This window comes from Brienomyrus brachyistius, chromosome 8 (assembly GCF_023856365.1).
Source record: "Brienomyrus brachyistius isolate T26 chromosome 8, BBRACH_0.4, whole genome shotgun sequence".
Lineage (NCBI taxonomy): Eukaryota > Metazoa > Chordata > Actinopteri > Osteoglossiformes > Mormyridae > Brienomyrus > Brienomyrus brachyistius.
The window spans coordinates 16,209,880-16,354,058 of record NC_064540.1 but is presented as its reverse complement, the minus strand read 5'-3'; the positions used below and the strand labels follow the sequence as shown (position 1 = coordinate 16,354,058).

Sequence of the window (144,179 nt, the reverse complement as noted above, 5' to 3'; positions counted from 1 at the left end):
TCCGGACGGCTTCGAGGAGATTCTGGTCCACCATCCGGCGGCTCCGGGCGGGAAAGCGGTGCAGCATCAACACTATTTATGGTGGGGATGGTGCGCTGCTGACCTGAACTCGGGACGTTTTGGGTCGGTGGAAGGAATACTTCGAAGACCTCCTCAATCCCACCGACACGCCTTCCGATATGGAAGCAGAGTGTGGGGACTTGGGGGTGGACTCGCCTATTTCTGGGGTGGAGGTCGCTGAGGTGGTCAAAAAGCTCCTCGGTGACCGGGCCCCGGGGGTGGATGAGATTCGCCTGGAGTTCCTCAAGGCTCTGGATGCTGTGGCGCTGTCCTGGCTGACATGCATCTGCGGCATCGCGTGGACATGTGGGGCAGTGCCTCTGGACTGGCAGACCGGGGTGGTGGTCCCCCTCTTTAAGAAGGGGGACCAGAGGGTGTGCTCCAACTACAGGGGGATCACACTCCTCAGCCTCCCTGGTAAGGTCTATTCGGGGGTCCTGGAGAGGAGGGTCCGCTAGATTGTCGAACCTCGGATTCAGGAGGAGCAGTGTGGTTTTTGCCCTGGCCATGGAACAGTGGACCAGCTCTATACTCTCAGCAGGGTTTTGGAGGGTTCATGGGAGTTTGCCCGACTAGTCTACATGTGTTTTGTGGACTTGGAGAGGGCATTCAACCGTGTCCCTCGGGGAGTCCTGTGGGGAGTGCTCCGGGAGTATGGGGTAATGGGCTTCCTTTTAAGGGCGGTTCGGTCCCTGTATGACTGGTGCCAGAGCCTGGTCCACATGGGCGGCAATAAGTCGGACTTGTTTCCGGTGAGGGTTAGACTCCGTCAGGGCTGCCCTTTGTCACCGATTCTGTTCATAGCTTTAATGGACAGAATTTCTAGGCGCCACTAGGGCGTTGAGTGTGTCCGGTTCAGTAACCTCAGGATTAGGTCTCTGCTTTTTGCAGATGATGTGGTTCTGTTGGCCTCATCGGACCGTGACCTTCAGCTCTCACTGGAGCAGTTCGCAACCGAGTGTGAAGCGGCTCGGATGAGAATCAGCACCTCCAAATCTGAGACCATGGTTCTCAGCCGGAAAAGGGTAGAATGCTCTCTCCGGGTTGGGGATGGGGTCCTCCCCCAAATGGAGGAGTTTAAGTATCTCGGGATCTTGTTCACAAGTGGGGGAACGATGGAACGGGAGGTCGACAGGTGGATCGGTGTGGCGTCAGCAGTCATGCGGTCTGTCATGGTGAAGAGAGAGCTGAGCCAAAAGGCAAAACTCTCGATTTACCAGTCGTTCTACGTTCCTACCCTCACCTATAGTCATGAGCTATGGGTAGTGACCGAAAGAACGAGATCGCGGGTGCAATGGCTGAAATGAGTTTCCTCCGCAGGGTGGCTGGGCTCTTCCTTAGAGATAGGGTGAGGAGCTCAGTCATTCGGGAGGGCCGCTGCTCCTCCGCATCGAGAGGAGCCAGATGAGGTGGCTCGGGCATCTGAGGCATCCCTGGGGAGGTGTTGCGGGCATATCCCACTGGGAGGAGACCCCGGGGAAGACCCAGGACACGCTGGAGAGACTATGTCTCCCGGCTGGCCTGGGAACGCCTCGGGATCCCCCCAGAGGAGCTGGATGAAGTGGCTGAGACTGCTGCCCCCGCGAACCGACCCTGGATTAAGCGGAAGATGATGGATGGATGGATGGACAGTTCTGCTGAAACTCCTAGTGCCTTCACAATGCTCTGTCTCCAGATTACTTCACCAGAACAGAAGGTTATCTGGACCCATTTTCCGTTCATGCCGAGCACCTAGACCTGAAGCTGATCTTCAGCAAGTCTTTAGCCGCTGCTCTACCCCCGCATTGCCCCATGACTGTTTGATTGACTTTCTTCTGGGTACTAGTCTGCCCCGAGGGTTGCTTGTACTCTTTGTCCACTCCTTGAGGGAGAGTTATAAAGGAATACATTGGGGAGGTCTTAGCAGCTGGTATAATCTGGCCTTCTTCCAGCAGGGGTTGGTTTCTTCTTCGTGGCTAAGAAGGATGATCCCCTTCAACCCTCTATTGATTACCAGGGTCTCAACAATATCATCGCAAACAATCAATATTCCTTATTGCTATTAGACTCTGCTTTTGACCTACTTTGATCTTCGTAACGCTTGCTACTTGATCACTTGAATTTTTTTCTTTTGCCTAGAAGTGAATGTTTGTATATTGCTGTTCATGGGACCTCAGTATCTAATTTCATTCCCTAACATGCCACGCCCATGTTATCAGAATGACACTAAACTTCTTAAATCTTCTTCTTCAATCTTGAATAGGGGAAGGTGATGAGTAGAAGACAGCCTTCAACATGCCTGCTGATCATTATGAGGACCTGATCATGCCCTTTTTATTGACTAATGCCCCAACTCTGTTTCAGAAGCTAATTAGCAATGTCCTTTAGGGCATGCTTAACGAGTTTATCTTTGTTTATCTGGTCAACATCCTGGTTTTTTCATACATTCATGCCCAACATGTCGCCTTCTTCAGAGTAACCTGTTGCTTAAAGCTGAGAAGTGCGGATTTCACAAATAGAGAGTCTCCTTAGGCTTTGTGCTCTATAAAGGCTCTGTTCAGATGGATCCAAAGAGGCTCAAAGTCATTATCAAGTGGTTATAGCACTGTACCCCAGGGACCTACCATGTTTCCTCAGTTTTGCAAATTTTTCATCTTAATTCAGGTGTGTAGCATTTTCTCGATGCCCCTCATGCCCCTCACCTTCTCCAAGGTATTTTTCCAAGGGACAGAGGCAGCCCAGAAGGCCTTCTTGGAACTCCATCTTTCTGCAGGCACCAGACCCTATTAGACCGTTTGTCATGGATGTAGATGCCTCCAAGACCAGGGTGAGCGCCGTAATTACCCTGCATTTGTCACTTGATGGCAAATTGCACCCCTGTGCCTATTATTCTTGGAAGCTTACGCCCGATGTATTTTCCCAGCAGAAGAAAAATGGCAATGGTAGGAAAGATCCAGGACCAGTGTTACTGGTGTGGTGCATTGTGGGGGCAGTTTCGTGGGGGATTGGGAAAGTGAGCCAATGCAACGTTTCATCCGCCTCCTGCCTAATTGTCTCTTTGCTTCTGAGTTTCTGTGTTCCTAGACTCTCCAAAGGGGACGTATCAATCCCTTAGTGTGTCATCCTGGCATCTAGCAGACCCAGACTCTGCTTGAACAATGGTTCTGGTGGGCATCCATGCTCCAGGACATCCCAGAGTTTGTTATTGTCTACTGTATGTCATATGCACACAGAATAAGAACCCCTGGCAAGCACCAGCCAGACTGCTACAACCATTTCTGGTTCCCCTCTATCCTTGGTCTCAGATCACCCTCAACTTCTTCACCAGAATGACTCCTTCCAGGGAATTCTTGACATTACTCATGGTAGTAGACCAATTCCTGTCCCCATCACTAAAACTGTCAGTCTGACTTCAACCTACTGTCAATCATGCAATGGACCCATCCCACAATCAATGTCTTCCCTGCTCAAGCCTCACGTTGTTAGTCCACTCGTCTTCCCAGCATTGCCTGATTGACGGAGGAGAGACCTACACAGTCCACTGGCTGTTGGATATCCAACAACAGGGCTAAAGATTTCAGTACCTGGTGGACTGGGTTGTGTATTGTCTGGAGGAGTGTTGTTCCAAGGAATGGTCCTGGATACGTGCTGGGAATGTCCTGGACCCCCCCCCCCCCCCTTGTAAACGACTTCCAGTGGAGCCATTCTGAAGTTCTGGTTGTCAGGGAGAGGATACTGTTATGGACTTGTCTGGTGGAAACCTGCTGACATGACTCCCTCCGCAGCAACCATGTCTCCATAAGAATCCCCGTTAGAGGACTCCACCCATTCAAGGAAACATGGTGTAGCCCGCACTGTGGGATCACTGGTGACTATTAGTGGCTCCACTTCATCTTAGCTGTTATGGATGGCCACTGATTACTTCCCATTTTAGTTTGTGAGACACCTATGTCCAACGCAAGATCTTCTCCACCATTCATATCTACTCCTGCAGATTCTCTTATTCTAAATTCTGAGTTTGCCTTGCCCTCTGATTACCTGTTAGCCAATCACCTGAGCATTGCCTGTTTCTCTGTTTACCTCCCACTTTCCTATCTATCTATCTATCTATCTATCTATCTATCTATCTATCTATCTGTCTGTCTGTCTGTCTGTCTGTCTGTCTGTCTGTCTGTCTATCTATCTATCTATCATATTACAGAGGTTCTGTAGACCATGTAGGGAACTAATAGCTGTACAGGCAGGAGGATCTTGATCTGCTGGGGATGAAGGGAACATTGCAGGAAATTCAACTGACTTATTGGCATTTACTGTTATAAAACCTCTTGTGAGAGGTGAGGTGTGAGCAGGCAGTGAATCGTTTTCAGCAGTTGTATAACAGTCATGCAGCTGCTAGTTCGTTGGCACATTTTAACATTTGTGCATTATGGCTGTCATGCTGTAATGCTCAGAATGAGTACGGCGCACCATTTGTGTTTGTGACACACTGACAATGCTGTCCCATTTTTATATATGTTATTTTAAGTTATCCTTTCAGTTCCTTGGCCAGGTTCAGACAACTGTAGAAATTAAGTTGACATTTCTCCCCTTTCCAATTTGTGGCTTCCCTAGCCAAAGCATCACAATCTCTCAGAGGCTTTGATCAGGCTGACTGTCATTTTTACCAAACTACAGATATTACATTTAAGATGGATTTTGACTCGACAATTGTAGCTAAGATTTGATTCTGAATTTGCTTGCTTTATTTTCCATGTATTGGGTACTAGTTTCTTTAGGCATGAAGTTTTTGATGAAAGGGTTTCATGGTTTCTGAAGGGAGGTTTGTCTAACAACGTACATCAAAATTCCTTTTATTCTCTACAAGAACAACATAATTCAGCAGTTAATTTCATCACATATAATTATTATAGTAGTTGGAACAAATATTCTATCCATCCATCCATCCATCCATCCATCCATCCATCCATCCATCATCCATCTATCCATCCATCCATCCATCCATCCATCTGCCTGTCTTGGTCAAAATCGCAGGTGCGCCCAGAGCCTCAGGATATTTCATCTTGAAAATCAAACTTTTTTTTCCTTTGTTAAATCTTCAGTTTTTATACACATACAATTTTACTAAAAGTCCCTAACGCCTGCTATAAAAAAAGAAAACTTGAAGGAAAACTGACATTTGCATTACTTCTCTGGCATGGGTGTGAGATTGACAAAAAAAGATTAGTCTGAGTGTTAACTTACTCCCACTATTATGATTATAATTAGCAGCTTATCAAGTGTGATTCACATACGCAGTGGCTGTTTTGTGTAAATCAGTGATAATTTAACTCTCTTACATCGGTACAAAGTAGGGAAGAAAAACTGACCTTCAGCTGACTTTGCCAAAGTTCTACTCATGTCACTAGAATGAGATGATCTAATTCCAACACGCCCAAATAAAAACGAATCCTATGGGAGGTCCTTTTTAATTACAAACTGCCATGGTGGTGAAAAAAAATGCAAATACCCTAAAGCTATTTCTGTCCTTTAGGTGTACATGAGCATAATTATGCTTTGATATATTTATTTGCTTTTGCAAGCTGCCAGCGGGCGTTGTCATGTACACTGTCTGCGTGGTCTGTGCTCAAACCTTGTACCACCTCTGGCATACAGGGCATTGCAAGTGCTGATTACGGAGGAGCCGCTGTCTCTGTGTTTTAAACTGCACTTGTGAAGACATAATAATTAGCATTCCTATGTGGCCCGGTGCATTGAAACATTCATCCTCCCTCCATCTATCTAGATCTGGTACAGAATCTATCCCAGGGAGCAGAGCAGGGGGCCCCCTGGAAGGAATACCAGTCTCAGGGCACGCACACAAACACACACACACACACACACAAACACACACACACATTGGGTGAACATATCTTTATGGGGATCGCTCATTCATTTCTATGGGAAAAATGCTAACGCTAACTATGACAACCTTAGCCCCTAACCAGCCCTAACCATAACCACACACACACACACATACACACACACACACACACACATATGTTTGTATCCATATCTTTGTGGGGACTGTTAATTAATTTCTCTGGGCCTAATCCCAAAAATGACAACCTGAACCATAATCCAACCCTAACCTTAACCATAAGTAACCAAACAATTTTTTAGTTTTTTGATGGCAGCCAAGGTTTTTTATAAAACTATGCTTAGATCAAGATAACAGATTAGTTTTAGTATGTTATTGGGACATTTGGTCACACACACGACAGGCAATTTATAGATGTCAGTTTACCTAATTATGTGTCTTTGGGCTGCGGGAGCAGACCTTATTGAACAATGGAAGAACATGCAAAGTTTACTTATTTATTGCAAACACATGCACATCAAGGGTTAGACTCAAACCCCAGCCCTATAGCTAAGAGACTGCAGGACCCACTGAACCAACAAGCTGCATTCAATAAACACTCATTTATTTGTTTGTTTTTTTATGCTCTAATTAAGAAAACAGAATTAATTGTTTTCTGGGCTGCTGTTAATACAGGAGAAGTGGTCCCAGTAGAGACCCGCCCTGAGAAATGTTGTTTAATAATAAGGAGGGGCCTAGGCTGGAAGTGGGATTAGGGGGGAAATGGAGGGATGAAGGAGGTGGGGGGACTTTCGTATGTGGGTCTCGAGGGGAAAGCCAAGCATTTCTGTGCATGACATCTGTAGAGGAAAGGCACTTGGTTTATCAGCCATGGTAACCGTTGCCAAGGTAAATTCATAAAAAGAAACTGGTGTCATTACTCACTCTTAGCTTAGTGACTGCTCACAAGCTACGCAGCTACCCAGTGGCTGAGCCCTGAACCAGGAGGAAGGCAAAGCGTGCATGATGACACATGCCGTCAGACTGTGCTGCGTATAAACCTCAGGTTTTCATGCTTGCAGGGCGGGGAATGACCTCTTCAATGGTTTGTTACCTGACTGTCACTAATGAAGCTCTGCACAGGTATGCGAGTACGACCAGCGGCACTCTGCAGCGTGGCCTGATCCCATTTGGGCCCATTATTCCAGTTTCATAATACTGCTAGATGCACTTTTCTCCGCAGTGAATTGGACAGAAGGCTGCATTACTGACCTGGGGTAAAGCCTCTCAAAGTCTTTCAGGATAAATGATAGTTTGCCATTTGGACAACTACATTGGAATTTTTCTCTTCACCTATCCCATGTTGCTCTCCATAGATTAGGGGTCACAGCTCAGGGTCAGCCAGCACACGGCACCCTTGGAGCTGGGGACTAAGGATAGTGCTGAATGTCCACAGGCGTGTAACTATTCTGCTGAGGCTCAAGCGGGCGCCCGTCCACACACAGGCCCTCACATGACATGGCTGGGTTTTACCGCTAGTTTATGAGCCTCTGTCAGTAACCGAGTTTGACTGCTGAGTCTGAGGCCACCCAGCAGCAGCCTTATAATAGCATTCTTACCTTGGGACGCTGATGTTTGAACTCCTGCTGACAATTCCACTATTTTTCTGAAGGTAATGGCAACAGTTTGATGTGTATGTAAACTTTTGAGCAAGCAATATCACTTTGGCAAGCCTGCGATTTGCCATGCGTTGGTAATAGAAAAAACCGTGAAATGCCTCAGCTTGACTTGGGTTTCTTTGCACAGCTGAAAATAGTAAATAGTTAAATTCAAATAAGTAGATCACTTTTTATCTGGTTTCACTGGGCATAGAGCATCTAAACAAAATTAAAATTGACAAGAGGATAAAAAATTTGGCTGGTCTGAATACAAGTGAGGGCCATTTTGAGTTACCCCATCTGGGGTAAATCTTAGTTTTTACTCTTTTATCTCAAAAGGAGCAGCTGCATCAGGCAGAATACACTGCTCACAATAAGTTAGGGATTTTGTGAGAGACTCAGTGGATGTCATACTGTACATACGGTGTTTGTTACACTTCAGACATTTTTGGGATAGGGAGGCAATTGTATTGGGGTGATAGACACACCTCATTTTGTGTTTTCCATGTAATAGTCTCATTGTGTACTGGTGTGCCTTATTGGGGCCAATACCACAAGACAACTTTTTTCAATGTGGCATCAATTTCAACAGTCTGTGGGGATAAAAAGCTGGTATTGTCAGCAAGTCATTCCAAGTTCATCAGTCAAACAGCCATGAACACACGACGTCACTTAATGGACGACCAGCGCCACCTGGCCATGGCGCCTTCGGGTCGGTGGCAGGCAGTCAGATGTTGCTCGTGAACTTGGTGTGTCTCAAAGTGTCATCAGCAGACTTGCATCAAGACACAAAACTACTGGCAGAGTTCAGGACAGACCCAGGAGTGGAGCCCCACGAGTGACAGACCGCAACGATGACCAGTACCTAAGGACCACTGCACTCAGATATCGTTATGCAACTGCCTCACAGATGCAGCCCCATTTACAAGATGCGCGGGGTACTACGGTTTCCAGACAAACCATTCACAACCGACTCCACCGCTTTGGCTTGAATGCCAGATGACCGTTGCAGGTGACTCGACTGACACCAAGACACCGCCGTCAACGTTTGCAGTGGGCACAAGACCATGTGACCTGGACAATGCAGCAGTGGTCTACCGTCCTGTTCGCTGATGAGTGTCGGGTCACCTTGCACAGAAATGATGGCCGTCAGCGTTGCTGGAGACGGCGAGGAGAGCGATACGCTGAGGTCAACATGGTCCCCAGGGTTTGCTTTGGTGGAGGAGGTGCAGCAGTCTGGGCAGGCATCACCGGTCAGCGCAAAACAGATCTGGTTATTGTCCATGGCTCAGTCACTGCACGTTCTTACCTCAGAGACATCACTGAACCCATCATCATCCCCCAATTCCGCCAGCACTCCCCCAACTTTCTGCTCATGAATGATAATGCTTCACCACATCGTGGCAGAATTGTCACGGCTCGACTTCAGGAAGCAGGAGTGCCTCATATGGTATGGCCATCAATGTCCCCTGACCTGAACCCCATAGAGCACGTCTGGGACCAGTTGAAGCAGAGATTGGATGATCGTACCCCACCCCCACGTAACCTGGCAGAACTGCGTGTAGCACTTGTGGAAGAGTGGAACACATTGCCTCAGGACAACATCATGATGCTAGTGAGGAGCATGAGACGTCGCTGTCAAGCTGTCATTGCGGCAAATGGAGGAAACACCCGCTACTGACATTGTCAATTTTTGTTGTTTGGGGCTGTCCCTGTTATTGTCTAAATTTTTGGGGTAATAAATATTAAGCTAATGACAATGGTGTTTCTTCTCTACATTATTAGTAATATCAAAGGGAACTTTTACATATTTCATTAATATTCAGGGAAAATTGGAGAAGCACTCATGTACATTACAATATCCCTAACTTATTGTGAGTAGTGTATGTATCATTCATACAAATATGTCTTTATTATGCTGACAGGAAATTTGACCAGGCAATAATAAGCAGTAAAAATGCTTATTAAATACACATAAGTTAGATAAGAGGAAATACATAAATGGTGTGCACAATAATTATCTTAGATTATCAGAGTACTGCTATTAATTAATTCACTGTGGTAAATTTATTAATTGCATCTTGGGTTAGAGCGTTTTCGTGATTTTTTTAAGGTTAACGAGGACAACAGGTGGTAAATTGATAAAGCCCTGTAACATCTTGACACTAAGATGCGCAGTGTCATTGACGGAGATGGGCAGGGGACTACCGATACACCAATCACTAATTGACAAAGCCAACATTTTCGTTAGCAGATAAATATTTCTGCCAACTTTGATAACTGTTAGCAGACCTTTAGCTTCTATTAAGTTTACCTCCGCTAACTGTGAATCCTCTATATGTTTGTAGGTAAAGCAAATGCTATATTTTTGTAGGTAAAGTTTAATAGTCAAAAAAGTTTGCAAACCTTGTTCTTGTCTATTGTCAGCGTGTGTGCAACAGTCTATCTGTTGGCTGATTACGTATAAATACAAGACATGATTGGTTGATAATTTGTCGTATTTAAGGTAGTCCTGTGTCTTGTGAACAGTATTCGGTTTTGGCTTCATGTTTTGTGCCCCGTGCTTGTGTTTTTTCTGTTGTTCCCCTAGTCTAGATTCCATTCTTAGTTTCTTTGTTAGCTTGAGTTCCCTGAGTTTAATTATTAGTTTCAGTTGTTGCCTGTTTTGTGCCTGCCCTTCTGTGTTTGCCTGATTGCTCATTGCCCTGCCTCCTCCCGGATTGGTTAATTGTCTCTCACTCCTGTTCTGTCGTTACCCGGTTTAGTTTTGTATTTAAGTTCATGATCCTGTTCTGTTCTTCCTGGAGTCATTGATGTTAGTTTTATATCTTATGCTATTTTTCTTTGTTACCTGCCCCTTGTTGATTAGTCTGTTTTTCCCATTCACCTTTGACCCCATGTGGTCTTTTTGTTTTGTTAGTGATTTCTTGTTTTTTCTTTAGCTAATTCAATAAACCACCATTTTTGTATTGTGAGCCGCAAGTCCACCTTTTTTTTCTGCACCATGCCTTGTTCCCGCTCACGACCCGCCCGGATCCATGACATTGCCATTCAGGCTCCTGGTTGTATTTTCCAGGTTCTGATTGACAGAGTTATTTAAAACAGTGGCGTGCTTGTAGTCCCCAAGCCGCATCACCGAGTGCAAAATGTCAGCATGGGTCAGTTGCGAAATAGGGTTTCTCTGGCAAAAACATTTATGTCTCACAAATGAAATATTATAGAAAGAAAATTTCAATGCAGATATATTCTGGAGACACTACAAAATCCAATCACACCCAACTGGATAAGGCCTAAATCTCCCCTGGTAATCATTCCAGTTCAGTAGTTTAAAATTCTAACACTCTGGGTATGTTTTTAAGGTTCCAGAGTTAAAACGCAAACAGGCCTTGTGGCGGCAGCAAAATACAAGGAGGCTTGATTTTTAGGTCAAAGAATGGCCTTTATTAAGCTCTTAAAATGACTAGCGGGCATTAAGCAACCAGCAGGCTATACAGCACAGGAAAACACAGGGAGGTCGAATGGTAGATGGTAAGGCACACACACGGTAGGTAATTTACACAACAGCTAAAGACACACGAGAATCGGCCAATGTTCACATATAACACAGGTAAAGACACTCCCAACAATAGGAAATACAACTTGTATTTACAATGATGCACACGGGGGCTATTTACAGTACCCCAGCATGCTCAGCGTACTTACAGGGCCCCTATGCGGAGCCATCATGGCAGCGCTACAATATAGTAAAAGTTAGCAGTTATCGTTAGTATCCGCAAAATTTTTTCAGCTGTGTAGTTAGCAGATTTAGCGTGGAGCTAGCGGTTATTGAAGGTAACGTTTTTGTTAGTTGTGCCCTCCACTGCTCGGTGAGGAGTGCAATGCAATGCTACTGCAGGGAATTTTTCAGTCCTTATCCAATATTGTGTCAGATTAGGCCTAGAGCCCTTCCTGGAAAGGTCAATGTACAAAACAAGGGAGACCCTGTATGGGATGCAAGTCCATTGTAGGGCACACACACATACACACACATGCACTTGACTCACCTGTATAGAGGAAACCTGCATATACATGGGGAAAACACACCAACTACACACAATCCCTGGAGCTATAAGGCAATGCTAACCACTTAGCCTCCAAGTTGACCCAGTATGTAAAGAGTGTATACAGTATGGCCCCAAATGGTGCGAGAAACTCCATGCATGAATCCTCCTATTCTGCTCATCTTTGCTATGCAGTGCAGCCAGCTGGGAGGCCTGTTGATGTTTGAATGTCGGCGTTAATTGGATTTAAGCATAAATCCATGTAATTTTCATTAAAAAGTTGACTACAGGAAGTCCCGTAGTGTATCTTGTGGCATTTTTGCTCAGATTTTGGAAAGTTGTGTGACACATTTAAAAACTTTCTAGAGAGGTGTGAATATTTAAGCTACGTTTCCAAACATCTTCCATGAACACTTAATGGCCTCTGCCATGAAGCACTGTGCACTGGACACATACAATCAGAGACACGGATTCATTTACCCGCACGCGTTCAGGCTGTGGGAGTTCCTGGTGGACACCTGCCCGAGCATATGGAGAACGTGGAAACTCCTACGCAGAGACAGGGACAGGAAGCAAACCCATGAGCCATAAGGTGTGCCAGCAAAGGAGGAATCTCTGAGCCACTCCAATCAGGCGATGTAATGCTCCTGACAAAGGTGAATAATATACTGAATAATATAATCAAATCAAAGTGCCGTTATCCAATCTAAGCATGATTCAGCCTTCAGCTGTTTCTGGGCTCATTTGGATCATTTTTGACAGGTGAGTAGCAGCTTAAAACAAAATTGCAGTTTGAGCATAAAATAATACCACAAAATGCCCTTATAAAACACGTTTAACTTGTTGTTGGGTGACTGTTCAATCTGTCATCAGCCTAAGAATGATTTCCTATGGAAATGACTTCAGTCACAGTGTAATCATCTTGAAATTGCAAAGCAAGTACTGTCCTAGATGATGATGATGATGATGATGATTGTGGTGGTGAAGACAGTAATTATCATCACTTTCATATCTCATTATATGTTCCCAAATTATTTTTGATTATAAGCACAAATTGTAGCGGCATTGTTGATTGGTGGAAATTGATAGGGTAGGGAAATCATGCTGTAAGTTCAATATCAAAGCAAATTGTTGCTCATTGCGCTTTGAACTGTCTGGCTGTACCATTTCTTGGACTATGTACACAAGAGGAGATTTTCTCTGTGCCAGTGATTTACTAAGTGTGGCTGACGCAAAGGGCAGATATTTTCTGTCCTAAATGGATTTCTCAGAAGAGCTTATGATTTTCAGAGGATGAATAACATATGCAGCAAAATAAAGACAGTGGGACCAGAGTGCTGAGTACACATGTGATTTGGTAAGTCCTGACAATACAGCAGGGTAAAGTGATTTCAATTCAACCATAAAATTGCAGATGGCTGTCCACCCTGCTCCAGTAAATACACAAAATGATTGTCATCATTATATTCACTCCCTGACTGACCCAAGATATACATCATTACCTAATCAATGAGTTGTAACTTGAATATTATAGGATTACATGTAGATTCATTTTAGCACGAAGAAGACTTAATCCTTTTTCCTCTCTTCATAGACACAGCACTTTTTAACATCGCTGTCATCTTTCATCTGTTTATAAGGACAGTCGTAAGTCTTAAAGGATGCTTGCTGTGACTGTTTCAGCAGATCCACACCTATTGCGTTTAGGGCTGCCGCGATTAGTTGACGTTGTCGATGACATCATTATTTTAAATCGACGCATTGTTTTTTTTTTTAAATTATTGTAATAAAATTATCCTTTTCATTTATAAAATGCTTCAATTCATTATAACAAATGTTTTCCTTTAATATCACTATGTAATTATGCGAGTAGTTCAAATTATCACAAAAAACAAAATGGTTTTTTGTACACTGTGCAAAGGGCGGCACTAGGGCTATGCAGGAGCGCCTGAAGAGAACACACACAGGCACTAATCTGGATGATGGACCACCAGAATAAGCCAGACCACCGCAAGTGTTGTCTCTTCATATGTATTAGTATGGAGAGCATTTTAATATTTTTTGAAGCAGCTATATACGCCGATTATTAAAGCCGTAAAGTTGAGAAAACGTTTTGCCTGTAATACGGGCTTATTCTATGTTGGTTGATGTGCCGATGTGTGTGTTCGTGCATATTGGGATTGTGGGGACCAGTGTTATCTTAAACTAAAACTGAAACAAAAATGGACAGTAAATTAAAAAAAATATAATTTGTAAACTGAAATAAAAATGAAAAGTATATTTATCCAAAAATGTGTTTGGCTTTAAACTGCAAAAAGTATTGTCACACCACCATCGTCTTTACAGACGTCTTTACAGATTGCTATAACTTTTAGGCATAATAATAGGCCTCTCATTAATATTTTCTGTATACTACCAATCTGCTTATCAAATTGTGGGTGTAAGTAACATACAAATAGCCCCAGAAAGCTGGTGCCCATTATCTATAGCCCTGCAATGACATATAGTTTGTTCTTGTCAAAATAAAATTATCTTGGTCAATTTTATTTTCTGGAGGAAAATTAATCATTTAGACTAATTGACCAATTAGTGAAATAGTCGATAGATTAATTTATAGGAGATGAGCCTTTAGTGGTAGTCCTAATTGCATTCATACTCTGGCTCAGGATTGGGCTTCCCATATGTTTTGTATCTAGTTAACCACTTTACTTGATGGGGCACAAATGGTATAGTATTAAACTGCTACTTATGTATTAACCATAACCTAAGTCTTGGTTACATACTAATCTCATGTTTGTTCATAATTTATGAATTGTGAGCAGTTACTGTATTCGTTACTATATTTGTTGAATAGGTAGAAAGTTCAGGTCCAGAAAGTACCTGACCAAGGGTTTCTTTCAACCAAGCAGTTGAGTACTAACTGGTTAGTGGAAACTCTTGATCTGGACTTATACTTTTTGGACCTGAACTTTTCACATCTACTGTTGAATCAAGAATTAAGCAGTTACTACACTGCCTGGCCAAAAAATAATTGTCATTTGAATTTATATCACCAGATACTTAAGAGCCAATGACTGGATCATTATTACAGCTCAGCAACGTTATGCAGCAGTAAAGTAAAGTCAGCTGAGTACCTGAATCTACTGACTGGCCAGGTTACACCTCCACCCATCATCAGTGGATTTTCCTTCCCTGTTGGCATGGGCACATTCCAGCACAAGAATGCCAAGATTCATTGGGTTCCTATTGTCAAAGAGTGGTTCTGACCTTAACCTCACTGAAGGTCTTTGGGATGTGCTGAAGGAGGCTTTATGGAGTGCTTCAACTCACTTGTCAGTACAGGATCTTTGTGAGAAATGAAGGCAATTCTGTATGAAAATAGAGGGTGAGATGTTGCATAAGCTCGTGGAAAAAATGCCATGACAAATGTCCGCCAAAATCAAAGCTAAAGGCGGTCCAATGAAAAATTCAAATGACTTTTTTTTGGCCGGGCGGTATATATTTTTAGTATATCTGTTAATTATCTAAAACTTTGAGAAGTACTGAAGGAACTACTGAAAAAGCAAATACTGATTAACATAAGCAATGTACTGTTCATCATTAACAAATAATGATGCATCTTTTATCCCAAGCAGTTCCTATATTTGATAGTATATCTGTGAATTCTGTAAAATCTTTAAATACCAGAATGGAGTATTAAAGATTAGTTCTTCTTGAGCAAGGCTTTTCAGCAAGTAGGTCTGATTCAGCGATAAAGGAATTACTAAGGAACTACTGAAAGAACAAGTAATGAATAACACAAGTGACACTATTATGTTTGTTCATCATTAATGATCATCTTTTATCTCAAGTAGTTACTATATTTGTTCATGATTTGTACTTCAGCAAGAGCTGAGTTACTCCTAAGTATTTGTGTTCCTTCAAGTAAAGTGTTACCAGTAAACCTTATAAAATGTTCCTTATCTGTTTGATTTCCATTTGTTTTATTTTCAAATCCATTAGAGAAGAATTCATTTAACGCAGCAGTTTTCCCTTTAACCATACTGCGGTTCCAGAAGTCCGTTCCTTCTCGGTCACGCTGAGGCACCACTTTCAGCTCAGCGGCAGGACGGACGTGGCGAGCTCGCCTTGAGGGGACAGACGACGAGTCCTTCGTGCAAAATGACAAATGTCACTGCGGGCAGGGAGCTAATGTGTCCCAGTGTGGGGCTTTCTCAGTGGCCGTTAAACCTTTGACCCCCTATTTGAAATCCACTATTTGAAAGTTAGCCTAGGAGACATGTTGTCTTTGAAGAAAAGCTAGTATTTTAAGTGGCTATGCCAGTGCAGGATTTTATATATATACTTCATAAACATCTATTAGCGCAAGTGAATAAAACGTATATGCATATCAGGTGTTTGTCTCCTATTGCAGAAAACCAACGGCTGACGTGTGAATTAAAGGAGGTATAACGATCTGCAAAAATGCCATCTGATATCTCGATGTGTTCAGTACTCGTGCTATTGGCCATGATTATTTTAATTATAAAAACAGCTTTATATACCCTTTTCCATGATTGGTCGATTGGTTTATGACCTAAAAACTGTTGCAGTGGTATAGCAATATGGATCTGATGGAGCTGACTGGTTCTGATGGAAGTCATCCACAGCCCCCCCACCCAGCAGAAGTAGCTGAACTTCCGGAGCTCCCCTCCGGAAGCAGCTGACTGCTGTATTTACAGCAGGATCTTGCTCTGCATACTAAGAGGTTAATAAAAATGCATGTAAACACTATAAATGTCACATCTTGCTGGAACATATCTTCCATTTGATTTGCAGTACTTGTTGAATTTGATGTATTCATATATATATATCATTTGGGTGAAATTACCATTTTCCGTTAGAAGCTGTGCTGTAGCACTGATCTTATGCTTTCTTGTGTTTCACCGTGTTCCTTGCTTACGTTGAGCTGTTTAGATATTTCGTGCAGTTTTATGTGATAATTCATTCAGGCAATCAGTTATTGCTGCTTTTCTCTACTTGAGTGACCAAATGCCGCAGTGGTGCTGAATGGGACTCGGGGTTACAGGGCTGCAAGCTCAGCACCGGCGCATGCAGAAGACACAGGCTAATTAAACGGTCCCCATCAACGGGATCGCTGAATCAGACCTACTTGCTGAAAAGACTTGCTCAAGAAGAACTAATCTTTAATACTCCATTCTGGTATTTAAAGGTACATTTATAGATTAGACACTGCGTTCCGTAGAATACTGATAATTTAGCATTAATGCTTAGTAAAAATGAAATATCTTGTGAAAAGCTGTTGAAATTAAATTTTAAACAACTTTAATGCATATTATACCAAGTTTTATAAATTTTTGTGTCATTTAATATTGCCTAATCATAACCACTATATATGCAAAAAGACTCAGCCAATTTAGATATTCGCTTGAAATTTAATCATTGATCTTGGCCTTGCGAAATCCATTCAAAGTGAATTCCTAGTGAAATCTGTCCTTTTTCTGCTCAATTAACTCTCTCCATCTGAATCATGGCGTTCACTTACCCTGGCTCTGCTTTGAGTGAGTTTGATACGCTGAGTTCATTCCTCTACAGTGAAGGATGTAATATAATGAAATTGTTGAAGCTCAATAGTCAATAACACACTCATCAAATAATCATTACTTTGCAGATGTATGTGAATTTGTTATTACATTAAGGATGGGTATAGTGACCATATTGCCTTATATGCATCAGCAGCATAGATTTTCTTAATGTTACAATCAGGAAGTCACTTTAAAGCAGTAACTCTATGAGTGAGTACAGGGGACTATTCCTATGTAGCTAAAGAAAGCCAGACTTTCCCGAAAAAGTCAGACTCAAGCTAGTGGTATCTCTAAACTTAGCCTCATGTTGTTCCACTAAAGCTTTAAATACTTTAAATTGCATCCATGTGAAATGTTCTGCACAAATAATCGTATCTTGTCTTTGCATTTTACTGATAAACTTTCAAAGTAGACTAACTAAACAAAATATAAAAGTATCTTCCTGTTCATATTATTTTAACGGGTTTTTCGTTTTCAGTCGTTGCATTTCATGGTTCACCTTTGTAATATGGGTTCGCTTTTATTTTACTTATTTTGGAATTAATCGGATTGCTGAGACGTCATTTTATAGGCTTCATTATATTTATTACATGCCATGAGTACTGAGAGCGTGGAATTTCATCCAGAGGAACGATCTTTTGGGAATCTGTTCCCACACTTTGGACGTTCTTTGAGACAACGTTTAAGAAAGTCAGACAGTTAACCTGGTCCGGAGCAGACTTGATCACTCGCCTAAGTTGCCTTGGTAGCTCAGCGGGGATTCATGTAAAACACGTTGATGGAACGGAACTCCCACTTAAATGAGCAAGACTTGTTGTTGCATGCCGTAAGTGTAACGTGCCGTCAGTGTTTGCAGGAGGTCCTGGCAGATTCTCCAGACTTCTCGTCCTCGTCGCCATTCGCCGGTTGCTACCTTCGGTTCCTCTTCCAAGACCTGGTCACACCCCCTGTCTTCGGCGCTACTTCCTGTTTCTGCAAAGAAAAGGCCACAGATCGCACACCTCGAAAGCTTTGTTCATTGCTTGATTTATTATTGGATTGTTGATTGGTTTGATTGCTTGTGTATGACAGTTTTGGTTTTTGATTTTCGCTTCGCCCTTTTTCGGTACTTCTGCCCTGGTTTGTTGTTTTTCTGGTTTGACCCTTTGCCTGTTTTCGACGACCCTTTGCCTTCTCCCTCCGTTGCTCGGGGTTTGTGTGCTTGCTGCGTGTGTTCATAACTAGGTGTGTAAGGAGTGACTGCCTTTTTGTTTTTGCGAGACGTGGTGATTTATTGTTGGTTTGGTTAGGGAGCTAGGAGTTAGTATTTTTGTTTTGTTTGTAATTTGTTTATCTCACGTAGTATTAGCTTAGATTGGGTTTCGTTCGGTAGCAGTGTTTTGTTTGTTGTTTTGGCCATCGTCACTCCCGAAGTCTGTTACACCTGGTGTTTGTGAAAAATAAAAAACATAAAAAAATATCCCTCTTGTTTCCTGTGTACCCTTTCCCTATTCCCCGCTTGTCTCGTCTCCCCTTTTCCGTTGGTCTCCAACCCTAGACAGGGGACTGTAACACTTGGCGAAATAAGTCAAACTTTCCCTTAATCCTGTTTCGTGAAACACCCCCCCCCCACCCCCGATGACTGAATTAAATCAAATACTTATTTACTTCAATCAGTTAAAAACAAGGAAAAAACTCCATTCCAACAGCACCGTAACGACAAGTATAAAAGAAACATTTCTGATAATGTAACATTGCTAAGTTACTCAACCTCCAGATCGTCCATCTTCATCCTCCCAACACTAACATATCCACAGAGCATCTGCTGTGCTGTCATCGAGCCCCACACAACACATGCAATGCGACGGTTCCCACACGAGGGACTCAGGTGCAGACACATGTCATGGGCACTGTGCAGGGAAATTGTGATCGGACCTAATATGCTTCCTGTAATAAAATGCCCTGAGACTACAGCTGCCAGCAGCAAATTTCACCTTGATTCCTCAACTGTGTAATTGTTACCAGTGGGATTTAAATGTTATTTTAAGGAAACTCAGATAGGGATGCCATCATCATGAATTATGTGCATATAAGTCCTTTTCAGCTTGAAATGATGTGCATCCTACTTCTAGCACTGTCATGGTAAAACTGCTTAGAGAGCTGTTGTAATCGTACTGTCTGTTCCCTTGCACCATCAACATAAGGTAGATATTGCCCTAATTTAGCAGCACCTTATTCACTGTGAATGTGTGTATACTGTATGTGTGTGTGTGTGTGTACATATTTTATTCTTTGGATTTTATTGGAAATTTTGTGTATCTGCTGGTGCTCCAAACAATATCTCATTGTAGCTGTGCAATGACAATAAAGCATCTTTATCTTTTATCTTTATAAGGGGAGATTTCTACGCATTTTCAGACATTCCACGGGTTACGATGGTTTGTGTTACAATATATGACTTTACGATGCGCAGATGTTTTTTTCACTTTCACTGCATTACTCAATAAATTACATGAGATATTCAACATGGTATTCTATGTATGTGTCGTATTATATGTATGGGAAGGCATTGCATTTATGAATTCTATTCTACATATTGGGAGGTATTCTACGCATGTATTGTATTCCAGTTATGGGGTATTCTATATACTGTACATATTCTATTCTACATATACAGTAGGGGTACCATTTAATATATGTAGTCTGTTCTAAGTATAAGAGAGGCACTCCTTGTATGTATTCTATGCTACCTATAAGGGAGGTAATTTACACATACAGTGTATGGACAAAAGTATTACTGTACCTCTCAGTGACTGAATTCAGGTATTTCCTTCAGACCCACTGCCACAGCTGTATAAGATCACGCACCTAGCCACGCAGTCAGGTTTACAAACATTTGGGAAAGAATGGGTTGTGTTTTTGTGTTGTGATGAGCGCAGTGAATTCAAGCATGGTACTGTCATAGAGTGCCACGTTTGCAATAAGTCAGTTTGTGAAATTATTCCCTGCTAGGTATTACACGGTCTGCTGTAAGTGGTATAATTGCAAAGTGGAAGTGTTTATAAACAAGAAAAACTCAGCTCAGTGGCAGAACACAAAGAGTAACAAAGCAGGGTTACTGAGTGCTGAGGTACATAGTTTGTAAAAGTTGCCAATGTTTTGTTGACTTAATAACTGCAGAGTTTCATACTTCCTCTGGTATTAACCCCAGCACAAGCTGTGTACTGTGAGCTTCATGGAATGGGCTTCCATGGCCAAGCAGCTGCATTCAAGCCTTATGTCACGAAACGCAACACCAAGCGTCGGATGCAGTGGTGTAAAGCACACAGCCATTGGACTCTGGAGCAGTAGAAACGTGTTTTGTGGAGTAACGAATCACATTTCTCTGGTTGGCAGTCTGATGGACAAGTCTGGTGGATGCCAGGAGAATGTTTCCTGCCTGCCTGCATTGTGCCAACTGTAAAGTTTGGAGGAGGGATAATGGTATGGGGTTGTTTTTCAGGCCTGAGTTGCCGGGAAGGGAACTATTAATGCTTTCGCAAACCAAGACATTTTGGACAATTATATACCTCCGTCTCCGTGGGAACAGTTTGGGGAAGGCCCTTTTCTGTTCCAGCATGACTGTGCCCCAGTACTCACTGCATGGTCCATAAAGACATGGTTGGGTGAGTTTTGTATGGAAGAACCTGATTGGTCCTGACCTCAACCGCATCCAACACATTTGGGATGAACTAAAACGGAGATTGCGAGCCAGGCCTTCATGTCCAACATCAGTACCTAACCTCACAAATGCTCTTCTGGATGAATTGACAAAAATTCTCACAGACATAATCATGTGGAAATCCTTCCCAGAAGAGTGCCAGCTGTTATAGCTGCAAAGCGGGGACCAGCTCCATATTGATGCCTATGGATTTAGAATGTGATGTCATAAAAGATCCTGTAGGTGTAATAGCCAAGTGCCCCAATACATTTGTTCATATATTGTGCATATTCTTTGTTTATATATATACGTATTTTATCCAGTGTATACTGTATGGATGGCATTCTATCTTTGCATTCCATTCAATGTTTAGGGGAGGTGTTCTATTCTATTCTATTCTATTCTATTCTATTCTATGTACAGTATAGGCCAGCTATTCTATATTTGTATTCTATTCTGCATATAGGGAAGCCATTCTGACTTTATATTCTATTCTGCATATAGGGGGGCCATCCTATACAGTATATATATATTCGATTCTATGTATGGAGCGGTGTGTTGCTCAGCAGTTGGACTCCCCGAGGGCAGACTGATGCCGGCACTGCACCCTTGAGTAAGGCCCCTAAGCCTTGGCAGCTCCAGGGCTGCAGCAAGCCGGCCGGCCGGCCTGCACTCGAACCCCAAGCTCTGCACTAACCTGTATATTTGTGTCTTTGTCTCAAAGAAGCTTTCTAGTGTGTTTTCACAAATGGGAATTGAGGCACCATTTAATTTTTAGTTTCTGTGTATGAATGAATTCTGTTTTACTATATGTATGTGGTGTAAGAAGTGTGTCTATGTCAGACAAGGTAAAGCTCCTCCCAAGACCCTGTCGGATTAAGTGTAAACTGTAAAATTCCACCCCGAGACTCGCCTTGATTACAGTGGGATAGAACAGAACCCATCTGTCCCTCCCCATAGGGATCCTGTCTAGCGGCTTTTTTGGTGGCCTACATTCCCGCCTCGGAGCTGTCGGAGGAAGGACCCACTGCTAAATACATCGATCCTGGGAGAGCGTTGAACGCCGCTCCAGAAGCAATGAAAGGCGACGCCACCGTGCTTGGGGTCTCGTCTCACGCTTCGACGACGATGTTCCTCGCGGATAAACACCTCAATCAGATTTGGAACCTATTGAATTTCCAGGAATTAGGGAGCATTTCTATTCCCGAACAGGTGCAGATTACTGGGCAGCACCAAGCAGTGATCGTATCGTCATCCAGAGCCGCCGACCAGCAGCTCATTTCCAGGCTGCATGGGGTCCGATGTGGCTGTGTAAAGCTGGGCTTGGTGGAGGAGAATCCTTTTAACCTGTGGGATTATTCATCATCCCAGAACCACTTATCGGATGCAGGCCAGCCGGGGAGCCCATGCCAGAATACCATCCTCATTGGGCCCGCTCATTTACTTCTACGGCAAAAATGCTAACGCTAACTATGACAACCTTAACCCCCACCCTGCCCTAACCAAAACCATAAGTAACCAGGCAAAATACAAGAGTTTTTGCATTTTTAGTTTTTTCATAGCAGTCACTGATTTTTTATAAAATTGAGTTTTACCGCATGGGGACCAAAAAAATGGTCCCCACAACATATAAATAATATATATTATATACATAATGTATAACATATACAAAACACACAGACACACCACATACACACACACCCTCTAAGGGTAGACTAAAAACATTAACACACCTATCCTACACTGGCAGGATACTGGAGCCCCCAGAGGAAATGTACTGGAGCATTTGTGAGAGCGTGCAAACTTCACAAGTACTGTGTCGGGATAAACAACAGCACTGGGGATACAAGGTGACAATACCGCACTGCTATCAGAACAGCTAATATACACTAGCTAAGTAAGTTATACACAATACAATCTCTATGGAAAAAACTGAATTATTCGCATAACAGCCGGAGGAAATGTCTAGTAGAATTTGTTTACTTATTCGATTTATGAAGCAAAGCTATTAACTCCATTTTGATGGAATATAATTTTATTACTTCAAAACAGCAACACATTACAACAGAAAGAACACAATGAGCCTATATTACATTTGTGTTGTTTTTCGTAATATTTAGCCTTCATTAAAGACAAATTCAACTACTTAACTTCACAAATAGATGTCAATATACAGACAAGGATGGGTCAATGTTAAACTTGATACAAGTTCAAGGTAATGATAAAACATATTTTACAAGTACAAAAGAAATCATACTTTGGTTCAAAAATGAAATCGCTATCCTTATTCAAATAAGAATGTGCAATATAGTGTTATAGTTAAGCAATACAAAATTTGGCAGCTGAAAAATGTATGTAAAGAAATTATTATTAGGTGAGAGATTTAATTCATTTTGCTTCAACTTCTTATTCCAGAATTTCATAGTGAAATGTGTATTAAATGGCAGTTGTCTCCAGTGGAAGAAGAGAAGTATACACTAAAGCAGACATTCTAGCTTTCTGTCTCTTTTACACGCAGGTCAGACTTCCATGGCTTCCTGAGATGTGCAGATGGTAACGATTGGAACCAAAAAGTCCAGGGCTGTGCTTTCTTACGCACCAAATATAGTTAAAAATGCCATTAAGGGTGCGACCTGGAAGCTGAGAGCAGCTTGAGGCACAGAATTGTGGGATAGAGTTGCCCATGTTTCTCCTGCATTTTAACTCACCAGTTCTTCTACTGCATCACACAGTGGGCTTTCATTGGGGCCGTATAGGGAAATGCCTAGTTTGACCTGAGTTATTTATAGTATTCAAGGTGATTTAGGTGAATTCGTTTGGAGGTTTCTTATTCTGAAAATGTTTCCTCAAGTCTTACAGGCTTTTCAGCAACCTGTTTCGGTGAGAGTGACCTTTCTGTTTTCAATTCGTTCATCTTTAGCTTAACTGAATACAGAGGACAAAGCTTGTCTGCAAAGGAACTTGGTGAAAATTTAATTACAGCAGGACAGCAGAAGGGCTGTATGTTATTCATTTAACTTGTAGCTTTCGAATGTCACGTCTTAGAGGGTGGATAGCTGAAAACTTGAGTTCCTCAATTTGTTTCTTTATACATTTGTTTTTTGAAAATTCAATGTTTTCAAGCAAAAGCTGAACTGTCACATTTTTATGATGTAGAGTAAAACGCTGCCAAATCCATATTGTCTGATTAATCAATCTCAACTCGCAACATTTCAGCAGAGTGTAATTTTCGACATAACTTAGAAGAATCGCATGCATTTTTCTGCCTGACATCAAATGACAGTAATACAAACTCACTTGCTACATTATTTCATGTTTATTTCTATCATATCCTTCAGGTATTACCAGTTAAGAAAGTTAAAAAACAAACAAACACATCTCTTTGCACATCCTTAGCTACAAGGAACAATAATCACATTCCTTGCTTTCAACTGCCAAGTATAAATCCATAGGAGTGATATTTGGAAGTACAGACTTTCACTTTATGAATGTTGAGTTTATTAGCAGAAAGCATACACTTTTTGTTCATTAATCTTACTACACTACTCCATGCATCATGAATATTGTTTTTAGATGATGACCAACTACAAATAGTAATTCAATGACACTACACCCATGTGTTAGACATGTTACACCCCTAACAAAAAAGGCAGTAATTATATAAATAGCAGTTTAATTGCAAACTGACATTTTGCTCCTGATATTCCTTCCCTGAGGCCTCAGTATCAGCGGTTTTTTAGTTTTACCACCCAAACTAGAAACAAATTGATAGAACTGATATGGAAGGATGCTGAATGAATATAGTACAAGCACAGTTAAAAGGTCATTTTTTGGCAAAATGACCTCAATTATTTTTTACTGTAGACCGATAAAGATGGCTAATAAAAAACAATGTATCATTGTCACAATTTTATACTATTTCCTAACATTTTTGTTCTTTTAAATGGTTCCCATTGTGGACAGTGTATTAATTAATTATGCTGATAGCTGTAATATAATACTTACTTAGCTTGTAACTAGTATCTTGGGTCTGATATATAACTAATGTCTTCTCTGAATGTATGATGTCATAACTGATGTGTTTATAATGGCAAAACTGCAAAAAACCCAAACAATTTATAAATGCATTTATAGCTAAATAAAATGTGAAGATTATATAAAAAATGAAGGCACAACCTAAATTTACAGTACTGTATATGTTTATGATACAATGATTTTCACAAGCCCAAGATGAAGCCTATTCTGTTTGACTACAATTCGGTTTAATTATCAATCCTAACACTCCAACAATTTTTCAAGCGTGAGTGAAGATAATTAAACAAGAAATACTTGAGTATGTACATGGTTTAATATACTATAAAACTGCAGGTAAAGTCTGTACCTCAAATATAAAATATAACAATATCCTTGGCAAAGGAAAAGCACAAATACATAAATGCACAAAACACTTGCATGCCGTTATACAGAGAAACGCTGGCTTGAGAACCTGCAGGAGAAACCACATTTTGCACGGAAATGTGTCTTTTTATTTTGTACATATGACTGAAATACAAAGAGTTGCTGCATTCAAAAAAACAGTCAGCAACCTAAAGTTTTACAGTGATATAAAAAAAGCCACTGAAATATATAAATTTAGGAATGATCGCAAATCTGTAACAATAAACAGGCACTGAGCCACATAGAATCAAGGTGGAGATGGGCTGAAGGCACCATCATAACTTCTGTGTGGACTTTCAGTCCACCGCATAGATGAAGCCAATTTATTTCCTACTTCCATCCATAAATGACATCACAGCGTGGTCCACAAATGACATCACAGTGGTGTCCTAGCGATGGATCTTAACACTCCTGTCCTCACGCGCTGATTGGAGCAGTCCCTTTAACTTCCATAGACTCTCGCGCCTTGCGCCCCGCATACTCGCCGATGAATGAGCCGTCCTCATTGAACTGTCCATCCTCGTCTCCGTAGTCCACCAGGCTGTCCCCGCTGTCTGCGGCCTTCATGTCCCCATCGAGAGAGCGCAGGCTGCCCTTTAGCGGCTTCTCATCATTGTCACTGTACAGACACATACCAAGGAAGAAGGCAGTTAAATGTTACTTCACCATAGTCATGTCTAATCGCTAACACTCTCACTGAGACTACAGGGGAAGACCTTGGGTTCGGGGCACGAAGGAAGCGTTCCCGGTCCTTAGGCTAACAAGCTAACAGCATCACTGAAGGCCTTAGAAACCTGACGATCGGCTGCAACATGTGTGCAATTCATGTTTTACTTTTTCAAACAGGGAGGACCAAAATATTCAGGATTTCAGCTCACTTAAGCTCACCAAAGGTTTATCTGTCCATGCCACAAAGACTGGGGCTTGGAAGAAGTACATAAAGTACACATCCATCCATCCATTTTCTGAAACCACGTGTCCTATTCAGGTGAACACAAGGCAGGGAACAACCCAGAATGGGGACCTACTCAAAGACACCTACAGGAAATTTGGTATTGGTGGCTCCAATACAGCTAAACACGTTCTTAAACTGCGGCGGGGGACCTGAAGTATCCAGAGGAAACCCCACGACAGCACAGAGAGAAGATACAAACTCCACACACATGGAGGTATGGCGGAGACTCAAACCTTAATCCCCGAGGTGGAAGGCAGCAGTACTAACCACTGCGCCACCATGCCGCCCCCCAAGAACACATCGTATCTCTTAATTCCTGCAAAGAGCTGAGCCCAGCTTTCAGTGCAGCCCACAGCTCTGCTGTTTTGATGTTGGCCTCCCTCTGTGTTATGGACGTGATTGCTGCAGTGGTGACCTGTATGTCCTGGAGATGTGCGCTTGCCACTTACGCTGATTGTTGCCCCGCGTTTCACACAGCCATCATCTAAAGGTAACGGGCTAAAATCCCAGATCCCCTAATGCTCCACCGCCACAGTCTATGGATTAACAATCACAACAAATTGCAAAATTTCTGTCGTGTAAACAACAAAATGTTGTTTAGCACCTACATGTAAACGGCTCCCATAATGTGTCTCGCGTGACGGTGCTTGTGTTGCTTCTTTGGCAAATTGATGCACATTAGGTTTGCTTCACAATGAGAAAAGCCCATGAATTAAATTACGGAAAATGCAGCAGTAATACATGTGATGGACAAGAGTCAAAATAAAGTCCGTATACCTGTATTCGCAGAATGTGTCATCATTCATTCCCTGTGACTCTATGTCTGGGTGTAGGTCCTCCTTCTCCTTGACTACACAGCGCAGAAGAGAAACAGTCAGAAAAACAACAACGTCTCATGATAAGTCATAATAAGAGACATGCATCTTGTCAAGTGATATGCAACGTACATTGTCATATTTCTGTAGCGGCTCCCATACATAAACCCCCAGGCATTTGGAGGATTATAGATATAGATATTCGCAGAATTGTATGGATAGTTTTCATTCTTCTAAAACTGCTATTTGGTTGAATCCCTTCAGGATTAAGTTACACGAGGCTATTAAGTTAAGATACATTGCTTCAGCTTAAGTGTGCTTGTATATACTGTATATAAATACACACACACATATGTATATTATGAATAATTTCTGTGAAGGGAAGGGAAGGCAGGAGGTGAGTAGAGTTTTCTGCTACCAGCTGTTGAAAGGCAAAATATGACTTTCTTTTTTGTTATATGACTGCAGTATTTCATACTAGCAGCGACTGAGCGGGGCGGCATAACACTGCTTTGGCTCTGACTCCTGATCTCTCTTACAAGCCAGGTTATAGAGTTTGAATGTAAAGTGGTAAGACTCAGAGGCTCCAGATAAGGAGCAGAAGCTCTAACACAAAGCCAGGCCTTCACAAGCTCCCAGGGGAGCTATAGGAGCTAAACGGCTAAATGTGTTTTCATCTGCGCCTCCCCCTATTTGGTCTGTGACCTCCGACGTCCTTGTACATTGTTGATGTGGTTCTTTTAGTAATTGGAATTCCAAATATCACTGTAACGGCAAGAAAGGAAGACAATGATCCAGAGAGGCCCTGAAGTACTGCCGCGATTTTCTTTTTGGTCAGCTTTAACGGGGAAAGCTCCTGCATGGATTTCCATATCTCATACAGGGAAGATGCCTTTCACTGGTAATGAGTTTTCTGTAAAAAAAGAGGCACTTACCAGAATATTTCCCTCCTTTATTCCTGTTGATGAAGCAGGCGATTAGAACTGTGAGTGTAAGAAATGCCACTGCACACATTAACCCAATGAACCAGCTTTGGGTGGATATTCCTCCGTGAATGCTGGCCAGACCTGTTGAGGAGAAAACACCTTGATCACAATCAGCCTTAACCACGTGAAGATGTTCACCATGTCCTGTCTGGCTTTAGCTAGCAGGCAGTATACTTACAATGACGTCAAACATTGTCCCACTAACAACAAATATCTATAACAAGCTTGTTTATTCAAGAGGAGCAAACTCGGGGCTAGTGTCAAAGAAAGGCAGAGCATGAATAACTAACAAGCGAGAACTGAACATTCTATAACATTCTCTCACAATTCAACTTATTTTTCACCAAATTGATTTCATGCTAGTATCATAGGCTGCTTTTCAATAAGATGTCTGTCATTTCATTTCGCCGTGGTTGTAACATATCAGTTAATTTTGTTCCTTTCCTCCTTTTCAAGCATAGTCCCTCATCATCTCACCTTTCCCCCTGGTCTTGATAACATCTTCAAAAATACTAGAATTATCGACCCAGTTCTTAGTCAAAAGGCGCACAGTGTACACGGTCCCAGGTTCGAGCCCTTGAATGATGTGGAAGTTCCTAGAGGTGTTTACTGCCTCTGAGATCTTCCAGTTACCTTCACCTACAGAAGGTGCACAGTCAGCGATGATCATGTATCATGACACTAGCTGCACACACATGCACATTACACTGAAGATGATTTTCGTCTTAATTGTACCGGTTTTGCTTCAGCCAAGTCAGCAGTGTTAACATACGATACGATATCCCATACTGTATAAAGCCATTAGCCAATGCATAATTTTGTTATCCATCCTCAGAAAATATACAGATCAAACTAATAAACTGACTCATCAGACAACTGGCTGCATAATGGAAACAGTATCATTTTAACCTCTTTCACAATATCAAAATTAAGAAAAAATGTAGCTTACGGTTATCCTTATATGCAACAAAAAATTCGGAATCCTTGTGCTCGTTCGCTGGAATCCAGCTAATTTTTGCAAAGTTGTTGCTTACATGGGAACTAATATTCAGGAGGGCAGGGACTGGATAGGGGTGGAACAAGAGAGAGAAAGGAAGAAGAAGTGGAGAAGGTTAGTGTGTTACTGAAGGTCAGGCACAGAAGCCATCCACAGGAAAGGATCCTACAGAAGCAGGCCCCACCTTGCTGAAGAAGTAGCGGCTCAACAGAACGGAGATTTTAATATCATGCACGATGTGTTACAGTATGAATTGAAAGCAGATGATCTCACTATCACGATAAACACTGAAGACGGCAGAGACAGCACGCAGTACGCCTCCGTGAATGTAACTATGGTGATGCCAGTCAGCTGGAGATCTGCGTTTTGTTTGCCAAAGCTATTACACACAGTATGTTTCCTCCAGAAAGGTCTTGGCTGTTGTATCCGTCTTTCTGCTGAGCGGGTAACACCTGGCGTCCCAGCATGGCGTGTCTCCTGCACCTTCAGCTGGTCGTCACGGCTTCTCGCTGCCAGGAGAACACTGCTCACCCGCATCCGCTCGTCCACCGCCTCCTCATGAACAACCCACCCCATAGAGCACGGCGGACTTTGGCACGAACGGCTGCCCTCGCCAGTGTTTAACCACCTGATCTTAAGGTGACCCTGTATCCAGGATGCTGGCATTGCACGCTACCTCGAAGCCCCGTAATAATCTGCCAGATTAATATTTACCTTCACTCGATGTAATTGCGACTTTGGATAAATAAATATGAATAATGAGAGGCAATCTCACCCGTGGAAAGTTGGGGAAACCACTCATTTGAACGCGTATCAAACCGAGAGCATTAACCCAGAGCCGACCCCAGCCTGTGACCATGGAAATCTGCCACTGGTAGCTTAATACACAGTGGCGACTGGTGAGTCACAGAATCACAGGGCTAATACCAAACTGACTGATTTGTTTAGTCACAATCAGCTATGATTTACTCACAATCAAGTTGAATAAAGCGCAGTTGCTTTGAGGATAATTACCTTAATAATAATGGCTGGCAAGACTAAATTACATAATTGCTATTTAATCATACCACTTATTAATAGAACTCATACAGACATATATAGCTCTGTATCTTGTCCATGTTACCTGAAGGCATGTATTAATGCAGTAGCGTAGTATCTGTTCAATTTTCATTTTCTTTTAAAACTAAATATTTTAAAATATATTTTTATATAATATAATACGGGAAGTGTTCAGTAATCACCAGTAGAATAAAAGCGTACTTTTCCGAAATACTTCCAAAATACTGACTACCAAATCCGTAATCTACATATGTACAATAATGCATTTGTCAACCAGTAGTAATGCTTCTCTAAGCACATTTACAATAACCTAACATCCATCCATCCATCCATCCAACCATCCATCCACAACTGCTTATGTACAGTAGAACAGGAGCTTAATGAGACCAGGAAGCATAGGGCTTGATGTAGGAGGCACCCTGAATGGGATGCCAGTCCATCACAGGGCATGATGTGTGAGGAAGGTGACTGTAAACACAATGTAGTAACTGGTGCCAGACACGGTGACTCCATTTTGATGGGAACTGCTTCCCTCCTGGGATTTTCACACTCTGCACTGCATCCCAAGTTCACAGAATTATGTCATAAACAAAAAGCAGCCCGTCAGCACCTGTTGCTCAAAACACCGTGTTAATGAGAGCGGCCAGAGGACAATGGCCAGGATAACAAGAAGGCCACAAGTGCTAAAGCAGCCGCTCAGTACAGCATCGGTGTGCAGGAATGGTCCACTGCTCCAAGGCTCCAAGATCTTCTGGTGACAAAAGGGGGTTCCTATGTGACACTACACAGGCGTATCTAATAAAGTGGCCACTGAGTGTAGACAAAGACTTAGTGATTACATCCACACCAGAACAGAAAAAAGCGGAGCTTGCAGTTATCTTTGTGTAATGTATCATTTTCCAAAGTAGGGTTGCATAGTAAATTGGCAATAAGACTATTTCCTTTGGATTTTTTGACTATTTTGGTCCATTACAATATGAGGGACAGAGCATTTCTTTGATTTGTTACATTTGTGGTTATAACTTGCAATTGCAAAATTATGAACTAAGTAAATAAACTAGGGAGTGCAACGGAAATGGAGAAATTCTTTTAAATTGTATTTTATACTGTACATCTTCCACATATCTTTATTTGCTAACTTAATAGGAAATTAAGTTCGGTTTTCATCTTTAAGGTTTTTATCTCTCTCATCTGTAACATGAAATTGACTTTCTTTCCTTTTTCGCTTTATTGTAAAGGGATTGTTTAACAGCTGGATTTTACCCTCCGATCAATAAGCACTTGTTCTTTCCTGACAATGATAAATGAAACCCAGGGAGACACACTTATGATTTTGCTTACCCACAAAATGATGCTTGGATGGAAAAATGAAAATATTGGACGTGTGGCAGCCCTCCTACACATTATCTATCTTCTCTGAGGTCAGTCATTTGACAGTGACTCCCCCCTCCCCATCAGCCCCTGCCCAGCGTGCAGCCCCAGGGGTCTCTCCTGCTGGGGTCCGGTCCCCCGTGACACTCACTTGCTTCGAGGGCAGTGGTGCTCTCCTCGCTGACGGCCGGTCCGCAGCCCACTCTGGAGCAGCCTCTCAGGTAGAACTTGTAGCGGCTGACAGGTTCCAGGTTTCCCAGGACCCACTTGTTGGTGTCAGGAGAGCTGATGTTCATGGACTGCAGCTTCCCCAAGTCTTCAGTGTCATTGACTTGAAATGACAACGCAGGGTGGATATCAGAGCAGCACGGACGCATCGGACACTTAAAGTAACCGACCTAAGGTGTACTACCTTTAACCTTGAACTACTAAAATTCAAGCACAAACTAAAATCCATCATCCATTTAAACGTATTTTCACCATTACAACACGATTATAAAAATACAACCATGAATGCCACACTGTTTTGCGCTTATTCTGATGCTATATAGATTTGTTAAAAAGTCATAAATTTGAAACTCTGCAGATGAATCATTGCAGCTGAATCTGACAGTTCGACACCTTTGTATCTGTTCAGTTCCTTTGACATCACAGGGAGGAAGGCGGAGCTTATTATGTCTGGCATGACACATGAGTGCTTCCACCGGGCCCTAAAAATCCATACTCCAGAAAGATTAAACCTTCTCATTTATACGTTCACATAACCCTTAGAAAAACAGGCGACTAACACTTATTTCCTCTTTTCCCTGCTACAGGCCTGCCTGCCATTTTAAAATAACTGTCCTGTATCATGATAGCTGTATGACATAATGTTATTCTTGAGGAAATGCTATAAATATTAACCAATGAAAATACATTAATATACAGTGCGTTTATTTGAGGGGAATAAAAACAATATATATTTTTTCAGGTTGTTAATCCTCAGGCAGCTTTACAGTGTATCCTTGCGCTATGCAAATGTACTGAATTGTCCGCTGGACTGCACTGATGATGCATAATGCATGGAAATCCATTTTTATAAGCTATGCATTATTTGGTATTGATTTCTGCTAAAGTAACATGCTGGAACAAGCTCTTTAGTGGAATTTCTCGATAAAAACTGATGACAGTCTGAAAAATCTGAGCCATTATTTCCCCACCATAGTAGGTTCATAATCTTGAATGATAAGAGGAACAATTTATAAATGACCGTTATATTTTTGTTACATTGTGTGGGTAGTGCTACTACTGTAAGACTTTACTAAGGGCAAATGTTTACAGTTCATGTATCAATACACAAATCAGCATTATGATGCTGATTATCATTTTTATTATTGGCGTCATAAGGAAGATGAGGAGAAATTTTGAATGGAGTGCCTGCGCCATGAATCCCGGTGTCGGCGACAGGTTGGCTGGGGTCTCCGAAGGCCATAGCGGCCGACTCAGAGTCATTAGCGCGGTAACAAGATGAAAGCATCAGGCACACGCAATGCCCAGCCCTGCTGTTTCTGTCAAGTCCTGCACCAACCTCACCGTCAGGAGGCCCAGTGCATCCCCAGCACCCGCCTTCATGGACGATGTCCAGGTTCACTGTATGGACAGAAGCACTGGGACACCAGCTTGTCCAATATCTCTCTCTCAATCAAAGAGAATTCATGTGAAGCTGGATAACCCTTAGTTGCTATAACAGCCTGTACTGTTCTGGAAAGGCTAATGGGCGTGGCCTGTAATTACTAAGGGTGTCCCAATATTTTTGTCCATATAGTGTAGCTCCGCCTTCATGGATGATGTCTGATAGCTTGCCAAGTTACCCCACCTGATGATTTTTTATTGCAGTAGATGAAATATTTTCTTTCCGAATCTGATGCTATTATTTCAGTCTATGCCCAATAATCACATTCCACTTAGCATTGAAATACACAACATTAGTCATACTGTACTCTTCATGGTGCAGCTTGTGGAAATTGGCACTGCGCTGCGTCCCTGTGGTAAGACCAGGCTATTCTCTACACTTCCAGTAGCAACCATCCGCCGAGAGACGGGAAAATGACAGAACTGAATTATACCGATCAGGTGCACCTACTCAGCTGATATTCCAGGAAATAGCCAGTGAGGACGCCGTTGGCCTCTAGAGGGGGCGCCCAGACAAGTGTGATGGAATTTCTTTGGGCATTAGTGGCCCTCAGTATTGGGATTTTCTCAGGAACTGTGTGAAGGAAATGTGAGAGAAATATCAACAAAAATCAGCTTTCCAGCCTTTAGAGTCTTTACGGTCTGCTTGGTTGCAGATTTTACCTAATTGTGTTGGACAGAGGGGACTTTCACTTTGCCTTTGAGGCTGGTACTCTAACACCTCCATTTCTCTTACCTCCCTCTGGGGTTTTGAAGGTCACTGAGTGGCTCCCTGGCCCATTTCCCCTTCCATTGAATGTCATGACAATCAGGCTGTACTCAGAGAAGGGTCTCAGCCCTGGGATTATTGCATGGTTTCTGTCCCCTGGAAATGTCAGTGAATGCTTCTCCCCCTGGCCTCTCTGCGAGTCCAGAAGGCTCCGGAACCTCCACCAGTTCACCTAAGCCACCAAATGAGACACCGCGGTTCAGGGCTTCAGGGAGCTACAGGAGAAGTATGCTGCTGTGACAGAAAACGCTGTAAGCAGTTATGCACATCGGAAATACTGTGGATCAAATACAAACTTAGGAAGACGGAAAGATTTTGCGATCTAGCGGGTTTAACGAGGGATCAGGAAACATAGAGAGGGATAAGGACAAGGTTTGTATCCCCTTCTTCCATCCGTGTAAAAAGCGCAATAACATTTAAGGAGGAATTATTACCCTGTATCCTCCCAGGTGCCCGTTCAGCTTGTCCTGGGAGACGCGAGCCCAGGTGACCTTGATCAATGTGTTATTCAAGACGTCAACGGCCACATCCTCTGGAGCTGCAGAAGGGACTGCATGACAAGATACAAACAGAAAAATCGTCGTGAGAGCTCTAGTTAAAGAAGTTACTGGGTCCCAGGTGTGAAATATAGCATTAAATAAGAAAAACACAAATAAATGCACATCCATCCATCCATCCATTTTCCAAACCGCTTATCCTACTGGGTCGCGGGGGGTCCGGAGCCTATCCCGGAAGCAATGGGCATGAGGCAGGGAACAACCCAGGATGGAGGGCCAGCCCATCGCAGGGCACATTCACACACCATTCACTCACACATGCATACCTATGGGCAACTCAAATTAGCCTCAGCATGTTTTTGGACTGTGGGGGGAAACCGGAGTTCCCGGAGGAAACCCCACGACAACATGGGGAGAACATGCAAACTCCACATACATGTAACCCAGGCAGAGACTCGAACCCGGGTCCCAGAGGTGTGAGGCAACAGTGCTAACCACTGCACCACCATGCCACCCCCATAAATGCACATGCAAAGTGAATAATATACATGAGTGATCACTCTTTTGAATCATATGATGCGAGAAAAAAGAGATAGATAGATAGATAGATAGATAGATAGATAGATAGATAGATAGATAGATCGATCTTTCATGCTGAATTCAAAGAAAGGACTGAATTTCACTAAAGGTCATGATTAAATGCTAACAATGAGCAAACACTCTTGTAAGGAAGACAAAAGTGATGATAAAAAACATCCATAAACCAATTATACCATAAAAAAGACTTTTGATAATCTGATGGTGAAGTGCACAAATAAGAATAAAAACTCAAATCCAATAAAAACTAAATAATTTTGCACAAAAAAGGACACATCTTCTCTAAAGCAGTCATGCCCCAGGTGGCCAAATTTTCCCTCAGCCAAAAAGGGCCAAAATTATCTGGACGCTCCAAAGAAATTGTTGGTGTTTGAGAGTGAAACCCCTCAGGGGCTTGGACTTCCCACCCAAAAGGCTGATTCATACTCCAGTGTTGGGTTTACACAACTTTTACGCCATGGTCTAGGCGACTGGACTATGTCATCCTGAGTATTCAAAGTTGCGCACGGTCAGAATCGCTGCGATATTCAGTTATAATTCTGGGGAGGTACGGCTCAGGCTATAGTATAGTATAGGCGTACCTACAGTGTACCAACTGTGTACATTAGGACATAAGAAATTTACAAACGAGAGGAGGCTATTTGGCCCATCAAACTCGTTTGGGGTACGCAAAAGTATAAATGAACCTTAACCCTTCGGGGAACGTTGAGAGATGTTCACACGTGCATCTCAAGCCACTGCACCCGACGGAAAAGAGATGTGTTCTGTGCACTCTCACATGAAAGTGAATTCAGAGATGGTCGAAGGATTTCATCTGGGATACTCAAAGTCTATCGCTGTATCAGACTGCAAAAGTCGAGTAACAGGGTATGGGTATGGATAGAGGGTATGGGGATTCAGAAGATACCACCATTGAGGAATCAGAGACAGTGAGAAAGACTAGTATGGATCCTTTCCCTTGACAGGATGGAAATACCACAAAGGTCTCATGTATCTGACAGAAGCAGAAACATTGACTGGGTATAGCTGAGGCAGCTATGGTTAGTTTGAATCCTTGAAGGCCAGTCTTAGAATGAGTTTCAATTTCAAAGTAAGATGACTTAGCATTCAATCTCTTTTAAAGTAACCTGAACCAAAGGACTGTACTAAAGTCCCTCAAGGATCCTGCTGAGGAACAGTGCATGGGGATTAATCAACACCAACAAACTGCTTAAATATTCTAGCTGAAACTTCAGCTGTGTCCTGCCCCGCTTGTCCGGTCCTCCCATGTGGCCACGCCCCCTCATCTACCCCGTGTGGACTCCCCATGTTCACCAACTGTTTCCTGTTGCTGTCATTAGTTCTATGTATTTAGTCTGCATTTCAGTTTGTTTCTCCAGTCTGGTCATTGTAGTGTTATGACGTTTTCTGTCCTGTCTGTCTGTCTGTCTATTAAACCCCTTATTCCCGACTCCTCTTCTTCCTCGCCTGCTGCCCTCGTCCGTGCTCCGCACAGTCATGACAGCTATCTTTTCACTACTGAATTTCACTCATTCGCCTAACCAGCACTAGACTAATAGCATGTGTACTTACAGTCTTCTCCAGAATAGCCAGTCACCACTTTGGGTTCTGGCCCCCAGCCCTGGTGGTTCCTGGCCTGGATCTTGATTTCGTATTGCACAAATGTGGGGGTGTTCTTCACAATGAAGGAGTGCCTTTTCACCACATGTTCCTTCCATTTCTCTTCTGTGTTTGAACGTCTGAAGCTCACCTTGTATTCCAGTCCTGGACCATTGTGTTCAATGGGCAGCAGAGGCTTAAGAGATAAAGACATCGCAATTAATCACAATACAGTATATCCTGCCAGAGAATGATGTGAGATTTGGTCTTTACTAACTCGCTAGGATGTCATATTATATTCATTACTTTGTAGCATTGTTAATTGCATTATTGCATCATCATGATATTCATACTATCAAAGACCAAATACAATTAAAAGTTGGAAGCAGCAGCATCGCAAAAAGCAAAAGAGCAATAACTGATTATTCAGAAACGGTAGTCAGTTGAACTGATGGAAAATGTGGAACGGCAAGAGTAATGTCCCCTCACCGCAAAGTACACAGAGAGTATTTAAATGTTTGTTTATTTGTCTGGGGAGGTTATTAACCACTTAAGTCAAATGTATAACTGAAGATAAACACTCTCACTACTAGAAGCAAAGCTGTTGACCACCACTTGATGAAGAACAGTGACATCTTTCATTTGTCTTACCTCCCATTTAATATCCATCTCATCTGGCAAATGACCTTCAATTTTGATATTTTCGGGATTCCTGTCAGGAGCTAAAAAATTGAAATATGCATTATCCATATTTTAAATGGAAATTTCCCTCCCATGCAGACAATGTAAGAAGCATTTATACATACATAGAAAACTGTTTTCAAAAAATGCAATTGACAAGCATTAAAATTTTAATATGTTATGCGTATATATATATATATATATATATATGAGGATATAAATTTTGGAAACTTTTTCCTGCATTAGTTAGACTACAAGGAACAGCATGATCTCAATTCGGGCAGTTGCTTAGCTGTGTAGTAGGTGGCATGGTGGTTATGGACATGGTCTTGCAGCTGATTAAAATCTGAATCGGATTTACGCTGTAAGGCCCTTGAGTAAGGTGCTTTACCTAAATGTATCCAGTTGTATATGTGGGTAAAAACTGTGAGTTCCTTTGGGTGAATAGCAGCTAAGTAGCTAATCAAGTATAAGGTGATGTGGAGAAAAAGTAAATCTGAAAATAAGTAAAATGTATTGAATCAAGCTTCATGAACCATTTGCTGTATTTTTTGACCCCACTAGATGGTGCTCTCTGTTCAAGCAAGGGCACAAAGCATGTCCCAAAGCAAATCAAAAAATACAGCAAATGGACCATGAAGCATCGTTTTGTAAATCACTAGTAGAAGGGGAAGAAACCTGCAGGAGGAGTTTTATATCGTCCGGTGGGTTCGCTGAACTCTCCTCTTCCTACAGCATTCATGGCAGCCACTCGGAACCGGTAATCTACGTGTCCGTGTAGCTTAAGGAGAGCCGAGGTCTGATTTCCGGCGACTCGGAGCATCTCTTTCCACTTCTCAGGTTCCCACTGGCTCTCTTCATATTCAACAATGAACTCTGTTCACAGAACAAACACGTCTGACTCTGTACATGGTGGGTGTCCCATCGAGAGTCCATAACTACTTTATCTGGACATCTGATTTTCAGCTCTGTCAGTACTGCAAATGAAAGGTGTCCAAGGTGCCTGCTTTCTTATCAGATGAAACTGTCAATAAATATTGTGAAAATTGCCCTGTCCTCCTTCAGAAAATGAGCTCTATTAGAGGTCATCATAAATTCATTGGCATTTCCGTTTTAAACCGTGGCGTCCTTCCTCGGCCTTAGGGAGTGTTTACTACTTTTGGTTTCCTGCCATTTTTTCACCAGCGAGGTCAGATTAATGTGCTTATTACCTGTGGTCGAGCTGTTGTGGTCATCCCCCGGCATCCACTTCAGCCTCACACTCCTGTCTTTGTGCTCAAACAGGACCAAGTCGGTTGGCGCGTCGGGGACGTCTTAAGCAATAACAGAAAAAACAGAGCATTGTAATGCAAAAAACTCATGTTTCACTCCTACTGTTTACTCTGATTGACCATAATGAAGACAAAACACAGAGGAAAAAAACTTGGAGTTTAATGGGTTTTTTTTAATCTCCAGACCTGCAAATTGGTGAAAATGGTCTGAGCTAGTGATGGACAAAATGACAAAATGAATAATTTGCTGTATTTTATGACCCTACTAGATGATGCTTTTGGTTTGCTTTGGGGCATGCCTTTTGCCATATTTTGAACATAGAGCACCATCTAGTGGAGTCAAAAAATACAGCAAATGGTTCATGTAGAATCATTTTGTCCATCCCTACTGTGAGATATGATCGAGGTCGATGGTGTTTTGTGTCTCCTCGGATGAACTCTCTCACTCACCCAGCACTATGAGATATGCGGAAGCCATGTCCTCATCCAGTGAAGTTCTGGCCCAGCAAGTGTACATGCCCTGGTCTTTGTGGCTCACGTTGGCAATCTGCAGTATCCCATCATCTGCAAAATATCTACAGAAATACACTTTAAATAAAACAGAAAACACTGCAGAAAGTGATAACTACTGTAAGACTATACATTTTGGCATAGTATGCATTAAATTCCATCCATCCATCCATCCTTCAAGTATCTATACCCACTCGTCCTATTCAGGGTCATGGGGGTCCAGAGCCTATGCCTTAAATTAACAAAAAAAGGTTCATTAGTAACACTTCAAAGAAATCTCCATCTTACCCCATACTCTCTGTGAGGTTGAAGTCTAACTCAGTGTCATCCTTTTCCCACAAGATCTCAAGGTCACCTCTCAGGGACTTATCGTAGTCAGCTTGGCATGTGAATTGGGCTGTGGTTCCTCTTAAAATACGCAAGTCCTGAGGTGGATCCACGATTCGGGTAGGATCTGAGATACATGGAGTAGTATGGCATAAAATCTGTCTGTCTGTCTATTTATCTATCCATCTACTGTATCTAGCCCTCCCTTTTCTAATATAGGGTGAGTCTATCCCAGGAAAGAGTCAAACGAATAATCTGGCCAGGATTCTGGTTCCTCACAGAGCAAATACACATATGTACTATGAACAATAGAGAAACCAAATCTATTGTGTTTTTGAACTCTGGGGAAGAAAAAGCAATGTACCTGGAGAAAACCTCTATACGCATACATGTACCAAAACACACATACACACATGTACGAAAACATACACACATATGTGTACTCACACATATACAGTGCTACAGGTTTAGCTACTCTGCCACCCTCAAATACAAATATTATTCATACCTTTTATATCCAGGTTTGCAGTAATTGCTGATTTCCCTTCTATATTTGTAGCAAAACACGTGTATTGTCCATTGTCTTCTTTTGTGACATAGTTGATTTCCAGTGATCCGTTCTCATGAACAAAAAATCTTTCTCCATCGACAGGCTTTGCTGTGTCGTCCTTCACCCTGTGATGCCATGGACACATGACTCTGCATGAATAAGCACAGTTTGCATCACAGCAGGTTTCACTAACAAGCACAATAATGAGAGAGGTTTGGATGGAGACCCAAAACAGTGAAAACCTCCTCACATCTTACTGATTTCCATCAGTCATACCACTGTTATAGCATGAATCATCACAAATGTCATCAATACATGCCCAGACATGAACTTCAGGACAAATAAAAAAGGTCGTAAAGTCAGTTTCGTGCAGAACGCTTTGTACTGTGGATCTTTTTTCTGAATGTGTTCAATACATAACAAAAATCCTTAGTCTGACCAGCCTGGGAGGGTAGGGCTCCTAATGTTTGCAGATGAGATGAAAGGACTCAGTGCTGTGGGGAAGCTGATTGGTGCCTCACCAGCTGATTGTAGCGGGTGGAGAGCTGAAAACTTTGCAGTGCAGCACCACATTCCTGCCCACCACTGCAGCATACTCCTGGGAATCCTCAGTCAGGATCATCGGGAGCAGGTCTACAAGGAGATTGGTTACAAGTAGTGATGGGCAAAATGACGCATAATGAACCATTTGCTATATTTTTTGACCCCACTAGATGGTGCTCTTTGTTTGCTTTGGCGTATACTGTATGCCCTTTATTAAAGATAGAGCACCATCTAGTGGGGTCAAATATTACAGCAGATGGTTTGTTAAGTGTCATTTTGTCCATCACTAGTTAGAATGTGCACTTTTGTCAAGGGCTGCACCATCAGGCGGGGCGGGGGGGGGGGGGGGGGCATGCTACAGAAAGAATGTCAAAAGCAAGAGCTGAAAGGAGAGACTTTCAAAGCTTCACCCGGAATGCAACTCCATAGAGATTGCTTTTGCTTTTTGGGGTTTGGGGGCTGGTTCACCTTGAAAACTGAGAATATGTGTCCCACCAGCACAGCTCAAAAGCAGTTTCTGTATGGACATTGTGACCAACCACGAGATTATTACTCTGCATTTATCAACAATTCTAATTAAACTCGAAGACAGATTGGTAAAAAAAAATATTGCTGATAAACGTAAGAATTATAAAAACACCATTAAAAATGACTGTCAGGGCTAATCGCTCTGACTGAAATTAGCCAGTTTTAATATTTTGTACAAAGAGGGCTATAAATTAAAAAAAAAAAAAAGTGGAGTTGAAATCCTTCACTGGAGAGAAATGTAGGTCCAGGACATTCAGTGGAATCACTTCTGCAGGTCATTCACTGTACTGTTCTAAGTTCCCACTGAGCTTTAGCTATCTCAGCCAAACCACCAGGAAGACACAAGCGACACATCATCCGTCACCCACACAACTAACCTGTCCGCAGAAATCACCATCTGGCTCAATCTATGTCACGCTATCATTTCAGCATGAATAAAAGTGCAACCCATTCTGCCCTGACTGCTTCATCCACCTCTGATTATTAATGTAACACTAATGTATCGTTATTTAATTAGCTGGTAGGAGGAAATGATAAAAAACGATCATAAACACTCCAAGTATTGGAAACCTGCTTGCAATCAATGAAGAAATTATTTTTTTGCAGACATGCCCTTTTTCTATTGCATTTTCAATAGAATAACTAAATACCACCTCGGGTGGAGAAACGGTAAATTCTGTTTTATACATATGGACAATAGTGTGCATTAAAAAGCATCCAGGAAGTACAGGCATACTCACTCATGACCAGGATGTTAGTGTTCGCTAAGAGGGTCCCATGCCTGTTGGAGGCCTCGCACTGGTAGACAGCACTGTCTTCAGGCTGCACATTGTGCAGACTAATGGTGTCATAGGAAACCTTTCTTTTTGACACTGGCATGTCTAATGCAGAAAAGCAAGGCAGGATGATGCTGTGAGTAGTGACAGGAAATGTCAACATGAGGCGCAGAATGGGTGGGCAGGGAGTGCAGTTCTCCTACATACCACTGAGGGGCAGTCCGTTTACTTTCCACGTTATTGTGGGCTGAGGTATTCCAGCAGCAGCACACTTAATGAAGACATCAGCACCGATCATGCTTATAAGATTTTCAGGCTTCTCGGTCCATCTGGGGGGCTCTGAGAAATAAATATGAAAGGGTCACTCACTCTGTCCCTCTTGTGCTGGTTTGGATTTAGCAAAGTCGCTGTCCGCTGATTGAAGTTGCCCTGACAACATGAGGTGCAATTTTAAAAATGAACACTAGATGGTGCTCTCTGACACGAAGTAGTTTCAAATATAATTTTTCTATAGCTGTGTATAGAAAATGTATTGCCTAAATTAACATATTACAATAACACTAACAGTTTTACAAAGAATATTATGATAATCTGTCATTAATTTGTATTGTGCATTATATTAAGAATGCAATGATTTTATTGACTGTGTCTTCCCATAATTTACCTTCCACCGTTACATGAAACTTATGGACAGCTTCTCCGATGGAGTTCTTGGCTTTGCACATGTATTTCCCGCTGTCAGCTTCATGGACCCTTGATATCCTCAGGATTTTTCCATGGCTCACCACTTTTGCGTGATCAGGCATCCCGGGGCCCATTTTAGTCCATTCGATTTTTGGAGTAGGGCTTGGAGTAGGAAGAATGCGATATAAACAATAGTACGATTGGAAGAAGTGCCGCTGACGTAATGTCTGCGAGCAATGAGGCAGTTTACTTACAATCCCTCTGCAATGCACTCAAGCTGCAGTTCCTGCTCTTTCACTAGCCTGACCTCCGTCTGTCCACCAGAGGGCACCAGAAGACTGGGTTTTCTCTCCATGAGTGCATTGGCTTTGAAGGTGAAGGAGAAACTTTCTTAGGTTACATCATCCTTTGGTTAAGTTAAAAACTAATCTTTATGTTTTCGGTTTAGCCTATGATGCTAATGTTTAGGAATGCAATCTAGAAATATCTGGACCTCCGTATAGATATACAGTACATCATACGTATGGTAGACATTCGCCTCCATCGAAGGTTGTAAGGTGGGGGCATCCCATGGGGCACGAGGTACAAGGCTGGAGTACAGCATGGACGAGATGCTGTTACCTCATGAGGTTTGCACAACCACTCACACTCTCACACACATACATCATGGGCAACTAAGAAACTTAAGTTAGCCTACTGTAAATGCTTTGCACTGCAGGTGGAAACTATAGGAACCCTAGAGGATACCCACATAACAGAGGGGGAATTCGCAGACTCGACAAACACAACAGAGAGGGGATTCAAGCTCCCAAACCAGCACGTCTGAGCCAGCACGCATATATACACACATACATACATATAACTTCGAAGCTTGAATTAAGCCTAGAACAAAATGTAAAAGGGCAGATCACCACAAACATGAAAAAGATGAGTTTTCCAAACACCAAGTGTATCTCTGTACAGAAGATTTCGCAGAGCCTCTCCAGCTGGTATCTTCTGCCCAGTCATACGATTGGTGTGAGGAGTTGGGTAGAAGAAAATAATGTTAACTTGATCGCTACAGAGTCTGTGGATTATGTTCAATAGCCGGGTTATAATTTCTGGTAAGAGACATTACTGTTGAATTTTTCAAATGTATTTTATTTACGTTTTAATCACCACAGAAAGAATGTTATTTACTTCCATTATACTTCAGAGAAGCCCGACATTTCTAGGACTGATATCTTCAGAATTATATATCTCCCAGTAGAACATTCTAGGTGGATAGAGAACACAAAAGCCCCTCTAAAATCTCTTTTTCAGATTTGGGGTGAACTGTCCCTTTAAATAAAGGACGTATGAATGAAATAACCACTACAAAGAATGAACAGTAATATTAGTTGCAATGTCATGGCGAGTGTAAATATGTGTGATGTTAAACATGGAGTGTGCGATCCCACTCACCACGGGTACCAGACTCTGAGCCACTGATAGATGTAGCTGAAATGGAATAATGGAAAACATAAAGATTGTGCCAAACGCAAGCATGCCTGAAACAGACTAGGTAGGCGTGTGTATGTTCATGAATGCAAACACTATCTATAAGAGTCCGTTCGCATATGGAATACGATGATATTGAGAGAGGAAACACGTTGACTGGTTATGTCTGCCAGGTTGCCCTAGAAACACATACTATTCCTGACAATGACGGACATGGCTGTCTTCTGCACGATGGTGCGTATCCGGTGGAAGGACGCGAAGCAGCAGTAGTCTCTGCGGCTGTCCTTCTCCAGGGCGTTTGAGAAATACAGGTTCCCATTGAGGCCCATGGAGACCCTCTCATCCTGCTCAATGTGCTGCATACCTGAGTGAAAAGAAGCAAAGAATGGGCAGAGAAAGAGGCAGCCCTGGAGCAGGGCACCTCTCAGCCACCATTTAGGAGCAATGACCTCCGCTCCGTAAGCACCATTCAAAGCCGGGTCCCCTTGCTCTCTCTAAGCCACTGCACCCAAATGGGTGCCTCATTAACCAAAGCAAACTGAGATGAACCAAACTCTGGAGAGCTTGAAGATGTGGGGAGCAAGACGCACACGTGCTGGGTATTCAAGGCTTTCTGGATGGATTTTCCTTTGAGTTCAAAATATAGTGAACAAAACGTAAACCCTTGTTGGATCACACCCCAGAATGTCACGGATCTCTGTGTTCCGATCTCTATTGTTAAAATGAAACAGCGGTATGACTGAACCATTAACTATTAAGCCGATTTAGCTCTACAGAGTAAGTTCTTTAACATTTTCATACATTCGTCTGAGTCACTTTTTTTTCCCCGTGGCATATAAACTTAGCGACTAGGCCCACAATGGCTAATTTCCTTGTGACTTCTAAAGAGCATTTTTGGGCTGAATGTGTCAGCAATTCTCTGTGGTTAAGCGCACAGAAAAGCCCCTATTGAGCTGCGAGACGGCGGCGAGACTGTCATTGACAGGTGGCCACTCCTCCGCGCTATGAAGGGGCAGAAATACGCCAGAGGTCTGAAGGGGGACAAAGGAACAAAGGCCAGGAAGGGGACGGGCGTGGGGATCGCTAAATAAAAACTTCTCAACAACTGTACACTCAAACTAAAGCGAAATGAGAACCACACACTTTATAAATAGCCTGAAAATGTGAAGCGGGAAAAAACTATTTTCACACTTCTGCATCTGGCCAGAGGGTTAATTTGAAAAGCCCAAGGGGGGGGGGCATATTTCCTTAGTAGAGCTACTGTTTTTTTTTTTCGTTTTTAGACTACAATTAATTGTATAGTAACAAATAGCTGACAGTATGCATCTCCATATTAGCGCTTCTACGAATCTGTAGAAATACATTCTTCACTTTTTGCTACCCAGGAATACTCTGGAATTTTTTATAATTTCTTATAATTTATTCAATGGATTGGCTATGACTAGGCAAGCAGCAGTCAGCAACACATTAAATCCTTTAATATCAATCTGCTGAAAAGTGCTTCGCAATAATATTGGATTGTGGGCATGCTCACCTAAGGTCATCCAGTAGATCTGCAATGGTGGGATTCCCTTGGGGGGGTTACACTCCAGAATGATCGGCTGACCCTCGTCCACTACGATGGGGTTAATCTTCTCTTTGGGGAATTTTGGAACATCTAAGTAAATAATAGATGCGTGTGTGAAAAGACATTTAATTTGCTGTTTATAAAAGCACTGCTTACAGTAAATCCAATATAACCCTCTTCTGTACATTGTTCTGTATGTAGTGTCACAATGAAACCATTGCTCTGATATAATATTGTGTAGTTAAGACCAGCGAGTGTGTCAAAGCAATCAACAATAGTAAGACAATTTCTGATATTGTTTTTTATTGTCTGACGTGTTACATGTCTAGAGAGTTGGGTTAGGGTTAGGGTTAGAGTTAGATATCCATCTTCCACAGGCATCATGGAGTCCACTGGCCTGCGATTTCTTTGAAGATTTATGCAGCATGTTCCGAAACGAAATGGAAAACACATCCAGGGTGAAGGAGAAGGCTGTGTCCCCTCATTTATTTTCTCACTACAAGTTTCCAGGAGAAAATGTAATGGAACGAGAGGGAAATGGTGCTCTAGGGCTTCAGTACTGCTCCACTACACAAGTCCAGGAAATGCACACGATAAAGAAAAACTCATTGGATTTTCGATTCCGGAATCCATCAGAAGGGTTGCAGCAAATGACTCGACCTGCGAAGCTCTACTCACTGGGCACGATGAATTCAATCTCCTCAGATATGGCCGTTCCTAGTCTGTTGGAGACGTAACACCGATAACTTCCTTGGTATTCCGTGAGGTTTCCGTTATCTGGGATCAGAAATGAGCCGGAATCTTCCTCCTTTATCAAACTGGGATCTTGGTTGGGGTCAAATTCCTGCCCGTTTTTCGTCCAACTATATCTGTAAGAGAAATAACATATAAGCGTTAACCAGGCATCAAAAAGGATCAAAAAGATGCAGGATTGAATAGGAGTCTTTTGTAGAGGCTTCTTAGCTACACGAGTGCCGTTTGCACTTCAGCATTTCTAACATAAATACAGAAGCACATTACAGATTCAGCACATGGTGGTGTTAAAAACGCAGCGTGCCAGATGCTAGAAGCGGCGAGAACCAGCAGCCAGTGCCCAAGCTGGCCAATGTGACTCACTCTGGTTCGGGGTTTGCCCTGGCCTCACACTTCATGGGGTATCTTTCACTGAAGGGGAAGGCGATCACGGGGCTCGGCGATTGCACAGTGATGCTGGGCAGCTGCTCAACTGGACGAAACAGCAGATTGGCGTGAGCTTGAATAATATTTATTCACTCATCCATCCATCCATCCATCCATCCATCCATCCATCCATCCATCCATTATAACACCTTGGAGAAAAACTGAGAAGAGGTCATACTTTTCTTCAATGTGCTTCATTTAAACAACAGTGATTTCAGTGATTTTTTTTTTAATTATACACCCACCCCCACCCATTTGAGCAAGAGCCCCTGCTAAAGCCTGTTCATTTGCACACATTATCATCTGCAATCTTATTATAATGCACAATAAAAACACATTATACGTGTGATAATGCAGAAAGCGTCAATCCCATAAAGTGTGCTGCGGTAGAGGCAATGAATCCCCAGTGATTTAATAGGATGGTTCTGTCATCAAACAGTGAAATTACTGAAATGACTTACTGTTTAGGTGACCTAACACTACAGGGTCCACGGCAGCATGAAACATGAACACGGACATACTTAGACATCCTCCTATCCTCACATCCTCTTTCGTCCAGTTATCACATGAATAAGCCTCAAGCAGCAATTGGAAATATATTTGTTACAAAATTAGCATTTCATTATGTATGACATTCAAACTCATGAATATATTTTAGTAGGGCTTATGTTGCAGCCTGTTAATAACTTAAACACAAAGAAATTTTAATATAAACCGAACTCAGTAATAAACATCAGTAATTAAACAACACCTGTGTTTAAAATGAGCAGAGCTCACGCAGAGTACAATGAGTGTCTCTGGAATCGTTTCAAATGAGATGGCCAGGCGATGACGTCTGCGGACCGATACCGAGACAAAGGCTGATCTGTGGCGGGCAGAATCCAGGCAGATTTAAATGAATTGGCCGTGGCAGCTACGACTCCGAGAGCCACTGCGCGAGATAAGCCTGCGTGCGGGTCTGCCGGGTCCTTTAGCGAGGAGCCGACCATCTTTTCGCTCTGAATCTAAAACGGAGGCGCTGGCTGCCTGCAAGATAAAGTCCCTGGAGGATCTGCCATTTTCAAGAAGTGCTGTCTACTCAACTTCAGATATCGGAAGGAAAAGGCAGGAGTGGAACAGCCAGAAAGGACACGGACACTGGTGTCCCAGAAGGTGGGCTGGTGTTACAATGCAAAGCAAAGAGCTGAAACATTCCAGTATCAAGATTTATAAATTCATATAAATAAAATAAAATAATGTAAGGAAAAATAAAAGGCTAAAGTGCAGAGTGAGGCAGAGAGTATACGGTATACGCACCGTTCAGGGGGATATCAAGGCCACAGGCTGGGTGAAAGATGCTGATTCTGGAAATCAGACCCAATAAGACAGATATTCTGCAGCTCCATGGTGACGCCATCGCTCTGCTGCAGACCGGAATGGTGTAAATCCTGAGAGGTGACACTGCTCGACCGTGTCCACGGCTTCAGTTCATCTCAGTCAGACGTACGGTAAAGCGCAGGTCCTTGGGGAAACAGAGCAAGGGTCATCGTGGCGTCAAAGCTCCGGGGGGAAATTAAAGCTCACAGTTAAAGCCAGAAGATGGAAACCTCAATGCTGTACATATTTTCATCCAGACATGCAGCCCCGCATTTTCACCAAACACACCTTAATCTAATGGCTTCTTGACCGTAGTCGGCAACAGTAATAAAATGCATTATTACATTACAGCATTTGGAATGATGTTTAATATCAACCCAAGCAAGGGCATAACTTTGGATTGAGCACTCAGGAGGTTGAGGTCTGTACCCATTTAAGGGGATCCAGGGGGGTGTATTTGCTGGTTTTGATTATTGGAGGGCTTACAATGCCCCCATCCCCCTATAATTTATGCTCATGGGCCCAAGTGTTTTAGCTTTATCTATATTTAATTCATAGTGATATATTATATTACTTAATACTGAAAAGGGCAGTTTTCTTCATACACTGGTAATATCTGTGACCCAGCAAACCAATACTAGCAGACATGCAAGTTGAAGTTCATTATCTCCAACATGATTTGGTGCTCTAAAGACTCCCATCTGACTCGAGACTACGGGAAACCCCCCCCCCCCCCTCCCCGCCCCCACCTCTGTCAGAACCGCAGGAGCTGGCAGAGGCGTGACCCACGATGCATTGCGGTGTGAATTCCTCAGCCCTTGTTCATTAATTGTCCTTGGACTGGCTGGGACTCAGCTCATTAGATCGCTTTCACTCGAATTTGTAAGGTATTGCGCAGAAAAGTCCACTTTTAAGCTCACACAATGATTCGGCCGCTTCCGCATGCCTTCCTAAAATGCCGAGCGGATCGGCACTAGGAGAAATCTGACGGAGGTCATTAAATCCACAGGAAACCTTGGTCAGAGACTGTTTAAAGACACGCATTCCTCTAACACTCAGGACTGTGTTAAGGTCATTTCTTTTGCAGCAGATGGCATGTTATCAATGAGTTCATTGTACTCATAAGAGCAAATTACTTCAATGTGCTAAACAACAAGGAAATCCTTTACTGGTGATGTGACGTCGTGCTCTGTAGTAGTATTACTTGAGATTAAAGCCAAAATAAATCTACTGGAGAGGAATCTTTTCTTGATAAGTGAATAATTTACTTGTGCAAAAAGGAATATAGGCTGAAGAGATCAGCTGGCTTCCTTTCTGCTGCCTTTCTACCCCGAGTTTGTCTTTTTTTCGTAATCCTCTAGCTTTGCACAAAATTCATCTGGTACGCACGGGTCGAATGCCAGGCCTCGGCAAGTAATTGGACAAGTGATGAGATAGAAATGGAGTCAATTTAATTAATTTCTCTGTAGGGTTTCTGTTTTCCAGTGGATGCACTTGCCATAGCCTCTCACACTAATGATATAAATTCAGTTCGGGGTCCGTCTGACCCCCATGGTGACCTCAATGATGTCAAGAAGCAGAAGCTCTCAGCACACGAGACGGCGCATTATCATGTTCTTAAACACTGCATTCACTCATAGCTTGTCTTGCATATGGCCAGTGCCCTCGTTAAAGGTTCTCCCCTGACTGCAGTAAGAGTAGAACGACATGCTAATTAGCTTGTATTTTGCGTGGGAGATTTTGCATGATTTTTTTATGCATTCTGGTACCCTCGTCATGTTTCACCCTTGGCACCATCAGACCAATCATAACTCAAAGGGATTAGGTTTCATTCTGACGTATCTTGATCACTTGCCACTTGATTTCACTCGTTTGGCCAGCGTTGAGCGTTTGGCGAATCCCCGGCCATCTGGCTAAAATCCGAATGTAAAATAAAGGCCCCGAGTGCTAAGTTGAGGGCCTGTCTCAATTTCATTCAAAAATGATGTCATACAGTTTTCTTGGTCACAGGATTGCAATTGATATTTAGTCGCAATTTTGCAATGGTTCACAGTCGATGTTATGTACAGTTCTGGGGGAAAACGAAAAGACCACTTTGTCTTTTTTTAAAATATGAATTTTCAAATCATGGTTTAATTCTGGTTCTGCTGGCATAAGGCTACACTGCAAGACAGGCTGCTTCCCGGCTCAAAGTTTCTAAGAAAGCAGTTCATAGGAACAAGATGTAGGACACTGGCAATGACCAAACACCATCCAGGTAGAGGGCAGAAGCAACTTTCTAATGCCAGAGATGACCGTCAACTTATCCGGCAATGCCTCATGAATCGGAGGATGACCTCAAGTGACCTTCAAAAGGAATGGGAAACATTTAGTGGTGTGAAGTGCACTGCAAGGACAGTTCATAACAGGCTCCTAGAAGCAAGACTGATGACCCATAAAGCAAGGATGAAACGCTTCATTAATGAGGAAAAGGGAAGAGCCAGGCTGGAGTTTGCAAAAAAAAAAAAAAAAAAATATATATATATATATATATTGCACAGGCTCATACCCATACATTGGTGTCTCTGTGGTCTCTTATTTTTTCCCAGAAGCAAAGCTCTTTAAGGATGCTTCAGCCAGCACAAGGGCAGAGTACTTGTCTGACTCATCACACAGCATGAGATCAGGCTGCATACAGTAAGGATTGATCGTCAGGTCAACCTTCAAATTGTCGAGGTGTTTTTCTCAATATTGTCTGAAGCTCAGGGTGCTGCTGGCATCTCATGGTGGATAACCTTTCCTTCCTCTTAAGCAGGATATTGCCAGTGTAACTGGTCAGTTTTTCCCAATACAGTCATGGGAGATGCACAAATGCACAAATGTGCTCTTTGCCAGATCCCTGCCACACTTTTTTGCTCGGGAGTTGGGAGGGAGCAAAAATGTGGACTGTCTGGCAGGGAGCCAGGAGGGAGCAAAAATGTAAACTGTCTGCGGGTCCCCAAGGAGCAGATTTGGAAACACTGGAATATGTCATGTGATTTCATGAAGTATTAGCACTGATTGCAAACTGCTGACTAAACCATGATGCGTCAGCTGCTAGGGTACTTATCATTTACTCGTTTATTCGCTAAGCCGGCCGACCTGCTCTCTAAGAGTGCCGCGACACACACTGCGTATCACAGCTGGACTGAAAGTCATTCTTGCTTTGTCTAGTCTCTCTTTGTTCTGCTTCATTTAAATGCGAGTCTTCCTCAAAGGCTCCCGGAGAACCGTGAGGAATGCCTCAGCGCAGAACGCCCCCCTAACAAGATGTCTGACGCTTCTGCTGGCTCAATGTCAGGTATCACTTTGTAGGCAAAATTCACAAAACGTAACCGGCTGCCAGTCTGAGCCTAAACCCCCCATGAAGAGTCGCGAGGGAACCCGGCCCAAAATCCAGTGACTGCTCATTGAGCTTTGTGCTGCTCCTTCTACACTGCAACACCTGTTTCCCACCAGTGAGGAAGTACAGTATCTTCCCACACAAAGAACCGACGCTGTCAGGTTCCAGTAACACCAGGTTTGTGAGCACCTTGCCCATCTCATTCCCATTGTTCACCTCCCACTGGTAAATCTCCTCAGCATCCCAGTCCGTATGCTCTACTGTAGTTTATCTACAAGACTCTAATGGGATTTTCATGGATCAGCCCACGTCAGGACTCAAACATTCTGTCAACTGAGAAGTTCCCTGGAGTCAGGACTTCGGTTTGCAAGCAATAAAAAGATCCATCCATCTATCAGTACTGTGAACTAGACACTAAACACATAAACTTGTGCGCATCACTTTCTGATTATGATTAACGAATATGCTTTTTCTGCTGTCCTCATTGTTTACCAAACTGTACTTGCTTCAAAGACATTTTACTGCAGCTTGAAATCATTAGTGTTTTTGCAGTTTTTGGCACTGTTATCACTTGTAATGTATCACTGCATGTATTTAGCTAATCATGCTAAAAAGTCACACACCACTGTGACGGATCGTCTGACCTATGGTAAGCAGGGGATGCTGGCCGGAAATAATATGAAAGAAGGATCGTTAGCATGATTAAGAAGTGAGAGTGATATTAATTCACAACCTGGGATCTGTCCCGGCCCCTGTGGCTTGCACATGCACGCCAGACCATGTGCTCTATCAATTTTTCAGTGTGTGGGGGGAGGAGCCGGAAATGGTGATGTCATCACAGGAAGATGGATGATGGGGGCTTTCAGGGGGGCCCTGGCACTGACCCTAAGTGACCCGGGCTGACTGAGGGCCAGGGACTAGTGACATGGCACTAAAAAGACGGCCCTGTGACACATCTTTTCTCTTGGCATCATACTTGGTGACCTCACAACGCCCCCCACGTTTGTGTTCGGCATTCTGGGGTTCCAACAATTGGACCTTTGATGTCGCAGGATGTTAAGTGAGGTATTATGTTAGTAATTAGCATCTTACACTATATATGGCTGCATTGAAACTAAGAAATATTGAGGAACAGAAGGAACACGCAAGGACACCCTGTTTCACTTTGAAAACTGATACTTAGTTTGCCTTTAACACGCATTGTGTTACGTGGAAAATCTTCCTTCAATATTCAAAACCAGCAACATCCTCTTCCTTCATTTTAACCTGTGCCTAATATATTGCCTTAATTTGTTGAGTGAATATTTACCTGGAGGCTAACTGGTCCTAATGAGGTCATTCGCTTCGCTCATTAGTTGCATTTATAACCCTGTTGAGCTCAATGGGGTTTTTTCACAATATATCACTTGCACAGTATATTACTCTAGAAAGATACAGAACACTGCTTCAATATCAAGCTGTTCTGAGATTATCAGAGGAAATTAGAGGCACGTTATCTGACTCTGTAACCCGTTCCCAGTGGAGTGCGTATTTCCTAATTAGAAATCTTCACTGGAAATATCCACATAAATCCCTCTGCCCCACCTTTTCCATGCAGCAAGATGGGCAGGCAAACGTAGAAACCAGCTATGATGATAAGTTGAAAGCCTCTCTAATTGATTGACAACATTAAAAAAAAACCTTTAATTGTGCCTTTAATTGTCTTACTGCATTAAGCTTAAAAGACAAAACGCATGGAGCAGAATGACTTGAGAAGGGATTTTCATCGCTGCCCTTTGATGTCCCGAGTCACAGAGGACCGCTGATCTGCTCGCCCCCGACCGTAATCATATTAGTCTCTGATCCTAAATGAGCAGCCTGGAGGCTTAATAGATCTGAACCACAGACTGCGGGGAAAATATACTATTTTGGGGGAACCAAAGCTATGGGGTACTTGTTGTGTCCATTTGCGGAAGCTGACGGATGCTGGCAATTTTCCCAAGATAAAGGCTTTGCCACGTGGAATGAGACGGATTTGGACTTACAGCCCACGTCCTTCCCTCCATCAAACCCAAGGCAAATTACATCCTCCGCAGAAGAAGATCCGATTCCCTGACACCAGCAGCATTGCATAGGATATGACAGGATTCAAAGAAGGACGTCACCCCTGATCTGGAGTCAGCCCCAAAGCCCCCATTTTTGTGCATTAAGACCCCTGCTTCCAAAGACTGATGTATGTTTGATACATACAGTACAGTGCTGTGCTCCCAGCAACAAGCTATCTGTACACCCTCCCAAAACGCCCATGTATCAGCTTTATAAATCTGTGTTAAATTACGCTTCACGCATTTCTGCACACACTAAATGGAAGTTACATCAAAAGAAAAAAACATACATAATAATTCCAGGAAGAAACCAATCCACAAGACATTTTCTTAGAAACATAAACCTAAAAGATCTATTTAAAAAGGGCTCGTCTGAAACCTAATCAGGAATGATTATCCTAACAAAACATTACCTACAGTATGTGGATAAAGGAAATGAAGGAAAATGGAGTAGCGCAGCGTGATAAAAAATATTTAATATTTTAAGATTAACATTCTGTTGTCTTTTGTCCAATATGTTTTGCACATTAACATCCTATTGAAACAAACCATCAAAAACCTTCACATCTCTAAAGAAACTGTCCTCAGATTCCATGCTAATTTCCTGCAGTATCCAACCCCTAACACACACCAATACCAAGTTATTGACTTGCAAATGAAAAGAAGCCTGCTATGAATAACCCTTTCTGGAACATACCGTTTCCCTCCTTGTGCAAAGCTCAACACGTGAGTCCCACACTCCTTTCACTATCCGGGCGTGGAGGACCAATTTACTTGGTCACAAAATCCCTCTGCAGGTGCTGAGCAGAGATGCTGCCAATTTGCAGAGATCTCCGTGAATGGATGAAAACTGGAGCGCTTACTTTGTCTGCCCCATATTCCTCCACCGTTCCGTAGTCCGAGTTTAATAAAACCTCTCTGTCTCTCCTCCTCGGCGCCACCAGTCCAACGCGAGGACGCTGTGACCTCAGGCGATGTCCGCAGAGCTCTGTGCAGCTCTTACTGGCGCTGTGTCCGACTACGGGAGCACTGAGCGGAATGAGTGGCGCGGTGGGGACATATGTTACCAAAGCTTTTCGCCCGGCAAAGGAGCTCATTAAGCCACTGACAATCATGCTCACAAAGACACATCTAAAGGCTATTCACAGACTGTGTACAAAAGCGAGAGGAAAAGTGGAGAAAGAGAAACTCAGCCTGCGAGGAAATTCCATTTTTCTCAGAATATCTAGCATTACTGAGAATGTGTTTCCCACCTTCAACAACGACGTATGGAAAACGACAGATATCTTACCATATTGTCTTATTGACAAAAGCTAAGCTATATTGATCATTCAGTGAGAAATAATTGCAGGGAACAAACTTGTCCACAGCGCGGTAAAATCCTACTGTGAGGAAGATACAATCCTCTTAATTCCTAATGCTCCATGATGTTATGAAGCCCTTGGCCAAAAGACAGAACAGCACTTTGTAGTTAATTCCTGGGTTTCAGACGCTCCCGGGGCTGAGCTAACCTCAGGTAGAATGAAGCCAAGCAAATAGAACCAGTGACAAATAACATGGGAGGGTGAGTTTATAGCTACTGGTTTCCGGGGGTCACTTATTTGCTTAAATAAATTATGGGATAGGTGAGGGTTAGCTAGACTGACAACAGTTGGTAAACAGTTCATTGCAGGGGAGCACAGATGGGAGCCAACAGAGGCCATGCGATTACGGCGGTGAAGCACACGATTCCGAGACGGCGATTACAGCCCTCCGAGGTCCCCCGGCAAGGCGGTGGGGGATGGGGGTGTGATATATGGCTCGGACCAGGTTCTCAGACCCTAGAGTATAAGAAGAATGGGGGACGGAGGAGAAGGAGGGGGCAGGTCATGCTTGGATTATGCTGATGCAGATCATAGGACCGCAGTGACGTGAAACCGGGGATATTCTCTCTTTGCAGAGCATTGTTAACACAGTAATGCGGCCATCAATAACAGCCCCCCTGCACTGACATTTTCAGGAGCACGAATTCCTGCACCTAGCAGTAAAGGAGACCAACATCTGCATTTGCACTGATACCTCTGCATTTTACAAATTGAAATATTTGCATGCCTTCTCTTTAAATTTCCAAGAAGCTTAATATGTGGGTTTGAACTAGAATTTGCTTTTTAATATGAACACTATTTCATAATCCCCTAGAAATTCAAATAGCGAAAATTTGAGTCATGCAGGTTTAAAAGCATGATGTGTGTTTAGAAGTGCACCTACGTGTCACGATTGCAAGCTGTTTCATCATTTCACCCTTTCAACGATGTCATCAGGTATCTTATAAAAAAAAAAAAACCTATATATAGTGCAAGCCCGACTCCTTCCTCAGGCAGCTTGGGGACATCAGTGATAACCCAACATGCTTTTCATCGCACATGAAATTTGGACCCTCAGGTAAGAGAGGCAGACAGAAATCTCGGCCACCGCTGAGAAACCAGCGCAGTGCTGTCCAAGAGCGTCAGCACTCCTATTCAGCATCAGCAGGGTGAAATACCATTATTACCCAGCAAACAGAGGACAGCCTCATGAACTTTGCACAAGAGCTTAAAACGAGAAGCCGGACAGCTTGACGCGGGAAGGGAGATGGGAAGCCGCCGGGGCGAGCTGCCAGTGGAAGAGCCCCATGGGCCAGACTTTGTGAAGGATCCAGCGACTGGCTGCCTAGCCCCTCCCACGCCCCACCGGCACCCATAAATTCACGCCCCTCCCCACAAAGCATCCGTGCACCCTATCTGTCAAACGAGCTTTCAAAGCAAACATTTACATTCGCCCCGGTCAAAGACAATATCGTCTGAACACAAAGTGTGATGAGCATTTGGGAGCAAGGAGAATGACCTGAGGACCCGAAATCCAAGCGAGACAAAGCAACGTATACATCCATCCATCTACCAACCACTTACCCCAGTCAGGGTCATGTGACATGCACATAAACATACTTCTGAAATGCTCTTTTTGGGGCGAAGCACTATCTACTGTATTATTAAGAACATATCTAACTATTAAAGAATTAATTAGGTATTTCTTGAAGAATATTTGAAATTGTGACGGTCTTGCTTTTGTCTTTGATTTTGGTAGGATAGCAGATATGAGCAGACTAGCACTTCCTGTAAGAAGCTAAGCGGATCTCAGTGTGCTACAGGGCCTCCGGTTTGCAGACCTAACAGCCTTGGGGACAGACAGATACCTGGCCTGCCCGCATAGCCTGTTAACCCCTGTCATCTGCTCGCCTGGGTTCATCAGCAAGGCGAGACGTCGGCGATGAATCAGAGTGAGCAAAGTAGGTGCTCTCTCTGCCATGACGGGAGAGAAAGGTGTAGAAGAGAAGGGATGGATGTGAAGAGACTGTCTGAAATGGCACTAGGTCACCTGGAACAAGCCACTGCGAGGCACTCCAGCTCGCTGCATCTGCTCATTTCTGCTCTACATAACGGCTGCAGATTTTGGGGCACTTTAGATCAGAAGGCTTTTAAACTGAGATTAATTATGCATTACTACAGTATATGCCTGAGATGTCCCAAGATTTGAGTGGAGTAGTAAGTGGTTGAGTAAGTGGTGACTAGAAAGTTGGCCTTCCCAAGAACTGCATTAGCAGAAAAAAACTGACGTTATCCAATGCTGAGCACCTAAATCCTACAATACTGCCATTTTATTACCAGTGTTCTTGCCACGTAGGCAAAAATTCAGAAGTATGAAATACGGCCATGTGACTAGCGGACGGAAATGCAGTTTATTAAGGTTCTGGGTTACCCTTTTCATCCCGGGTCAAAACAGGGTCAGCAAACATGGAAATAAAGAGGCTATTTTAGCAGGCAAGAGAAGAATGAAAGGGCCTGAATCGGGGAAGCTGTGGACAAAAAGAGAGAGCGCAGGCTTGGGGACTGGCATCCAAAGCGGCTCGGGATGCTCAGGGAGAAAGGCACAAAGCACCCTGGTTTATACCTCCTGTGGGAACGAAGGAGAGCTCACAGCCCCCCCATCTCTACCCCCTGACAGAGTAAAGCCTAAAGTTATGAGCATTAACCCTACAGTCAAACCCTGTTTACTACCAGCACTTTAGCCAGGTTATTCATCAATGCCTTCCCAAAAAAAAAGGCAATGACTTGTAACCTAAGTAAAATCACACTTTTGCAAATATTAGGCTTCTGTGACTGAAAAACTGAAAAAAACAAATAACTTAATGAGCTACATTAAATAATTACCTATGTTATGACACAGGAAAATGGTACTTGTTAAAGGATCATTACTGTCCTCATGTTAAATGTCTAAAATATTCACTTGTTGTACAATATTCTCTATATCTGGTTAGCATTTTGAAACATGTAAATACTGCAGAAATGCAGAATAGGGACATTGACTGTGCTGGGAAACCATCCATAATGGCAGATGAATGACATGATTGTTATCGCTTAATCGATAACATCTCTTTATGGCCCACTCTGCTTTTTAAGAAGATGACTCTGCTACCTTTCCCAACACCGTAAGCAGCTTAATTGCCGGAATTCTGGGTTGCATAATCCACCATAAACAAACATGGCACAACACAAATGCCAGCCTTCTAATGGCCCGTGCTTGATGCATAACTGTCCATTCTCGTTGACGTGTTAATAGGGTTTGCAGTTACTTCCAGCTTCAGGTCTGGCTAGGACATCATGCACCACTGAAGACGACATTTTATCCAAAACAACAGGAAAGAAATGTAACTGAACCGAAGCTTGCTTGCAGACTGCAGATGTGATCCGAAGCTATCTAAAGATTAATGCAGTTAGCTTTAAGCACTAATGGTGCATCTCAGCCATTTCAAGATGGTAGCAGGTGATTTCTCTGCTACAGAAAGTATGATGTGCCCAATAGGAGCTGGAAGCCAGCCACAGATGGGGCGGGGGCTCGCTGGCGTGTGCCAGACAGCCGTCTCTCACTCGTCTCCGGGCCAGCACACGGAGCAGATGTCCCACTCGGTGATCCTGGTGGCTTTGCGTGATCGTCACTGTCATTTAGCACATCCCCGAAATGGTCTCGCAAACTGATGTCGCACATATTTAGGAAGCGTGGTACTGGCGATGTCACAGAGGTTAACACCGGCATCTAAGGAAAACAGGTTACACCCCGCATTTGAAGTACCCTTTGCAAGAGAGTGAAAAGGAGATGGTTTAATGAGAGGCCTGTGTGGCGTCCTGACATAATGAGTTATTATTACAGATGAACTGCTCTCTTTAAACACCTTTCAGTCATGTTTCCGTGGAATCAATAAGTTATTTCCCAGAATTCACTTCTTCAACAAAAGACCTGCATGAGAATGTCCAAAGTAATTCTGAGTGTGTAAACAGCAGGCTGAGTTCTCCTAGCAAACAGACACCAAAGACAAACACGTTTTCAGAAGCCGTGCCCTCCTGCCAGTCCAGTGCCGCCGGGTAAATCTGCGGTTTATATGTATAAAATAATCCAAATGCTCAGCACTAAAACAGCCTTTTTTTCATGGGTAAAAAGGCAGGGCTCAGTGATAATGCCATTTGAGGAGCCTGCAGACGGCCTACTGCGACGATCACCTGGCAGATAATAAAGAGCTCTCAGGAACCATTTTGGCAGACACACATCGGCAGAAGCCGCTGCTCCACTTTTACTCGCCCATCCAATATGCCGAGAGCCATAAATTTAGTTTTTTCGTATTTATCTTTTTTTTTTTTATCACACTAGGGATGGAAATGATTTTTGCGCATCCATGCTAAAAGCTATGTGTACCAAGCGTTTAAAGCCGTTCCTAGGTCTCGACCTGCCCCTGATATGCCAAGTTAATTACCGACACTCCTAATCCCGTGGTGCAACATAGCTGAGGGATTCTGTCGCAGCCCGTCGGAGCAGCACGAGTCGCTGGGCTCAGCAGCAGGACAGACAGCCTTTCGTACAGCGTGGTATAAAACATAAAAATGCATAAAAACACACAGCACAAGGGCCTGGTCAGTACTCATGGTGTTGCCTTTCTGTTCTCTCCATATCTGTGCTTGTTTATTTACTATTTTAAAGACAGATAAGTCATTAGCAGGATGCCAGTAAATCTCCAGCAGAAATTGTCATAGTTCTACCAAAGCTTCTTTTATATAATTCTACATTTGACCATATATTATTTGATCATGTGACTTGTATATACTTTTACATTAACAACTGAAGGGTTTGGGAATGCCTGTCTTCTTGAAACCAGCATGTTTTAAGTTATGATACTATGTAGGTACTAATATGTTTCCTAGGTAACCTGACAATGGCTGCCACTAACGTATTACTTACACGCAATTACAACCATATGAGTTAGCAGAGCAACATCTGTTGGAAGCTTTGGACAGAATGTAGGTCAAATAAAGGGCTCTGCCTGGCAAGTGACTGCTCTGTGATTACGTGGAGGTCACCAGCGGTGACTGTACCCCCCTTGGAATTGTAAAAATTCTTAGAAGTGCCCCTTAAACAGATTTGCTTCGGTAAATTTCCAGCTGTTCAAATTTGTAAAATAAAAAGCAATCCAAGCTTCTTTGACCTCTGGCACTGCTATGGAATCAGATAGCTTGCAGTGCTGATCCGAAAATATGCAGTCGCGTAATTGTCTGTTGCAAATAAGACCATCATTCCGAGGCCTGTTTTTTTATATAATGTAAAGTAGATGTGGTAGATGTGGTAGCACAAAAAGTGCTGACGTGAGTCAAAGCATAAAGAATGGCGGACATTAGCTATGACAGATTCTGTGATGCATCTCGGACTTTCCTTTCTGTGAACCAATTAGCAGATGTCGGGTAGAAATTCCTGCAGCCTGTATTCTACCACCTGATTTGAAAATACATTACTATGCAAATGTGCCCAAAGGGTACATATGATTGATTACATGAATCAACTAGAATGATAGAACTTACATCCAAGAAATTTTCAATCTAAGGACAAAATGTTGAAGTAGCGTGCAGACCTACAGCTTTGATGCTAGCATTCAGTTTAATTTCTTATCGAAACCTCGAGTTAAAGTTCCAGTCACGGTTTCGAAAGGTTGCCCCCACTAAGCTACTGCTAAAACTCAGAAAAGTGAGTCAGAAAAAATATAAAAATTGTGGAACAACTTTTATCCCCTGCAAGTTATCTGTGACAGGCTGTGTGACACATTCAATGAATAAAGATTCTAGTTGGACCTTGAAGCCGTCGGAGGACAGAGAGTGAAGTATGGCGGTCTCACTCAAGTTTCCTTATATCTGAACAAAATAGAAACTTTCTGGAAATAAGAGTGAACCTAAAGCTTGATGGATTAACAGGCTGCAAACATTTTATTCATTACCTGTCAACGGTGCAGCGACACCTGCCATATCTCCATACGGTTGCATGCTAGCATAACCAGACCCTGAGCAAAGATCTCTTTAAGAGGCTTCCTGACACGACCGTGATCTAAATGGGCTATAAATGATTTCAGGTTTTCAATGAGATGTCTCTATGTGTGTTGACAGCGTGTTTAAAGAGAGAACAAATGTTTCCTTTATTGTCATTCAAAGGAAGATGAAAGAGTCTGAACAGGCAAAGTAATTTTTTTATGTACCATCAAGGGACAAAAGACCATTTAAGACACTTTTGAGGGAAATGCTTTTGTTAAACTTATCAAACAGTATCCCCAGAAAATGAACAGCATTTCACAGCATTTCAATGTATTATCATATTGGTTTTGAAGAGATCTCATCTTACCAAGATCTGGACGCCTCTTTTACACCCCCGTTACTTCAAAGAACTCCATTCTCATGGCTCATTTAGGACAACCAAAGTCCACTGTTTAATCCATATATAATCTTGGTTAATTGAGTAATAGTAAGTAACAATTGTTTGGTTTTTTTTTTTTATCATAGCAATAATTTTTATTCCATCATTTGATTAGGTTATGTCATGGCAGAACCTCAAAATGAATGACCTTTGCACTTCGTTTGATTCTACATACAAGGATTTTTAACCTGCAAAGGGAAAACTGAATTAATATGAAAAAGCTGAATAAAATATGAGTGATTCACCTTGATGAAACTTTTGAGAAGTACATAGCTTGACAGCTGTGTCGCTGTAAATCTGAGTGTTGAAGCTGCACACTTGAGTCCCTCAACGACGCACTGCACGTAAGTGCCATTGAACTCCACTACTCACACTGAGGTAAATGCATCATTAATTAGCTCTGTGGAAGCCTGGTGAAGTGTGGCAATGGCTGCCATGACACTAATGACCCCAAACGTGAATTAAAACCCATTTCATCAGATGCTCAAGCAGCACAACAAGATGGTCGCCCATGATTTGAGAGAATCTGGAGAGATGATCTGCTAGCCGCTGCCGTTTGTGGACTTTGCCGTCATAAAAACAATTTATATCTCACGATACACATTGCATTTGTACTGCCTCTTTGCAGTATATGTTACAAAATAGTAGAAAATACTTTATTAGACTCTGTGAGAAATTATATATTGCATTTACCTGTTAAACTGGCCATTGTGCATTACATTAAAATTCAGTTAAATTTGTACCCAGCCCTTTACTGAGAAATATTACTGCGTTTTTTTTTGCCCCCAAGTATGATTAAACAGATTACTTTAAAAGGTTAACTCGACCCTGTAGCAATATTCATAGCAATTATAATAAATTATAATAAATAAGAATAAAGTTATGTGGCGTAACACTTTATAGGACACCCATGGCAGTTAAAAAGTATCTAAAATGTGGGCAATAATTTCAATGATAACTGAAAAGTGTTTTGCCATATGGAGGCACTAGCCTGGATTTATTATTATAAATATTAAAAAGTGCACTATAGAGGTCGGACACTTCAATAGTCTAGCATCCTCTAAAATCGATATCCCACAATGCCGGTGTTGTTGACACTCTCTTAATGGCACCATATACGGTAAAGAACATAGGTCATATATCACTGTCTTTAAGTGAAACACAAAAATAAGGTGAGACAAAATCAGAAAGGTGTGAAGGAAAGAAAGGAAAGGAAAATAGGTTAGGTCCCAAGACAGCAGTCATAAAAATTCATGTATGCTAATAGAGATGGCTTTCAACGTTTCAAATAATTGAATTAAAGTTTAGAGTTTTTTTCATATAAAATACCTTGTGAGGTATGTGATAGAATTCTCTGTAACACTTTCCATGAATGCCATGTCTACAAGAATCTGGGAAACATTCATAATACATTACAATGCATTCATAAACCATTATGAACAATATAAATAAATATAAATATTTACAAAGAAAGGCGTAAAATGTTTTGGCCATGTTTATTATGCATTACGAATGCCTTATGAAGCTCCAATCTATAATGCACTACAAATACCTTTATAATGCAGTACAAAGCATCCTTAATGCTTATACTGACCATTATCATTGATTATGTAGGAATCTATAGTGATTTATAGATGACAACTTCTTTGGAGCTTATGAAGTATTATAATCAACATATAATGTCTTATGACTGCCAGTAGACGACGCTGTAATGCTTTATTAATTCTAACTAGCCATTATAATGCATTACGAAGGTATCTATTTCTTTTTGATTATGTGCGCAAGGATACCATCATACCCTAACCGTTATGTTTAAGGGAGGTGTCAAAACCAGGAAGTAACTCCCAGTGTTGAACTCTAAAGGGTTCTTGTTAATACTGTCAAAAATAGATGTATGTAATGCTGGGCTTTGCCCACTTAGCAGACTTTTCCGACAGTGTCTGATCAATCAGATTTTTTGATAAAGCACATTCATGGTATGGGCTACAGTGCCCCTTGAGATACCTCACTGTTTTAGACACCAAGCATAATACGACGTTATACAGAGTAACTTCACTGGGATTCTACTGGGGAAAAAAAGTCTGAAACCAAGAGGCGACAGTCAGACAGAGACAGGTGGTGGTATCACAGTGGAGGACTCTGCCCTTGGCACTCAGGCCTTACCCAAATGCGCGGTTTTGAAGTGTATATCTCCAGACATGTTGAAGAAGATTACGGCTAAGATGTGTTCTGTTTGCGCAGAAGAGACGATTCAGTCTGTTCAGTTATTGAGTTGGGTGTGATGTCACGACCCCTTCCGAGGTCTGCAGTGTATCTTTGGGAAATTCAATAAATGCTGACCTTCTGCACAGACTCATATCATTTCCGGTCTTTTTAGATTAATGTGCAAATTCAGTTCCAGGCAGTTCATTTATTATCAATCGCTGCACCATTAAAGTCACACACAGCGGCTCATATTTTTAACGGTGGGAGGCATTTATGGTGGAAGGCTGCGGCTGTATCAGAGCCTTTCAGCTCCATCATCCTCCTTTTAGCCTGGGACTTTTTATAAGAGTCACTCTGTCTAGCATTTAAAGCCGCCTCTGCTTCCCCCGACATGCCAGCATATCCTGTCTTGCGTAGCCCCAGATAAGGAAATAATTACTTTGACTCGCCAGCCCAAAGTGCCATCGCTCGTTTCCATTCATTAGTTGGCCGTAGCATTTATCCTCCAGACAACGCAGAGCTCAACTCATTAAGGCAGGAAAATGGAGAGAATCTAAAACGCAATTTTGTCCCCTGGAATTGCCTTGAGTGAAAACAGCAGCACCTGTTTCCTTCTCGCTGTGAGGTCTTTGTTATCTCTCTGCCATACAGATGGGCATGCAGTCCTTCCAACCGCCGGTGTTGTTATGGCAACAGAGTCCCAAAACAGTAGTAAGGCTTCCAGTAGATTTTTTTATTGTGTTTAAATGCCATTAACAAGTTTTCCTACTGGAAGTCTTTGTTTGCCTATTGTGCAGCTATTGTGCTTTTCCATGTTTCCTTAAACAGGAGACCTTCCCGTAGTACGGAAAGCTGAAGCTTTAAAGTTTTTGTGCAGAGAACTAAACAATGTTTTGCTTTATGTGTAGCATTGCTGGGATACAGTCCAATAAATATAAAACACTAAAGATAAATCTGGCACTGTTAGCTGACATAGTTATTTCATTCTTCTGCTCTAAGGGAGACTGAGAGCAATAATTACCAATTAAGTTAAAACAGAACAGAAATAGCTACAAAAATAAAAAAATATGAAAAATATAACAGTTTTGGCTGGGCTCGTCTGAGCACATGAATAAATGTAACAGCATCACTCTGCAATGATCATAATAATAAGCTACATAAATTGCTACCAAATGTATCGTAAGACTAGCTTGTGCGTAACGCTCTCCCTGTACCTGAACAGTGCCCCCCTATCTCTCAATGGCCCATTTGAGTGTGTGTGCGTGTGTGTGTGTGTATGTGTGTGTGTGTTTCTCCTATGGACTGGCATCCCATCCATTGTGTCCCCCAGCCAAGTGCCCCATTCTGTGAGCCACTATCCCTCACCTGGAGAAGTGCTGAAAAATGGATGGATGGATGGATGGATGGATGGATGGATGGATGGATGGATGGATGGATGGATGGATGGACGGACGATTTGAAGAACATGCACAAAAGCCCGGAAATTCATGGAGTCCAGGGATTTCTTTAGTGACTGCAGTCATATATACAGTGCCAGTCAAAAGTTTGGACACAGATACCCATAGAAAGGTTATTTGTACTATTTCAGAATAATTAGAAAGACATCAAAACTATAACATATATGGAATTATACACTGAACAAAAAAGTTTGAAGTATTATTAGACACATAACATGAATTTGTCTGGGGGGGGGGCATTGGGCCCTTGAGTAAGGCCCTTAATGCTAATTGCTCCAGGGACTGACGATTTCTGCAGAGTTCTTGAAGTGGCTAAGCTGACACACTTTGACAGACATGTTATCATAGTTTTATACCAACATGAAGATTTAAACATCATTTCCTTTCACTGCCTAAGATTTCTGCACATATGCATTTTCAGATATACATTATAAACTCAGTGGTCAGCATGTGACAGGGACACTGGCAGTCCTGCCGATCTACCGGCTCGCCTAGCCCATCTGTGCGCACAGCAGACACACAGCAGACACACAGCAGACACACAGCAGATACACAGCAGACACACAGCAGACACACAGCAGACACACTTGTGCTGTACGTAAGGCTGTAGCCCTGGTCCAGCGAGGCACTTCCCCAGCTCCCGTAAAAAGCGCTAAGAGCCAGACACATTAGCATTTTGGAACCACATGAATGAGCCTGTTTGTTCCTCATTCTTCCCCTCACTGAAAGACTCCATTATTGGGAGATTTAGGGATCACCCTGTTTTGCTCATATTAAAGCTGGAGTCGCAGGGTGTATCGCTTGACGAGTGACGCTCTGCTCCCATTGACAGGCTGTCTTCCCTCTGTTTTTACCTGTTGGGGTTCCATTATGGCAGCCGAAAGATTCCTCATCAGCATTTCAGCTATAATGGGCAAAAATCCTTTCACACGTAAATAACATTAACCAGCTAGTGCTGTACTTGGGTGACTGACTGACCTGCATGCAAATGTTCTCATGTTTGGTACAAAGCATTAAATAACTTTCCCTGGGTGTCTCTCTGCAGAATGCTGGTTCTGCTAGATGGATATGGGATTGTCTTCGAGTGCTAAAGGAATTCTGCTTAATATTCATGCCATGCTTATTTTTGTTTGATGTACAAAATATTTCACTGCGGTGACATCAATTACGAACAAATATCCAAGATAGGTTAATTTTTAAATGCATTCACTCCAACGCTGTGGAAGTCAGTGCCTGTCATTGTAAATTGCAGTTCAGAGTAGAAAGATTTCAGCTGAGACTCAATAGTGGATTAGCTTGACTAATGAAGATCTTTCGTTCATTTCTTGAAATATGGGCTAATTATTTTCTCGATGCGCTTAGGCAACACTTCTGTAGCATAAATATTCTGTGCCCTATACGAAAATGTTAAATAATCAGTTACCCAAGTCAGCGGTGGTGGGCGTTTTATAACGGGAGACCTGAAAAGGAAATGGGAACCGACAGCATTCATGCATGAAGCAGTCGTCATGTTTACAGCTTTCGGCCGTCTTTAGTTATCGTAATTCTGCAGGAAACAATCTTTGATTACAGTCATTTTCAAGCCCATCAAGAAGAACACGCTACAAGCTGTAAAAATATAAACAAGCTCAGAGACGAGATGCAGTGTAACACTGTCTCTCTTACTCTAACTGCAGATGCGGACAGAACATGTGTGCGTGCATGATTGATAAAAGGCTCACAGACCACCATATTCCATTAATCAACCTATACTGTACACTCTAATCTAAGTCATATAATCACTCACTGTGCTGAAAACATTTCCTGTACAGACAGTCATGGCACAACTGGCTGTAACAGACGTTAATGTTAAATCCCGATAATAACTCTGAGCCTTGGCTCTGTTTGTCAGTGCAAATGAAGGATGTCGGTAGTTTCTGCTGTCACGCCTGGCTGGTGGAACAGCAGGGAGTTTGGTCAGCCCACGGTCCCAGTGGGGAGCACCTCCTCGCTGTTCTTTTATCCCTCAGAAATCAAACAGCTAACATCGCTCTGAAGGGCAATGCATTCGTTGAAAATTAATAACACTGTCCTTTATTTGGATACCATACTCTCACAAAACCGTCCCTAAGCTTGAACACGCAGGTTACCAGGCGAGTTACCAAAATACTTATTAATACAACAGCATAATTCACAGCAGCAGCTCAAGAAAGCGTATCATTGCTGTCACCTCACACGATGTACGGCCTTCCACTTGAAGGTTACAGCGTGACCGAATGACACTCAAGTTTATGAAATATAAGGTAAAGGTCAGGTAATGATTTCTATTTGTTCTGATTAAGGCCAGACATAGTTGAAAGATTAACCACTGCACATTTTGAAGGAATGATTTCTAGCCAGCATCTCAGCTAAGGAATCGATCCTTATGGTCCATTTCAGAAGTGCAGTATTCTACCCTTTAATATCTGAATAGTAAGAATCAAAAATACGGGATCTATTTGTCAGACAGCTTTTCTCCTCACGCCCCCCAGGTTATTAAACAACTGAAAAGTCCACCCACTGAGTGTCCATTATATTGCACCCTACCTGCACTTCCTCCACATTATACTGCTGGCAATCTGCACAATCCCTCTCGCAACAGCAACACTGAAATTTCACTGCGTTGCCTGACCACAGGTGACAATTAAACTGGAAACTTGCGAGACAAAGAGGAACAGAGAATTTCCATATACAAATCCGTTTCCAAATCTTCTAAAGCAGAAGAAGTATGTGGAGAAAGCAGGCAGGTGTTTCATGAAGCCAGACTTCTCACTTAGCTGGGTTACCTTAAGCTAGAAGTCATGATTGTCCAATAGGAATGCTCCGTACCTAAACTCTTATTGGATGAACATGACTTCTGTCTTAAGTTAACCCAAATAACTAAGAGATCCTGCTTCATGGAATACGCCCCCCCCCAGATGGCATTCTTAAACTAAACCTATAACCAATCTGAAAAGAAAAGAAATGTTGCAGAGTGCAAATGGCATCAGTAAAACAAGGCCGATTCCTTAAGCATAAGATGAGGTGGAACTATGGATCTGCCGCAGTACGAGAATATCAGCCTGCCTTTATAAATGCTCCTCTTCTGACAGAGATTGAATTCTATAACAAACATTCTATTTGATTTTTATAAGCGGATCGATTGCCATGTAATATTATGGGCTGATGAAATGTGTTTCTTTGTACTTCTGAATTGTATTTGGTCGGGATGAATTGTGTACATTTGTGACCATTTCATTGCCAGACCATCACTGACATACCAGGATATTTATCTTGCATATACAGCCATGCATAATTTTACCTACTCCACTGTATTTCATTTTTATTTTCTTAGACTAATGACACTTTTTACCTATTTTTATCATTTTATTTACAGCTAAATGTCTTACCCCTTTGGATCTGAAACACACCCGCAGAATTTCCCTCAGCATCTGTGTCCGGTTTGTGTTACGGTGACATTAAGTGACACTCTGTGGTTTCAGGCAGCGACGTACTCCACACCTTCTGCCCTCGATAGAGTTAGCTTAACTAGTTATTGATTTATAAATTGAATTTGGGGGAGAACAGAAAGGAGGGGACAGCGACGTCCAATGAACTCGAGACCCGGAGCTATAATGTTGGCGGGGATTAGCAGAAATCCATACTGCTTTGGCAAGATATCAGTCAGAGGTGACTGAACCTGTGCTTTGTGGGTGGCAATTAATTACAGACGTTTGGGATCGTATCCCAATTAAGTTCTTGATAAAACCAGATACTTTTTTAATCAATATCTAAATGTTAAGCGTTTCATAATAAATATGTTAAGCATAAGGTTAGGTGACACAGTTGCTTAAATGTAAACATGGGAAATCTTTGTTTAAAATATATGACCATATTTATGTGTATTTACCATATACATATATGTACACACTGTAGTACAGACACACACATATATATATATATATATATATATCCATCCATCCATTTTCCAAACCGCTTATCCTATTGGGTCGCGGGGGGTCCGGAGCCTATCCCGGAATCAATGGGCACGAGGCAGGGAACAACCCAGGATGGGGGGCCAGCCCATCGCAGGGCACACTCACACACCATTCACTCACACATGCACACCTACGGGCAATTCAGCAACTCCAATTAGCCTCAGCATGTTTTTGGACTGTGGGGGGAAACCGGAGTACCCGGAGGAAACCCCATGACGACACGGGGAGAACATGCAAACTCCGCACACATGTGACCCAGGCGGAGACTCCAACCCATGTCCCAGAGGTGTGAGGCGACAGTGCTAACCACTGCACCACCATGCCGCCCCATATATATATATATATATATATATATATATATATATATATATATATATATATATATTATTTTTTTACTTTCCTCAATCACTTGAAATAAATAGATTTATATAAATAAATATATATAAATTGGCAGCAACAGTGTTACCTAATCCAGTGCATCAACCCCCCAAGCCGCGATCATTGATTCCAACACCCATAATCCCAATGCTCCATATTAAAAACCATAAACAGCACGATTTTCTTGCTAATGATTTCAATATTCCAGCTGTAAATGAAGATAAATGGGCACAGAATTCCCAATTAGAGGCTTTGGGTAGAGATAATGTGCTTAAGGGGGGAGGGAGCATTCACTGTTATGGGAGGAGATTACAGATAAGGCCGCTGTTTAGTTACTGCTTACAAATGTTAGATGTTCCACGGTCATTAGGGCAACAGCTCTAAGCATTCTGACCTGAAATGAACCCGAGAATGTACAGAAGCAGAAGTGACTCAAACCTTCCCTTTCGGGGTACGCATGCTTTTATGTATACTGGTTAGCAGCCAGTTAACTAGCTGGAAAGGCCCTAGCAGTAGTACCGCCTTCATCCACGCTGAATCGCTACTCCTGCTATTGCTGCAGTACGTGGTGTTACACTGCTTCCCACCCTTACGACAAAGGCTTGGCTATCTAATTCATCAGCACTGTGAGGTTTTTACACCTTCCAGGGTGAAGATGGAGCTGCATTGTGTGCCATGCTACCTAATATACATTCGTTTTACGTTTGTTCATAATGGAAACCCCAACGACTGCCATAAATCCAACACCAAGCTTGTCGCTTAACACAACATGAAACAGAAATATAACAAGAGCACATCAGGTTCTCTGCAAAGATGACAGATTTCAGTACTTTTCCCCATGTCGTTCTTTCCGAAGAGCAAATCCCCATCCATTGACTCTCACTGATAAAATCTCCCCTGGCGACACTAAGCAGCAACATACCTCATTGGAAATGAGACGCTTCTGGCAGACAGACTTCACTGCTCAGGGACGAGCGGACATGATTTCACTGGCGACGACACTGGGGTAAACGGCACAACTTGTGAGAACACAGCTGTTAATGCTTTAATTTAATTGTCTATTCATAGCATCTGCACATGTTACTTTGCAGTTATAGGATGGCATGATCTGTAAGACCACATGATATCGACTGTTTGATTTAGAAAAAAGGAAGGAAGGATGCCTGAAATGAATGAAAGTCAGACTGCTAGGTTTTAATGAATTAAGGTCCGGGAAGGATGGGTATTAGTTTGTAAAGTGACTGCTAATGGAATCACAATAAAAAAAAATGAAGAAGATCGTCATCATTGGGCTCGCCCTTGCAACGTGTCGCGGTTGAGGCGATAAATCCCATCCTCACATTTCCAGTAGGTTGCCCTGGCACTGAAGCAGCCTGCGTATCCCGGGTGGCTGTGTTACAACTTCGAGTCCCTATTAGAATACAGTTTCCATTTGGGTTTCATGTTGTACACAACAAGCAAAGACCATGCCTTTCTTTTGTAGGCTTCTCTCCCATCATAACTCCCTGTCGTATAAGCATGAAGAACATTCTCTTCTCGCCTCAGATTATATTTAGTGCTTCCTAGCTCTGCTACGAGGGTCATGTACACCACCAAACAGTGAGGGTACTGTTTGGGAGCATTCAGCCTGAGAACAGTGAATCGTCAAGGGCAGGAAAAACATGTCCATATTCACTGGAAGGAATGCAGACCATCCTCTAATGAATGGCAGATACGAGCCAGTCAGAGTGCCCTTCATTGGGGGTGGGGTGTGAGCTGGCATACATGTCTGCGATGTGCATCTGAACACTTAGCACTGCAGTATTAATGGGCAGCAATGGGGACAGAATACCATGCAGGATATGTCGAGTGGAGGTGGCTGTTGAGTGACAGTGACGTTGGTATGACATCAAGCTAACGTGAGCGTAGACAAGACAGGTCCTTCAAAATAAACAAGAACCTGCTGGTCCTCCTGGCTTGTGACAGGAGCACAAAAGCCGGTCACCCTGAACACAGCGGGGGTCACGCCACAGAGCAAGCGCTCCAGGGAGCAGAGCGATTACAGATTCCAGACACGTCTCTCACAATTAATGGCATGTTAAAAGGCACAAGAAAAAGGAAGTGGAAGCAGAATGAGTTTGTTTTCTGTCGGGATTCAGGCCACATTTGGACGTATCTCACTGTGCCCTGCAGACACGTAGTACAGGAGAGCGGAGGAAAGGGCCGCTGAAGAACAATGCTGCAGACACCTGGCACTTCGAGAATTTCATCAGACTCGGCTCCCGAGGTGCAGGTTGCTATTGGAAACCGAGCCATCTGCAGCCAATGAGAAGTTAGGGGGAATTAACCGGGGGCAAATCACTGTAAATACAGAAGTGACTGAGCGTGTGCAGCAGATGAGAAATATCGATTCGAGCTAGTCATATGCAAAAGTAACACCTCTGCAGTGACTGATGTTTAAGATCTATAGATTTATTTAAGAAAATTATGTAGCAGAAAATCTGACAAGTTGTGACTATTTCCTGCTACTAACTGTAGGAGATGAGTCAAGACCGCCACTGAAATACAATTTACATTTATTTATACACACACACACACACACACACACACATACACACACACACAGAGGCATCAGAGGGAAAGGGAGGGACCCCCAGGGGGCCCCACACTTCACAGGGGCCCTTAGGTCATACATAAAATTGGGCTGTGAGTCCAAGGTAACATTTTGTCTAGGTATGCCTGGCATATATATTTATATTTTTTTAACAATGAATGGGTATCATTTGTTATGGATAGCCTGATGTACACAAGAAAAGGAATTACCGTTACTGTGCATTACAACCACCCTGCAATGGATAAGACGGTGGAGAATGCACAGCCAGCAGGGCAGAGAGTACAGTGAGTGGATGGTCAGAGGCACTGTGCCCACAGACAGGCAGGCCTGCTCGGGTGGGGTTAGAGCTGAGTGGACGGACAGAGGAGGCATTGTGCCCACAGACAGGCAGGCCTGCTCGGGTGGGGTTAGAGCTGAGTGGACGGACAGAGGAGGCATTGTGCCCACAGACAGGCAGGCCTGCATGGATGGGGTTACAGATGGGTGGATGGACAGAGGAGGCACTGTGCCCACAGACAGGCAGGCCTGCATGGGTGGGGTTACAGATGGGTGGATGGACAGAGGAGGCACTGTGCCCACAGACTGGTAGGCCTGCATGGGTGGGGTTACAGATGGGTGGATGGACAGAGGAGACACTGTGCCCACAGACAGGCAGGCCTGCTTGGGTGGGGTTACAGATGGGTGGATGGACAAAGGAGACACTGTGCCCACAGACTGGTAGGCCTGCATGGATGGGGTTACAGATGGGTGGATGGACAGAGGAGGCACTGTGCCCACAGACAGGCAGGCCTGCATGGGTGGGGTTACAGATGGGTGGATGGACAGAGGAGGCACTGTGCCCACAGACTGGTAGGCCTGCATGGGTGTGGTTAGAGCTGGGTGGATGGACAGAGGAGGCACTGTGCCCACAGAGAGGCAGGAAATCAATCCCCCAGATCCTAAATCCAGACCCAAGACAAAAAGTATTAATTAATGTGACTGTAATGTCTGTCTTAACTGTGGTCAGTGTGTCTACATATAGATGCGACAAATTGTTTCAATTAATTTGCATAAGGGTGTAGGTAGATGAATGACAAAAGTTAGCTCAAGAAGAATTATATTACAATTAAACCTTTAAAACCAATCCCTTAATAATATGCTAAGCTGCTAAAATCACTATGGCTTTACAGAATCTCCCGTGAACAAATGAGAAAATCAGGTGAACGTGTCAGTTTTAATGGGCCTTTTTGCATTATGTGAAACATACAGAGTCAGGTGTGCGACAGAGCTCTGCTAATCTGATTATCCCACTGGCGGAGAGCCGTGCAGCTTCCAGTGAGCCCCAGTTGTGGAAGAGCAGAGAGCCAGTTGGTGAGCAGACCAGGAAGGAAGGGAGCTGAAGACTAGCATCAGAGTCTGCCCATTAGAGCAGCCATTCACACAGAAAGCGTTTGATGGGAATGATGGGAGAGATGGAAATGCACCCTGCTCCATGTCAGCTGCCTTCAAAGCTGACGCCCTCTAACATCCTTTTGCTGCTTTAATGATCAGTTTTGTTGTCAAAGTCTCAGCTGCAAGGTTTGCAGATGCTGTCTATGCACTTTGATTTGGTTGATTTGTGAAGCCTCTGTTCTCACACTGAGTTATGATTTTAACGGTTTTATTTATCTTAATATCTAATTTTGTTTGGTTTTAAAACAATAAATAGGTGATTATATTTCATTGGAATCATTTTTGTGGCACAATACAAATGTAATTGTTACATTTATTGTATGCATTGGGTTTCACTTACTGCCGGACCACCGCAAAGAATCACAAGGTATATTTCAGCAATTTTACTTTTGTTATATGTTTGACACTCGGTCTTGACATTTAGACGCATTTAGGCCTTTCACTTTTCGTACCAGGAAATAGCAGATGTTTCTTGATTTAGAAATTCATGTAGGAAGCTTGCAATTGCAAGGCAAATCATGAAGAGTGAAGTATTTAAAAGCTTGTTTACTTTGAATATTATTTTGTAATTATAGTAATCGTTTATCCAGTCCTATGATTAAAATGGGTACCATCAACACCTCAGTAACACTAATTTGGTTTAAATAAACAGATACAGCATGGAGGATGAATATATTTCCATGCAGAGGGAATGTTTGCATTCGTGGCAGTTTTTAATGTCTGTTTTGTTAATGACTTCCACGTGTTTTAGTATATCTTATAGGTAAATCATATCAGCCCAGTCATCTTGCCCATGCATGGATGAAAGATTATAGACATCAGGCCAGAATTGCTGAAATGGAAATATATGTTTATGTGTGTGTGTGTGTGTTCATGTATTCCTCCTATTTTACACATTTTAAGATTTCCAGTGACTTGTTTGGTTCTTTTATAATTGACTATAGGATTGTCCGTTTTTATCATTAAGGCTTCGCTTACGACTTGATACTGGCTACTCAGGCACTTGCAGTGACCAAAAATGCTGAGCAAACGCAGGACACCTCATTTGTGCTGTAATATAACCCGTCTAGCGAATAGAGATGCCTAGATAGAAAGAGATAGCAAGGCAGAAAAAAAGAGAAAACAATTTCATTGTAACAGCATGAATAGTATCTGTAAATCCAGCAGAGTCCGGGGAACAGGGGAGTTCGCACGAGATGAGAGAGAAGCCGCGTGTCCCCGAGGACCCGGCGCACGGCCACCACTGCTTCTGGTGAGGGCCACTGTCTCTCGTTATCACCCACTGCATTCAGGCCCTTGTTTATTAAACACACAAAAGGGGCCGCCAGCTTCATGCCAAGCTGAATGCCTGCACAGCAGAACGTCTGCTGCAACCACGGGGGTGCTCTCCAGGGACCATCTCATCCTAATCTATGCATTGAATTACAGGCAAGCCCTGCGCACATGGGAAGAGCTCTTCTCACAACTGCAGAGCCGAATTCAATTTGGGGTGCCGTTCACGCCCCACTTCAAAGCAGCCCCCGAATACTTACCCAAATGAGCGACGTTAAATGAAACAGCTGAAGCATCACGAGCACGTTCCTTCCCACCTTAAGAGGGCTTCGTGTTCAGCAAGGGTGACCCTCTGTGACAAAATCATAAACATTTGCTGCCTTTTACTCATTTTTTCCCCTCAAAATCCATTAATTGCCAAATTAGTCTCTAAGTATCTCGTTCAGCTATAAAACAATGGGTTTATTCTTTTTGGTCTCGGTGAAATAGCTGAACGGGCAGAATGATTAGTGACGCTGTTCACCTTAACAAGTCATCGAATCGGTGTAACACCACGATAATCTGACCATGAAGCAATACATTTGGAGCTGACAGATATGCTAAAGTCAGGAAGTTAAGCAGTGGGATTTCTTTGCACGTCCTCCGCTGAGAATGATGAAATATAATGTCATCTGTCTTTTTGATATGTAAAAATGTCCAGTGCCTCAGCCTCTTTGGAAAGGTCCCCGGCCTCTTCCAGTCCCTCTATGGATGGGTGCCTCGCCTCACCACTGCAGCTATTATTCAGCATGCTGATGGTCCCCTTAGAGATACTGCAGCCTGACACTTTAATAGAGTCGCATGCCGTGCTGACCATGCATATGCACCCTGTTAACGCCGCGTCACTCCTGGGAGGGTTGATACTTACATGAACATCCATCATTGGGGGTTAGAGTTATTGACTTATAGCACCCGCAGCTACACTAAACGCATAAAAACTGGTCCCCCCTGCACACCTTAGATTCCCACCCAGCAACAAACAAAAAAAATTCTGCAAGCTTCCCTCTTTATTTCCTTAGTGATGAAAATCAGCCTAAGTATGAATAATCTGTATTGTAAGATTTTTTACATGTTAAATTTTACCATACAGCTGATTACATGTACAGAATTTTGCGGATCTGCTACAAAACAAACAAAGCTATTATCACACATAACAAGTCACCTTAATATTATATCCCAACCTTACAGCCTAACCCTGCACCCTAACCGTAACCTTACAGCCTAACCCTGCACCCTAACCGTAACCTTACAGCCTAACCCTGCACCCTAACCGTAACCTTACAGCCTAACCCTGCACCCTAACCGTAACCTTACAGCCTAACCCTGCACCCTAACCGTAACCTTACAGAGCTACTATCACAGCCATTAGAAGCCTGCAGGTTCCCCCAATACCTGCAATTTCCACTGTTGTCAGCTTTGTAGTTCCAGTCTTTTGTCATGTTTTCTAAGCAAAGAATCAAAAATGTCAGGACGTGAAATACATCATGCAGAGATGTCACTGTTTGGTGAAATATCCTGCATTCCTGTTCATTTTGAGAATGTTTGTGTTTAATGAGGCAACATGCAGAACATCTCATTTCACTGAAACAAATTGCTTTTTCAGTTGCATATATAAATAACATGAAAACAATGGCAACCAATTTTCTTTGACATTTAAATATTTTCCCTCAAAAATGCTTAAAATAAACAATGTTTTAAAAAAGACTATGTTTCAGTTCATTAGCACCGAAGAGCAGAAACAGTTCTGCAAGAATGTGCTTTTTATTACTATGACATTGGAAGCCTGCTTTTTTCATAGGAGTGTGAAACTGGAAGTTATTGACAAGCGGGTTTCTCATGGAAGCATTATTCTGGCTTTGGAAACCGAAATGTTGCCCTTTTTAGAAAAGCTGCTCTCGCAATGAGTGTATTTCCTATTTTCCAGTTAAAATGCAAAAGTATTATCAGCAGAATAGGAACATTTTTGAGTGTGATTTCTCAAGAATAATCCTCAAGCAAGGAAGTCTAGAGGACACAGCTCCAGCCAAATGGATCAGTCCGCGCCGCCCACCCCCCCGAGATATTCTGGGAAGCGCCGGCTGAACATGTGCGATACCGGTGACCTCCCTCGATGTTTGTCCTTCAGTATTACCTTTGCAGATTAATTGTCCGTGCTGCCTGGCTGTAATTGATGGTGCCCGCACAGTGGCCCCGATAAGGCAACGGCCCATGTGATGCAATATGAGGCTGATCCACTTGGCAAACGGAAGCCATGCTTACTACGCTTGGTATCCGGCGCTCTGTACTGTAGTGATCTGATCCCCAGTGCCACCTCGCCTGCTACCTCATTAAAGAAGCGGGAACATGCAGATTTTTGCAGAGCTAATCTGAGGATTTATGAATATTTCATGGAACCAAACAATGTAGACGGCATCTTCCCCGTCATGAGCAGTCAGTGTGAAGGAGATGCCCCTAGGTGGCACACTGCTACACTCAGCGCTCATGAGCTCACCATGCATCTCATCAGCACTTTAGCCCACTACACTTAAAGAACTATTTTCCTGACATGGATTTGCATTGGATTCCACACCAAGTCACCAAGTCATATCGCTGTTTTGTAACAACTTGTGTCTTGTTTTCTCTTGATTCCTGTTGAGTGGATCCCTGCCGGTCATTAGCTTAATATAATTCCCAAGGGACCGTTTATCCAACATCTCAGCTATTATTTACATTTTCACGGTACCAGGGCCACACGCACATGTGATATTACATGGTCGGACACCAGAAGATGAACGCGTCAATTTACAAAGACAATCAAGGATATTTGGCGGAGGATGAAATTAAGAAGGAAAAAAAAATCCCATTTTACTCCTCATAGATTTCCAATCCAAATCCTTCTTCCAGAAAACAGTCGACAGTTTCCACTGACTCCTTATTAGATGGTGAAAGAGGTAAAGATGATGACATTTTTTTGCCATTTTATGTGGAATTCCCCAGAAGGTTCAAAAATAAACAGCCAAACCTTGTACTCTCTGGCATATCGAACCGACTCAAAATTAGATGAACTGTGATAGTACGTTATAAAGAATTCATATCTCTGTGCTGCATAAATGAGGTTCTGTGTTTTGTAGTACCATACTTGTGTCTTTTTTCCCCTTAATTGCACACAGATAATGACATATGAACACTGAGCCGTACATCCTAATGTCCCGGTACTTACATGCTCGCATAGCAAAATGGATGTGAAATGATTTTATTACAGGTAACATAAAACTGTATATTATGAGGGTACTAATGATTTAAACTTTTTACCAATTGAGTAGCAATTATAAGGTTATTTCAGATGTGGAACACTGAGCTGATAACCTTCATGAAAAGCTTGGTAATCCACATTTATTAGGTAGTACTAGAGCCATCTGGTCATAGTAGATGATTGGTGATGTATAAACCATTATCTCTTCCACTACTTTCAATATCATTTCAGTTTCTAGGCTAGTGGATCCTTTTCGGTCTCCGCAGTTAGAGCAAGGAAAGGAAACATCAATTTAAGGTCTTTATGGGTTCCCATCCTGCTCCTCTGCTGCTGAACCTGTAATCATCGCTCACCTTCAAATAAAAAACTGAATGACAAAATGCATAAACTGCACACACTAAAAGTGCAATTCATTCAAACAAAATGATCGAGGGGCTTCGGTCATTTTCATACTACAGAACCACAAATGGGAAAATCAAGCATGTTCTCTTCAGTAAGGCAGGTAGGAAAAAAAAACCAAATGCATTTATATGAATTATTAATATTGCGGGGACGATTCTCCCAGACTCATGAAGGTGTGGAGGAATTATGCAAATTATCAGTTGGAGAGACACAGGCAGCCGTGGAGTCCAGTCGTGCACAGTCACAGCACCGATACCGGCTGAGGGTTCAGTCATTTAAAATGGAACAGAGCAGCCAATCAGGGGCTTGGAAGAGCCTGCTGAAATTTTTATGCACTGAAATCTGTTCTGTATCGCAAATCATTGACATTGCACCACTTTTCCCCGAAGTGTTTTATAATTCAGTATGGGAGCGACATCTGTATTTCTGCAGCCACACGTCCCACACTGTGCAGCACAGGAATGCAGGCACTCGTTATTCCCCTTTTTCGCTGTATTACTGTAGCTCCGCGATGAAGCATCAGCGGCTTGGAGTCGCTGTTGCTGAACAGGAGGCATGAGTCACGACAGGGCGCTGCCTGTCAAACCGAACAGAGCTGTGCAAGCAAACACAGCGGCCGTCAATGCAGAAGTTTGCCGGCCTCCTTTTTAAATCATGCTACATAATTTACTTTTTGCTTCATGTTCTCCCTGAAGGAATCAACCACAGTTGCTGGGCCAGAGCTTGTGGGCCTGCAGAATGTCAGCTAAAAGGCGCAGCGGGGAGCTGCTGGACACATAACTAGCCCAATTACTGGCTTTTAATTGAACTGGGGCATGATGAGGAAGGTTCGACCTACTTCTTCACACAAAGCTTCAGCAGCCCGAATAAACTGAGTCTTTGGAGAAGGAGAGATCTCTAGAGTCCCAAAGAGGGTGTCTGATATTAAAGCAACTTCTGATTCGTAGAAAAGGCAAAATTACAATTAAATGCCAAGTAACCTGTGTTGTTTCATCCCATAACATCCATCCATCCATCCATCCATTTTCCAAACCGCTTATCTTACTGGGTCGTGGGGGGTCCGGAGCCTATCCCAGAAGCAATGGGCATGAGGCAGGGAACAACCCAGGATGGGGGGCCAGCCCATCGCAGGGCACACTCACACACCATTCACACACACTTGCACTCCTACGGGCAATTTAGCGACTCCAATTAGCCTCAGCATGTTTTTGCACTGTGGGGGGAAACTGGAGTACCCGGAGGAAACCCCACGACGACATGGGGAGAATATGCAAACTCCACACACATGTGACCCAGGCGGAGACTCGAACCTGGGTCCCAGAGGTGTGAGGCAACAGTACTAAACGCCGCACCACCATGCCGCCCCCGATCCCATAACAACTAACCATGTTTTCCGTCATTGAAATAATGTCACTAAAGGGCATTTGGTTGCAGTAAGAGGTTCAACCATAGTTTACGATAAAAAATAACCTCTCATTTGTACCCTTTTCATTCCCTGAGAGGCATGAAAGGGGTGAATCGCGGTACAATTGACCTTTATACAGTTTCTCAGTTGGATAATTTTGGCAGGTTATATGTCATAGTGAAGAACGATGAAACATCATCTGACCAGAGAAATAAAATAGCATGAAAACAAATATATACAAAGACGTTTCACGCATCCTAGTTTGTTTACCGTGACATTCAATACTTGACTCTCACTACCAGGAACAGTAGGGATATTTGATTGGATACATATTTATGTGGCATGCATCCGTTAGATCTATGATGATATTGTAATTCGATGACAGTTGCTCGTCATGGTAACTAAAACAATGTGGCCCCTTTGGTCGTGACACCATTCAGACCTCCATGTCTCTTCCTTCTCCCAGCAAAGTGATGCTGCATGAACAGCAGACATTCATGTTTCCTGCATCAAAGTGCCAAAAACATCAGAAATGGCAGAATTTCACACCGCTATTTTCTATGAGGTCAGCACTAGACCGTTCCCGCCGTCAACCTCTCAGCGGTCACCTGGAGGAAATGGATGCAGTCTGTCTGCCAAGGCAATACTGCAGGCAGACCTGACGAGCCCCTCGCTGTGGGCTTCCAGGGTCGTTCAGGGTACTTGGCAGGATGAGCGTGGGCTTGTGCAGAATGCAAAGTCATTGTCTCTGGAGGTAAGAAGTGCATGACGGGCTGTGTGCTCCATGGGAGGCTGGGTATGGATGCTGACAGACAGGCGGAGCAAAGGAGGCTAAAGTGCAACTGGAGGCAGATGAGCAAACCGCAAACCAGAGGCAGGCACATGATGCATTCTAGGCAAAAGCAAGCACTTTACAGGGAGAGACCATTTGGAATGAAGCACTTGGAACCACAAAATTGTACTGCATAAGCAGTATGGAATGGATGGATGATGCATGGATGGATGTATGGACGGATGGATGATGGGTGGATGTATGGATGGATGGATGTATGGATGTATGTATGGATGGATGGATGGATGGATGGATGTATGTATGGTTGGATGATGGATGTATGGATGTATGGATGGATGATGGATGGATGATGGATGGATGGAAATCATATGCTAGGAGTCCAAATCAGCAAACTACGTAGGCTTCTTGTGTACTTCAATGTAAAATGAAGCCATTCGGAGCACTAACAAGTTAATCACATGAAGGTTCCACAATGGACATATTTAACTTTGTAATATTCATTTGTAATAATAATAAAAAAAATAATAATCTTATGATATGTTTCAATAAAAACTGAAAAATACATATAAATGCCAAGTGCTGATTAAATGTAGTAGGAAATCCTTGTGGTAAAAAGGACTGTCCATTAGCAGTCTGCATTGGTAATAGAGGTTTCAGAAAAAAAACAGTGGATTTAGATTTGTGCTTGAAGAACACGTTTAAAACGGAATCAACATTATGTCACCAAGCTGAATAATTTTCACCGCCGAGTTTTTGCAGTTTCCCTTGTTAATGTGCTGTAAGCTCATGGCTCTGGAACGCAATATAAACTGTCATGCAGACAGAATCTTCAAAATGACCAAACTTATGAATTCTGATACACACCCATGCCCCCCCCACATAGACACACACACACACACGCGTAGCAGAGACGGTACTGTAGACTGTGCTGAATAAACCTCGTCTAGCAAAACACATAGATTGTTTTATACATGGTAAGGTGAGTAGAATAAGAATTTTTGAATGATACAATCAACGTCAAGCCACTTTTGAGGTTCGAGTATGTCGGCGATTTACTCGATATAATTCAATGCAAAAACAAAATTAAAGAGAAAGAATCGAAAGAAGCAAACGTAGCTCACGGAAACATTGCACTATTATTTCAGTATATCATGAACTGCAGTGGGTTGCTATGCAACAAAGCTAGTCATATTTAATTTTTTGATCCAGAGACAGTCATGCTTTGAAATTTAATTTAACCTGAAACAGATAATCATCATCATTTGGGATCTCTATGGAATTAGTTAATAGACAGGAGGGTAGGGACGGATCGCAATCGCTTCAAGTAATTCCCTGTGTCCTGAATACATGATGAATACATATTTGCAGGCTTTTCTCCACTAAGTGCATCTGATATTACTCTTATTCCGCTTCGTTCTTTACAGTACGTTACCAATTCATCGATCAGCAAAACTACACTACTCCCACATCAAGATCTAAGAAGACGAATCCATCAACTTTAAGAGAAATTAACTTTGGGAAGCGTTCGGAGTGATCGCAACGGCCAGTGAAGATTCACAGACACCGTTTTACAGGCTAAAGGCGAGACGGGCTCCTACCTTCAGGAGAGACTCGGTCTGCTGCAGCGGACGGGATCCCGTTAGATGTGCGTGTAAAGCGCAGCGGCAGCGAAGCACCGGCGACGGGAGGAGCTACTGCGCGGTGCGAAGGGAAGAGAGGAGGAAAGGGAGAGAGGAGGAAGGGGTGAGATGAAGAAGGGGAAGGGAGGAAAGTTTCCTCCTACAAACACACTAAGATAAAAGATCAACATCAGCAGCTTTTTGGATGCTCCGGTACACGGGGGGACCTTGTCAAAACTGGCTGTAATTTCATCACTACTGGCCAATTTTTCCTCTACAATTAGGCTGACAAAGACACTGGGATTTATCCCACTTTAAAAACACGACTGATATTTCGATGGACCTGATGTATATCGGATGGCAGAGGTCAGTATTACAGCAGATCAACAGCTGTAAGGTGAATCACAGAAAATGCACAAAAAGCCTCATATATGCCCAAGATCCACTTATTTTACTGCAGTATATTTAAGGTAATTTTTCCCCTTTCAAATCCACTGCTTTTTTGTATTCAGAAGGAAAAATGTGAGCAGATCGGGGTTAATTAATAGATACCACAGTCCGCCACTGCTCCGATATTTCAGCACCCTAGACAGCAGCTGCAGCAGAAACTGGAGAAGTGATTAACATTAATCACATCTGTAGATGAGAAATCCGGCTATTTTAGTGAATTTAATCGCCGTGTGACAACAGCTGTTTGCTGCATGAACTGAGGACATTTGGGTGGCATGAATTAAGTGATGAGGTGTTTCCAGCACAGATACCGTACAGATCTGCAGGTCTGAAATCTACTTTAATTCATCTAGGCCTATTTTCCTGTTTCTTAATTAGTAAGTATCGGGTTTATATCTCTCATAAATCTCTATTCTCACATTTTAATTATGCTCTATGCCTTGTTATGCCATGAACAAATTGTTGATTTTTATTGGCAGTTGTCTTGTGTCGTGTGCACTGCACACAGTAATCTCACTGCACTCTAACTAATGCACATGGAGAAACAGAAGATAATGATCAAACCTAATAGGGTTTTCATTTTTATCTGCCTGTGGTCTTCTACTAATTTCACGAGTAGAATGGACAGTGGACTTAATGAAGGAGTTACTCCATCCTTAAGATATAAGATTTCCTAGCAAATATTATTATTATTAATAATAATAATAATAATAATAATAATGATAATAATCATGATCAACATCGTCACTAACATAAACATCACGGCTGACAGCTCCCTGTCCAAAGCAAAGTGTGGCCAGTCGACACCCCTCAGAATCAGGCACCCTTGACGGGCACCTATGTCGCCTATAGGCCCCGAGTCTATGCAGTTGGTCACAAAAATTCCATGCTGGCTTAACATTTGTTACATCCACTGCTGTGAAACATGGCCACAGAGGAACTCCTCTAGTAATTTCTTAAAATATTGAAATGAGAGATTATTTTTCCCTTTATGCACTGCTGTCTCTCCAGGGCGACTCCTAATGTTCACATAAAAATCAGCCTCCAGACTCTTACTGCTTCTTAGCTCAGAATTCTTTGGAGTCGTCTGCTTGGTGTTGGGCTCATAGTGAAAATGGATCCCTCAGCATCTTCCACTGGCTATCCACCCCCCACCGGGCACACATACAGTACGCACACACATACGCACACACATACGCACACACATACGCACACACATACGCACAAACATACGCACACACATACGCACAAACATACGCACACACATACGCACACACATACGCACACACATACACACAAACATACGCACACACATACGCACAAACATACGCACACACACACACATACACACAAACATACGCACACACATACACACAAACATACGCACACACATACACACAAACATACGCACACACATACACACAAACATACGCACACACATACACACAAACATACGCACACACATACACACAAACATACGCACACACATACACACAAACATACGCACACACATACACACAAACATACGCACACACATACACACAAACATACGCACACACATACACACAAACATACGCACACACATACGCACACACAGTCCGATTCTTATAGTGAGGACATGAAGCCTGATTCTGTCGGCAGCGTTGACTGGCTATCCATGCCCCATGCACACACACACACACAGACGCACACTCACACATGCACATATACACACACATACACACACGCACACTCACACATGCACATATACACACACATACACACGCACACTCACACACGCACACTCACACATGCACATATACACGCACGGCCTGGATCTTATACTGACGATATGAAGGCCAATTCCTCATCGCCATCGCTGTTCGGTTTGCAGACAGAAGGTAACTCCGTCAGAGGTGTCACGCTCCACAGCAGTACCATGAGTGAAATCAGTCGCTACCTCTCTTTCTCTCTCTCTCTCCCTCCCTCCCTCTGGTACCTCCGTGGGGCAGGACCCCCCCCCCCCCACCCCCACTGATGTCCTTTAGGCTGTTTAATGAGAATAAATGGCCTGGAAATAAATATCCAGCCTGTTTTTTTTTTAACCCTTTCACTTATTTACTTGCCTCTTTTTTTTAGTGACAGATCGTATTGCCAGGCGGTCTGCAGCACTGCTTAGTGACATACATTCATTCAGAAGCGAAGGATCGCGAACGCCTGTCTCTCTCTCATTGGGTTGCAAATAAGAATCCCATTAAGGTAATGCTTTGCTGAACTGACCGACGGTGAGTGTTCCCTCTGTATGCCACCAATTTATATAATTAAGGAATCATGTTCACAATGTTAAATATTTCACATTCCTGCAATAATACTGTACTATTGTGTGTGTGTATGTGGTTATGTGTTCCAGTAGGGCACAGCACTGGGAGAACAATTTACGTTGAGGCTCCAATAAATCAGGGTTTATTACCAAAAATGAAACACAATCGGGGAATCAGAAAGTAAAGGAACCACAAGGGGTCAACTGCAAACTGGTGAGACAGAAATAGCCAAAATAAACCAAGAAGGAACGGAACAAGAACAGGTACTTAAATACATACAGAGAACAAATCTAACAAGGAGCAGGTGTAGAATATAATCAAGTCAATCAATCAGGACAAGCATGAGACAACAAGAAACAGGTGGAATAAGTTACACAGAGGTCAATTCTTTGCTTAGCTCTGTGAGGAAGTGTCAGTGTCTCTGAGTTGTGGTTGCTGAACAGGAGGCATGTTTGATGACGGGGCGCTGCCTGTCCAACTGAATGGAACTATGGAAGCAAACATAGGGGGTGTCAATACACAAGTTTGCCGGCCTCCGTATATGTATATGTATATATGTATATGTATGTGTATATATATATGTGTATGTATATATATATGTATTTATGTGTGTTTGTGTGTGTGTATGTATGTATATATATATATGTGTGTGTGTGTGTGTGTGGATGGATGGATGGATGGATGGATGGGAGATGTTACTGAACAACTGAGTGAAATTGTACTGTTTATTGTATTCCTAAATTGAATAGGGGTATATTCTTGTATTTAGCTTTCCACACTTCAGAGGTTATAACAGAGGTTATAACAGAGGTTATAACAGAGGTTATACATGATAGGCTGGGGCTGGTGTGGAGCTGGCATCTCATCCTTGGGAGTTTTGTCCTGCTGTTATGTTCTTTGTTTATTCAGTACGAAATTTGAAAAAAGGAGATTATATTTTTAACGACTTGTACTTAAATGAATGTCTGTTTAAGAGATGAGATGAGTTATTGCTTTTCATGCGCTGGACTTTGGTCTCAAAGTATCTAAGGATAGCAGGCAAACAGGGATGCTTTGCCGATTCAGACGGACACGTCTCATGGACAGGCAAAGTCGAAAGAAGAAATGTTTTCCAGCTGTCTGTCGATGACAGTAAGGTTTCCCGTAACAGAACTGAACAACCGTGGAAATTAGGCACATCACACACAGGTGGCTGGCTGCCAGTATGAATAAACGGAATGAATAAAAAATGTAGTAAGTAAGAAAATCCCGTTTAGTGAATCATAAATTTCATGAATCCTCAGTTGTAAACAATTGGGCCATGGAGTGAAAAAATGAAAATGACACGACAACAGCTCATCTCTGTGCCCTTTCTTTTAACAAAGCTTTTTAACAATTTACCAAGTTTGTGGCCCGAATTTGTTTCTGTGACGCAACATTGTGAGTAGAGCTCTAGCACAAGAAAGGCATTGTCTCCTTGTGCTTCCCGGACAAGCTGTTTCCGCAGTTAGTCTTTTAGGCACATTTTTACCGCGGCCTTTTGCTTCCATTTCTGACTCACAGTAACATGCCGTCCCCTCTAACAGATACGCCCTTTAATGCCGAACTGAGCAACTTCCAAATTTCTACGTGGAAACAGCGAAATATGGCATCTTTGCATACATCTTCACACACATAGCGAGTGACAAATGCCAAAACAAGAGCAGAATGGGGTTATAAGGCTGACACACTTTGCGTAAACACACACACCAGGGTGCAATTACTAAGAAGTTATTCATTAGTATGACACATTAGTACGACACAATGATATTCATCAATATGAGGCAGTGTCTGATTTGTGCTGTTTTAAAGTAAGTTTATCTTAAATTTCACATCAAAAAAATACATTGATAATCAGTTAGACTCGTCGAAATATATATATAAAAAAGTATTTGCACTGTTTTTGACTATGACATACACAGTGCTGATAGACCTACGTGCCCTTTGCCTAATCGATTGATCTCCCAGGTCCTTAAAGTACCTGCTGTCATGTTTACGATTGTGGTCTCCTGAAAGCATGCTATGTTAAGCTACAGTTTAGATGTTCCTGAAGCTTTTATGCACATAGCAGTTGTAACCCAGTTGGGGTTAAGTAATAATTCTGCTCTTCCCGCATACAGGATACATTTGAGAAAGCACAAACGTGTTTGAGGAAGTACATTGCTGAAGAATATCACCCGTTTTCATTCAATATTAATGGCAGCAAAAAGAGATGCTGTTTTCCTCTGGCAGTCATCACCATTCCTGGAGAACAGTCCCTTCTGACTGTGTAACTTCATTGTGGACTTTCCCAGAATCCACTGCTCTAAATGAGCTACACAGCAACAAATAAAATTATCACGTAATAGCTGCAGTAATAGCCAGTGTGGTGCATCTCTTACTGGGATTACTGTGAATATTGACGTCGGAAGCTTTTAGTATCTCACCTGGTAATCAACTTGCAGAAACAATTTTATTTGCTTGGTTACTTTTAATCCTCAGTATATCGCCGTGAGTATGAAGGTGCAACGTGCAATTTAAAAAAGATATATATACAAGAAGCATTCTAGTGAAAATACCGAAAATGACTGTAAATAACGAGTGTAACCAGAGCAGGGTTTGGAGGCGTGCAGTACAATCCTGCCAGATTTCTACAAGGAATTAATTTAAGGTCATTGGAGAAAAACGATGTCATTGCCGGAGAGATTCACTTTGGTCACACGAAATATCAGTGTTCTAGGATTAAGTTTTAATCATTTCTTTTTTGTAAAATCTAGACTATAGTTGTCATCTTTTGTAGCTTATTTATTAATAAATTTATTTTAAAAAAAAAGTGACATGTAACCTCAAGATTTATATGCATCTTCCAGCTGACCCGGACTGGACGGCAGATCATCAGAGCAGGAATCAGCACTGTAGCAGAAATAACACTTTCTCTGTGCATAATCATTATCCATGATCTCATCGCGACTCTTTTATGTTTGTCATGCATTATCAGATCAGGGACAGGATCGCACACCCATCCGGGGAGCAGAGAAGCGACAATGGTGTAACTGCTAAAGTGGGGGCTCTGTACGTGTCATAAAAAAGGTGTGTTTGTCAGGGACGGATTACGGACCGAGCCAGCGGGGCCGCTGCCCAGGGGCCCTTGGGGTGCAGGGGGCCCGTGGGGCCCCTAGCCCAAAACAATTTGTAACGCTTATCAACAATGTATTTTCGTTTGTCTATTTTAGAGGGCCTACATTCTTTGATCCTCTGCCTACAAGGGCCCCTGACCCTATAGTGAGGGCGTTTGGCTGCCAAGGGCCCTTGAATTGTGGTGGTTGTGGTGGTGGTGCTGTAGGTGGGGGGAACGTTTTGCCCAGGAGCCCACACAACCCATAACCCGTCCCTGGTGTTTGTCCTTTCGCTAACCGAACTCATATGAAGTTTAGTATGCACCCCACCCCCCCGAATACCCCATGCTAGATAATAGGTTGGAAGATAGACAGCAATGAATTTTTCATATTATACATAAATGCGATGCGCAAAGAATGATCACATGACGTGTATTACAAGCGTGCGGTTGCAGCAGATCATCCACAGTGCATTGTGCTGATGAGCTTAAAAGAAAGGTTTTCTAAGGTCATTTTCTGATGTGAAAGAATTTAACATGCGGTAATTAAATTCTTCACTGGGCGAGTGCAATGCAATGATGGTGCATTCATGCAGGTAATTATATTTGCACTCACTCTTGGTCACATTGGTCAAGCGGCGCTCATGTATCAGCTCTCAGCACTATGTGAGAAAGACTTCAAAGATGCAGCAGCTCGATATTTGAAAATTGTCGCGTTTCACTTTGTACTTTCTGAGATATGAGGAGAATCTCACCGCCATCTTTGCTTTCTTCGAGCTGAATGAACAGTTCACAGGGCACTTTCGCAGATCGCACGACCCCGCAGACTGTAGGGCAATTCATTTTGTAAAAATCTCATGTAATTCCCTTGATGAAGTTAAAAGATCAGAACAAAGGACGGACTTCCTCATCCAGATACTTATTTGAATCACTTTCCCGGGAGCAGCTCATAACAACCTAATAGAATTTGTCCCCGGAGACACCAGGGGTGTGTTATTTTGTCACTTTCAATCAAATGCTTTCCTGATCTGTCAAACAGGGATTTGCACCTCAGTCGTTTGGCCAGCACAGCTCATCTGGGGGAGGGGAGTTCCGGGTTGATAGATTGTGGACATCAAGGTGTGCAGCAAAGGTCATCACATTCAGGCTGAAAGCATCGCCCATGCAACATCTGAAATTTGATTGGTCTCGTAGCGTCACTTAAAAAAGTAACAACCAAATATCATATCATTTGAGTGGCATTGCTGTTGTGAACTGAAACACAAGTAAAAGCAATTCCAGCAAAGCTATGCTGGGGTTTTTACTCACTGCTCTAAAAAAATCATATGACTGAAGAAAGTGCATCATTTGCAAATAATAACATACATAAATGCTGAAACAAAAAATGAACCATTATGAAGACTGAAATGTCCCTAGACAGTTTTAGGGTGTTTGTATGATAAATTGCTCTTTGTTTTTTTCCTCTGTGTGTGTGTGTCTGTGTGTTTGTTTTTTGATAGGACAAAGACACTGAACCTCGGTTCCTGCATACATGATAAGGCTGGTTTGCCGGGGCCTGGGTGTGTAGGAATGCAGATCCCGCCCCCCCAGGCCAGGGAAGCTGAGCCAGTATGATAAATGATGTAGTGCTGCAGCCGGCAGCTAGCAGCAGCGGCTAACGCTAACGTTACAGCTAATGTTGCGCGTGCCGCTCATTCACAGGCGGCGCACTCACGCATTTCCCATGAATCCCCTGAATATTCTGCAGATGAAACCCAAACAGAATCCCTGCCATGTATTTTTCCATATCCACTGAAATTCGTGCCAAGGAAATGAGGGAGTCATGCATTGTGGTGTTATTTTATTGGCTCGGAATCGTCAGCGGCTACTGTCGTGTCCTTTATCTTAAATATCTTTTGGCGCGTAAAGTACATGGCAAGGTAAGAAGGGCCAGTCAGAAATACATCTGCAGCTTTTGCACCGTGCCGAAGAACTGCCAGATGGTTGCCATGGAGATATAGGCTGGAAAGGCATGGCATGCGGGAAGTTAATTAACAATGGCCTCGCATGTTATTAGGACTCCGTACAACCACAAGCAAGCCGTCGAATTCAAAATTAGTTTCGTCTGTCGCAGACATGCTTTGTGGTTTTACTCGCCTCTTCCAGGCACAGCACTGGTTTGCCGTTTTTTATGTGTGTCGCAAATCAGAAGCTGTTGGTGGGTCCAATCGGCCTTTGGCACTTTCTTCAGTGACGTGGAGTCTAATGTGCTCATTGTACATCTCCAGTGAGGTATAATCTCAATCAACCGCATGCTGCTTTGTCTCTGGTTCCTCTGTAGAAACCAAAGGGTTCTTAGCTAAAAAGGCAGCCACACAATCCAGGCCATAAATTTGTCTCCTTTGCAAACACGCCCTGGATCTCCATCACAAAGGGCTGCCATGTTGCATGTGGTATCCAAACAATTCTACTGCTTTGAATCAGTTTAAGATTTACAGGATTAGTATTTTACTTATTAGAAGTAATAACAATGATTAAAAGAATTATCATAATATTGACATACTGTTCCCGAGACCTTGACCAGCGTAAGCAGTTTGTAGCAATCCTGTACTGAAAAAGGAATCAGTCACATGACCCACAGTTACACCCAGAAAAAAGAGCTCTGGATGTAGCTTCTGTATTTAATTTCCATCAGGTAGCTTGCAACACAGGAAGTTCCCGGGAATGCTGGGTAATCGCAGACAGCACCCCTACCCCCCTCAAGGACTACAGGAATGCAGCAGCTGACTTATTAAAGTTAACTTCCAGGATCTTATCGGCTGTGAACCCCACTCGTGACGGGTGACCTACATCTCCTCACTTTGTGTTCTCTGTGCTCAGCAAGGGGGCGTCAGTCTCGGGTAAACATCACACACTGTCGATCGGGGGTGGGGGCTTTTTAGGCACGTCACCTGCCACACGCGACGACAGCTAAGTGGGCATAAAACACGCCTGCTGTATGTCTGTCGCCTGCGTGTTACAAAGTCTTTCTAATGCTGACAGGAATGCCGCAGCTGCACAGGTGATCTTTTGTTAGCAGGGAAAAGGCGGAGATGTTGCCAAAAGCCAACTGCAGCTATTCCAGAAATTACGGTACTGCTGTAGGACCAGAGTCTGACCCCAAGTGGCACAAGAAGCAGGTTTCTGTAATGTAATCGGGTTTATTAAGCACTCCGCTGTGGCCTCCATGGTATGTCTTTACTCCTGGCTGCCCATTCATTGGCAAATTAGAAAAGTAACGCCTATTACCGTGTTATACACCTCCCAGAAAGAGGAAAAAGCTTTTAATGCACTAGAGACGGCAGGAGAATGCATCACACCTCCGGGCAAAGGCGTCCATCTGCCACGAGATCCTTTCAAGGCAAAAAACAAAATGGTGAAAAGGAAATTGAATAGGAGAAGGACAGGTGAACAAGTAACCATTTTCCACTTTGCCGCAGCCCACTCAGAATCCATTAAATCCACAGAGCCGGACACACACGGGACAGGCTGTTCGGGTAAAATGCGCGCTCTCAATCATGCAGGAACAAAACGTCGCCCTCTAAGACACTATGTCCCGTGTTTTTATCACAGGGTTGCCAGTGGAGACACCCTCAGTGTCAACTCCAGCCAGCCATGCAGTACGGAAAGGACTGCGGCCAAATCGGTCCCGGTCAGCCGAGGGAAACGGATTCAGAGCTGCCTTTCATCCGCTGGTGACCAGATGAGTGGCGGCCATTACGTCCCCCACAGGAGCCGTTCATGAGAGTGGCTGCCTGTCACAGACCTGGCAACATCCTCAGCTGCAGCACGTCCTGATTTTACCGAGTTCGACGTGTCCCTGGGTCAAGAAGGGAGGGGCTTATGGTTCCCCGCTTTAACCAATCACAGTCTTCCTTGTATGACATCAGTGCATTAATTAAAAACAGCGTTTTCTGTTAAGTGGCACGGCGCACAGACTTTTTAGTACCTGTTTTGTTGTGCATGCCTTTCGTTAAGGGACATGTCATAGATACACAAACGCAAAACAGAATATGCTCACCTGCAAAGGCAGTATGGAGCAGTGTAAGGGTGTGTCGTTATTTCATGGTGATGATGAAAATAATGAGGCTTGAACCAGTAACCCTCCACTCACACGCACAGAGGCTTAGTTGCTGAGCCAGACACCTGGAAGCCTTGAGTTTGAAAATTAAAAAAAAAAATTGGTTAAAAAAGTGAACCCCCCCCTCTCTTGTTGACCCATGGACACATCGAACTGAACAAAATCAGGATGTCTCTCATCTGCATACCTCTCCCCAAGAACTAGTATGCAACTAGTAAGACTTCCGACCAAACGCGATGGATAGATCACTCGTGATTAACTAATCACTGGAGTAATAATCAGTGACTATCCTGTAATCGCAGCACAGATTAGTGTCAGCTCTCTGTCATGCTGTGGGGCAGCAGGAATTCACCTCACAAAGCACGACGTCCCCTTTTCTAAATGGATGACATGCCTTTATCATGCCTGCACACCTGGTGCATTCACACTGGGAACGGGGCACAAAGACACTAATCCCCTCACCCACAACGACGTCATGCCGATGATTGGCTGTACACAAGGGAGTGGCAGGGTCGGGGGAGGGGTGACACTGCAGATCATCGCGCGTTTGAAGCTGGTCTCTTCATGATTGTTCATGCATGTTAGTGCATTCGCTCTGATTACAGGGCTCTGGATATATCTCTCGATTATGGTGCTCTCTGTGCATCCAGCTTAATTCTGTAACACTAATTCCCTGTAGTAACTGAAGGGGGCAGGAACTCTGTGTCCCAGCCGTGGGGGGATTTATTTGCATTTGATTTATTTAGCATGCACTTTAATCCAAAGTGACGTGCATTTGAGAAGGCGGGGTCAGACAGTAATTGGAGCGATTGGGGTTTACAGGCCTTGCATAAGGACCCAGCAGTGAAACCAGTCTGCTGACACCAGGATGTAAACCAGGAGCCTTCTGATCACAAACCCAGTGTCCTAACCCACTAAGCCATTAACACCTAACTGCCAAATTAACAGTTAACTGTGAACAGAATCAGAACTTAAACTCACATTAACTGCACCTGCATAATGCCTTTATAATGCATTCATAGAACATTCACTGCACCTTCATAAACAGCATGTAAGTATACGTTAATATTGAAACATACCTTAACAGCTTTAATATACATGAATAACAAACATTATATGTTAATAACAAGGATTATAATTGTATAATGTTTATTAATGTATATTAAGGATGTTAAGGTATGTTGCAGTAGGATGTTAAGGTATACTTACACGTTGCTTATTAATGTCCTACGAATGCATTATAAAGACACGATGAAGATGCAGTTAATGTAAAACGTTACCAAACAAAACAGTTTCACTATATTAATATGTCTGTACGGTGGTTTAAACTGTTACTCTGGGAACTTTATTACTTCAACAAACTTTTAGACTTTGTTTTCATTCACTTTTTTAATCCATAAAATCCAGGTCACATGAAACATAATGATAAAATGATGATAGTGATATGCAGGTGACATAAGGACCCTGTCATGTTTAACCGGTAATAATTCCCGTTTGCAGTCGGGATAACCTGAAATCATCTGATGTCTTGCCATGGTTCCCCTTGTCGTATGTGTAACAAAATATGCATGTATATCTAACAGCACCTTAGGCAATAAAATCCATCTGACCCAGAATCGACCCGTTTGGTGCTTAGTGGTTTAAATAGGGTCAGCCTGGTGGATTTCAAGGTTTGCGCAGTCCGAGACCCCGGGGGTACACACGTTTTATTACACAGATGTACGATCTCTGCCTTTCTTTGCAGGTAAAAGGGTTCACGAGCTGCAGGCTCCCTTAAAGGGGTTAGACCTCAATTTTAATGCTCCCAGTTCTGCCGTTTTTGGGTTAAACACAGATGTTCCAAACTCTCACCCCAAACCCCCCCATTACCTATATTTCTTCAAAATATATGAAAAAAAAAAAAACATTTCAAAATGCAGGTTATTTATGCGGCATGTGATAGGAAACATTATGAAAAGCATTTAAGTAAAATATCTCTTTTATGATTTGTCTGTAACCAGTTCTACATTCTTTACACAAAACCAAAATTTGATTAAATGTGTCGAGCTTTTACATTTAAAATTAAAATGCGCAAAATAACCATTATAAACGAAGCCGCCCCCTTTGGGACTCTGCGTGACTAATTTCTGAAAACAAGGGGAAAAGCTGCTCTTTATATCTGAAGCTTTGACGGAACAAAGACCTTCCTCCTCTGAATGGTATCTAAAATCAAAACTGGATATTAGGTCAAACAGAGGCTTGAAAAGAGCACGAAATGTCGCCAGCTTTGTTTCTTTTCGGAAATGAAAATTACGCCCAGCTCAGCGCATCCACGTGAAAAAGTAATCAGCAGTTACACTGAATAAGTGATTATGCTGCTTTAAAGCAGCGCAGCGCTCGCGGAGGAAGCCCCCCTGTACTTACTGATCACTTTTTGATAGTGGCAGAGAGGAATTATGGCTCGCGCCTTCATGCAGGACTGCCTCAGCTCAGCAAGATCTGCCTGATTTACACCCAGGAGCAACTTGTTTCAATTCCTTTCAAGAGCAGTCATGTTCTAATTAGTAAGTAGCTGCTTCTGCTTCACTAACGTAAATGATATCTACTCAGCGTTTTCAAGAAGGTAGTTCTGAAGGCCGGTCTCAGCCCGAGAGAGACGCAAACACCTTAGCTGCCATACTGCAGTCCTCTGTGACTTCCCGGATGATTTTGTCCGGCGAAAATCCAGCATCGTCTCTCGCTACTTTGGCTACTGGAGTCTCAGAGTCTGATTTTGAAAGCCTTCCTAGAATCATCTCACTAGGTTTCTCTAGAACCAGTGTGCTGAAAGTCTCTATCTGATGGTTAGACTCAAATTTAATCAAATTCACATTCAACAGTGCAGGTTTGTGTTTTTACGAACTTGAAATAGCACTTTATTCATGCTTAATTAATTATGGCCCCTTTTTGCCTCACATGTGCCTTGGACCGTGTTGTGCAAGAGAAGATGCATCAGAAAATGTGGCTTCCCTTGCCTCATAAAGCTAAAAACGCAAACCACTAAATGATACAAGACAAAAAATAAAGGCCAAAACCAGAAAGTATTTTTCCACAAAACTCTTTGAAAAATATATACAGCATTCTTTCTAAAAAAAAATCTTTTACGTATACAGAAAACACAGCAATTCAGATGAAGTGCAGTGACGTTCACAGCAGAAACAGGCCAGCCCTGGTTTCTCACAGCGCACCCTGGGTAATGGATTCCCAACCACTTAATCAAATCACTTAAATTAAATTGCATTGTCCAATGAATGAATTTAAATAAATAAATATCGTCAAGCAATACATTCACATGATTTTCATTTCTTGATTATGTTTCGGTAATATTTCAATCAAGCCTGATAAAAAGCCGGATAAAAACCAAGGTTGTGATGGAAACATTTTTATATTTTTATTAGTTATATGAATGCACACTGTAATTTTCCGACAACAACCTAAGCAGCAAGCAATTGAATTATAAAAGAACCTATAAAGAATTACCCTAAAAAAGGCTTCGTTCCATGAAGCTTTAACACAATGCAGATATATGCTGCCCCTGTCTGGTTTAAAAGAAAACAGCATCTTTATCATACAGCGACTTTGTATTATAAAACGTCATCTGTAGTGCCCTCTGGTGGTCAGTCATTATAAATCCATCCATCCATCTTCCAACCACTTTCCCTTCATCATTATTGTTATTAGCTGTGAAAGAACAATATAATCAGTGTGGGGGGAGCATTTTACTCAATATAACCTTTACAACACAAAACACGCCACAATGGGTTTCCTGTCTTGAATCAGTGTGCTTTGGGGAATGTAATGAAAGCTGTAACTACCCGCTTCGCAACATTTGAATCCCACAGGCGAGACTTTTCTCTGCAGTTTTTCAAAACACATTTACTCTGAGAAATCAAGCAGGAATATAAATGTGCTTCATAAGGCTCATATAAAGTGAAATATTAATAAGTTCATGACAATGTCAACAATGTCAAGAAACGCAACAATAGCAGGTAATGGGCAGTGTGTGAAGCTCACCAGCAGTCCTGTCTCAGGGGCAGAGGTGGGTAGTTCAGATCCAGACCTTCTCTGAGTTTGTGTCCAGAATGTTCTGTTCCTATACCCCAGGCCTCATCTCTTGTTTCCCATACTTTGCTTCCTGTCCTCTGCCTCCAACAATCCTCCACTCCTGAATCTTCTGCCTGCTCACCTTGTTCTGACTCCCCCATCCAGTCAGCAGCCGTTAGCTCTGAACCTTTCTCCCCGTGGTGTTTTTTCCACTGGACCTGGGGACCATTAAGCAGACCATCCTGGCAGTGGATCCGGTGACCCCCCTTCGTAGTGTGACATCTCTGCATTTTGTCAGACCCTGCAGTTAATAAGATGAGTTGTACGAAGCTCCCAGAGTCTGGAGTAATGATGTGGGCATAGAGACATCAATGAAATTCCACAGGCAGCAGCAAGTCTGCAAGATGGAGAGGAAAGCCCATGAGCTACGAAAAGGCCCACTCTCCCAGAACCCCTCTGAAAGAGACCACAGCGGTTCCACGAGGAACCTCAGATGAGAGCCTTCTGGGCCACTTGGCCACAAAGGACATGCTTCCGGAATACTTCCTAAGGCCCTGACCCCCCCTGGGGCCCAGACTCTGGCAGAGCCGTGTCATGTGGCACTGCTGGCCCGATAATTGGCATCTCCCCACCCGAGAGGGAGGTGTCCACTCAGCCGGGGCCCAGCGCTGATCCACACACCAGCACATTCTCTAGACTTGTCAGGCATCTACCACTTGCCGGCGGCCAAGTGCTGGGAAGCGTGCTACCCTGGCTGCAGGCTAAAGCAGAGCCAACGGGCCTTCCAAGGCCGGCAGGGGGAAAATGGAGGAAGAGCCCAGCAAGCGGCCCTTAGGAGGTGACCAGGGCTCTGTACGGGGGCGCTGCGGGCAGCCATGGCTGATCTGCTAGGCCAGCTCATCGACTTCTCATTTATTCATTTCCCTGCACCAAATCTTCTGTCTGCAGCTACAGTTAGTTTTCTGAGGGGGGGGGGGAAGACTTCTACTTTTTAATAATGCATAATGGTAGATTTTATATATATATGGCATTATTCATTTTGGCATTAAAATTATTACATGAATATTGGCAGAAATGCTTATAAACAATCAAAGAATGTTTGCAAATATCATACATTGAACGATTAAATAAGTAACTGGAGTAACTGGAATAAAGTTCTGCCATGTCTAAAAATTGGAAGTGTCTCAACAATTTTGGTAACAATGATACACAATTGTAAGTAACAATGATACACACCTGTCATGACAACACTGGAAATATTTACCTGTTGAAGCAAAATTATAATTTTACAGTATCACCTCAAGCCTGGGTTAAATCTTCCGATTGTTTTAATCTCAAATGTTAAAAATGTGGACAGTGTGATACATGAGTGGTGGGACATCATTAAAGGCTCCACCATCTGGCAAGTTTTGTGACATTTTTAAGTCGGGAAAGTGCATAAAAAAGACTTGACTGTGGTAGCCATGGAAACAGAGTCAGAGTGTGCGAGTCCTTTGCCACTGCTGCTCTGTGACAGCGCACAAAACAGGAAATCATTACAAAGCACGGGGACGCACACACACACACACACACGCGAGACACGCATGGACACACAAGGGCACGAAACAGGCATGTGTGCGCAGCTGTGTGATATATGCGTATGCACATGAAATCTTGCTTCTCGTTGGATGTCGGACAGAAATGAGGCTTGTGCTATTCACAATGGCCACCCCCTGATGTTTGAGGAACCAAGCATGTGGCCAAAAGGAAGTGCTTTCTCTAATCTGAGGAGTCAGTCGGGGTGGAGAGCTTACCAGGCACGTGGAATCCGGGAAACAGCCGGAATGCTGCAGCTGGCAGTCCCCAGTCTCATTACGGGAGCAGCCACTGCAGCCCAGTGAGGTTGTCTCCCAGTTAATGCGCTGCTCCCACAGTAACTCTCCCATACAGCCGCGTCTATCAGGATGCTCACGTAGTGATGTGTACGTATGATTTATGTGCTCCTGTGGTACAGCACGTGTGCGTACACCTGTGTGTGCGTTAATCATAAAATATTCTTTCTGTTTACTGATGGTCTGGTAGATTAATGTTCTGGTCAGATTTAAAGAAAAAGGTTTTCTGATAATATGTTGGAATATTTACAGGAAATGCGGAGCTTGTACTGATTAAAGGATGAATGTTTCTGATGAAAATCAAAGTCAGATTGAAAACAGCACTGAGAAAAACAAAAAAAGGATGTTTAATGAAGTACTCCCTGTGAATCCAGATGTGTATCGGGGCTCTTACAGACATCCCACTTATTTAAGACTGAATTTATCTTACACCTTCAAAAGGAAAAAAAAAGGTTTCTAACGCAAACTTGCCTGTAGAGGGAGCACTACTCACAACTCACACAGGCGTTTGCTCATTTTCTCCATGCTGCCGATGTACAAAGAGAAGCTGCGGCTCTCCTCACCCCAAACTGTACGAGGATTCTCACGTGCCTTTTGCGGTACACACCCACACGCCAACACGCACACATAGCAGCGCTGTTATGCCCCTACCATGATTTATGTGCCGGCAAAACTCTGGACAAACACCTTTTACTCATAAACTGTTCACATGACATGTCTCCAAGCGATTCTCTCACACTACTTAGCGCTCAAGCGCCACCCTTCCCCACCGATTCTGAAAATACACTTAAGACGGGCGAGCTGGCTGCAGATTAGAGGCGCAGTGTGATGTGAGAAGCCCCGGAGAGACCCCGGTTTGCTCCCTGAGTCCACGGAGACTCGGTGGCCCCTGACTGAGTGTGAACACACACAGCTCTGCCACCTTCCCGCAGAGCGGCACAGCCCAGCTGAAAGGCGCCCGCGGAGGTGCCAGCATTCAGCCAGGTGGAATCTGATTGTGAGAGATGTACCAATTATAAAAGTGGATCATGGAGACAGCTTCTGTTTGGCCTGCCTCTCCTATCGCCCTTCTACAGCTGCTTACTGCAGATGAGAGTCCATCTTACGCCGCACAGTTCTATTTACAAGAAGCAGGTCAATTACGCATGTTTGAACACATTCTGTTTTGTTTGTAATAGCGTCAAACTATTATACAGAATTAGAACACAAAGCTGATATATTCCAGGCTGCAAACAGGCTGTCCGCTGGCATTTTCTGTGAGTCAGTTCAGCCCCATATTGGATTAGAGTAACGCTACAACTTCAATGGCCATAATTTGACGGGATGCAGGCTGCTGTCAGAGCGTTCAGCAGTGCCGTCGAATATAGCATGAGAGATGTGTGTGAGATGGACTGTAATGTTAATGCATTGACTTATTAGTTCAGATGAGGTGCAGCTTATGGCCAGTGTGACACAGCAGAGCGAGGCACAGCTATTTGCACTCACCCCATCCGCCTGCTCACTACAGGATGAAGATCGGCTATTATGCTCTTGCAAAAAGTGAATCTTGAGGATCCCCACTGCTGAATTTCTTTCTCGCCTTTGTACTCCTTTGTGTGCCTTGTGAATAAGAGGGGGGAAAAAAAAATCAATGATGAAACTGACTGACATTTAAAAGACGTGGAAGGATTCCCTGCCACAAAAACAGTAGTTACTGTATGGAAGGCTGCACGGAGATGAGTTCAGGTATCGCTTTGCGTCTCTGCCTGTGCACTCACTGTATGTTTCCCCTTTTTCACTTTAGCCTTCCTGTGCTAAAAATTAGCCTGGAGTGATCAAGTAACCTCATAAGAAGATGCCTGCGGTAACATGAAGGAAAAATACGGATCGAGTCGACACCCAGGCCATCGTCTGGATGTCCTTCAAGGACATTCCATATTTGCAATGACCGCAGCAAAATCAATAAGTCATGGATTGAAATCTCAAGATCATATGAGCACTGAAGTAACAGCTATTGACCCAGATAATTAGGCACTATAATCACAGATAAATCAGAAAATACACCATGTACAATATGTCTAGCCAGGTGAATAAATGTAACTTTCTGAAGTCGTCGATGTCAGAGGATCTCACGGGAGTCACAGTAAACTCTGCTTACTTGCCATGGTTTTTAAGAATATGCAAGATTTTTTTCATTGATACTAACAATACTTATAAAGCTAGTTTAAAAAAAAATCACAAGATGTCCAAAACTGAACCCGGATTCTACTGAAAACTGCAAAAAGTAATCCTCGATATTGTTAATATTATGTTCACAGTGGCCAGTAATATTATTGTGAAAGCCTGTAATCAGCTATTAAATAACTATCAGCTGACAGTGATTGATTGTAGGTTTGCTGGAGGCGCAGCTGGTTTAAGTTCAGAATGAACCAACCAATGCACAGAGTTTCCAAACCTCCATTTTGTTTCGTTTCTGGCCAGCAGCAAATAACTGCAGAAATCTCAGACATTTGGCAAGCTCGTTTATGTCTGCATTCGTCTCAATGACAGCACTAAAAGGCACTCACTGGGGATTATTTTGGGTCTAGACTCATCTGGCCTGGGTCCTAGATCATATTTGGGATTTCCCAACTATAATGAAACATTATACGTCTTGATGGACTATTAACAGCAAAATGATAATTATTATTTTTGTTGTGTGAAACTGTATGGTCATTTATAGCCAGTAGAACACCCCTGTGTTGATATCTGCTGGAGAAGATAGTAATACCACTTAATTACTTTTGAGTGATACTGTAATTTGTGACTTGAGTTGAAGAATTTTCATGTGTCCATTTGTGTAAATTACCCTAAAATAATGCAAATTCTGACATTAAAAATGGCATTCTGTTGTCCTAATCATTTTGTATAACTGTAAAATATGACACATAGCACCAATTAAACGGTGCCAATTAAACTATGTTTTCAGTGTCATATTATCATGATAGCCACAGGAAATGCCTCCTATCAATTGCAGTTTAAATGTCAAAATGAAATGTTTTTCCATGTTTTTTATGCTTGCTTTTAGAAGTATCTAATTGGCTTGTGAAAAAAGTCAGTGGAATATAATAAATAAATAAATAAATTGCATGAACTAATAATAAATGTAAACATTGCGAGTGACGAATTCTCTCAGAACCACAGCACCCTGTTTTCAATTAAACTTGCTGCTTTGTTTTTCAGTGACTAATACAATCATGTAAATTAGGCAGCCCTGTGCTTTAAATCATTTAAAATAAAATACATGTTTTGGACAATATGTGCTGACACACTACTTTAACTCGAAATTATGTGAAATTGTGCATTTTCTGCCAAAAGACCTTATCGAGACCTTAGCAAGCTCGAAGCTGATGAAAGTGATTAAACGGGGAACATAAACCGTACTCTATTTGCAAGATGAAAAGTCAAATTTAACAGTGAATTGCTGAGGTTTTGCAGAGTTTTTCCTTTCATGAAAATTAGTTGTTATCAAGTATCACCTTGATGGGAAATTTAGGCCGGGATATAAACACGCTAGGCATGGTTAGCCTGAACCCACTGTGAGACGTTCTGTGGGTTAGCACATTTCTGTTGAGCAGATCTTCCCTAAAACATCCGGCTATACCTCGGTACATTTCAAACGTATAATAATATAGCAACATCTACCTACTACTGTTAGAGATCTGCTGTAGAGAGCATCCTGACCATGGGCATCACATCATGGTTTGGTAACTGCTCTGTCCAGAACCGGATAACCCTGCAGAGGGTGGTTAGAGCAGCTGAGCTCTGCAGCAGATCTGCCTTGCACTCCCTAGAAGACATTTACAGTAGCCGCTGTAGGACCAGAGCAACAAAAATCTCCAAGGACCCCCACCCCAATAACTCCCTGTTGAACTCAGGCAAATGCTTCTGCAGCCTTACAAACAGAACTGAAAGGTCAAAGAGGGGCTTTTTCGCCCAGGTCAAAAGGCTCCTAAATTAAGTCTCAGTGCCTCTAGGTCTTCCACTGGACTCTACAGTGACTCTTCAGTCACTGTAACAATGATGTAATCCTATGAGTACTGCTTTCATACTGTCTAAATTGTTGGTATATATCTCAGGTCTCTTGCACATTGCACATTATGTACAGCTGAACATTTCATATATTTTTTATTTGATATTGTTATTTTTCTATATTTTGTTATTCAATTTGTTATCATGCTCAGCTGCTCGGAATGACCAGCATTACATTTCACTACTGTACATGTATATATACAACTGTGTACGTGACGAATAATCCTCTTGAATCTTAACTCTACTGCAAATACAGGGTTTGAAATAAATATGCAGCCAGATATTACTTGCCAATACACTGTAACGTGAGAGCAGCAGACATGCTTCTTATATGAGTAAAGATAAGATACTTATAGCATGTTTGCATCGTAGATCTAGTGCTACTAGTGAAACATAATAAAATATCTCGGAAACACTTAATGCCATGTTATTAGTAATTTATAAACACATTCATAATGCATTATAATGCATTCATATAAACAGGGTTATAAACATTTATTAAAAGGCATAACACATTATATCCATGTGTATTATGCTTTATGACTGCCTTATGGAGCTCTCATCTATAGTGTAGATAACTTCATAATGCAGAACACAGCATCCTTAATACGTATACTGAACATTATAATGCATTATGAAGGTATCTATAGTGCATTATAGATGAGAGCTTCATAAAGCATTCATAATGTGTAATGAATGGCTAGAGTATGCCTGTTTATAAATGTTTATAGCTATGTTTATAATGCTTTATGATTGCTTTATTATTTGTTATGTATTTATAAATTATTAAAAACATGGGCTTAAGTAAAGTTTTACCAATTTCTCTGTGGTTTTCACGGGATAATTTCAATCATCTGGCAGATATGTTTTAACCTTTCTGTGTGTACAGGGTTAGGGGGTGACTTGTTTCTGTGACCACTGATTGCTTCTGTTTTTTGTTTAAATTGATCTCACCAGAGCGTCTTTCTCCATACCATTTTTGTGAGTATTGGCACAGCAGTGTGATAAATGAAGTACGACGTAGCTTTATACGTAAGGCACACATCATAAGCTTCCGACACGCATTTGTTCTCTGAACGATCCCACTGTTTGGTGTCCATTCGTTAGTGGAATGAAATGTCGACCCGCTCTGTCGCGGCTCTGCTCGTCGTCTGGTGTTTTCTACGTTGGGCTGGGGGGCATTTCCAGTTCTTTTCAGAGAGAATCCATGGTGCACATCCAGAGTTGGCTCGATTAGGATGCCCTTGGCCCGAGGGAATGCAAATTCTGGAGGTTGGGCCGGTCTCACTGCGCTCGTATAGCTGAGAAAAGTCAGTATCACAGGAAGCAGATGGAAGGCAGCGAATCTGCTAGAATTTTCTCTGACGATGTCTTTTCGTCTGGTATGCACTCGTCGGCCTTCTGTCTTCATTGGTCCAGGAGTGGAAATCAATTCTGAGTAGAAGTAAAACCAAACACATTTAATAGAAAAGAAATACCAGTGCGAGTAGCCTAACGAGATTGATCATACTTTCATAAAAGGGCTGCCAAGTTGGTAAAAGGTGTCACCTTTAAGTTATTGCATTCCTTCAAGTATCAGAAATGTATAAAACTGTATATGAATATCTGTGATTTAGATGTCTAAATATCATCATATCATGATCAGAAATAGATTCCATAGAGAAAAAAATCCCTGTATACATGTTAGCGGTAGCAATAAATGTATTAATTCTAAAAGTATGTTTTCTTTATTGCGAAAACATGTACAATAAAATGTGAGGGGAAAAGTGTCATGAATAATTCATGAAGTTGTATTACTTTGATTCAAATAACTCTGGCAAAGAGAGAAGTGTTTTAATTCTAAGCATCCATTAAAAAACACTGAATGTCAATCATTCAATTAAATGAATCTGTGTGGGTCATCAGGCCATCACACCACTGGCTGGCTGTCACATGGCATGTGGACTTGGGATTACTTGGCATCATTAAATGCATAATGACTCACAAATGCTCACTCACATCATTGCCAAACAACATTTTAACAATTGCATCACATAACTGTAGCAGTTAACAAATGCGGGCACTTGGGCAAATGTGTGCCTAGCTGTGCCACTCTAAAATCATATTTATTAAATGACAATAAACAGTTAAAAAGCCAGTTAAAATTAACATGTAAGTAGATTTGGTCATTCTCATGTGATGTTATTTGTCGAAGTGAATTTAGGGAAAACATTCTTAACAGTGGGTTCAGTTGCTAGTCCAGGGGTCTCCAACTCCAGTCCTGGAAGGCTACAGTCCAGTAGGTTTTCTATCCTACCCGGCTTCTCATGAGCCACACCTGTTCTCAGGTAAATACCAGGAACAGGGCTGACCAATCAGAAGCCAAGTGGGACAGAAAACCTACTGGATAGTAGTTGGAGACTCCTGTGCTAGTCATTAGTATGTTATAACTGAGCATGTTACTGAGAGGGGGGAGGGATTTTGCTGTTGGGGGGGCTTTGGGTGTGATTCCCAGTAGAGAGATCTTAACGACAACCGGTGAAGCAGAACTTCATAAAAAGAAAAGAACAAAATGTTGTATTCATATTACAAAATATCATTTTAATGCCAATGTATAATCATAACCATTTCCTTGTGAAACCAAAGAAGTCTGGCTGTTCAAAGAATGTCTGACAAACTATTATGCAAATGAGCCCCACCCTTAAGTGAATGTAAAGTAACTTAAATGATGAAAGTAACTTCAGTGAAGTAAAACATTTTCTGCCTCCCTGAGCGAAGAGACTTCAATGTATTTCTCATCACCTTCTGTTGAGTAGTTCATTGGATAGTCATGCAGTGTTATTTTGATGCATGATTGATCCCACAAAGTTTATCCTCATGGACCCTGGGGGGGGGGGGGGGGGGGCTCTGATATGTCTCAAAATTGAAAGCGGCGACCCTGGTGATGATTGATAGTTTGAGTGACGAAGGCGGGCATGTCCAGTCACAATGCCATGGTGAGGGAAAAGTGAGATTCCAAAAAGTTTGATTAATGCGTTTTAATGTTTGGGCCAACAGGAGCTGACATGTACGGGACACAATGAGAGTGAAAACTCTGACAGCAAGAGAAACTATAGGAAGCTTACAGAGGTGCTTTTTCCACCGTGATGATGTTCAACCTTTTATTGATGTTTGTTGCACGTGTAGAGCAAAACAACAATGTAAAGCTGTGTAGCCGTCTCATATCCAATATATCATTCCATTAATGTTACTTATATTTCAGTAACGACAAAAGCATTATTTGCCGCCTCACTTCCTAAGCATCAACTTATCAAGAAAATAGTTACTGAACTGAAGGCTCAGGATCCAGATTAACTGAGGCTCAGGGTACAGGTCAAATAGGGCTAGGCCTACATTTGATTGAAATTAGCAACCAATGGAAAATGTTTAGGACTATGTAACAATGTAACAAATCCTTTAATACTGACTATAACATGTATAGTAATGACTAATTTACTGTATGATCTGGTCTGAAATTGAGCTTTGTTAAAAATTTTGGTGAGCAGCTGCCACTGATTCCCAGCTTTCCATTGAGGAGTGGCAAATGCACCGCAGGGCTCAATGGGGACTGTTATTGAAGGCATCCGAGGAAGCCAGGAGAGAATCTGTAGCTTTTACAGTATCAGGTTTACAAATTCCATTGTTCTCTTTCAGACTGACTACACTCCACTATTTGCCAGAACCAAATGCATTGTTAGAAGCATTGTTGGATGAGTGGAGGCTAGGGTTAGAATTATTGTTGAGATTAAGGTTAGGGTTAGGTTGTGATTGCCTCAAGGATTAGAATTAGGGTTCATGTTAGAGTTAAACCATGTACTTCGTGGTATATATTATCATACTATGTGAGGCTAAATTTCTAGCTATATTAATTAATATAAATGCAAATGTGGAATCTCTACCACTAAAGCTAGCTTCCTGTGGGTCTGCAGGTGTCCATGCATCCCCAAGACCTCGGCCCATGCTAGCATTTTTAGCATAGCTGTTAGTAACGCAGGGAGGTGCTACACCACTTTCCCTCCCATTTACTAGCCATGCTAGCCCACTGAGGCCAAGATACACGCTAAGCTGGCTTCCCTACCCTAAATACACCCATATGGGGCTTAGAGCACAATGGCCCTGCTGTGGGAAGTGGGCCAGTAAGAAAGAAAGCATCAGACCCTCTGTTACATAGCAGCTGAGGCATTTCATCCCACTGCTCTGTTGGCGCTGTTAGGTATTCACCATGAGATTCCCTTTCCCGGGGGGTGGGGGGGGGGTTCAACTTCCAGCTTGGTTGGCACCGTTAGATATCCACTGCGAGACTTCATACCCCGAGGTGCGACACATTATTCTCTGTAGCTGGAGATATGGGGAAGGGAGCTGACCCGCAGCTTGACTGGCACTGTGAGGTATCCACTGTGCGACTTCCTTTCAGCAGAGCCATTGGGAGAGAGATTTACATTTGCAGCTTCATTGGCATCGTTTGTTAGTCACTGCAAGACCCCGCACTCCGAGGTGCGGAAAATTATTCTCTGCAGAGGGAAGACTTGACCCACAGCCTGGTTGTCACTGTTAGGTTAACCACTGTGAGTCTATCTCTAACCTTGAACCTAAGCCTAACCCTAACCCTAAGCCTAACACTAAGCCTAAAACTAAGCCTAACCATAACACCCGCATTAACCCTTCAGAAAACCCTGACCCAAGATCGTACCCTTGCCATTATTGCAACCCTAACCCTAACCATCAAAAGAATCATTACCCAAATCGTAAGAGTAACCATAACTCTAACCTCGATAGGAGCACTACTCCTTAACCTAGTTCTAACCCAGTGATACCAAAACATCCACATTGACTGCAAAATCCCCACAATTGGGTCTAATGTCACACCCTCAAACTAAGCTTGTAATTTGTCCCGCAAGTTTTTCAATTCTCTCCAACTGTTATATTACTTCAGGGCGAGACAAATATCCAGTTGGAATGAGTCTCCTGCATGAATAATCTGTTCTTTCTGCAGTAGATCTTCATCTGATCATAATGGATGAATATCTGTGCCTATCTTCAGCGTAACTTTTCATTTTCTCTGTGGATTTCAGGGAAAGCAGTGACTCTCCCTGGCTTGCTATGCATACTGTCTCACCTACATAACAATTAACTTCAGGATATTCTCCTCCCCTCCCCCTACACCAGTCACTCATGTGCACGAGCAGGGGAGAATCTTCCAGTGTCCCTTAGCAATCGTTTGAGTGTTTGACTGGCATTGCATTCAGAAACACCTTTGCTTATTTAGTAGGTTGCATTGAATCCATTATAAAACCTCTTGGACTTTTGTGCTTTGATGGCTTATTTGCCTTGAATAGCTGCACATTTGCCTTTCATAGTTCAGGTTGTGTTTATTTGATCTCCCTTGTGTGCATTTTATAAGTTTTCTGTTTTGTGTTCTACTTAATACACTTAGTTTTGCTGGCTATATAAAATTAAGTCACTTGGCATTGTAACCAAACTACTTAACTGACATTTAGCAGGCAACATTGCTCTCTCTCTCACACACATGCACATGTCGGGTGAACATATCTTGCGGCCCGCTCATTCATTTCTATGGGAAAAATGCTAACGCTAACTATGACACCCGTAACCCCTACCGAGCCCTAACCATAAGCATAAGTAACCAAGCAAAATACAAGAGTTTTTGCATTCGTAGTTTTTTCATTTCATTACAACCTACTAATAATTCCATCCATCCATACATTTTCCAAACCGCTTATCCTACTGCGTTGCGGGGGGTCCAGAGCCTATCCCAGAAGCAATGGGCACTAGGCAGGGAACAACCCAGGATGGGGGGGGCAGCCCATCGCAGGCCACACTCACACACCATTCCTACTAATAATTCAATCATTTTAATTTCAGTTTCAGGGTAACATTTCAAAAAGGAAATTTAGTTCATATGGTACTCCTCATATACTAGTTAATTCTAGGGCGAGTCTAGCGTGTACTGAGGTCTGGGGTTTTGCCCACATGTATACATGCCCCCCCCTGTACTGTGTACTATCTTGGCACCCCCTTTCCTTTGCGACCTCATCGAGAAGAGAAAAGCAGTCCATGGAGTTTCTAAATATTCAACATCAGTACAGGAGTTAATTTGCAAAGCTACAAAGACAACTACTATTACACAGAGTTGACAATGACAGAATTATACAGCATATTTATATATTGATATATATACTATATTATACAATTGTTATATTGCCTTTTCATTTATTTCTAGCACAAGTTTTATCAAAGACAATATGTTCAAGTCGGACTGTTCTAGAGTTGCACAATATATCATTTCAGCATCATTATCATCATCATCGTGATGCAGACCTGTACAGTACTCACTTCCCAGGACATGTGATGTAAGGTAAGGCAAATTAAATCGAACATATCATGCTACAAGTGCTTGGTTGCTTGGTACTTGCTTGGTTGCTTGGAAAATGTGTATGTTGTACTGCAGTATACGGGTTGAGTTTCGCTAAAGCATTTTTACTCTGTCATAGGAAACATAACTTAGTAAGCTTTGGAATTTTAATGATTGCTTCTCTTCAAAATTATGTGGTATATGTAAAAAATCAGTCTAAAGTTTACTGCTTCTGCTTTTGCATGAGTGCTACATCAGCTTTTTGAGCCAGTAATAATCATTTTCATCCTTTCTGTTTAAATCACTCATAGATGAGTTTTTAAGAAATTTATTCGTTTTGAACTCCCTTTTGCTTTATAAATATCGCCTTATTTATCACAAAAAACTCACATTGTGATATCTGAAATTTTCCAACATTGTGCACCCTAGTCTGTTGGAGCTCATCTGATTAAACATGCACAAAATGTTCTCCCTGTAGCTACTACTAACCATTTCCTGCTTAATTGCACCCTCAGCTCCCGTTCAGCATTTCAACGAGCAGCAAAAACCCTTCTGGTTTCCGTTGACATCGAGTTAGCCAAAATAAGCCAGAATTTAAGAGAATACTTAAAACAACAAACACATAAACATATAGTATGTTTTTTTTCTAATTATACAAATAATGATTTTACTGAGCAGAAACGTTGGCATAGTTAGCTATCAAAATTAGCTAGCTAACATAGTTAGCTATCAACATTAGCCAGCTAACACAGTTAGCTGTCTCTCAGTAGGTAATTCCTCTGATAGCAAATAACGGCGATCTCAAACTTAAGTTACTTAACTACAATGGATTAACTGCTATGCAGTTAAATGACATGGTATTTAGGATAACCAGGTCAACTATAATGTCGACCAAGTTATACCTCTCATATCCTAATAAGTATTCTAAAAACCTGAGGAGTTCAGGGAATGCAGTCAGGGCGAGTGTGCACATGGGTTTGTGCATTTGGTGGGATTATAATGATGCATCTGAAAAGCGGCCCTGCAGAGGTACGGGGAATGGGGGGAGGGCAGGGGATCGAGGCCAAGTATGTACATGGTAAAACTCATCAAAAAATAGGTGAGGGAAATGTTAACCCATGCCATGGCCCCACCATTCAAAAGATAATGTTACCTATAGCCAGCAGGACGGGTTCAGGGTTATAAAGAGAATATCCTGGGCTTCAGTCCAAAAGCTCGGTCCTAGGCACAACGCTGCTTAGTATCATATAAGATAAGATGGACTTTATCAATCCCAGAAAGGGAAATTTTGGTATTACAGCAGCAGCTACAGACAGGATCAGTCGATATGCGCACTGCAAGCACAGTATAAAAGGACATAAATATATCGATACTGTATGCGTTCCAGTTGAATTTGTGACTGATAAATTCCGACTTCCTAGTGGAAAATTTAAACTGGAATGCCCCCTGAATTCGACACATCCCAGAGCTCAGAATTCAAGATGGCTGCTCCCTTTATCAACAGAAGCTAAATCTGTAGTTTTACATTGTTTATTAGCATTTATGTCTTACTTGTGGCTCATTAAGTCAGTCACACTCACAATATGGTCCAACCGCTATCTGTGGATGTGCTGCTACAGTGTTATGTGAAAAATACCATGTAATGTGTTGTTATCCACTGATATTGCTAACAATGGCTAACAATTAGCCGGGTTAGAACTGGGGTTTCATTATGCAGGATTTCTTGCTTAAGTGGAAAACTTGTCGGATTTAAGTCTGGGCTAAATGTAAATAAACAAAGATAAAGGGCTTTTAAACTGGGGTAAATTAAATCCAACACTAGTCATCTGGGTTAGCAAGAAATCTTGCTTTTTGAAATGGGTCCCTAGTACTGTTAAATGGCTTTCTTGCTTGCTGTCCTGGAACACCGCTAAATGATGCTACTCCCAGTTCCGAGCTTTGACCTCTGAGCTAAATGGAACACAGCATAAGACCTGGAATTGTATTGTAAAAAGTGATGAGTGCTACGGTGGGTAAACATAGGCCATGAGGTTAGAGGGTTCAGTGAGGATACTCAGCAAATAGCAGTAATAATAATGACACAACAACAAGGAGTATCAGAGGTAGCAGTAGCAATAATGGGTAACACTTTACATTAAGTGCACCTTCATAATGCATTCATTATTCATTCATAGAACATTCAGTGCACCTTCATAATGCATTCAGAATGTTTTATGAATACATTATGAAGGTGCACTGAACGTTTTATGAATGCAATAGAAAAGCATTATGAAGGTGCAGTTAATGTAAAGCGTTACCCAATAATACTAACAATAACAACAATAACAAATAAATGAATGAATGAGTGAAAATAGGGCAATGATGCTGAGAGGATGAGGCAGCCTCCACAGTTGAGGTGTACCTGTGAATGTCCACTGAAAGCAGTGCTGATTATTGTTGTAAGAGTCAACAATTGCACAGAACTATGAATCAAAGCTGAATACTAAAGCATGAGATTTGTGTACTATTATATCCCTATCAAACACTGTATCTCCTTACTTTAAAGAGCCTTTTTTGAGCTACTGTTTTATGTTATGTTGAGGGTTGCTCATCATGGAATGTTGGACAGTCATCTATGAATGTTTGTGTCATTATATAATTACAGTAACATGAGTTTAAACTGATATTTAGAAATAGATTTTTAACTCACATGATAAAGAACTGTGATTCCTTACTAAATCCGTCTCCTGAGTTTGGGTCAGACTTAGAGATCCAGTCAGTATTGGATTATGATTAGTATTAGCACATGTGTTTGTGATGGGAGCGTTGCTGGTTGAAATCTGGTTGTTAGCAGAGTGATTTCACTGTGGCACAATTATTATCTGTTATATTAGTAATATGTAAAATTGTAACGCTGGGGGAGCAGAGAGACATGGGGACATTGAGGGAGCAAGTAGACACAGGGACAGCGAGTGAGCAGGGAGACACAGGGACAGCGAGTGAGCGGAGAGGGTGAGCAGGGAGACACGGGGACAGCGAGTGAGCAGGGAGACACGGGGACAGCGAGTGAGCAGGGAGACACAGGGACAGCGAGTGAGCAGGGAGACACAGGGACAGCGAGTGAGCAGGGAGACACAGGGACAGCGAGTGAGCGGAGGGGGTGAGCAGGGAGACAGGGGGACAGCGAGTGAGCAGGGAGACACGGGGACAGCGAGTGAGCAGGGAGACACGGGGACAGCGAGTGAGCAGAGAGGGTGAGCAGGGAGACACGGCGACAGCGAGTGAGAAGGGAGACAGGGGGACAGCGAGTGAGCAGGGAGACACGGGGACAGCGAGTGAGCAGGGAGACACGGGGACAGCGAGTGAGCAGGGAGACACTGGGACAGCGAGTGAGCAGGGAAATACGGGAACAGCGAGTGAGCAGGGAGACACAGGAACAGCGAGTGAGCAGGGAGACACAGGGACAGCGAGTGAGCAGGGAGACACGGGGACAGCGAGTGAGCAGGGAGACACGGGGACAGCGAGTGAGCAGAGAGGGTGAGCAGGGAGACACGGCGACAGCGAGTGAGAAGGGAGACAGGGGGACAGCGAGTGAGCAGGGAGACACGGGGACAGCGAGTGAGCAGGGAGACACTGGGACAGCGAGTGAGCAGGGAAATACGGGAACAGCGAGTGAGCAGGGAGACACAGGAACAGCGAGTGAGCAGGGAGACACGGGGACACTGAGAGAGGGGGGAGACACGGGGACAGTGAGAGAGGGGAGACATGGGGACAGCAAGAGAGCAGCTTTTAGAGAAAGCCAAGCACTGAATCTGCAAGGGTTCATTCAAATCTGAGTACTTAAAGCTCTGTGCCAGCAGAATTTATAGCCTGGCAGTCTGCCAAAAGAATGACACACATCTCAGTCGGCGAGTGAGCTTCAGCTGACATCACCGGAGGTGTACTGAGCACCCGGATCGTCATGCATTGCTTATGAGCTCCGTAATCATTAGAAAATACATTCATTAACTTATTACTATTATGTGTTATAATCATATTACAACTTTTTCATCTCTATTCACTGACATCCTGTTAAGTTCAGATCTCTGCTTATCTACCACATAACAGGTGTATACAATTCATAAAACGTTCCAGATTACGGGGTGCAGGTCATGCAATTCCTGAAATAAATAAAACCCTATATAGGGTTCTACGTATATGGCATCTGCTCTTCCTGTCAGCAGGAGTTTCATAATTTATGTAAAGAACTGGCTGTTTCTCCCCTGCAAGCTCCTGGGACAGGATGGCCTCAAGCTTCTATCCAAGGCAACCGTCTGTAAAATAAAAGGCAATAAGAAATTAGCCATCGTTTGTAAGGGACTCTGATAAAATGTTGCCTTAGGGACTAGCGATGCTGCTTGGACTGGCTCTATCTACTGGACTGAGGTAACATTCATGATGGTTGGCTACAGCCTCCCGGGACACTCCTGGAGCAACCTTAGAAGAAACCGCAGGTATCTCCTACCATTGGCGAGCTTCATGGATTTGCAACGAGCTCAGCGGATTTCCGCAGTTTCAAGATGGATGTTAGTTTTTGTGGTTAATCATTACCAAATATAACGTTACTGATATATAGTCCTCATTATGAGCAAAGTAAGGTTTACGAAACCTGCCCATTAATCATTGAGGCACAGTCAGGGCGCCATGCAAATTGAATGGGAGAACAATATATTAGTGGAATCCAAAAGGAACGTAGAACGATGACTTTTAATCTACAGTGACTAATGCAAATCAATGCCCTTGTGCATTACAGTCTAAAAGTCTTATGACATCTATACCACTGTTGACAAAGAGGGACTCGATTACCGGGGGCACAGTGGCCCTCTTTTCAATGGCTGCAGGATTAAGTTGTTGGCATTTGTGGTAACTGGCACACGACCATTGGTCGTCTCTGCAAATGCTGGGCTAATGGAATCCTTTGTGAGGTTTTTGCCTTTCCTAAGCGTCCTGCCATGGGTTTATGATGAGCTGCCTAAAAAGTTGTTTCCCTACGGTTTTATAGCGCAGGCAGTTGGATACTCTTACTCTATATAGCCTGTCGTTAATTACTGCAAAGTAAGGGTATGACATTGCTCTGTCTGGGGAGAGCAGCAGGCAGCCTAGCTGGTCGCTGCGGTGATGGAGTGTCGTCCTGTGACTGTTCCAAGGGAAAAGCCCCCAATGGGATTGTTTGGGGTGTGGGGCCACGGATGAGAAGCTCAGGGACCTGGAGAGGGAAAGGGGAGGAGAAAGGGGGATTGGGGAATGTTCTGGTGAAGAGAGAGAGAGATAACAGAGAAGGGAGGGTTTCACGTTTAGGGTTTCTCCTTGTGGCAGGGGGTGGGGCGTTGGTGGGTGCAAGATGATTTTCAGCCAAATAAAGCATAGCAACCGAAGTATGCCAGCGGTGACACTGAAGCCTGTCCAAGGTGACCTTCCGAAGACGGAGGCTGAGCTGCTCTCGTGCCACCTGTCCCACCATCCAGGGAACAGGCTCACCACTGCGGACACCACCTGTAGCAGCCTAGGATCTGCTGGCCAAACACAAAACGAAAGCTGACTTTGGAGAAGGTCAGCTTCTGCCGTTTCTGCCGCGGTTCCTTTGCCAGGCGATCTGGGCTGTCTGTAGACCGCCTTGGTAAGAATGAGCGTGGTGTAGTACATCACCAGGGCCTTATCAATCAGAACGTGAAGCTGCAAAAATACCCACTCAGCAGGCGGCCGCGCACAGAAAAAAACCAGAGGACAGTGCATAGATCGTCCTGTGCTTCCGTCTTCGTGAGCTGGAGAAGCAGGGATAGTGTATGCGCTGTTACAGGTTAGGGAGAGCCTGTCAGGGATGGGGACAGGAAGGCACATCACGATTCACTCAGCGTTGAAGCAGAGTGACCACATTCACGCTTTGAAGGCAACAGTCCACCATTAAACTCTTATAACATATATACTGTAGGGGAGCAAGATCAAGCAATTTGGTCAGCAAATTAACTGTGGACCCCCATTTTTTCCATATTGAATTTTAATGTTGTATAAATGTTGTTGCTCTCACTTTAATAAGACTAAGAGACAAATGTGAAAGGAGAGAAAGTATATCAAATTTTACCAAAACATCCATTTTCTGTAAATGCTTGTCCTATTCAGGTTCACAGGGGGTCCGGAACCTAAGGGCGCAAGGCAGGAAACAATCCAGTATGGGGCGCCAACCCATCACAGGGCACCAGGGACACCAGTCACTCACACACCAGTCACTCACACATGTCAATATAGAAAGTAAATTAATAAAGCACATTCAACACGTCATGCCAAATTAATTTAAACTCATTGGCCAACAATATATTAAGTAGATCATCTGCTGACATGTTTTTGGCAAAAATAAAAATGCATGTTGCCTTAACATATAATTCTTATCCACGAGAGTTTTGAGTCTTGGCTCGATATTAATCACCATATAGTTATTACTGGATGAAGTCTGGATGATACCTCAATGGAAAGCTTTAACACAGAAAATCAAAAGTACACAAAATATTTTGAATTAAATATAAAAATTATGACATTTTGGCAGCTTTGTTCCTGTGAGGCAAAGCCATCTGTATGCTACTATGGATATTAAATGTAAATATGAAACAACATTTACATGTTTTCAGATGTGCTTTTACAGTCACAAATGGTTGGCAGTTACCAAAACAGCTCACAGCTCAGCGTTTTTAAGTTTTTCATTTCCAGGTGAGAATTCAGCTATGCTGAACAAAGAAAAGTGGGAAAACATTGGCCTGTGTGTTTTATTTGATCTACTGCACAATGTGTAGAAACAATGATTTTTGGGGCAGTATCATAACCACGTTTTTTCTCCAGGAGAAACAAAAAAAAAACATCTATATATAACATATCATGTCAGACATTACTCTCCGAAACCATCTGGAGGGAGTCAGCAGGGAAAAGATTTGTAATGATGTTGGAAAGTTAATTGTCACCTAAATTAGGTTTTTCCTCTTTGTTTAAACACAAATAAATACAGTTTAGCAACTATATGTCATGTTTTCCTGATAATGAAGATAAATTCCAAAATATTTTTACACGTATTCTGTTAAAAGTTTGTAGAGCTGAAGGGTGCAGTCACCGGTCTTGACCTGTAGGGGGCCTGGTTATGAGTAGCCCAGCTTGTCTACACTAATTATCTGCACCTGGCCTCTTTCATACTGGGGGTATTTTATTTCCAGTGATCAGACTACAGAGATGCCCTGTGATGAATTGCCGCCCCAACCTGTGAGTCTTGTGCCCAGAGCGTCTGGGATAGGTTCTGGACCCCCTCAACCCTGAATAGGATAAGTGGTTTCAGAAAACAGTTAGATGGATGTATGGATGTATGGATGGATGGATGGGTGGATGAATGGATGAATTACATAGAAGTTTCAGCCAATATGAAGTGAAAGGTTAACCCTGCTGTTCGTCACGGGCTTTCGGTTTGGTTAATCTGGTGCAATGTCACAAAGCTGGTAGAAAGTTCTGCAGACCTGACCTGGTGATTCGTTTGGTTGTAAAAATCATTGTCAGTTGTCTGTGGGCCGTGGTTTCTGAGCTGTCAAGCAACTGCGGTATTATACACAATTTGTTACCTATTAAATTAAAATTCTTATTCTTCTGCAAGTAAATACCATAGCCTCAGAGGGATTACAATGGTTACAAAATATCCTTTATTTGGAGCAAATTATTTATTATTATTTTGAAAGTAAAATGGTTTTACGAATTTAATTATACACTCAGATCAGATACGCACACTCTGTCCCATGACGATATCTAAGTCATCTCTGTTAATTTGTTCACTGCTACCAGTGCATGCAGAATGTGGAACATTACTTCTGGGTCTTAGCTTTTAAGATAGATGGGGCCTTTAGATAGAGCAAGACCTCTAATTCTAACACGAGAATAAAATGATCAGTAGACAACCTGTAGATGATTCTCAAGAAGCATAATGTGAGAAATAATCAAAATTATTTCTTTTTATTTACTCCAGATACTACAGACAATTGTAACTGCTTGAAGTTCATGTTGTTTTTACATAAATAACAATTATTAGCCGGAAAATCTTACGGGAAGAGCAGAGTCAGCAGGGCTTCTAGGTTAGAGTCAGGGTGGCAGGATTATTTTGGAAAAACGAATATAAAAGCATTACTTCCAAATTTTAATGCTGGAACATGCATAGATCAAGGAGGTTGGTGAAGTGATTTCTCCAAATTACCTATAATATCACAAGCTCTGATATAACTTACTCTAGTCACAAAATCCAGGGGATTTCTCTCATACCTACTAGATTATTTCAAATACGGGGAGTCAAGTTATAATGATAACTAAGGAAATATATGTATGATGGTTGACTATTTAGACCGGCACTAACCCCACACAACCCCACACAAAATCTACAAACAGTAAATTAATAACACTGCACATGAATACAAATGACTGCAATAGCATTTGGGGAGAGAGAAACAGAAATGTGGAAAAAAAAACAAGACAAGATGTTCTTTTTGCCACCATAGTTTAAAGAATGAAGCTCTCGCCAGCAAAGCCAAGGCCGACCTGCCCAGGACACCCAAAGCCTGAGGCAGAAGTCTCTAGCAGCTTCGCTTCACACAGCTGAAGTCCACCAAACAGTGTTGATTGGTCCAGTGCACCAGTGCTGACACTGCCTACACACTGGTATCAGACTGCAGTAGAGACCCCCTACTAGCAGGGAGTAGGCATTACCTCCCACCGAACCACAAAACACACTGGATCTTAGAGACATTTCTGTGTATGTGACTGTGTGTCCGGCAAAGGACTGGAATCCCATCCAGGGCATCTCCTGCTTCCTGAATACAGACTCACCATGAAACTTCACTAGATAACAATTATGAAAGACGAATTTACAGATATACTGATCCTCTGTTACTATCTGTTCTTTCTGTAGATATGTAGTGTTAGCATCATAGTGTAAGAAATGCCTTTAATTACGGGGAGGGATAATGTGTTTAATGTTGCACGTAAAATGATTTACCTTGCATCTGCATAACAATGGAATTTTATAGCGAAAAAATGAGTCCCTTTCTGATTTCTGGATTCTGGATTCTTTATGCAGGTGTAAAGACAACAAAGACCATGGATGTGCCATCCCGATACAATGGTACCATGATAAGAGAAAAACAATAAACTGGAACGAGCCCACAATTAGAGGCATTAATTCAGTGAATGCAAACAGAAGTGTGAGGGAGTATGAGATTCTTTTCATGGGTCTTCTGGAAGCCAGTTAGTCTCTGATGAAATGGTTCAGAACTGCTACATTACAGGAACAATGTGAGGAGGAATGAGGACGTATTCATTTTCCTCAGTGCAAAACGACATGCAAGCTGCTCCTGAGTCCAGGACGTGGGAGAGATGACTTTCACACGGCTTGTTTGAGATGCCACAAAACAATTTAAGGTCGGAATGGTGGATTATAGCAGACAGGAAGCAGTCTCCTGGAGAAAATGATCTGCCCATTGCCGTCTCGGAGCTGGCTATTTAAGCTCTCCAAAAGACTCTTAGCATTAAAGTATGCCTTCTACACCATGATATCCATGGAAACCGCTGCAAAGGATGCATCACAGATATAAGGGAGCAGAATTGAGCGTGAAAGCGGGAGAGATGCAAAAAAACAATTTAAAATGCAAATGGGCCGTCGTGTCACTGCAGTGGGCAGTCACTGCATCCCCTTGATGGCTGCCAGCTTAAGGAGAGAGATTACAGGAAAAGCTGTTTGACTGAGAAAGCACACAGACTCACCAGTGAAACCAGTAAAAATCACACAAAGCTATAAATCGACACATGGCATCTGAAAAGGATTCAGAGCCTAGCCTCCCTGGCAAGGAGACAGGAATTCTGTCGCAGCTGGAATTCTGCCAAGAAGGTTGGAATTCTGTGGTGGGTCCAGAGGAGTCCATTTATGTATTTGGAGTCTGACTTTAAGTCCCCCCCCCGCCCAAGTCAGAATATCATAGATATGTAGCTAGCTTGCTGGTTAGCAGAACATGCTGTTTCAGCATCTCCTAAATAAGGAATGTGTTTATTTAATATTTAATGTAGTGACTGCTGGGGGCCCTGTGCAGATGCGTGGTTTGAGTAGCGGTAAATGCTGTTAGTCCCGTACTTTCTGGAACGAAAGTGCATGTGGAACTAGACAAAGTAGCAGCTCTATCCATAATCCCAGCTGTGAATTATAAGAGCCTTTTCATCCCTCCTCTTTGGAAAGACTGCTTAAGACATACACAAGTGAAAAGGTGTCTCTGAAACACGGGTGTAAATGCCGCTTGTCGAGGTATAACACAGAAGCTGAAAGAAGATGTGATGAGTGATGAAAAAAGCGCACATGCAAATCAAACTTTAGTGTACACCTTCATATACGGTACATGGACAAAAGCATTGAGACACACCTCTCAATCATTGAATTCAGGTGTTTCACTCAGACCCATTGCCACAGCTATATAAAATCAAGCATCTAGCCATGCAGTCAGGTTTACAAATATTTGTGAAAGAATGTGTTTCTGAAGAGCTCTGTGAATTCAGGCCTGGTACTGTCATAGGATGCCACCTTTGCAATAAGTCAGTTCATGAAATTTCTTCCCTGCTAGATATTCCACAATAAGTGTGCAAGTTATATTATTGCAAAGTGGAAGCATTTAGGAACAACAGATACTCAGTCAAGAAGTGGCCGACCATGTAAAGTAACAGAGCGTAAGTCACTCTATTGACTCAATAACTGCAGAATTTCAAACTTCCTCTGGCATTAATCCCACCATAAAAACTGTGCCGGGAGCTTCATGGAATGAGCTTCCATGGCCGAACAGCTGCATGCAAACATCACATCACCATGCACAATGCCAAGCATTGGATGGAGTGCTATAAAGTAGTGGAAATGGAGGGAACTTCAGCATACCAAGACATTTTGGGCAATTTTATGCTTCCAACAAATTGAGGGCCCTTTTCTGTTCTAGCATGACTGTGCCCCAGTGGACAAAGGAGAATGCATAAAGAACCTGACTGATCTACACAGATCCCTGACCTCAACCCCATTGACCACCTTTGGGCTGAACTAGAACGGAGATCGCGAGCCAGGCCTTCATGTTCAGAATCCGTGTGTGACCTTACATGGATCAAGCAAATAAATTCCACTCCAATATCTTGTAGAAAGTCTTCCCAGATGAGCAGCAGCTGTTATAGCTGCAAAGGGGGGACCAGCTCCATATTGATGCCTATGGATTTAGAATGGGAAGCTATAAAAGTTTCTGTCGGTGCAATGGTCAGGTGTCCCAATACTTATGCCCAACGCCACTGTGCTTTTTTGATTTGCAGGTGGTTTTTCAGAAAACATCAGAAAGAAAGAAGTGGACAAGAAGGCCACACATTGCAGATCCACGAAGGTGACAATGCCCTTTACACAAGCCTATCAACAAGGATATATTCACCTTACCTGTTTATCAGACCCAGTCTCAACACCGGCAGTCTGCTGAGGGTGGTGGACCAGGAGCTGCAGAGAGAGCAGGTCCCCAGTTCTACCCAGGGGATTTAACAGTAGCAGCTGAAGATGATGACAGCCATATACAGAATGTGTAAGAAGTTCTCTCCAGGTTGAAGGAATAAGCTGAGAGGGAGTAAAGTGAGTGACAGGAGACCCTGCCTACTGTGGCCATGTCGTGTCTAGTGGAAGGCAAGGCCAACACCTACTGAAGACACTGTAACTATATCAGGACGGTGTGACAGGTGAGGTCTTCCCTGGCTGTTGTCAGCCACATCACAAGTTTGTGTCAAATCACCCCAGAATGCATCACTAGCTACAACAAGGCTCTTCAAACCTGGACCTCCATTCCAAATCCAGGCCTTGTTTTCAGTTCTCCCAGGTAGTCAGTTTAATGATTACTGATTCTGATTGGTCAGAGGCTTCACACCTGGCTCACAGGTAAAGGAAGGCTGGAAAACCAGCAGTGCTCGGACCTCGAGGACCGTGTTTTGAATAATAGGGAGTTAGAACAACACGGGAAGTGGTCATGTAGCCATGTATTGTCCTTCATAGAGCTAGACAATTAATAATGTTGAAGGAATACTTCGAAGACTGTGACTGAGCACTTTCCATTGAGTTAGCGTGCAATGCACTGCCTCAAGCCATCGTTTTTTTTTCTTAATCACTGAATAAAGAGAGACCATTTTCATTCACAATGAGATTGCTGACGCAGGCAAAATGCAATTATGTTCAAATTGACAAAGAACCCAAGTAAGAAATTATTAAACAGTCATTGGTGACTGATCACCTCCCGTCACTCGAGGTCTTCAGCACACAGAAGGATGTCTTATTGATGACTAGTTTTCAATGGCATCTCCCTCTGTTTATGAGCCTGTAGCATGAAGCAAACAACACAGCAATGCTAATGGCTTATGGACACTGGTAGCGTTTTGCTAACACACATGTCAAATACTCAAAGCAAGCAGTGCACTAATTCAATTAAATAAACATGGCAATCCGTGTGTGACAGCATTTAGAACAGTCAGATAACAGCTGACATAATATACAGGGGTCTTAATATGCAGATCGTGTGCAGTGATTACATCAAAGCTTTGCAGCAGACTTTTTCAGCAGTTTTTTTTTTTGGGCGAGATAAGTAGGAAATTTAAGTAAAGTTCTTCATCCATCCATCCATTTTCCAAACCGCTTATCCTACTGGGTCGCGGGGGGTCCGGAGCCTATCCCGGAAGCAATTGGCACGAGGCATGGAACAACCCAGGATGGGGGGCCAGCCCATCGCAGGGCACATTCACACACCATTCACTCACACATGCACTCCTATGGGCAATTTAGCAAGTCCAATTAGCCTCAGTATGTTTTTGGACTGTGGGGGGAAACCGGAGTACCCGGAGGAAACCCCACGACGACATGGGGAGAACATGCAAACTCCACACACATGTGACCCAGGCGGAGACTCGAACCCGGGTCCCAGAGGTGTGAGGCAACAGTGCTAACCACTGCACCAGTAAAGTTCTTCATCAACAGATATTTGTGGCTTCAAGAGATCAGCATGGAGACTGAGGTAACCTACTGTAAACCCCAATGAATCCAGAAGGTATCTTCATGTGCATCTGGTCACCTCCAGGGAACTCATAACTGGTCGTCTGTGTTAAATTCATTTATACTGGATGCCCAGTAAACAGGCAAGGTTTTGAATGAATTGTTTGAATGAAAATGAAAATAACAATCAAAGTCACAGAATGGAAATCATGGTGTGAGTCTGTGAGATCCCTGCCCCCACCGGCATATTGTGATTTTCAGTCTTTCACACTGATTGCTGTTAAAATTTGCATTCGGTGATTGCAAGTTGGTAGTGTAGTAAAAAAAAAACAATCACAGACTGGTCCAGTTACTTTTCTTTAGTTGAAGTATTGTTAAGTATAGTGTGAAACAAATTATGTAGCACAGCAAGCCGTAGAACAGTCCATTATTAATAGCTGCGTGCTGCGAACTGAAATAATTCTCATTTCAGATTAGCTTTAAAGAGACAAATTTTAGCAGAAAAATGATAAATGGTTGGACTTGTGTACTTACTGTCTGCATTGAATATCACTTTTCTGAAAAATACTACTTATAGTGTAAATAAATAGTGTAACAAAACATTTTTGTGTGAGTCTTGCAAGATGAATGACTATACAATGTGACAAAGCAAAGCCAAAACTGCCCAGGTTTATTCAAGTCCATTGTGCAAAGGTTTAATTGCATGTTCTGGTATTTCTCAAGAACTGAGTCATCAATCCACCAAAATAACATGTTTTTGGATGGTGGGAGGAGACTCATGTTATCATGGGGAAAGTCCCGCGCAGTAAATTGTGACGTGGAATTTAAGTCGGATCCCCTGGAGGAGTGGGGTGACAGCTTCACCAATCGCCCTGCTTGACATTTCCTGATCACGTTGCAGCTCACATATCATCATGGATCTCATTGAGTCCAGTCACCACTGCCTCTCTAATCATAGTACCGTGTTTTCTTACTCATATGTGATTGCATAATGCCCATATATATATATATACATACATATACATATATATACATACACACACACACACATATATATATATATATATATACACACACACACACATATATATATATATATATACACACATATATATATACACACATATACACATACATATATATACACATACACATATATACACATATATATACACACACACACACACACACACACACGGGACACCAACCCATCACAGGGCACACTCACACACCTACAGGCAATTTGGTAACTCCAATTAACCACAGCATATGTTAAATTTGGTGCAAAATGGACTGTGAAAACCCACAATGAGACAGGGTAGAACATTCAAATTCTAGAACGGCAGAGACTCGAACCCTGGTCCCAGATGTGTGAAGCAATAGTGCTCAGCCCTGCACCACTGTGCCATACGTATAACAGCTGTTGAGTTTCGGTCGTATATCATATGTATAGTGTATGTTATGTACACTGTATGAACAGTAATGTTCTCACTATTTCGATTTTTGCTATTTATTGCTCTTCATCATTATAGTAGGTTTTCGGCATGTAGGTGTGCAAGCCAGTATGTGTGTTTGTGTAATAAAGCTTTTGAATTCTTGAGTGCTTGCAGATGAGCTGGGGCACTTTAATGCAATGTTTTACCTGGACTGAAGCCCAGGGTCCTCAGCTGAAACAGGCCCTCAGAAAAGCCACACCTCCCAGTAGTCCAGGTGCACGTGAATGAACATTGAGGATATTGTCACCAAGGTAAATATTAAATAAGACTTTATCTGCATACATTAAAAATAACTAACTTGCAACATCACTCAGCCTTTTTTTCAGCCATATAGGGTCCTAAAATCATTTTTCACTCAGTGCTGAATTTCTCGTATCGTGTATCTTTGTTCAGTCCTCTTGCTTTCAAAGTGAAATCGGCAGAGCATTTCACAGGCCTGGGACTTTCCTGTGAAGGCAACAGATGCCTTTCAAGTTCAGGACTTGTAAAGATCAAGCGCATTATGAATTACAGAAAGATTCAATAAACGACTCCGGCTCTGAAATGCAAGGAAGTGTGTTGGGGCGCTTCCCGGGCCGCTGCTGAGAGAGATCCTACAGCATTGATCAGAGGCTTGAAATGCAGAGCAGCTACGTAGTGGGAATGTACTTTCACAGCTATAATCAATGCACTAAATGATAAACCTGAACGGTCAAATGTTAGTCATGACCACTAGCTGTTATTAATTTGACTTTTGCTGAGATTAATCCGTTTTCAGAGAATTATTGAAGCAAAGTAACCTGTAATAATTATAAAAGTGGGAGCATAATATATTTAAATACAGCTTTATGATTTTGCCTGCATAGCTTAAACAAAAATGTCCTACATCATGTCAGATTGCATTTGCACAAATATAAACCCTCGTTTCGTAAGCGCATTATACACAGTTCTGTGACTGATGACATGTATAGTCTTAACCTTGCTATCACATTTTATTTGCTCACCGTTGAGTTTGTCCAACCACTCATCCATCATAACCACTGATCCAGTACCGGGCTGTGGTGAGTGCGGAGCTGGGCCCAGGAAGAGCAGAGAACAGGGCAGCGGGCACCGTACTTGGGATGACAGACAATGAATATAACATTACTTACATGACTTCACCTATATACACAATTGAAAAATGATCACATTTTAATGAATAATTCATACTTATACATCCTTGCATCCCCAAAGACAGGGCAGAAAATTCATTGGACAAAGTCATACTTAAAACTATGCGAGTATATCATTTTATTACTGGATTCCACATCACTGAGTCCTTAGACACTAGCATGTAGCTGTTGATGCAGGGTGATTTACCAGATTATGTAGCTTTATGCAGTTCGTACGTCTCCCCCTGCTTTAGCCAGGGAATCATTCCTAGGCCTCCTCATCCGCCGATGCTGATCTGCAACAAGGGATTTCTGATATTTTTCCCCCCACTTGAAAGAGAAAGGTATCCACTGACTTCGTGATCAGGTATCACTCCTGTTATGAAGACATCAGTACCGATGGGAATATTTCCTTCTGCGAGTCGAGGGTGAAGACACGATCCATAGTCTGAAGTTCTAAGAATGTGTCCCGCTCAAGCGCCCAGGAGAAAAGGCACTTAACCCGAACTGCTGTTTTAAAACGGCTGTTTTTATGTATAGGTGGGAAATCACGGCTGATGGGCTGTGGGAAGGAACTAGGGAATCGTCACGATGGCAGCGGAAGTGGCTCATTGGAAGTTCATCTTTCTTGACTTATATTCTTTCACACCTCTGTTGACATTATCATGTTGATACAATGTTTGTGTCGTTTTATGTGACAAAACATAACTGGCCCTGATCTATTTTTTCCGACCGTCAGAAATAAGCCTTTCTCCCTCTGTCACCGCACATTGTTTAAGTCTCTGTTAGTCAGTAGGTCCTGTTTTAGTGACCAATTTCCTTTGCAGAATCAGACGATGTGGTTGTCAGAATAAGCTCTGTGTGTAACGTGAGAACACCACCTGCGGGTCTACGGTATAAATCAGGAAAAACACGACAGACAGCAGCACGCAATAAGCTGGCCTGATTCTGCATCTATTTTGTTTGGTTGTTTTACATGGATTGGGAAAGTGAATTTGTTTTAAACGTATTCAGTGCGTCAAACCACTAGCAATTCCAAATGGTGAACCACAGTAAGCATTAACAGCCGAGGATGCATTTGGTCAGGCGAGAGTTCATGCAGATTTATTTACAATACTACCTAAAAACTCCCTAAATAATAATCTTGATGTAAACATTAATGCTTTCAAAACACACACCACAAACTTTTCTTTTTGATAAACAGCACATTATCACTGCAAAATACACATGAATATATTACCTGTCGTGCATTGATCCAGCGAAGCACGAGCGGGGACTGTAAATCAGGGAATACGGGGTTTAACGGTGCATAATTTAAGCCAAAACGTAGACAGACAATACAATGACCGGACTGGGGAAAAAACTGAAACGCGGACATACATTGGACTAATGAGGTTCACAGGAAACAGCTGATGAAGACGGGGGATCCACACGGGGTTAACGAGGGGGCGCGGCACCCGGAAGGAGCGGACGATCGGGGCAGGACATTACCATTACATATAAATATTATTATTACATATAAATAGATCTAGAGTATGTGGTAACATTTTTGTCTGAAGACAGGTAATGTTATGATAACAAACAGAAAATCCATTATCAGGAATTAGTAACTCGTTAAATTTTTGTTCACACTCCATCCCAGTTTAAAACTGGCTTCATTGCTATTAGAAATAATCGACATAGAAATACATTTGCAATTAGATCAGTCAGTCATATTAAAAACAAATGGGATTTGTTTTATTTTTATTTTCTGGATTTGCTTCCATGACAACCGTACTTATTTTTGTCCTTTTTTGAGAATATAAGGGCTTTGATTTAAATGCCTCTAATTCTCTTTCATTTCTGTGACAAAACAGGCATATAAATGTCTTCAATCATTATTTTTTTTTCTCACAGAAGATGTCTACAGTATTTTTATTAGGTTTAAGAGTCCTTTTCACTAAGTGACTGCAGTAATTACAGCAATCATTCAGTCAGTGTTCAGATTGGCCCTGAGGGCCTGCTTCACATGCATCTTGATCGAACCCAGAGGGCAGAACAGCACCTTATTCAGGTTCCTGAGCGTGTCTCCACAACTTCATCAAACTTTAAGATGCTTGGTGCCTGTTGATAATTTGATTATTATTATTGCTGTAATAGGTGACTGATTTATTAGATATATTTTGCGGTTAGTTTAATGCTTGTTTTCTCAAAAGTTCTTTGATTACAACATGAAGCGTTACACGGGGCTCAATGTTTTCGGCTACTGTTTGAGAAGCTGCATCTTGGCTAAACATGCAATTCAGCATATAAAGTGGGAAACTCCAAATAAAACCGCTAGTTAGAAGTGTTATTTCTTAGTGCTTATGTCACCTGCCTTGCTTAGATTCTGGGCAGTTCAAACTTTAAACTTATATTTAGCACTTCTAGTATCATTATGTTTAAGTATATTAAAGCAGACAATTGTAATAATGATTGTCCATTTTCATTAGAAATGTCATTTTATCAAGTAAATTCTTCATACTCTGCAAAGTATACCTGCGATGATTAAAAGCATCAAAAATCAGACAGTCGTGCCCATGGAATAATCAGAAAATATGTTTTCCCCTTTACGTCTATGGTGTATTATGTAGAATATTTCTCCATGAAAAGGAATATGCATTTTAAATTTGCTTTCTTTTCAGCACCCTATTCAAAATTAGGTGAAGGGATTATATCTTTGAGATGAATACAGTGCATTTCCGTCATCAAATATTTCACTCATCTTCATTGCAGACTTTCATATTTATTTATTTTTTCAACGACGTACCTTGGCTTTAAGATGTGTTACATAATCTCAGCAGACCACGCTATAGAGAATGACGAAGGTTAGCGCGTGACTCATGCTATAGCTCACGCGCTATCTGCACCCCTTCATGCCGCAGCTGCTGCTCTCCTGCACGGAGATGAGCTCGCAGCGCCGGCAATGTGAGAATTTAGTTCACAGTATTATTTCGCTGCACACTCAGATGTCGTTCAAAAAGATAATGGTGTCCGTAGACGGGCTTCACTGGGAACTCTGGAACAGACGGGTCTCGGAAGAGACTATCCATCCGTGCAAGGTCACCCGCTCGTTTTTATTGTCTTACTCTATCTTATGCCTTATGATGTTGGGCAGAATCCTTCGTTCGCTGGGGAGTTGCTGCTATCTGCGTTCCCACTAGGGGCCCTATTCTGAATGATTTATTACTCATCTGAACTTGCAAGGGACTTACAGACATTACATTGTGTACATTTAAAAAATATATATTACAAATAGGCAATGAACTGTGCTAGCAGCGCGGCTATCAGCGTGTTAAATGCGGCACTTTAAAAAGTCATTATTAATCAGTTTTTAGCATCCCTTTTAAAAGATTGCAGAATATCTTGATTTCATTTTTATTGGTGCACCGTTTAATTTTTAATCAGTTCTTAAAAGTCATGCTTATACTGTAGGACATTCAATTCGTGGTGCTATCCTACAATAATTCAACCATTTAAAGATAACAAAAAATAAAATTCACAATCAGCAGAATAAATTGCACCTTTAAATCTATTTTTTAACATCAATAATTGTTTCTATAACACCATACATTTCTGTTACATTTTAGCCATGTTTACTTTTGACATGATATTCCAAAAACTATATGTTTTACTTTTTTATGTCTTACTGAACAATTCTTTGCAAAACTAAACTGAATATAACATCAAAGTAGATCGAATTCTCTTTCATTCGGTTTATGTGCGTTCACATGCTGAAAACACATTTTTAAATACCAAATGAGCAGTTAAAACAAAATGTACTCATCTGGTTTTTCACAAGAAAACCAATGGTCTGGTATCCATTTATGCTACAAGCTAACAACAAATGAAATAAAGAATGAGGCTGTTTATAAATTTTGAAATTTCATTTGTTAAATTGTTGTTTCAGTACATATTTATATACTGAAACAGGCAAATAATGTCTGCATATATCATTCTTGTAATTACCATAAATCATTTTCACCGGTGATTTATATGTTTGTGGTCTTGTTCATTGGAACTCAGCTAACGAAAAATGTATTTTTCGAATTGTGTCAAACACAGAACTATATTAAATACAGAGCTGCACGACATCAATTGCTTGTCCCGCTTGGTGAAGCTTCCTTTGTTTCCAGCGCTGTAGTCTCGGAGGCAGCAGAGGCTCTTCCCGCGCTGAAGACGCTTCTCTGCTTCCGCAGACTGAAATGGACTTCGGGTAAATGGGTGACTGACACGGCCTTTTGTGTGCAACAATCTAAATGGACACGTCTGCCCTGCAATCTTCTAGCATTACAGGTAAGGTTCCAGCTGAAACTGAGGACTCGGTTGAATAAATGTTCATTCAAAATAGCTGCGCGGAAAATGGAGCATGTCTAAAACTTCCACATAAAGCACCGAGAGAAAGTTCACATTAGTTGCTCCAGTTTGATGTGAGGAAGTTTCTTTGTACGCGTAAGTGTCTCAGAAAGGCTTTGATCCACATATGCATGCCTGATCATTGGCATGATCTTATATTTTATTTAAGGTGCCACCATGACAAGCAGACATTTTCTGGAAATGTCTAAGGTTATAACATTTGGATAATCCTGCGGTTTTATATAGGTTAGTTAACTACATATTGCATAATTATGGATATTATTTAGTCATGCTCTCAAAGAATGAACACAAGAAATAAAAATTGTTATTGGCCATCTTTCTCAGTGTGACAAGAGCATCACGGCCAGCATCGCAACCATGAAGCATGAAGGTGTAGGGAAAACCTGGCCTAATTTGAGTCAATATTTAATAATTTTAGTGCAGACGTTTTTATAGACCTGTAAATGGGCAAAATCATAGCGGGTAGTTTAATTAATTCTCCTGTTTTATTAAAACTCCCTGTGCAACTCAGCTAGCAGAAGACTGGCCAAGGAGAAATATTGCATTAATACTTGTATATAGAGCCCCAGTTACTATAGAGCCCCAGTTAGCACTGAGTGACCCCAAGAGCTGTATTTCTGCCTGAGGGGACTGTGACGAGTCAGACCCTGGACTTCAGAGATAAACGTGGTATCTAGAGGAGCCTGGTCCTACCATCTCTATATGCTGATCCCAGATGTGAGTGCAAGACATCGAATCCGAACTGAAGTTTATATACGGAATCCGCTGCCTGACCCCGCTCACTTATCAGGTTGTGCCCCGAAAAATTGTCTTCATTCAAAATTCAAGTGAAATTTGGAAGAAGAATGATTATTTTCAGCAGAGCAGCGGGAATGCTGGTCCTCTGCAGTCAGCGTTGCAGCAGTAGCTGGCTATCCAGTGACGCTCCACGAGCTTCTTTGCCCTCAGCGAAATCATTCGCCACTCATTTGCATAGCTATGAATTATCAAAGTACACAAAGGGCACATGTCCGCAGGGAGAGCTGCATGTAAAGGGCGTATGTTCATCCTTTGTTCATTTAAACATTAAAAGTCTATAACGGCATCCATATATTTTCTGTATATTTTATTTTTTTGAGTGGTCTCCTATTGTACCATTAACACATATTGTATATCCTAAAAGTGATCAATTATATATGATGTTCTGCTCCATTTTTTGATAACACTAAAAGGTAGTTGTACCCCCCCCCGTTACATATTGTTTCAGTATTTTTTTCTTGTTAATTTTGCAGGGAAGCGACACAAAAAATTATAGGCTGTTAATGCCAATAATGAATCTCCAAAGCCGTTCAATTTACTGCCCTGCGCAAGGTATGGATTTTTGTTTGCACAAGAAATGTTGATTTCAGGTCAGCTGGAAGGTGTATCGATCCAGGCGACACTGCTTTACCTTTTAACCCCGTGTCTCTCGCTGGATATACAGAGAGCAGAAATGATGATCAAAATGCACAAAGCGCTGTGAGTTACGGAGGCGTCAGTGGTGATTTGTCTACGATATCGATGCTGATAAAATATGTTTTAAGGAGGACGCATGCCCCATTTGACTGAATGGCTAATGGAGACGTTCCCCTCAGCTGCTGTAAACGACCTTTATTCTGGGATAGAAACAAAGGGTTATTCTTTATGTGGGGAAAGGGGGAAGTATTATGGAAAATAGCACAACGGGCAAAACAACGGGAAGTGTACAATGTGACAAGGTCTCCTGTGATTCCTTGCATCCTTGTACCCCCGCCCCCAAAAAAACCCCAAACCCCCAAACCCCATTTGGTTTCTCATAAAAAGAGAGACCAACATATCTATTGAAAAATCAGAAAGAAAATGATATTAAGCAGTGAGTTACTTTTGTAATCTTCTATTCTGTGTCTATGGGGGAGACTAACACACTCAGAAAATTGACTGATGCATAATTACAGGCGAACACATGAGCTAGTAGTTGTTTTGTTTGTTTAAAGCAGCTTCTAAATCAAGCCTTTTAAAAATCAAACAAAGGGCCTCTTGTTCAAGGGTACAACATCGGGGCCAGCCTGCAACAACACATAAGGTTGTAAGTGTGTGTGTGTCTCGAATCGCAGTGATTCCTGTAGCATTGCTGTATAGAGTCTGACTCCGTGGTTGAGATCCTGAAATATTCTGTTAGTTTGGCAGATATGTACAAAACAAATTAATTGAGCTGCCTGTGAATTGTAGAATGTGCAGCGATACGAAGCAGTTCATCGCAGGTGCAGGCAGTGGCAAGTGCACATACTTAACATGTATTAAAGAGCCTATTTAACATTTATAATTGTGGAGTGTGTTACCTTGTCCAACATATATTCATTACAAATACCGAAGTACAGGACAGTGTTGTGAGATGTCTGGGTACTGAATGTAAAGAGAATGAATGAGAGTGTTAATCACTGCTCATGTCATCAGCCCTGGGAGGTCTGAGCTCCTCTGTTTACATGGGTTTACTATTCTCCATACAATCAAGCAGTCCAGTAAGAACACTGTTTGAGAAGACAGGCATTACACGATCCACGTTTTATATCTTCCTCACTGGAGAGCATCTCCGTACAGACATTTTTACAGCATGTTATCAATTTATGCCTACGGGCCATCCTAATTTGCTATTTTTATGCTACAGTAAATCTCTGTGTGATGTTAAAATGTTACATTCACCATCAATAAGGAAATCTGCTTGAAGGAATAAAACTATACTTCATTACTTTAATAATGCATGAGAATAAGTGAGAAATATTTATATAGGCAAGGAACATGTCTGAATAGAAGGTTACCTGATGGGGAGAGGGGGGGGCACCAAAATACATCCCAGGTCTGTAATCTATGGGAAGATGCCTTTCTTCCACAAGCCATGCCGTTCAGATTAACAAGTAACTGATGGTACAGTAAATTGCTACAATGTATCCTCTCACAGATTGAGTGCCCATTTCTGGCACTTTGCCCTGCCCGTCCTAAGCTGTGATCAGAGAGCACTTTATCGTTACTAATTTCAGCAGTTTAGTGCCACTTGCTGTATATTCTAGGCTAAATTCGAACCATTTTTCAGTGCCTGGGCGTCCAACTTTCAGCCCGTAGCGACTGTCCATCTCCTTCGGTTAAACCTCAGGGGAAACGACAGCCATCCGGACTTAGCTGTCGGCAGATGAGCGAGAAATCCTTGCAGGCCTTTGGAAAAGGGCCTGAGCATTGGCTGTGCTAAGAAGAGCGACTGGGGTGAAGGATGCTGGGGTTAGACATGAACAGCGGGATCAGGTTTGCCAAGTCGGACAGGCGGGAGTCGGGATCAGTAAACAGAAATCATACGGGTCAGCAGGATTGAACCCAAATGGAAGACAGGCTGGGTCAAGGCCTTTACTTGATATTTATAACAAAGACTGGTGTTGGAGTGAGCTGCTGTTTTTCTGCAGTTTATAGGAAGTTGCTGGCGCTGCCCTCAGCTGAGGCGGGTCTGTGGTCGGCACACAGGATCCTTGGTGCAATTTATAACTTTCCATTGACTTTATCCAGTGTTTCTACGCTGCAACCTCTCAGCTCCACTTCCGCTAATTAGCCACTGTCTCTGTTTCCTGATCCACTGCAGAATTCATGCATTTTCATGAACCCTCAATTACAGGGACATGGTGTGACTGCAAAATACACAAATATTTTTGTTTGCCGAGATGAACATTGTATCTCAACCGTAACACGATCGAACATTATAATTGGTTCACAAAATTACAGCAAGGAAATGGACTGTGTCCACAGCAGAGGTTATTACTGGAGTTCATAACTGTATTTCAGAAGGCGCGTATTTAGACAATCCTGCAAATAATCAGCAGTTTTAAGAGATCAAAATATCCAGTAAGTAATCTCATCGTTAACTGCCGATGGGATCGAACATCAGCTAGACCTCCACGTTCAATGCCCAGTTTAAGGGATTAATTCCTAATGAGAGGTAAAGAAAACTAAAATAGCCAGCTGTGTGATTCCTTTTGATGGACTCATTCAGGTCACAGACATGCTTAATTTCATTAATAACTGCTCACCTCGCCTCAATGTGGGTGGGCGAATAAAGTTTTTCCACTTGAATTCTCTAGCCTACATTGTGGTCTTAGTTCTACAACTCCTTTCCAAGAACTGTTCCGTGGTTCTGTGAGTAATAGGACAGGAAATAAGGAGTAGGATGTACTGGGATGATGCTGCAGGCTAAGCCTCAGTCCGTTTGGCTTTGGCTCCATGAAAGGAGGGGCTCCACATTTCAGAAGTGCACAAAGGCGAGCTTTGCAAAACACACAGAGACGCATCCCCGAATGCTTTTCTGAGCAATACTCCCGTGGCACTCAGTACACGCATGAAAAGGAAAAGTAGAAAGACTCATTCTTATTTTTTAAGTTCTTATTTTTAATTTTTCAACCAAAATGTGTAACTGATAAAATACAAACGCTGTGCAATAGAAATTAAATCTCAACACCGAAAAGCGTATCCCACATGTCAAAATAATATTTCATCGCCTCAGAGAAGAGACTGTTTGAAGTGCGGAATGATTGTCATGCATCCCATTTCCCAAGTTCTGTCTAGACTAGAAATGTAAAGGCTACAGATGATTCCTATAAAACAAAACTTCAAAGTGACAAAGGATCCTAAAAGTGCAGGTAAAACATCATAAAATGGTATTTTCCAATTTCAAGACTGGGACTGCATCTTTGTGAACCGGCAGGTTCCTCTGGGATACCTGTGTGAAGGCGGAACGCTCAGTGAGACCTCTGAGGTTTCTGCACACCATTCCTGGGGTATAATAACATGAGAAGTTCATGAGTGCACTTCCAAAAACAGTGCGGCGTGAAGCTGGGAATGGCACGGCATGAGAGGCGTGATTGATTGTGTTGTTATTCCTAACGACCCTCTTCCTGCAGCCTGTGGGACCCTCTTTCGATCCATCCCCTGTCTGTTTGTACTGCCGCTCATAAATTTTACAAGCTGGCCCCAGTCTGCCGGGAGCTCAAACAATTGCTCTATTGATGAATTCCCTCATATAGGCAAAGAGAATGGAAAGCGACACGGTGCTGGTTAACACTATACTTCACCACATGTTTTATTCACAATTATGTAATGTCTGCCTTCATGACAGGACTGCAGCTTCTAAAAAGTCCCGAACTCCATGACAACCCATATTGCGACCTGTGGAATTACGTCTGCCAGCGGAAAACGCCGTTCAATGCCAATTCCCCCCGTGTCCTTGGCTTTCTTATGAGAAGCTTAAGATGAATGAGCATGGGATACTGACCTCCGTTGCTTAAAAAAAAGTTATTGTTCCAGCAAGAACAATAGTGTCCGTATCACATGTTACAATATTATTATGTTAATGTGCATAAAATGCGTCCATATTGTATGAATGTTTATTTGAAAACATTAAAAAAAAACTCATAAATACACATTAAATATCCCAGAAAAAAATGCATGATTGCTTGATAAATATCAGTGTGAAGACTTTTGAGACAACATATAATTAATGCTGGCCTTAATAAATAGAAGGATTCTTTTCATTCTTTTCCCTGACATTTGTGAAAGATAGACTGTGCTGTGTATAGAGGGGTATAATACATGAATGGAGTCTGGTTAAGAAATGGCGAGATAACAAAGGGGGCCTGGCGGTTTAGGGCCTCTGTTGGTCGTAACGTTCATTCCATCTACAGAGGGAGGTAGAAAATTGGGGCACCAGTACTTCTCGTCTGCTGCGACGCTCCGAGGCACTTACTGTTTTTAAAGAATAAATATTGCAAGCAAAACATGTTTCACTCTTGCAGGGATCAGCTAGAGGCACATGCCAAGTCAACAGGGCGTCGGTGGAAACGTGCTGCTGAAATATTTATCGGCACGTTGCATATTCAGTTGTAGGTCTTTTCCGTGAGGCCTCACGTGACATCGACGCGACGCGTTCGCAGATCAAAGATCTACAGTGTTTAAATAAATGGACTGGCATTAGGTATGAAGGAGAGTAGATGCCAGAATGGGGAGTGTAAAGAAATGTGCGTAATCGGCACTCGGTCTCCAGAAACCAAGGCGCTGGCCTTCTGTGAAATCAGAGATTCTCTAATTCCCAGCCACCCTTGGGATGAATTCATGAGTACATCAACTAAAGTAGAGAATGCCCTAGTCTAAATACAATAAAAAGACAGGCAGGTGGATTGTGGTGCAGGGGGGGTGGGAGGAAATGAAAACCATCTGAGAATATAATACACTTTTAGACAATTGTTGACAGGTATCATACTAAACAATCTGACAGGCAATTTATCCAGGGGCGCCATCTATATGATTTACCCAAGTATGCCGTGTTATTTTTAGCAATGGCACTAAATGCAATGAGAAATCGTTGTTATTGCCAGGTGGAGCTACTCACAGCGGCTATTACTGTAATAGGTCACTTCGTGTGTATCCAGTGAACACAGTGGATCTCAGATGTAGGTTCCCATTCTCGACAGCCACGCATGAAAGACTGGCAGTCGGGATTTAATAGCGCCGCTGTCCAACGTGGAAACCTGCAAAATGCCGTCCCACAGAGAAAAGGACATCAGTACCAATTAAAATGTCAGCATGTGGAAGTGTGTTATTATAAAAGGTGTAAATCCCCGTTTGTCCGGCAGCCAAACCCGCTCTTTGTCTGGCCCATTTTATACGCTTCAGTCTGAAATGTGATTACGAAACGCAAAGGGGTGACACCGAATCGCGAAGATTCCGGATTCCAGGTGGGAATTTCCTTTAAATTCCCTTAAGTGCTTTTGAAGATATTTTCATAAAAGTCTTATAATATGTATAGTCATATGTTTTGGGGAATAATGGCTTTCTCGGCAGCCTTGTCACATGAATCTGGGTCTCTTACGTATCCCGCAGAGAGGAAGAGAAGCTATGTCTTCATCACCGAGCAGAAGCATGCGCAAAATGTCCGCGCTCACCCCAATCGTCTGTAAATCAGAAAAGCCAGTGCAACAGGCACCTTTGATAGTGGCTCACATGCTGTGAAATAAGGCCAGACAGAGATTGCTCTTAATTATTGATGTAAAAACGCAGCAGCAGACGTCTTAGGATGACGTCCCCGAGCGCTTTCGCTTCCCACGGCGTTGCCGCGCGAAAGCTGGTGCCTGTAGTGCCATCGTCCTGCTATCACTTCACAAGACCGCTAAGCAGAAAATTAGATTAAATAAAAATTGTCTCTTGGCCAGAAAAATGAAAATATGCAAGTCTGCAATATCAGTGGAGAACAGTTTGCTGTGCATTTGTAAACGAGCAGGGGACTTAAATCCTGAGAAGCCCACTCTGCTGACGCCAGCGGACTGGATCCACCCGCCTCTGAGGCAGACTGGGATTTGTGAAGTGACTTTGCACGGAGTATCTCTTATTTGCAATAAACCGTCAGAACTCAAGAACTCAAGCCAGACTCCAACTGTCCCATGGAAGCGACAGAACTCCTGCAGTCTACATGGCAGAATTTATGTTTTGCAGGTGCTCTCTGGTTGTTAGACAACATAATGAACTTCCCCTTGTGAAAAGAAGGTGGATTTAAAGTATGCAGACGTGGATTAAGGCATTGCTGAAGCGCGGAAAAGGTATGATGACTGGATCATGAAAATATTCCTGCTAATGAACTAGAAGGAATTTAAAGGCACCCAAAGGAAATAAGGGGCCTGGCTGATTGAAACACAAGCAAAGGAACGTATCCCATTAAGGCTGAGTATATTATGAGGATACAATAAAAGTGAGTCATATTCTGTGGCATTGATGAGTAAGACGCTTCACAGATAATGGTTTACAAATAAATTAATTAATGAAGTGCAGCACTGGCTGTCAAATTAAATACTAATGGTGTTTTAGAACATAACAGAAAATAAAATCCAGCAATCTAAATAAAAAAATAATTGTGTAGACAAGCATATAATTACAAAGTAATAATCTGGTATTAAAATCCGACAGTGGTCACCTGCTATTCCTTCGGCATAAAAAAAAAAATGAAAAAAACAATGACTGGCCAGAGAGTGATTTCCTGTGCCGAGGTTCATAAGACTAAATATTCTCTGGGAGATTACAGAGGTACATTACCCTGTTAGCCAGCATTACAGTAGAACGGAGCAGAAAAAAAGCAAAACCTATATGACTAAATGAATAAATTACTACACCAAAAAAACAAAGATATTTAACTTTAGCATATGTGTTCCTTTACTTATTCAATGTTGTGGTTACACAGTGGTTACACACCTCACCCTAAGAGCACAGTGGTTACATGCCTCACCCTGAGAGCACAGTGGTTACACGCCTCACCCTAAGAGCACAGTGGTTACACACCTAACCCTGAGAGCACAGTGGTTACACGCCTCACCCTAAGAGCACAATGGTTACACGCCTCACCCTGAGAGCACAGTGGTTACACGCCTCACCCTGAGAGCACAGTGGTTACACACCTAACCCTAAGAGCACAGTGGTTACACACCTCACCCTGAGAGCACAGTGGTTACACACCTAACCCTAAGAGCACAGTGGTTACACACCTCACCCTGAGAGCACAGTGGTTACACACCTAACCCTAAGAGCACAGTGGTTACACACCTAACCCTGAGAGCACAGTGGTTACACGCCTCACCCTAAGAGCACAGTGGTTACACACCTAACCCTGAGAGCACAGTGGTTACACGCCTCACCCTAAGAGCACAGTGGTTACACGCCTCACCCTGAGAGCACAGTGGTTACACGCCTCACCCTAAGAGCACAGTGGTTACATACCTAACCCTGAGAGCACAGTGGTTACACGCCTCATCCTGAGAGCACAGTGGTTACACGCCTCACCCTAAGAGCACAGTGGTTACACACCTAACCCTAAGAGCACAGTGGTTACACGCCTCACCCTGAGAGCACAGTGGTTACACACCTAACCCTGAGAGCACAGTGGTTACACACCTCACCCTAAGAGCACAGTGGTTACACGCCTCACCCTGAGAGCACAGTGGTTACACACCTCACCCTGAGAGCACAGTGGTTACACGCCTCACCCTGAGAGCACAGTGGTTACACGCCTCACCCTGAGAGCACAGTGGTTACACACCTCACCCTGAGAGCACAGTGGTTACACACCTAACCCTGAGAGCACAGTGGTTACACTCCTCACCCTAAGAGCACAGTGGTTACACACCTCACCCTGAGAGCACAGTGGTTACACGCCTCACCCTAAGAGCACAGTGGTTACACACCTCACCCTGAGAGCACAGTGGTTACACGCCTCACCCTGAGAGCACAGTGGTTACACGCCTCACCCTGAGAGCACAGTGGTTACACACCTAACCCTGAGAGCACAGTGGTTACACTCCTCACCCTGAGAGCACAGTGGTTACACACCTCACCCTGAGAGCACAGTGGTTACACGCCTCACCCTAAGAGCATAGTGGTTACACGCCTCACCCTAAGAGCACAGTGGTTACACGCCTCACCCTGAGAGCACAGTGGTTACACTCCTCACCCTAAGAGCACAGTGGTTACACGCCTCACCCTAAGAGCACACTGTGTTTTAGCACAAGTGTGGCTTTGCACATTTGCATTTTTAAAATGGTCTGTTCATATTCCTTGTAGTATGTAATTTTTCTTTTCTTTGCTTTTTTCTTTTTGGTTAAGTGCAAGTACACTTGCTTGCGTATTACTTTCTGGAAAGATGGCAGCTCAGCTGTAGTCACGACTTTAAAATATTTTCCAAAAATGAATTGGGGTTGGCATAGTATTTCTCCATAGAACTGCTGATACACACTCTTGTTTACTGAGGTTGTTTATTGGAATATGGACAGAGTGACAATGCATCCTGTAATTAAACATCTATGCAGCAAAGAGCTTTGAACTGATACTAACATTGCTAACCTGACCGTTCGAAAGGTCAGACATAATATTCCAGGAGGAAGATTCTCAACAGTTATACCTCTGATGAAATGCATGAATAAATTAACGCAGTAATGAGGGCCAAACATGGCGGAGCACAACATTAATAATGATGCTCATCCTGTGGTGAATAGTGCTCATGGTAATAAAGAGGCATTGTACTGGGAGCTTCCACCTGAGATCTAGCAACCTTTGGAAAGTTCAAGATATGTGTGTGCCTGAGTGTGTGTGTGTGCATGAGTGGGTGTGTCTGTGTGTGCATGTGAATTAGGTTTATAATACATTGAGGGGACCAAATGCCCCCCACAATGTAATAAAAACCTGTTATTTTGACATTGTGAGGACAATTTTTCAGGTATCCATGAAGATCTGTGAATGTAATCAAAAAACAAAAAAATCCAAAAGTCTTGTATTTTGTTTGGTTACTTATGGTGAAGGTTAGGGCTGGGTGGGGGGTAAGGTCATCATAATGGGATTAGAGATTTCCCCATAGGAATGAATGGAGACTCCACAGAAAATTATAATTACAAACTGCAAACCTGTGTGTGTGCATGTGTGTGTTTGTGTGTACAGTATGTGTGTTTGTGTGTGTGTGTGTGTGTGTGTGTGTGTGTTTGTGTGTACTGTATACAGCCACTGAAAAAGAGACCACTCTATATTTTTAAACCAATCTGCATTTTTAAATCCTGGTTTAGTCACAGTTCTGCTGGCAGAAGGCTACACTGAGCAGCAGGTTGCTAAGCAGGAGACACTGGGAATGATCAGAAACCAGCCAGGTAAAGGGCGAAAGCGGCTTTCTAATGCCAGAGATGACCGTTAACTTATCCGAGATGAGAAATGTCTATCTTATAAAATTCTATCTTATAAAAATCTGTGACTGCAATGAAAAAACTTAAAATGCAAAAGGTTGTCATAGTTATCATTAGCATTTTTCCCATAGAAGTGAATCAGTCCCCAAAAAGAAATGATTACACGATTGTGTGTGTGTGTGTGTGTGTGTGTATACAGTCATAACCAGGTGTCAGTAGAGATACCCTCAAAGGCCAGGGGCTCTTCTAAGAAGACTGATATTGGTGATATTCTTGCTTTGATCATTAAGCCAGTTGATGAGGACGTTTATAGCTATTGTCTCATGTCAGAGTGCAACTGAGGTTTCGATTTTTAAAGAAATGAAAGGAGCAGAAGAAATGAAGTGGATGTGCCACGAGTATGAAGAAGGGAATGTGAGTCTGACCCTAAAGTGTTCAGTAAATTCACGCTTTGTGTTAAGATACTGAAGGCGCAGATGCTTATGCAGAAACATCTGAGATCCCATTTGGTCTGGATTATTTTCCGACAGGCACAAAAATATCAAAGACAGTTTGGTTGGAAGTGAAATCTGTCCTTCAAGAAACATTCTGTACCAATAAAATTAGAAACCAAAGTTGAAATCTGTAAAGTTTAAGCACACGTTTGCATGCATTTAAGCCAAAGTTATTCACAGTATAATTGATGCCATGAACAAGCTCCAAATATAGCAAACAAAAATTAAAAAGTTTTTGTTTGGCAGCAAGATTTGTCCTTCAAGAAACATTCTGCACCAATAAAATTAGAAGCCAAAGTCAAAATCTATAAAGTTTGACCACATGTTTACATGAATCTAAGGTAAGATGATTCATCTCCTGTAATTGATTCCTGGAACAAGCCCCATAAAAGAAAAGGAGTAATTTTAGCTTGTTATTTTGTGGAACATCTGCAAAGCATTATGATCAAGAACCATTTATTTATTTTGTATTAATGTTAATGGATACAGAGGATACACTAATGATGTTATAGCACACAAAATTGAGGGGATTTGTTGGTTTCTGTTTGTTAAATTGGAAATTTACCACACAGACTATTATTTTTGAATGTTCATATAAAGCTTTTGAGAAGCTTCCACATGGATCACGTTTAGCCGTACCTTTGAAATGATAAAAGGAAAATGGCAGAAAACTTAACAAATGAGGCGGCCAATTCTCTTTGATGTTCTGGCTACGGTTTGACAACATGACTGTGCTGTGAGATTTTGTCTCCTTTTGGATATCGGGTCCCCATATTCAGTAGGAAGGAGATTTCACAGTAAATCTGGGGACTTTTCTATCAATAATGCTTATCACAGTCATGCATCCCATCATCAAGATGTTATATATTATTTATGTTATGTAGAAGATCGGTAGGCATCTAAGCAATAGATAATTAATTATTCATTTGTGTACGGTTCATTATAACTTAAGAAAAAAACTTGGGGAAAAACTGAAACAGAAATGACAAATAAATGAATTCACAGAAATTATTTACAATTTACTTTTTGATTTGTCTTTATTTTTGCGAAGAGATATTTCATGTCTTTAAGGACAAAATCTGCATCCAATTGTTGGAACAGCCCATTCACCTGGATGCTGCCATTCCCTCTGTGAGCTGCTAATTTTGCTGTACTTGTAATAAACAGCCGTGGACACTTAGCTTTCCACTTGATCTTAGTTACACAATCGCGATAAGAAAATACGTGATACTGAGCCGAGCGACAGCATTGTTCAAAAATGTGTGCAGATATATAACTCGCCGAATGTGACAATAAGCGCGACAGCAGGCGCACATTTGCAGGATACCACCTTGCTTGTTACGCACCTATATATGGCCATGTAGCTGCCTCACGCTGGCATGGTGACTGACTAGAGGTGAAACGTGTCATCCATCTGTCTCAAGATTACCGTGTTCCCATCTTATTTCGGCCTGTTCTGCAGCCGACAGAGCTCACCTTTTAGATGGCATACGGGTTTATTTCCCCATGCAGTCTGACTTTTTGGAGCATTAACAGCATCAGAGGAATGAAGATGCTGTGAAACAAGGGAGCAATAATAACCATTAACGTCATATATTCTTGTACAACGTACGCGATAATTGACAACACAAAGAAGGAAGCCTTTAAATCGAGTAAAATATGTCTTTTTTTTTTTTAAACCCAAAACTGCTTATCTGGTACTGGGTCAGTGAGCCTGGCATATGTCCCAGGTAGCCCAGAACACCCTGGGGGAGGGATTCCAGTCCATCACAGGGCACACACAATGCAGAGATGCCAGCCCACCCAATGGCAGGAGCTGGAAAGCAGAACACCCGGAGGAAACCCATGCAGACCGGAGGACGCACAAACTCACACATACAGGAGTGAGGGTTAAGGTTAGAACCCCCAAAACCAGGAGATATGAGGGAATAGCACTGCCCACCTACCACTGAGTAAATAACAAGCAATAAAATCCTAATTCGTAGGGTTTAATAAAAGTAATAATATTAAAAATGTGATTGGAAGGTTGTGGGTTCGAGCTCCAGTCTTGACTGAATAATCACATGTCTGTGGGCCCTTGAGAAAGACCTCAAGCCCCAGCACCAGGGGTGCTGCATGCTCCCCCCCAAGCCCCCTGCCCAAGCCCCCTGCCCAAGCCTGCTCTCACCTGTACTGTATGTGTCTGTGTGTTTCATAGCAAGAAAGAAGGGATGGGCAAAGAGAATTTCCCCATGGGGACTAATACAGGACAGGCGGTCCCCGGGTTAAGAACGTATGACTTACAGACAACTTGTACTTATGAACGCACTGTTATGAAGTCTGATATTAAGACTGAAGTAAAGTCTGTGATATTAAAAGCTAAAAAATAGTTAAAGACTATGGTTTATCATTACGGACACATGCACTGCATAAAAGCACAGCGCAGCTTCAGTTGTTTGTCGACTCGAGGTACAGAACTTTAAGTAGTGATTTTCTTATCTGTGTTTTATTGTCATTATTATTTACTTTATTATTACTTTCCCAAGTTTGACTTAAAGACAAACTTAGGGAATTGATCTCATTCGTAACCTGGGGATGGTCTGTATCACTATTCTATTCTATTCTATTCTATTCTATTCTATTCTACTCTATTCTATTCTATTCTATTCTATTCTATTCTATTCTATTCTATTCTATTCAAAAGTAATAATGTTAAAATATTAAGCAAGAGATGCATTCTCTAAAGTAAAACTTGAGGTGTTTTACCACCTACACGAATGTGCTGTGCTCCACATGACCAAATGTTCTTATCAAGCATCGTACATTTCTGGCGCATTCCCAACACTCCCAGTACTGATAAACGGCATCTGTGACTCTCACTCCCAATGCCTGCTTATGTTAGTTATCTCTTGAATATATTGCCACAAATTCGATGTTACCGAAAGTTTACAAAAAAAATAAATAAATAAAAAAACATTTGTGGGTTTTTTAAAGTTTTGTTTCAGGTGAATCTCTTCATTCATGTTGCAACATCTTCAAGGTTCAGCCGTATGTTTAATAAAAATGATAATTTAATAGCTAAAACATAACGCGGCACTGCAGATCACTGTCTTTGTCGGGGCTAAGTGGACCCCATCAGCGTTTTCCTTGTGCCCCTCGCCCCAGTTATACATACGGACTGGAGTGTTACTGTAGCTCCATTTGCGTTCATCTACACATATTCATGAATCACACACGAAGTATCAGTAGCTTTAAATTCAATTTTTTATAACGTATATTTTATTTACATCTACTTTTTTATACATTCACATTTAAGGGCAGAGTTTGCAGCCCTACTGTACATATTGAGCAAATTTTATTTTACAAATCTGAGCATCCACTAGTCTTGGTCTGATTTAAAAATCTAACATGACAAATCATCCATCTTTTTTATTTTGAATCAGTAAAACCGCATCATTTAAAAATGTACAAATATTTACACCTTACACCTGCCGGAATGTGACTGACTGTGATTGTGATCTCAGAACACAAATATAAACAGGAGTTTGCAAACTCGCCCCCAGATTAAACACACAGCAAGCAAACAATAAGCTCTATTCACCTTTGTTTCACGGCCTGTTGTGCTACAGCAAATGTGCGAGATGTGTGAGAACTTGGAGCCCCCAACGCCAGTACATATATGGTGAGAAATTAGATTGTTTGATATGAACTGGGAGGCGTGAGTGTTATTTACTGAGATGTGTAATTCACAATTAAGGCAGATGGGAGAAAGACTCCTGTAACATACATTCAGGAATTAAGTGTTAATGGCTTACCAATGTGTAATGATCAGTGCTCGATTTTTCTAAAGCATCTAACTGAATGGCAGCTTTTAAAATTCAAGTCATACGGCAGGAATCAGCGTTCGGCTGACTGCGTAGGCATCGTCGGGTATTCTACAATTATGATGGCACGTCTATCCACAGGAGTGAGCCGAGATTGTGTGTGAATTGCGTGTGAATGATTGCGAAGCTCTTCACAGAAATCCTCACCAATGCAGATGATGCTTTTCGCTTGGATGCAGCAACAGCTGGGCCCGGTTAATACAGAGGCATCAAATATGTGGAAAATGGGCTGATGGAAGAAGACAAAGTAGTGTGGTCTGGGGAAGGGAGACACCATCAAGGAGACAGGCTCTCGCTAATTAAATTGTGAAATTTTTCACTCAATTCTTTATAAAGCTGGATGCGAACAAGTTTATAAGCGATTTATTTATGATTTATATAACAGTTTTTCTGCACTTAAACATAAATTTTAAAACATTTTAGAAGTCACGTGTCCTCAGTGTAAAGATGTTTCATTTTGTTTCATTTCGGCTTTATTTGTATAGCACATTTTCAAAACATTACATTGTCTCAAAGTGCTTTACATGATCACTGCCCAAAGCCCCCAGTGAGCAAGACAGAGGTGACAG

The 144,179-nt window shown here is 42.4% G+C and overlaps 1 protein-coding gene and 2 long non-coding RNA genes across 11 annotated transcripts; all 3 read right to left on the bottom strand.

The window, feature by feature from the left end:
• Nucleotides 1-22,854: 22,854 nt before the first annotated feature.
• Nucleotides 22,855-82,262, bottom strand: chl1b (cell adhesion molecule L1-like b). 8 transcript variants are annotated; one of them, XM_049023574.1, is made up of 28 exons: nucleotides 82,084-82,262; nucleotides 47,982-48,186; nucleotides 46,623-46,731; nucleotides 46,185-46,375; nucleotides 45,474-45,596; nucleotides 44,133-44,303; nucleotides 43,904-43,939; nucleotides 42,715-42,826; nucleotides 42,441-42,622; nucleotides 41,984-42,115; nucleotides 41,741-41,881; nucleotides 40,451-40,562; nucleotides 39,888-40,054; nucleotides 39,341-39,506; nucleotides 38,993-39,117; nucleotides 38,483-38,584; nucleotides 37,950-38,147; nucleotides 37,242-37,312; nucleotides 36,564-36,786; nucleotides 34,332-34,447; nucleotides 33,865-34,069; nucleotides 33,580-33,702; nucleotides 31,609-31,788; nucleotides 28,980-29,093; nucleotides 28,508-28,669; nucleotides 27,980-28,111; nucleotides 27,007-27,079; nucleotides 22,855-25,893 (listed from the first exon to the last, which is right to left on the bottom strand). In XM_049023574.1, exons 2-28 carry the CDS (start codon nucleotides 48,079-48,081, stop codon nucleotides 25,692-25,694), a joined length of 3,768 nt encoding a protein of 1,255 aa, XP_048879531.1. In that variant the 5' UTR covers nucleotides 48,082-48,186; nucleotides 82,084-82,262; the 3' UTR covers nucleotides 22,855-25,691. The 8 variants fall into 8 exon arrangements, with proteins under 8 accessions (XP_048879531.1, XP_048879532.1, XP_048879533.1 ...); XM_049023575.1 differs by lacking the exon at nucleotides 82,084-82,262 and adding an exon at nucleotides 54,350-54,507; XM_049023576.1 differs by lacking the exon at nucleotides 82,084-82,262 and adding an exon at nucleotides 54,184-54,323.
• Nucleotides 82,263-95,486: 13,224 nt separating this feature from the next.
• LOC125747934 (uncharacterized) lies at nucleotides 95,487-100,266 on the bottom strand. The gene is made up of 4 exons (XR_007399406.1): nucleotides 100,136-100,266; nucleotides 99,484-99,597; nucleotides 96,098-96,524; nucleotides 95,487-95,764 (listed from the first exon to the last, which is right to left on the bottom strand). It is a non-coding gene; the product is annotated as an uncharacterized LOC125747934 (long non-coding RNA).
• A 22,391-nt stretch (nucleotides 100,267-122,657) lies between these two features.
• On the bottom strand, nucleotides 122,658-125,501 carry LOC125747933 (uncharacterized). Of its 2 annotated transcripts, XR_007399405.1 has the most exons (4): nucleotides 125,366-125,501; nucleotides 124,334-124,501; nucleotides 123,979-124,089; nucleotides 122,658-123,442 (listed from the first exon to the last, which is right to left on the bottom strand). It is a non-coding gene; the product is annotated as an uncharacterized LOC125747933 (long non-coding RNA). The 2 variants fall into 2 exon arrangements; XR_007399404.1 differs by lacking the exon at nucleotides 122,658-123,442 and having other exon boundaries at nucleotides 123,523-124,089.
• Between the last annotated feature and the right edge of the window lie 18,678 nt (nucleotides 125,502-144,179).

Bases quoted from the DNA above. Each gene is read 5' to 3' on its own strand.
- chl1b (XM_049023574.1), bottom strand. From the start codon at position 48,081: ATGGCGTCACCATGGAGCTGCAGAATATCTGTCTTATTGGGTCTGATT. The intron at 38,585-38,992 runs GTGAGTGAGAGA...TTATTGCTTAAG, and splicing joins CGCATATCTCATAGTGCTGG to ACGTCCCCGACGCGCCAACC. The intron at 29,094-31,608 runs GTGAGTGTCACG...ACCCCTATCCAG, and splicing joins CACCACTGCCCTCGAAGCAA to TCCCTGCCCTCCTGAATATT.